The sequence below is a fragment of the Lygodium microphyllum genome, chromosome 26 (genome assembly GCF_053477565.2).
Source record: "Lygodium microphyllum isolate KBCC chromosome 26, Lygodium_microphyllum_v1.1.10, whole genome shotgun sequence".
Classification (NCBI taxonomy): domain Eukaryota; kingdom Viridiplantae; phylum Streptophyta; class Polypodiopsida; order Schizaeales; family Lygodiaceae; genus Lygodium; species Lygodium microphyllum.
Genome location: NC_141160.1, coordinates 44,053,078 through 44,197,256, shown reverse-complemented (window position 1 = coordinate 44,197,256; position 144,179 = coordinate 44,053,078). Strand labels below are relative to the sequence as shown.

The 144,179-nt window shown below is 42.4% G+C and overlaps 1 protein-coding gene and 1 pseudogene across 5 annotated transcripts; both read right to left on the bottom strand.

The window, feature by feature from the left end:
• Positions 1-46,093: 46,093 nt before the first annotated feature.
• Positions 46,094-46,791, bottom strand: LOC148013205 (uncharacterized; annotated as a pseudogene).
• A 5,445-nt stretch (positions 46,792-52,236) lies between these two features.
• Positions 52,237-122,307, bottom strand: LOC148013204 (uncharacterized). Of its 5 annotated transcripts, none has more exons than XM_087667970.1 (7): positions 121,669-122,307; positions 118,689-118,867; positions 102,725-102,825; positions 76,255-77,863; positions 75,745-76,121; positions 53,837-53,897; positions 52,237-53,730 (listed from the first exon to the last, which is right to left on the bottom strand). In XM_087667970.1, the coding sequence occupies exons 4-7, from the start codon at positions 77,455-77,457 to the stop codon at positions 52,894-52,896; spliced, it is 2,478 nt and encodes an 825-aa protein (XP_087524096.1). In that variant the 5' UTR covers positions 77,458-77,863; positions 102,725-102,825; positions 118,689-118,867; positions 121,669-122,307; the 3' UTR covers positions 52,237-52,893. The 5 variants fall into 5 exon arrangements, with proteins under 5 accessions (XP_087524096.1, XP_087524098.1, XP_087524099.1 ...); XM_087667972.1 differs by lacking the exon at positions 118,689-118,867 and adding an exon at positions 117,082-117,216; XM_087667973.1 differs by lacking the exon at positions 121,669-122,307 and adding an exon at positions 117,082-117,216.
• Positions 122,308-144,179: the final 21,872 nt, after the last annotated feature.

Genomic DNA, 144,179 nt, shown 5'->3' with positions numbered 1-144,179 from the left:
ACTTTGGAATAGGCTTTGAATCAGTATGAGAGTGCCTATGCATATACGCCAGGTACCAAGGAAAGTGAGCAGTTAATCTCACTGAGGGATCTGCAGACTGTGAATATTGTTGGGCAAAATGAACATAGTTTTGATAAGCTTGACTAGAAGCTGTCCATTCTCCTGGAATTACTGGCCAATTAATCTGCGGTCTTGTAAGGCAATCATCCGAACTCCATCCCCTTCTTCTGGAAATCTGATTATCAAAACCGTCACAGTCACTAACCAACTGAGGTGGTTGAGATATGGAAGTGTTAGGAGAGGATAGTGGAATAAGGGAAAGTGGATGAAGGGAAGGATAGGAAAAATCATAAAAGGAAGAAAAGGTTAAAGAAGGAGTGGCAGAAATTTGTAAGGAATCACTAAGGAACGGTGTTAACTGATAAATAGGAAATGTGGAGGGTACATTAATGAGGGGTGAAGAACAGGGTGGAGAAGGGGAAAATACCCTATCCTCAATAAAGGAACAGTAAGTGAAAATAGGAATTTGAGGGAAAGATGAAGGTTGGAAAAGAAGGGGTAAAATAATGGTGGAATTAGATTGACAAAGGGAAAAATATATAGCATAGCGGTGAGCCATTTGTTGGTAATAGAGGAGGGTAGAAACAGAAGGTCCTAAAAGAGATCGTTTATGATAGGCATCAAAGAAGGTAGCATCAAATGGATTATGTTTGGAAAGATAGGTTAAGAGATCCATCCTCAGTTGGTTAGTACTCTGGGCAAAGGTAGGAGCTGTGTTTTGTCTTTGATTTAGGACCACCGAATCAATCATGGGATGCCACGAACTATCCTGACAATCAGCTACTTTGGAGGAATAACTCTGGAACATATCAGCTATGCGCAACTCCAAATGATTGACATATAAAACAGCCTGTAAGACCACATCCCCCACATACCATGCCATATCTACCTCATCTGGGATTAACAAATCTCCTCGGAGATACATGTATGACATCAACATGGTATCTGGCGTGACAGAATCTTCAAAGACCATTCTGACTACCTCTGTCAACAACTCAGCAGACCAAGCCCCACTCCAACCATCCTCTGGAAAAGGTAAATCCATCGTGGAAAGCTTCATGTAGAAGACCAACTTCTGTAAGTGGTAGTGGACAAAGAAAGAATGGTCGGGTAAGACATAGTCCTGAAACTGCTCAAAGGTAGACCATAACAAGTCCATTCTGGACTGCAATCTCTCCACTTTATCTTGGAATAGAGGGCACAAAGTAGCCTGTCTCTGTAGGGCAGCCAAGTACTGCTGTGAAAGAGAAGGAATCAATGGAACCGGAGGGCTTGGAGGAACAGAGCGGGACTTTGCAAGCTGATCTTGCAACTGCTGGATTTGGGAAGCTTGGTTGGCCACTGTGTCATTAGCCATCTGTAAAGCTGAAAGCTTGTCATCTAAAAGAACTTAGAATTCTTTCGCTTCGCTGGACATCCTCTCCTTCTCTGCTGAAAGGCTAGTAACCTGGGATTGAGCCTCGAGTAACTGGGTCTTCAATGAAGAAATCTCATCGCTTTGGGTGGCAACCAGTTGGGTTTGCTGTTCCATTTGCTTAAATAAATCTGCTAGGGTATCCTTAGCAGAAGCTAACTCAGATGTTGCCTTATGCAACTGGTCTTTGGACTGCATGAGCTCTTCATAAAAGGACGCGTACAGCTGTTGAACACAAGCTGTCACTGACAACTCAATGGAACTTTGAATATCCTTGCAGAGGAAAGGAATGGCATCTCCTGAGACGAGACTGTTCAGGGAAGGAACTGAGATCTCCAAGGATCCTTCTCGATGTGCTCTGAATAGGTTATTACAAGTGAGATACCCAAGGAGGTCACTGCCAGAAGTAGCAGGGATAGGTATTGAGGGAAGTACAGCAAGGGCTTTATCCGCTACCCTCTTCAAGCATTTGCGTTGTATGACCAGGGGAGGCGGAGAATCATCATCCTCAATGTCAATGGGTGCTGACTCTTCTGAAGGTGGAGGAGGAGGTACTGGATCTGATGGAGGAGGTGGAGGTACAGTCTTCTGTAAACCTGAATAGGTCAAGAAGGCAGACAAATATGATCCATATGAAACATTGGTAACATTACCCCTGGTGACTTTAACAAAATGCTGATCCATTTTAGTAAGGAGGTATGTGCTCCAATCAATAGCAACGCCTTTCAGCACCATCCTGGAAGCTGTGAAAAGCTCTTTGGACAAATAGTGGGATGGCGTTTTGGCAGGCATAAACCTGTCCTGAAGGAACTGACAGATCGTCTTCCATACAGGATCAGTGATCATAGAAAAAGAAACTCCTGAAGAGTTTATCACTTTCTTAACATCAAGGACTTCCCTTGTCTGCTTTTGCAACAGCTTGAGAATCTCTTCATTAGAGAAGAGCTGACGAGTGGTCACAAAAGGTTCTCCTTTGAAGGGAAGAGACAGAGCCTTCCCTAAGCCTCGAGATGTCAATGTCATAGACATGCCTTGGACTACTCCTGTCTTCTTGCTGTAAGAGGCCAGGAACTCATCACATAACGACGGATCCTCCGGAAGCAATGGAAAAGGAGTGGCCACAAAAGCAGCAAGTCCCGCCTTCGTAAGAGGCTCAAAAGTAAGTAGGGAAGAGTAATCCCTACTAACTAATGGGACGTACTGGATAGGGGGAGGAGCATGAGAAGGCGCCATTCAGATGGTTACACACACACCACAAACACAGACAATCAAGGAGAATGCATGCAAAGCAACAGACAAAAAACCAAGGATAAGAGAATTACCAATAAAACGTGACACGACCAACTCACCCCAAGCAAACCACATCCTAGAAAAAATTTGACATGACCTTGAGACAAATGCGACCGAAAGCTTCATGCGATGCATTAGACAAACACCCAGAACCCCGTATCAGGCAACAAAAGAAAAAAAACTGCATACCGTACCCGTAACCGTAACAAAGACAGGAAACCAAAATAAGACCACATCCGACACATATCAAAACTATATGTGTGATAAACCAAGACTGGACCATGGAAAACAACTCTAATGACTGCGCAAACCCATCCCACGAAACGGTTCATTAAAAAGGGGAATTAAGTGCAGTGAGGGGGGGAATTAATTTAATGAAGGGTTGATTTTAATCAATTATTAAAAATGGGTGAATTTTTATTAGGTGATAAACCTTAACAAGAAAACGGCGGTTCCTTATTAGTTATTTAATTACCAATTATTAGGTTAAGCGGTGCAGTTATTCGATTCCCGGACTTCGATTCCCGACTGGGTCTCTAAATGCAATTTATTGATTACAAATTAAGGTGATGTGGAGCGTTTTTTTGCCAGCGCGTGCTCATGTGACGACTGGTTGATTTTAATTTAAAATTTAAAGTGCCTCTATAGCGCACGTAGCGCGTGCTAAGTGAACGGCTAGTTGATTTTAATTTAAAAAGTATGCGTGTTTAGCGCGAATGCGCGTGGAAACTGTGGGTGAATTAAAGGGTTCATTTTAACAATTAATTTGTGATTAAGGGGGAAATGAAAAATAAATAAAGCACATAAAATAAATACCTGGAAGTGGTGTAGATGTAATGCAGGAATGCGCACGGAAGAGTCTCCCAAAAGAAGGGAATCCAGGAAAGGAAAAGTAAAGATCACTGATGAAACAACAATGACAACACCTTAGCGGATAGGTGGATTTGGTTTGTGTTGGTTGTTTATGTTGATTTTTATTTTTTATTTTTTATTTTTTTTTGTATTAAGTTGTGATTATTTATGTTTGAATAAAGGGAAAATGATGAAGGGAGGTGAGGGGAATTTTTCAAAATTTTTTAGAATTTTGTAGAATTTTTAAATGAATTTTCTACATTTATGGGCAATTTGGAGGTGAAATTAGGAAATATTGAATTTTCAGAAATTATAGGGTAGGCAATTTCCAGCGGACAAACTCCCAAAAATTGGCAAAAGGCAAAAGGAAATTTTAGAATTTTTTTTGAATTTTTTTTAAGGGAAAAATTAATGTAGTGATTAATTAAATCACCTAAATCACATTAATCAGATAAGTCAGTGAGGCATAAGTCAGTTAAGTCTGGTTAGTGGGGGTAAGTCATGTTAGTCTACCGAAGTCAAGTCAGGTTAGTCAACTAGGCTAGGTTAGTCAACTAAGTTAGGTTAGTCAACTAGGCTAAGTTAACTAGGTAGGGGTTAGTCAACTAAGTTAGGTTAGTCAACTAAGCTAAGTTAGTCAACTAGGCTAAGTTGGGGTTAAGTGAACTAGGTTAACTTGGGGTAGTTTAACGAGGTTAACTATGGTTAATGAAAACTAACCTAGCTAGGGTTAAGTTAGGGTTAGGGGTGGGGGTTAGATTAGTTAACCTAACTCAGATTAAGTTAGGGTTAGGTTAACTTAATTAGGGGTTAGTTTAACTAAATTAGGGGTTAGTTAACTAAATTAAAGGTTAGTTAACTAACCTAATGAGGGTTAGAGAGGGGGAGGAGGAGGAGGTTGTGGGGTCGGCGGCGACGGCGTCCAGGCGGTGGCGGCTTCGGCGGCAGAGGAGGTAGAGGTGGGCAGGCGACTTCCAGCGGCTCCTGGGGCGGCGCGACGGCGTCCAGGCGGTGGCGTGGCGGCTTGTCGACGGCGGAGGGCGACGACGTGGCGGCTCCAGGCGGCAGCGGCGGAGGAGGGAGAGAAAGACGGGGGGTCGAAACGTTGGGGGGAGGAGGGAGAAGAAGGGCGGGGGGGTAGGGAGGAGTAGAGGGAGAAGGGCGGACTGGCGGGAGGGAGAAGGAGCGCTGGGGGGAGGAAAGGGAAGGAAGGGCGGCGCTGGCGGGCTGGGGGAAGGAGCGCTGGGGGGAGAAGGAGCGCTGGGGGGAGGAAAGGGAAGGAAGGGCGGGGGGGTAGGGAGGAGTAGAGGGAGAAGGGCGGACTGGCGGGAGGGAGAAGGAGCGCTGGGGGGAGAAGGAGCGCTGGGGGGAGGAAAGGGAAGGAAGGGCGGCGCTGGCGGGCTGGGGGAAGGAGCGCTAGGGGGAGAAGAAGCGCTGGGGGGAGGAGGACGCACAGAGAGAGAGAAAGAAAGGGAGAGAGAAAGAGAGAGAGAGAAGGGCGGTTGGGGGGAAGGGGTGGGCAGTTGGGGGGAAGGGGTGGGGGGCCATGGGGTGGGCAGGTGGGGGGAAGGGGTGGGCAGTTAGGGGAAAGGGGTGGGGGCCCATGGGGGGGCCATGGGGTGGGCAGGTGGGGGGAAGGGGTGGGGGGCAAGGGCGCGTACCCCCGTCCCGCGCTCGTGCGCGGGGCGGGGTAAAAAAATTTGCCGTGACGGGATTGAAATGACGCGGGGAAGACGGAACGGATTACGTGGACACGACCGGGGCGCGTGGAGACTCGTAAAATCGAAAAAGGGCGCGTTCACGCGCAAAACGGGCGCGAGAAAAAAATGTAAAAATAAAGAAAAATTAATAAAAACCAATCCGGACAGCAAAATGAAATAGCGTAAAAACAAAAAGTGGGCAGGACGACAGGGGGAAAACAAGAAAAATATATGAAGGAGGTTCCGGGAGGGGTAAAGGCGGTCACGTGCAAAAAACACAAAAAACGAACCAAAAACGCAATTTAAAAATTAATATCGAAAGATCCGTGCATCGGAACGAGGTGCAAAAAAAAGGAAAACTGTGCAGAAAGATGTGCCCGACAATCCTATCACATCAAAACATAATTCCGACTGAGATAAGACGCGTTCACATGGGAAAAACCCAAAAAAAAACCCAAAAATGGGATCGGAAATTAATATCGGACGAACCGTTCACCGGAATGACATGCAGTAAGAAGGAAAAATGTTCGCAAGAAGGAGTGGCATAGGGTTATCATGTTAAAACGCAGTTCCGGTGGAAGTAAGAGGGGTTCACATGCGAAAAACACCAAAAATACTCCCGAAAACTCATTTAAAAATTAATAAGTAAAAATCCGGAAGTCGAAAAAGGGTGGAGGAAAAAGGAAAAAGGGAGGGGAAGGCACAGGGGACATGGCTGTCAAATCAAATTGGAATTCCGACGCAAACAGGGCAGGTTCACATGAAAAAATAGCAAAAATACACACGAAAAAGTCGTGAAAACCCGAAAAATTAATAACGGACAAACCGTGTATCGGAATGATGCGGAATAAAAAGAAAAAATGTCAGGGGAAAAGTGGTGGTCATGGCTAGGATGTCAGATCCTAGTTTCGAAGCAAGAAAAGTGCATTCACATGGAAAACCGACTAAATTACGCAAAATGCTTCAAAAATTAATAACTCAAAAACCGTGCACCAGAACAGGGATAGGTAAAAAGGAAAAATGATCAGTTCAAAGGGAGGAACAGGGCTATGAGGTTGGATTGGGATTTTGGTGAACGTAGGGTGCATTCACATAGTAGGACCTCAAAATCAAGGAATGAAGGAAAACTACAAGGGAACAGCCCCAAGAGTGGGTGGAACATAACCGGGTGGGTGGGAAGGTATCCCATTAGGGTAAAAGCAAGGCAGGGCAAACATGCATGAGCAAGATAAGGCATATGCAGAAGATATGCAATGTAGACGCGCAGGGATGCGTCCCCACACTTAAGACCTCAATGGATAGGGTTAACCAAGCAACAGGGACCTAGGACCACGCCACAGACCATCCACTAACTTTCCCACACTTAAAACATGACCGTCACGAAGAAATCAAAGTGTAGGGTTAGAAAAACTTGGCCCATGTTGTCAAGAATCAAGGTTGAGTGTCGACGGCACGTCCAGTGTGGTTGTCGGCACTGGAGGGACCAAGGCATCTTCTCGGCACACGTCCGTCATGGCAGGGACCACGCGGCAGTACCCAAGGAGGTAGCTGATGGAAGGAATCACAGGAAATTTGTCGATGATGAGGGATACTACACTCAACTCACAATCACTCAATTGCAATGAAAGAACAGTCACTCGCCCCATGGCTAATATCACTCAAGGAAAAAGGATTGAAATCCATATCTCATACCCGGTTGAGGAATCGACAAGGGGGGAATGGTGCAAAGGGAGTATGCCAGGGTGCACAGTTGATGGTGCAGTAGTGCGTCCAACCCGTCTGGCATAGGTGCAAGGAGGAAGGCAAGGGAGCCTTACAGTGCAGTGTACAGAACAGGGTGATGTGTCTTGTGATGACGGTAAAGACCCATCCCGTGGGTGCACAGGGAAACTGAAACATACCTGACTCCAAGTGTCGTAACGTCCCTCAAACGCACCTCTCGGTAATTGATTGAAGAAACTCCAGTCACACTCAACCCACCCTCTGTCTCACTCTCTGTTGATAGATACAGGAGGGCAGCCTTTTCCTGAAACCCATTGATGTAATCCTCACAGCCACTTGTGCAAAGGTTGTATGCCTTGTGCGCATTTGATGGTGCAACTGTGCATCCCACCCTGTACCGGCATACGGTGCGAGAAGGAAGGCCAGGGAGCCTTATGGTGCAGTGCACAGAACAAATCGTGCTTTGTGCATTGAGAGGCCCATCCCGTGCGTGCAACACTTCATTCACACTTCTCATCTCTCATTCGATTTGAAGGGAAAAGACTGGTCTCTCGCCCCACCCTCTGTCTCACGCTCTGTTGATAAATACAGAGGGCAACCGTACTCACTTCCCCATCCGGTTAGGATGAAAGCTCACATCACTCAAGGGGTTGTCGATGAAGATCGCGTCATCAGTTGTTGAAGAGGTGTACCCAGGGAGGTAGCCATCAAATCGAACGTTGTATTGGACAGGAACATGTTGTCTGCTAGAGGACAGGTAGTCACTTTGTAGAGAGTCCCAGGACACAGCGTACCAAGGGAGGTAGCGTCGGAATTGGATCCTAGGGATATCAATTAATGAATCCACTTTCTGTACTGCTGGGTGTTACCACCTTTTCCACAGCCAGCTTCCCGCCCAAGGGTGTTTACCACCTTTTCTTGGAACGAGGCCTGCTATGACAGGGAATTGCTTCCTTTTCTCTCATAACAGATTTGTTTTTTTTTTCTTCTTCTTCTTTTTTCTTGTTTTCCCCTATTCCCGAGGGTGTTTCCACCTTTTCTCGAAGAATAGGTCGGCATGACAGGGACCTAAGTCCTTTTCTCCCATGATCGATATGTTTTGTTTTTTTTTTGTTTTTTTTTTTTCTACAAATTGAGCAAGGGAATGGTAGAAAAACCATGTGTCAAGACCCACCTCGCCACTGTCGCTGGTGGAAAATAGAGGATAAGAGATCAAGGCTGGAAGGGGGGTTTAAGGGGATAGAGGGTTGCGCCCACTTCATCAGAAGTGATTGAAGAACGGCTATCAGAAGTAGCATCATAACAAGTACAGTGCCGCGCCAACGAGGGAAAAGATCAAGTGATCGTAATTGTCAAGATCCCCAGGGAGGGAAGTACTTCTTCAGGCGATATCCATTGATCAGAAAGGGAACATCAGAGGCATCAACGGTCTGTACTTGGAAAGAACCATTAGGGTTGACGGCAAGTACCTTATAGGGGCCCATCCACCGCTGTTGGAGCTTGCCAGGAAACTTGCCAAAGCGTGAATCATAGGCTAGGACCAAATCACCTTCTTTGAACTCCTTGTGCTTGATGAAACTGTCATGGTAAGCCTTACGTCGGGCTTGCGTGGCTTCCATGCACTGTAGAGCCATCCGACGAATTTCGTCCAAACATTCCAAATGCAGGAGACGGCATTGCAGTGAATCATCATCTCCCAAACACTCTTTGATAGCCACTCTCAAAGAGGGTAATTCTAGTTCAACAGGGAAAACAACTTCTGTACCATACACCAGCTGGAAGGGTGTTTGTCCTGTTGCTGCTTTATGGGAGGTTCTGTACGCCCAGAGGGCCTCTGTAAGTCGATCATCCCAATCACGACGATGTGCAGCAATTGTTCTTGTCAGAATCGAGCAGAGGATGCGATTCGTGACTTCGACTTGGCCGTTGGCTCTGGAGTAATAAGGAGTGGACTTGCGATGGCGGATCTTATACAACTCTGTCAACTCTTCCATGACTTTGTTGAGAAAATGAGTGCCTCTGTCACTTACCAGCTCTAAGGGACTGCCAAAACGGGTGATGATATTCTCGTACATGAACAGGGCCACGCTGTTACCATCGTCCCGCTTTAGGACTTTAGCTTCACACCACTTTGTGACATAATCCGTACATACGAGGATGTATCTGTTCTGTTTCCTTCTGGTAGGAGGGTCAATCGGACCTACAAAGTCAATGCCCCACTTCTCAAACGGCCTCAACGGAAGGATAGGTTGCAGTGGCATGGCACTTGTCTTGGTGGGTTTCCCCATTCTTTGACAAGCATCACATCTTTTACAGTAATCATAGGCATCCTTGTGAATGGTAGGCCACCAATAACCTGCTAGCAGAGCCTTCCTGGCTGTAGCTTCTCCTGCAAAGTGACCTCCACATGGCTCGTCATGGCAAGCCTTCAGAACAATCCCAATCTCATCTCCTGCAACACATCTTCTGAGCACTTCATCTTTGCCTTTCTTGTACAGTGCACCGCCTAGCAGGGTGTAGGGGGCTGATTCTAGCATGAGCTTCTTCCTCTCCCGACTAGAGATACCAGGAGGGTACTGTTGGGTTGCCAGCAGATTGGCAATGTCTACATACCAGGGAGTGACAGTTTCTACCAAGAATAGGGCAACATCAGGGAGGTCTGGATCATCCTACTCCTCGTCTGCAGTTTGTGGGATACGCGACAGATGATCAGCCAAAACATGGGAACGACCAGGCTTAGTAATCACCTCAAAGTCGAACTCCTAGAATAAAAGGAGCCATCTCATCATTCGTCCTTTCACATCTGCTTTGTTCATCAAGAAGGACAGGGCCTCATGATCCACATAAAATTTAAAGTGGGTGGATAGGAGGTAATGGCGAAACTTCTCTAGGGCAAACACCATTGCCAAGCACTCCAGCTCTGTCACTGTATAGTTCCGTTCCCTATCAGTGACTTTTCGGCTCGCGTAATAGATCGGTTGATCCAACTTCGAGGAGCCCTTCTGGCAGAGGACAACACCTAAGCCTTCAATTGATGCATCAGTGTGTACGTGGAACTCTTTCGTCCAATCAGGAGGTTGCAGAATGGGTGCCTCTATCAGACACTGCTTCAGAGTGTGGAAGGCTTTGTCACATTCTTCTGTCCAAGTAAACTCTGCATCTTTCCTCAGGAGCTTGTGCAAGGAAGTTGCCTTTGTCGCAAAATGGGCTATGAACCTTCTGTAGTAACCCACATGGCCTAGGAATCCTCTCAACTGTTTGAGGTTGGTGGGTGCTGCCAGAGCTGCAATCTTTTCGATCTTTGCAGGGTCTGTTGATATCCCTTGTGCAGAGACAATGTGGCCCAACAGAACTCCAGAAGAAACCCCAAAGATGCATTTGTCAGGGTTGAGGGAAATCCCATACTCCCGGCATCGGTCAAAGCATTGTTCCAGATGTTCCCAGTGTTCACGGATCAAGCTATAGACACAGAAGTCATCTAAATATACCTCAATAAAGTCGTGCAGATGATTTTGAAATGCGGCCATCATGACTCGTTGGAAAGTAGCAGGGGCATTGCAGAGCCCAAATGGCATCACTCGGTAAGCATAGGTCCCCCATTCTGTGGTGAAGGTTGTTTTGAATTGGTCTTCTTCTGCGATTTGGACTTGGTTGTATTCGCTGAATCCATCCAGAAGAGAATAAAGCTCATGTCCTGCCACTGTGTCCAACAGTTGGTCTGTGAAAGGGATAGGAAAATGATCCTTCTTCGTCTTGGAATTAAGCTTTCAAAAATCCACACATATTCGCAATTTTCCATTCTTCTTGGGTACAACCACGATGGGTGAAACCCATTCACTATTTGCCACTGGATAGATGAACTCGGCTTCCAGAAGCTTCAGCAGCTCCGCTTTCACCAATGTGGAATAATTCGGGTTCATTCGCCTCTGTCGTTGCCGTACTGGCTTGGCATCAGGCTCCAAGTCAATATGATGTTGACATATTGTGGGATCAATCCCCTTTAGGTCTTTGTAAGACCACGCAAACACGTCCAAATTTTCTTTCAACAAGTTGTACAAGGTTGACAACTCCTCTTCTGGGAGGCTGCTACCCACCTTCAAGTGGCGTTCAGTGTCTTCTGAATCCACAAAGGTTAACTGCCTTTCACCTTCTACTTCACGAATGAAGGTCCCACGGACTGCTTCTGGGTACAGATCCGACTCCTTCAAGGGAGTGGTGTCCTCGTCTGATGTCCCACTAGAACCGATTTCTTCTTTTGGTGGAGACTTAGGTTGCTCTTTAAGACGTTGGAATGGGATAAGAGCTGTTTCGGGTTTGGTTTCAAGATTAATTACCTCTTGACTTGAAGACTCCTCTTCTGAAGATGACACATCCAAGAATGTCACATAACAGGGACCCTCTAATTTCTGTTGGGTTTGTCGGACTGGTGCTTGTTGGCACGGTGCATCATCATCATCTTTCTTTGGCAAGGATGGGTTAGGACGGCAGGAGCCACTCTTGAAAGACGGCTTGTTCTTCTTAATCCATTTCTTATAAAGGTTTTGCATATGAGAAGATCCATTTACCAGACCAAATGATACCATCACCATTCTGTCCCATAGCATGAGCTCATCAGCTTCTGATGCTTCTGGAACTTCTTCCTCAAATGTATCCTCTTCAGGTGGGATAGACTCTTCCAGCTCACTTTCATAACCTTCTTCTTCCATACCATATCCATCCTCTTCTGTCTCTGTTTCTGCTTTTGTTTCTGCTTCTGCTTCTGCTTCTGCTTCTGCTTCTGTAGGAGCTCTGTAACAGAAGAACAGATTCTCTGTTTCCTCTTCTACCTCTGTCTCTGTTTCTACTATGGCCATGTAACAGGGAGAGCAATACATCCATGCTTCTATCTCACTGTCAGAAGTGATTTCAGAAGTCATGCCCGGTTCAGGCAGGAAGTATTCACCCATTGATAATGGCTTTGCATCTTTTGGAAGTCGGCTTACAGTATCCACTGTTAAGGAATGTGCCACTATTTTCTTAGGAAGGATCTGTTTGACAGCATCTTCGTCTGCTGATGTTCCATCCGTAGCCTCATTAGGGGAATCAGAAGATAATTCTAAGGAGGTGGATCCATGTCCTTTTTGAGAACCATACAGTTTCAGCACCACTTTATTGGGTACTCTACCCAAAGTCAAGGTTCCTTTAAACCAATCCGTCCTTGCTCGGGCTTCAAAAAGCCATGGTCTGCCCAGTAACAGAGGATAGGATGTACCATAAGAGTTTGGCTTCACCACCAGATAGGTTAGCCAATAATCTTTTCCAGCCACTGTAGTCTTCACATATGGAAGAATGCCCAAAGGCTTGATTCTACTCTGATCCGCCAGTCTGATGAGCCATTGGGTTGGTTGCACACCTTGTAAGCCTAGATCCTTCATTGTAACATCCGTCATAATGTTTACTGATGAACCTCCATCAATCAGTGCATTTGCAATGAAACAGCCTTCTATCCATACGCCAGTCTCTGGAGTACCTGGATCTAGGAAAGCGTTAGCCACATCCACTTCTTTTACAGGCTCTGGAGCCTTGTTGGACTTTGTCGCTGTTGAGGGAGCAATCCTTAAGCCACGTCTTCTTGTCAATATACTTTTGAACCTTTTCTGACAACTGGGAGACAACATCAATAATTGACGGAATGTAAGATTTGGTCTAAAGGTATCTAGATCTTTGACCAGATCGTATTCCTTAATAGGATCCACTGGCTTCTCTAACCGATTAGGGAATGGGGCAACACCCATTTTCATTTTCCCTCTTTCTTCCAACAGAGGAATTACAGGAACTTCTTCTGCCACTTGTGGCACTTCCTCCTCTTCTGTATCCTGGACCTCTGGTCCTGTCTCTGTAACTGTCTCTGTAACTGTCTCTGTAACTCTCTGTGGCACTGTAGGGCTCTGTACGGCACTGTTAGGCTCTGTTCTGTTCTGTTCTTCTGGTGGAAGATTGAACTTCACTGTTCTGGTAGGAGGGTTATTTTCTTTCTGGACAGGTGGTTCCTTCTGCTTTGCGCGCGTGATGGCAGCAACATCCAATTCCACCAAATTGGAGGTAGGCTCTTGGGCCTTGGCTGGACTATCAGTAGCACTGTTTTTCACTGGGGCTGGGCTTGGACAGTCTTTTGCAGTGTGGCCTTCTCCTTTGCATCGACTGCATAAGGGCTTGTAATCCACTGACCTACGAGGATTTGGACAATTTGGTGAGATGTGTCCCTTTTCTCCGCATCTGTAACACTCCACTTCTGATCTCTGACCACCGCCAGACTGTCTTCCTCTGTAACTTTGAGAGGGAAATCTTCTGGGTCCGAAATTAGGACCAAACTCTCTAGGCTTGGGTCCAATATCTTATGTTGTCATTTTGGATTCCAGCAAGTTAAATCTTGCATCTTCTTCCTTCCTTCTCCTATCATGCATCTCCTTCAGAGAGCAAATGTCATCTGTATGATTCTTCCGCAAACAGTAGGAACAGAAGGCTCCAGGGATGGTTGGTTTTCGTGTACATTCAGTGGCTAAATGGCCTGCTTGATGACACTTACCACACCAAGTATTTGACCGCATCACATCTCTTTTTGCTCCTGCAACATTGGATATGCTTGCGGTATCACTTTCAACGTCTGTAGTTGTTCTGTAATCACATCCATCAACTCCTTTTTTATGTTTGCAACTGAATTGGATAAATAATCCTTCAAGCTTTCTCCTCCTGACGTACTGGCAGGAGGGTTTTGAGGAGTCTCTGTAATCACTGCATAAACGGGTTGGGCTGGTGCAGAGGGGTCTCTGTTCTGGTTCTGATTCACGGCTCCTGTTTGAACTGTTGGCTGTTGACTCCAGTGGGTAGGGTTCCACTGTTGCTGCTGATTTGTCATTGAGGAAATTGGTTGGGACCATTGTTGTTGTGGTTGAGCCATCATTTGAGGCATGGATTGTGGCCACTGTGGATTTGGTGCACTGTACTGTGATACCGGGGGCATCTGTTGGTAGGGGTAGGGAACAGTCCCTGGGACTGCATTTGGTGGATACATCATTCCTGGCATCAGAGGAGGTAGGACTCCTCTTCCTGTATTCATCGCCAATCTAGCTTCCACTTCATCGTACAGTCTTGCACCTTCTGTTGCAGCTTGCAGGGTGGTTGGTCTTTGCAGCTCCACAAACTTACGGACTTCTGGTTGTAATCCTCTGAGAAACACCCCCTTCTGAATGCCATCATCTAGATTATGGTTAGTCCATCTCTTCAGGATGGATTCCATTCGTGAGACATAAGCTTCCACTCTTTCTCCAGAGGACTGACTTAGGTTCATAAATTCCTCTCTCATCCACTCTTCAAAACCTTCACGCCTGAATTTAGTGAGGAAGGCCAACTTCAGGTCGTCCCATGTGCCAAAAGTTCCTGCTGCTTGTCTCTCATACCACTGAAACGCCGTGCCCTTGAAAGTGGCGGGGAATATTACCAATCAATGCTCAGGGGTTCTGGCATTGTTAGCCACACACGCTACCATAAACTCTGCTACATGAAGATCGGGGTCTTCATTGTACTCTCCCTTAAAAACTGGCAATGGGACTACATTCGCTGGCCTGTCATCAATATTTCCAGGACGGATCTGGCTTGGAAGTGGACCTCCAGCAGGAGGAGGAAGGGCTTGATGTGCCATTGGGACTTCTGTAAAGAGTTCCGCAAGGGCGTCAAAGGCGGCTTCTGCTGCGAGCTCGTTCTCAGCCTTGATTTTTGCTTTCTCTTCTCACGTACCTCTGGACTCGTTCTAACGCTTGCCTTTTTATTGCGTCATTCATCAGGGGGTTGGCTCCACTATGTTGTTAGTGCTCCACAGAGGGTTAACGGAAGGCTTCAGTCTCTGGAGGACTCTCTTGCCAACATTTCTTCTACTTCTTTCTTTTCAACGTCCCTGAATTCTACTTTCATGCCACTGCACAGAGGAAGGTATTCGGTTCTGAAGGTGTCAAAATGCATACGTCTGAGCATTGTGGTGGTGCCATCATCATAGTAATGCCAACTTCTGATGGTTTCAACAGTGTATGTTGTGAAAAACACTCTGTCTACCAACTTCCAGTGGGTTGCTAATTGAACAAACAGAAGATTATCAGTACACCAAGCATCCCATGTATCTTGCTGTTGAGCGTCCACGAACAAATTCCAACTCTTTTCCTTCTTGACAATGCATGTGTCAAGACAAGATAGTTTGCACTACAAAATGTCAAGCCACTCAATGGAGGACTCCCAAAACTAGTTGAGCATCAAGAAGAGAAGTGTTATGGCCTGAAGAAAGATAAAAAATGAATGTGTTAAATCTAGATGAATTAAATTGAAGCTCTTGATGATGGAAATGAAGCAATGCTAATGCAACAATCTCAAAAACAATGTGTGTGAATAAACGGAGCAATGGGTCAAAGAGGTGATGAGCAAGAGGTAAGGAGTGAAGAACAAATCAAAATCAAGAAATTAAAAGTAAAAATATCCTACTTTATTTTATTTGTATTGGGGTAAAGGCCAACAGCCACCACCACCAATAGCTAGGCAAGCATCCCTTGTATAAGCACACACTATACAATCATATATAATTGAAGATAACAAAGAATAAGGGTACCATTCATTGTACCAACAAAAATCTCATGTACTCTCTCTAGATCTCCTTGCATTCCATAGCTTCTACCTCACATCCCATCAAGGCCTTTAAGCAATCTACCTACTATAATTTGTTAACAAAGCAAAGGAAAGAGAGAGAGAGATAGAGACTTGATGGTCTATAGAGATAGTGATGTCCATGGATTGTGCTACTTATCTAGATAGTCCTAGAGGCTATTTATGATGGAAGTGGCATGTTTTGATGCATTTTGGTTACTTGAGTTTCTCATACCATTTTTCCATGTTTTTTTGTGTTCTACTATAAGGCATCTATTTTATTACAGAAACCCTTTTCTACAACCTTTGGATTAAGGTCAATTGATTAGTTTCACACTACAGAAAAAAGATACATGTGATTTGGAAATTATTTTCCTTGATTTTAATAGCTACGAAATTCCAAAAAAGAATTGCAAAAAGATTGGTCTATGTTAAAGAGTATTCAGGCTATTTTGGTATTATCTTTATTGTTACAATGAGCACTTTTTTTGCACTTTTTTGGTCTTGCAATTGACCATACCTTAGTTGCTTAGTGTGCATTTGTCTCTATTTTGGACTCTTGATGCTATTTTGGCCATTGAATGTTATTATGGAGGGCAAGTATTTTGGCTAGAACTGGCTCATGAGGATAAGTTTGGAGACTCCTTTACACTTGATCAAATTAGTAGAGAGTCAAATGCTACATTGAACCATACATGGCAATATCCCACTAGTCTATTCACTAATCTCGTCATTGGTGAACACTAATTAAAATGCATTTTTCCCCTCAAATTTGACCCTGATGCTTTCACCTCACACATTTGAGGTATAAACAATGATAATCATTCAATATCATCTCAAACTTTGATTTTAGTTGCCATGGAGCTACCATCACTGCCTTTCCAAACCAAGGAGAGCCTCATGTGTCTTTAATCAAAAGAAGTGTCTCTCTTTTCCATCTATAGATATCATTCAAAGATCTTACCTCCTACAATGCAACAATATTAGGATTTTTCCTCTCACATTCCAATTCATGGTTGTTAACTTTCTAGAGATATCTTGTAGGTTAATATTTAAGGGCAACATCTTTGAACACATCCTCCTCTCCATCAAGCACAACAAAGCATTTTCTATAAAACAAAGAAATTCAAGCACGCTTCTTAAGAGACATCCTCTTCCTACCCTTGTTCATTTTTGTAACGTGCCGCCCAAGCTTTCCTTTGCAGTATGTTCTTAGTAGCCCATCAAGAGATGTCCTAGGAAGCGCCATCCGGGATTTTGATAAAGCCCTCAGAGTTTGCTAACTAGGCCCACTTGAGTCTACCCCGCAATGGAAGTTCCGGCCGCTCCCACGAGGATTGACCTACGTTTTTTTTGTCAAATCTATTACTAGTGACTAATTAGTACTAGCGGATTCTAAAGTGATGGAAATCAGGCTTTCTAATTTCTAATGGTCCATCAAGTGATTTTTATTCCTCCTTAGGAAAGCTCTCGGCTTACCCAGACCACCCAAACATAGGTCTCGATCTGTCGGGGGTCCATCCTCCCACTTCCCTTGAGAGAGTAGTTTTAGTTATCTAACTACCTACCACTTTAGGCTCAACATATAAAAACAACTTCTTTAAATTATCTCCTGATACAAATTCGTTACATGCCCTTAATTCACAACATAAAAACAGAGTAAAGCGATTCCTTCTTAATAGTTCCTTTATTCAAAAAAATGACATTTTACAATTATTTTGTTGTCCGAAGGTATTATTCTCTCCAAGTTCTATTCTCCAACTAGTATTGGAAATCAAGACACAATCCAGAAATCGAAGGGTAGTTGGCAATTTGTAAGAGCCTAAGGAGTTTGTGACCAAAGCCCCTGGTATCCTCACCTCCTCCTGCCGACTAGAGTTCCCTCTATGACAAGACCTTTCACATCATGATTGGCCTAAACTCACTAACGCGAAACAAAAAAAGAAAAACCCCTTAGAGTAGGTTTTATTCACATTGGTCTTGGGTATGCCATCAAGAACACTATCTCAGTCTCAGTGTTCTGTGCATCGGAGCCCCCTTGTCATTGTCGAGTGCCCTCGAGGGCTGTAGAAGATCCCCCATCCCCCAAGAGCAGCTAGCGCAAAATGTGGTGCATTTTTAGGGGAATGGGGGGCTGATCTCCTCTTGGCATTTCTAGCTCCTTCCCTGGCTTCCCAGCATTGATTGCAACCTTCCCGATCATCTTTGGACTCCCGGGCATTGGATCTTGGCTCCGATTCGAGTGCTTCCCCCTTCAACCCTTTGCTGTATACATAGTCCCAGGACTGTCAAAACAAGGCAGCACTTGACATTTACTGTTTAATGCTTCTTGGCATTGCCCGTTTGATGCCTATTGATGCCCGGTGATGCCGGATGTTATGGGATGCTATGTCTATGCTTTGGGACTGATTTGGAGCAGATTTGAGCACCGTTTGAGCTTCATATAACAGTAAATTACTTGCTGTAATACAATGGGCTGAAGCTCATTTACTTGGTGTATGCATTGGTTCATGGATACGGGGTGCTTCCTGGAGGTTTGAATGATCATACCGATGTATCTGGAGGTTGTCACATGCTTCTTCTTGGTTCCGGAATGCTTTTGAGCTTGTATTAAGCTCCGACTTGGTCGTTCTTCACTGGCATTTGGCTTCAGTTGGCATATTTTGGACCAACTTATGCCTATTGTCACTACTTGACATTTAGGCTTCTTACATCTATGCTTTGGTCAGATATGGATGCCACTTGGTTTGCCCATGCTTGACAATTAATTGGAGCTTCATCTTCAGATATATTTGAGCATTTTGGATCTACTGGGCATTACATTTGGTTGTCAATTAAATGCTCTTTGAATACTTTCAAGCTTATGCTTTATGGGTTTGAGATAGCTTGGGATTTATGCTCCAGATGTACCCTACTGGGATTTGGCATGTCTGATGCTATGTATTTGATGTATTAGAGCATTGCTTGCTCTCTTTGCATCTGACTTTACTTCCAGTGGGAGCCTCTTGGTATATTCAGATGTACACAGATTCTTATTTACAGATGAGCTTGAGCTTGTGGGACAGTTACATGCATTTGCTCTCTTGAGATATTTATGTCTGCAGTTTGTCTGTAGTGGGCTGATTTGATACACCTATTGGGTTAGGCACCTATCTCTATCACAGGTTTGTCAATTTTGTATGCATCTTGGATGGTTATGTATTGAACTACTTGCTATATCAGTTGTGCTTGTGCTTGGTCTCTTCTCTTACCTCGAGACACATTACATGAATGACTTCTGGACCTATGAGATGTCTCTTACCTGACACGTTATTGGTTTGACAGTTCTTGGTATCTTCTTGCCCCTAGAAACTCACCGTTGGATGTATCTTGCTACCTGGCACTTGCAGTGATATATGTATCAATGATTGCTTCATTTTGGGACAATTTTACATACTCCTATCATTTATTACAACAAGCTGAAATCTGCATATTTTAAGCACTTTTAGCAGTGGTTTTAGAGCATTTTCTGCTAATTATAGCAACTTGCAATTTTACTTTTTTGCTTTGATTTGGGACAGTATGGCTAGTCATTTGAAAGATAAAGCTCTCTTTAACATTGCCAAGTTGGATGGTACCAACTATGGGTATTGGAAGTCCCAAATATGGCAGGTTTTGGTGCAGAACTTGCAGATTAAACCCTTGCGTTTCAAAGGTGTCAAACCTGAGGATATGGATGATGATGTTTGGATGGAAATTGATGAGCTATGCAAGCCTACCATTATTTTGTCACTCTCAGAAAAGGTCCATCATAATGTTGTTGAAGATGAGAATCAGAGTGCATGGGATTTATGGGAAAGATTCAAGAGCTTTATGCGCAATAGAGTCCTGCGTTGTCACAGATGTATTGGCTGAAGCAATTAATAGACCTTCGCATGAAGGAGGGGACCTCCCTTTCATCTCATTTCAGCCAGTTTCATGCTATCATGAAGAGTCTGTTGTCACAGGATATTGAGTTCAAAGACAACCTGCACCTATTGTTTCTGCTTGGCACCTTGCCTGAATCATGGGATGTATTCTGTACCGCCATATGTACGAACAAGCTTGATGGGCTCAAAATCAAAGATGTTGAGATTGCTTTATTGACTAAGGAAATCAACAAGAGAAACAATGATGCTTCGTGCTCTTCACATGCATTGACGTTAGAGGTGGCAGAAATGGCAGGCATGATAATGATCATAAGAGCAGGGACTCTTAGAAGTCCAGGTCCAAGTCACGTGGTCGCAGTAAGTCCCGTGGATGGAAGTCTGATCTTACCTGTCATTATTGTGGGAAAGCATGACATATTAGGCCACAGTGCCATAAAATGAGCGATGATAAGCACAAGGAAAAGGAAAAAGAAAAAAGTGTAGGAAATGTCTTTTGAGCACAGTATTGTACCTGCAAAGTTCAGTGTGAAGATAAAAGAGGTTAATGTCATGCAAGCCACTAATTCAGATAATGATTACATACTTGCAGCTTCTTCATGCGATGCCTTACAGACTTCTGAGATCCATTCTATGTATCCACAGTGCTGGCTCTTGGATTTGGGTGCATCCTTTCATATGGCATCCTGTAGAGATTGGCTTCATACCTATCGTACCATGTCTAGTTTCATGCATCTTGGTGATGATAGGTCTCTTAACATTGTGGGCATTGGATGTATGTGGGCCCATGCCCTGTCAATCACTTGGTGGGGCAAAGTACTTTGTTACTTTCATAGATGATTACGCACGTAAGGTTTGGGCTTATCCCATAAAGAGAAAATCCAATGTCTTAGACACATTTCAGCATTGGCTTGCATTGGCAGAGAACCAGTCTCGAAAAAGACTCAAATACCTAAGATCAAATAATGGGGGTGATTATGTATCACCTACTTTTAAGCAATTTTGTAACAAGCGGGGTATTAAGCATCAATTGACCGCCGCTTACACCCCACCCCATATGGCTGAATGCATGAATAGGACCATTCAAGAAAGGGTCCGTAGCGTGCTTAGCCAGGCTGGCTTACCGCAGCACTTTTGGACTGAGGCAGTTACTACTGCAGTGCATCTCATTAACAGGTCGCCTAGCAGTGGCATTGACTTTCAGGTTGCAGAGGAGGTATGGGCAGGCAAACCCCCCTCTTATGATCATTTGTGTGTCTTTGGATGTGAAGCATTCTACCATGTGCCCAAGGACAAACGCAATAAGCTGGATCCTAAAAGTGTCAAATGTATCTTCATTGGCTATGGAGATGCAGGAGAGATAGGTTACCATCTATGGGATCCGCAGGCGCGGAAAGTGATCCGCAGCCATGATGTCATCTTTCATGAGGACAAAATGCATATGCAACCTAAGAAAGTGGTTGAGGTACGCAGAGTTATCTTTCAGGAGGAGCCCCCTGCTCCCGTTCAGCTCGCTCCACAGCCAGCTAGACAGCATGCAGCATCACCTGATGCTCATGGCCTAGATACTAGACATGCTGATGTTAGATAGGATGTTGGTCATACAGCAAAGCTTGGATTGAGACGTTCTACTAGAGATAGAAGACCTCCTGATCGTTTTGCGCCCTCTATGGATTATGTCCAGGTTACAGATGCATGAGAGCCTCTCACTTATGATAAGGCTATGCGCAGAGGTGATTTTTACTCTTGGGAGAGGGCAATGCAATCTGAGGTTGACTCAGTACATAAGAATCAGACTTGGGATTTGGTTTCCTTGCCTTAGGGTAAGAAGGCTTCTCCATGCAAGCAGGTGTACAAGCTGAAAAGTACCCCTAGACGCCCCAAGCCGGCATACAAGACTCGATTGGTTGCTAAGGGTTTTAAGCAGGAGCATGGTGTTGACTTTGATGAAGTCTTTTCTCCTATGGTCAAGATGACCACCCTATGCTTAATATTGGCCTTGGTTGCACAGCTTGACCTGGACTTGTACCAGATGGATGTCAAGACAGCTTAGACTATTCAACTTGGGTCCATTTAATGGTAACTTGCTTCTTGAGTAGGTCTGTGAGGGGTGTAGCAATCAAAGCATAATTCTTGATAAAAATTTGATACCATCCTGTTAAACCCAAAAAGCTACGAATTTCACTTACAGTGGTTGGAGGCGGTCAATCTTGTGCATCCTTAACCTTGGCCGAATCTACTGAAATTCCCTCCACTGAAACTATAAACCCTAAATACTCGGTTTGCTTCTTGAAGAACACACGCTTCTTCTTCTTAGCAAACAACTTGTGAGTCCACATTGTCTCAAGAATTGACTCATGACTTCCTTCGTCCTTGGAATATGTTAAGATGTCGTCAAAGAATACAAGGACGAAATCATCAAGATAAGGTCTAAATATATCTTCCATTAATACGTTGAAGGTAGCATGGGCGTTTGTTAATCCAAATGACATTAGGATAAACTCGTAATGACTGTACCTTGTGCTAAAAGTAGTTTTTGGGATATCTTCTTACTTGATTCTGATATGATAATACCCTGATCTGAGATCAATCTTGGAGAAAATCTTCGCTCCTTGTAGTCAATCAAGTAGTTCATTGATCCTTGGAATCGAATACTTATTCTTGATCGTTACTTGATTTAGCCCTCGATAATCAATGCAAAGATGGAGAGTCCCATCCTTCTTTTTCTGAAATAACACTAGAGCTCCCCAAGGTGAGTTACTAGGTCTAATGTACCCCTGATCTAAGAGGTGTTTGAGTTGTTTCTTTAGTTCTATGGCTTTCGGAATAGACATTTGATATGGTCGCTTTGCAACAACTAGTGCAACTCCTGGTACTAGCTTGATTTCGTGGTCGACTTCTCTCTGTGGTGGAAGTTTAGTTAATTCTTCAAGAAATATATCAGCATATTCCCTAAGCTACGATGGTTCATCTTCAGCTTCTTTATCATGTTCAGTCTTATTTAATTTGATTAGGTATATAGGTGAGCCTTTCCTTAGACCTTTAGCGATTCAAGAAGCTTTTTCTAATTGAATATTTGGTTTCCCTACTTCTCCCTGTGTGGTCACTTGTTATCCTACAAGATTCAAGAATGTGACTTGGCCCTTTTCACAATGAATATGAGCGTCATTGGGAATTCACCATTACATTCCTAATAGGCACTCATAGGTTTCCAGGTTCATCACTCTGAATTGCATATTGGTCTAATTGCCGCCTAGATTAAACTCCACCTTTCTTGTCTGTTATGTTGAGGAAACTTCTTTTCCATCAGCTAACTCAACTATCAACCCAAGTGCATGCATTGTGTCTATGCCTAGTTTTCTAGCACACCTTCGTGATATGAATGAATGTGTACTTCCACAATTAATCAAAATTTTAAAGGGTTTACCGTTATAGGTTGATGGTGTTTGAATCATTGAGAACTGTTGATTTGGTCCCTTCTTATTGAGAGAGGCGTGAATTCTCACTCTCTCCATGTCGATTTCCAAGGTGGGACCTTCATCATCTTCTACTTCCTTGAGGATTATGCTGGCAACTCTTCCCCTAGTTGTGGCTATCCACTCTAGTCATTACGGAACTTCCTTTGACATTCGTTTTGTCTAAATTTTGGGTATCGCCTTTGGATGTGGTCAAGTTCATTACAATAATAGCACCTGAAAGTATCTTTATTACCACTAATAAAGTTCTCCACCGCCGACGTCTTAGCCTTCTTGCTATTAGCAGATTGGAATTGACCTTAGGCTCTTTTTGCATAGCCCCTAGTTATATTTCTATTTTGGAACTTATTATTCCAAGGCTTATTGTTTTTTGTTTGGACTGGAGGTCCTGTACAATTAATCTTGCCCTTATCAATGCGTCTTAGAGGTCAGATGGATGCATTGCTTCAAGCCATGTGTTTAGCGGATCATCCAATCCGTGGCAAAACTTGGATACTTGCTACGCAATATCCATAGATGGTGCATACTTGAGAAGTGTTACAAACTTCAAGTAATAGGCTTCCAATGTCATTCCAAGTTGCTTTAGACCAAAGAATTCATTCATCTTTTGTGTGTGGTATGCTGGTGCAGAAGATACTAGCCTCGCACTGCATCCTTTAATACGCCCCAACTAATAGACGCTTTGGAGATTCCTTGGTCTTTACACCATTATTTCCACCAAATTTGGGCTTCTCCTGTTAACTTTAACTTGCCAATCATTGCTTGATTAGCTGGGGTAATTCTAGCAGCAATGAAATAATCCTCCATGGACTTGACCCATATTTTTGCTTCAACCTCGACGTTTTTGCCTTGGCCATCAAACTCAAGTGGTTTGATTTGCTTAAGCATGAACTTCTTTTCTTGGATCTCAGCAAAATTAAGGGTAGGAACAACTTCATGTGGTATCGTAACATTTTCTCTAGTCAACTCTATGAATGTTATCATACAATTTGCTCTTATCTTTTCAAAAAAAGAAATCATTTCAGAAGGATAGAAATACTTTATATTAAATTTTCAAAGAAGGTTACATCATAATAGAGTTTTTCTAATTAACTTAAGGAATCTAACCATGGATTTCAAATATATCTACTAACTCATAATTCTTAATTGCTAGAATGGTAACCAATTTTATATTCAATGGATAGACAAAATAATTTCTTTTGCTGAAGGGGAAAAATACATTTTTTATTTTGGGATGGCTAGTTATTTGGGAGAGAAATTTTTCTTAATACAATCTATGCATGGCATTTGGATACATCCATTGGGTAATAATCAGGCTTTGAAGAATGGATATCTAAAAATCGATACTATAAAGGAAGATCAAAAAGTCCATATAGTGGAGAAGGATCATAGATGCAATCCAGAATCCGCATTACTTACATTCTCCATCCATAATCCGCAGAATGCATTGCCAATGTAAACATTGCTTGAAAGACTAGGAACCACTCCCAATCTTCGTCTCTCTGGGTAGGATAAAAATATATATTAGCAAGGGAAGGGAAAAACAACTCATATCTCAAGCTACAATTACCAAGTTTTTGATTTCTTTTGGCTCTAATACCAGTTGTAAAGTACTCACCTTAATTACTAACGAGTAATGTTTTAGTAGTCGCCTAGAGTTTACCTTCCATCCATCGCCATCCGTACTCTTACTAGAATGATCGAATTTTGTTCAGCTCTATAACTCTACGTCTACCCCACCGGGGAATCATCCTACCGTTACCCATGGAGGACCAACTTGAAGGTTCCTAATTGACCTAACAGTCACCTATCAACAACTGGCTCACATTGGAAGGTGTCCTTCGAGAGGCTATTTGTCCAAAAGGAGCAAATGCCATTACCCTTGGTTCATGGAGTACAATGCTTTTTTCTAGTAGCAGACTAAGGATTTATGAAATCCCTCGCAATGCTCTCAGTCGTCGTGCCTTTCCCCTAAGATAATTTACAGTTCTAATTCTGAGACCAAACCCTAGGTAAGTCAACGAATCGGCTCTTCCTAGAGTTTCTTCCTAGTGTTTGTTTTAGTGAAACCTCTCGGCTAACCAAGACCACCCTGCCATAGGATTGGATTCGTCGGGAATCCATCCACCCATTTCCCTCTATGGAAGTTCTTAGTTATCTAATTACCTACCACATTACATGAAACATATAAAAATAGTTTCATTAATTAGAAAGAATCCTTTTATGAATAGTTTCTCATTTGCGTAATTTACTCATAGACATACAATCATAATTAAAAAAATTCATTGATTATGTTCCATAATGTGTGTTCTCCCACCCATACATGAAAAAAAATACAATTTCACATTATGCCTCATCCGATGACGCATCTGCACGTCACCAAGATCAAATCCACCTATAGCTAACAGTTTTAGGTGTCCCAAGTAGAACTTGGGCCATACAGGGGACCAAGTAGTTCCTAGGTATGTAAAGGATTTACTAGCCAGAGCCCCCCTAGCACCTTAACCACCTCCTACTTGATACGATCCCTGTTGGGAGACCTCTCACCATCGAAGTTGGTGTTGGGATATAAAGGCCCGGTAACCTCCGTGTATATAGTACACGCACATTGTACATGTGAACGCACCCTTTACGTACCCTAAATATAAATACATTTTATTCTATGTGTACCAACACATTGTTGGTACACTCTTATCTTCTCGTACTTTCCCTCTGCTCACACTCTCTCCAGCCGTCATACTCATATGCTCCTGTTCGAACTCAAACTCTCTAAGCTGTGGCCTTACAGTCCAACAACTAGTATCAGAGCGAAGGGTTTTGTGCATGCTTCCCAACTCGCACACAACCTTCAGACAGTTCAAGCCCCCTGGCGACCAATGTGTCGGGACGCTTCTGATACGTCAGGTCCAACAATGGGCAGGATGGGACAACACAGGCTGAAGCATGTTGGTCAGGCAACTGATGGGACTAGTCAACAGGTGACATCTTGATGGGCAGCTGGTGCGACAGAGCAAGAAGGCGGACCAGGTACACGTGGCGAGACAGGGACTCCAGGCATCGGAGGCGACAATCCACGTATGACAGCCATCACACAACAGGGCAAGGTCAATGGACCCCTCCCCCCCTCGGCCGTCATTTCGTAAATCCCAAACTTTTTTTTTGTAAATCTTTTCTTGAATCCCTTCTCCTTAGCGGGAGTTCACACATCGAAGGCACAATTTCAAAATCTATGCAAATCTAGTCAGAGAATTTGGAGTTTTTCCTAGATTTGATCTCGTTGAGGCCTGACAATAAATTTCGAGTCAGAAATTGCAAACATTGCGAGCAATGACCCAAATTAATTTTGGGCTTTTGCCAAATTTGTTGGATTTTTGCTCTTTTGGGAAAAATTTCCTAACATTAGATCCTAAAAATTTGGGGCTTTTCATGTATTGGCAAAGCTTTACTCACCTAGGTCAGATTGACTGACATTCATGCAATTTTGGACTTGAAATTTTGGGGATTTGCACAGAATCTGGTAAATTTCTGCATTTTTTTCCCGTGCAGGGATGGTTAATGTATAAACAGTAGAGATTTATTTCTGATTGAGGAAAAACAACAGGGTATTTTTGCAGGTTCAGCTTCTGCTTCCGTAGATTAGTGCATTTACTCTTGTGTTCGTGATAAAATGGCTGCAACTTCTTCCAGTTCCGACATCAAGAGTTTGATGGAGATTAAACGGTTTGATGGTCATGGATTTGACCTTTGGAAAGACTTTATGCAAGGCATTTTTTTCCTGAAGGATTGTGAGGATGCTTTGCAGGAAGATAAATCCGCACTAATGTCTGATGATGCAGATTGGGCTAGAGTGAATAAAAAGGCTGTGGCTTACTAGTTGAGTATCAATAGATACTATGTCTAGAGGATCTTGATGTTGGGCTTGATGTTGATAAGTAAATTGCGAGACTCTAATCTAGGTTTGGGAGGAGAATGCTCATGAATACTTTTAATGAAGGAAGACCAATAGAAGAGACTAAGTGGAAAATGAGTTTTATTTGTTTACCTGAGATAAGATCAATGGTCAACCATAATAAATTGATCAAACATGAATAGATTAGATATTGGCATAAAAGTACTCAAGAACATTTTAATAATCTCATTTATCCTTGCTAGATAATGTATGAGTGTGTGCCAACCATCTACAATTGAATTGTGGATAGACTTATATTAAAAGAAGAGAACTAGAGTGGCCAAGTGTCACTGATGACATTATGATAGACATTAAGGGTTTAGACACAGGTTATGCAATATGGGAGAAGTTAAAAACTACTTATGAGATCACCACACCTATTAATCAGGTGCATTTAATGCGTAAGTTGGTGAATATGCAACTGGATGAGTCAAAGCCTGCAGAGTTGAGCACTTGAGTGCATTTACAAGGATTCTAAATCAGCTCAAAGATGCAAACTTGGACTTTGATGATAAGTTGAGGGTGATCTTTTTGATCGTGACACTGCCAGACTCGTGGGAAACCTTGGTGGTTTCACTCAACAATAACCCTGATCTCTCATATGATGGGGTGAGGGGTTCTAACTTGAATGAAGAAATTAGACGTATGTCTAGTGGAGAAGGCAGCAACTCAGCTTATAATGTAAGAGGCACAGGGCTGAAAAGAAAAATGCATATGCAGGGCAAAGAAACAAGAGCAAGCGCAAAGGAAAGGATAAGAGTGACATCACTTGCTATCATTGTGGTCGGAAGGGCCACAAGAAACCTGACTACACATACTACAAGAAGGAGCAAGAGAGAAAGAAGAATGCAGGAAATAAAAAGAAGAAGGAAGAAAAGATAGATGCATTAGAGACATCCAAAGGCAAAGAAAAGGCCAATGTGGCCTCCAGTGTGGTCATAGAGGAGCTTTCAGATACAGAGGCTGATGTATTATGTGCAGTTGATTATGATGCCCTTGTATGTCACATGAAGGATTATGCAGATTACCAAGGCTGATGTGATTGATGCACTCTTGTCAGTTGATGTGGTGTCACTTAGACTTGGATTGTAGACTCTGGTGCCTCTTTCCATGTAACTCCTTGCTTGGAGTGTTTTGCTATGTTTAATGCAGGCAGTTATGGAAAGGTGTACCTTGGAAATAACCATGCTTGCAGCATTGATGGGATTGGCACCATACACTTGTCTTTAGACAATGGTCAAGAACTTGTGTTGAAAGATGTCAGATATGTGCCTGGCATTAAAAAGAGTTCACTATATGCTGGTCAGCTTGACTTGCATGGCTACACCACACTATTTGGTGGTGGTTTGTGGAAAGTAAAAAAGGGTTCCATGCTGATTGCAAAAGGAACCAAGAAGGGCACATTGTATTGTTTGCATTGTAAAGTCTTGACTGGCAAGTTTCTTGCAGTTGTTGAAATTTGCAGCCACTTGGAGTTATGGCATAAGAGATTAGGCCATATGAGCCAAAAAGGACTTGATGTTCTTACCTCTCTGAAGAGGGTTGATGGAAAAGGCTCTAAACTTTATTTTTGTAATGACTGTCAGTTTGGAAAGCAAATAAAAATTTCATTTTACTTTGGTGTCTCTCATAAGTCCAATGTCTTGGACTAGTGCATTCTGATGTACGTAGTATGCCCATGAAATCATTGGATGGTGCTGCATATTTTTCTCCTTTATTGGTGATTGTTCCAAGAAGATTTGGGTGTACTTGCTAAAAAAGAAAAGTGAAGTGTTTGCTTTTTTTATTGGGACTTATGTATAGGTGATGAGGCTGAACTTGAAATGCATGAAAGGAATCCCACAAATGATCAGAAAAGAGCTCATAAGCTATGGATTGAGAGAGTATGCAAGGTGTTACATTGGTTTTCCTTATGTATATCAGATGCTATGGTTATATAGATTACTCGATGCAGTTCTCCAAAGGATGCATGGGACATACTCATGAAGAATTATGGAAATGTAACACATGCAAGAAAGATTTAGTTGAAGCAACAGTTCAATAACATGTCTAGGAATGGTAGAAGCATTCAGGCCTACACTACAGAGATCAAGAACATAGTGGATCATCTTGTCACCATTGGATCTTCAGGTCTGAGGATGATATGATTGCAGTGACATTGAATGGACTTGGCAAAGAGTATAAAGCATTTGATACGTCTATTTCTATGAGAGCTGAATCCCCTGATTGGGATGAGCTGATTGCTTTGTTGCTACATGAGAAAGTTAAGCTTGGGCTGAATACAGGTTCTAGTACATCTCAAAGTAGAGACACTATTCTTTACTCTAGCTGGTGCGGTAGAGGCGGCAAAGGCCGTGGCTCTTTTTGAGGTCGAGGAGACACTCAAAATGCTTATGGACTTGCATGGCATAAATACACAGGGCCAATGTGGATCTGGTGGCTTTAGAGGCATGGAGATATCACCCCATGGTAGAGGTGGTGGATCTAGTTCATGGCAATCAAATGATCAGTTAAACAGAGATAAGAACTATCATTATTGCGGCAAATATGGACACATTGCAAAGGATTGTTGCAAGAAGCAGGGAGATATGAAGACAAAGGGCAAACAACATGGGGACTATGCATCTTCTAGCGGATCTCATGATGAGCAGGTTGACAGATTGTTTGCCATGCAACATGTGTCCAAGAATGCATCTAGACAGAATAGAGATGAGAGATGGTACATTGTATTCATCATCATCAACATCGTGGCGTGTTGTTGCCCTTGTTTCCTCCCTACTCATCATATTCATGTTGCCAATGCAACCAATGCCTTCTTATTGCAAAATTGCTATCACACAAATGCTCCTTTTGTGAATCAGTAGAGCAGTTTCCTATTGTCTTCATTTTCATATTTGTGTTCATAAAAGCCTACTACATGATCAACATTGGTACCTCTGCTATCATCAACACGGTTTGCGTCTTCATCAAATGTTTGCATCAACTATTGCAAAGCCAGCTACAGAGTAGCCTATGTGGCCATCTTTACAGCCTACATGATTATCATAGTTTTCTTTATGATTGTCAGTACTTGCATGCTCATCAAGGTGGCCTACATTGATATCAAGACCTGTGTTTTGATGTGATCATCATCACAGCTTACATGATCCTCAAGTCCCATGTTGTCATCAATATCTACGTTGGCAGAAGGGAAACTAGCATCAAGACTTGAAGCATGATCAGCATCTTAGCCTTCAACATACCTTGCTTTGTTGAAAGTAATCGCATCATCACTATCATCATAGCATCTATAGCATTACCTTCAACACTCTCATCGGTTGTAGAAGCAACAAGGGTATAACAATCACTCTTCTTTACCACATACACTTCACACTGGCTTGTCCAAAACGAGGTTATGAAAGTTTCAAGGTTAATCTTGTGTCTTCAAAACTTGAAATTGTATCCTTGAAATTGCGATGAGACACTACCATTGAATGAAAATGCCAAGAGGTGAAGACCTTTCCATGTCTTTCAAAAACAATGGTCTATTTCCATCATGCATAATGTGCAAGTTTATTATTCAAGATCAAATCCAAAGCCATTGTAATCACTGAATTCCATGTATGTCATTGAGCGAAAGGCAAAAAAAATCCCAAACCTCATATATTCCCCAAATAATTTATGTAATGTCTCACCAAACCATATATACCATGAAGCTATCAAGCCAAAACAATGTATCTTTGTGTATCCATGTAAAAGATATTATCATAAGACTTAAAGCCAAATAGCAATTGATCAAAGAGAAGACCAATATAGAGGCCACAAAGAAAACAAAGATCAAGGACACCATGAAGCCTACCAAAGCATGCCAAAGTCCAAGGAAGGAAACTAGAAGAGTAAAAGTAAAGCAAAAAAGAATATTAAAAGTGGAGTCAAAGTCCAAGTGCAAAACCAAAGATCAAAAGAGGAGACAATCATAGCCAAGGAATCAAAAGCCACAAAGAACCAAAGATTTTATATATATATATATATATATATATATATATATATATATATATATATATATATATAACCATTGGCACCAATGATATAGCCAAGGGGACAAAAAAGAATCCAAACTTTTTGAGTTGTATTACCTACATTGCATGAGCTAAAAGCCTTGGAAGAGTTTGGGGGGGAGATTGGGTGTAGTTATCTAAAGGATAAGCTAGCACCAAGGGGTAGGTGTTAAAAGTATAGTGCTAAATGCACACCAATGTAAGGTTCGAATTTGACAAGTGTTATAGGTACAAAGGGTTGTATCCCATAAGCAAAGAGAGGGAACAATGGCACATTTGAAAAGCTATAAAATAATGTACTTGCTTCATTATCATCAATCGAGTATATTCCATATCATCATGATTCTCTATATATTCTTCTTCTTTAACCCATGGCTCATCTTATCCTCTTATCCAAACCATGTTTTGTAACAGTTTCACGATTAAATTTTGGTAGATGACTTGGACGATGGGAGATTCTTACAAGGATGTGCCTCTAGAGAAAATTCTTGATAGTGGAATTTAAGGATAGTGCATGCCAATTAGACATTGAATCTCATGATCAATAGACTACCTATGTTGTGTTTATGTCTCTCTTTGGAAGATGCATTTCATGCAACTCAGGCATCACTCCTATTGAAGTAATAAGTGATGTTGTGAGGGTTGTTGAGAAGTATTACTCTGAATTCGGACACCAATCCTTTGAAGTAATAACTGATGTTATGAGGGATATTGAGGAGCATTTGTAGACATTAATGTAGCTTCATAACCATAACCAATGATGTGAGGGTAGGGCTATTGAGGAGCATTTGCAAACATTGTTATAGCCTCATTACCTTTGGAATCTCAAACACCACCATGGAAGGAGCTTCCAATCTCGGGGGGAGAGGGGTGTTGGGTGGGGGTCGTGCTCTAGTGCATAGTCAAGTTGCCAAAGGAGGTTACTTTGGATGAATTAGAAGCAAATAACCCTAATCCAATATCTTGAGCGAAATGATGGACAATAGACTGATTTACAATAACCCCGTCTTAAATGAAAACCACGTCAATTTGAAAGACTAGAGTTACAGAATCATTTGTAGATGTGAAGTTGAAGATCAACACCGGTCATCTTCTCTTGGTCATTGTTTTGTATTTCAAGGAAGTGATTCAACAGCACCCTGAACATCAACAAATATACATAAAAGGGCCCCAAAAGATCCCACCTACCAAAATTTGGAAGACACCATGTGTTAAAAAGATGTTCCTTTTGACAACATGCCAAAGGAGATTGTAAATGGTGCATGTATGGATTTGAATGCCCAAATCTGCAACAAGGACTTTGCCAATGGCAGACTGCTTTTGTTACTTTAGAATATTCAAACTTCCGAGCAAGAGGAGAAAAGTGAGTTGGATTAGACTTGTGGTTGCCTCATTTTGAGGAAAATAAGCATGAACAAAGCATTTGTCATAGTGATTTTGTTGCTTGATGCCTTTTGAGAGAGCAAGATGCAATATGTTTTATTACTATTAAAAGTGATAGTAGTAGCGACATTTAAAGAAAGGGCCGCCAACAACGCATTTATGAGCTAAGGTGCAAGAGCAATAAAGACCATTGGCACAGCATAGGGACATAGGGAATATCATAGTAGGCAACCGACTATATAAGGGAGAGACCTTAGAGAGAGAGAGAGAGAGAGAGAGAGAGAGAGAGAGAGAGAGAGAGAGAGAGAGAGAGAGAGAGAAAGAAAGAAAGTTATATTAACGTCTTCTAAAGACCAAAACTGGCCTATGAGACAAACTGTGATACAACTGATGAGGTCCAGCTATCCAAAATAAAAGTGCTGAATGAAAAGCTAAAAACTGGAAACTGAAAATACGGTGCTGTGAGTGTGATAAGTGTCGTGTATGTGTATGTGCATATGTAGCTCTGGTACTCCAGATAATGGCTACAAAAGGGGAACAAATGTCGGCTGTGATAGGGGAACAACTGTCGGCTGTGATAAAGTGGTGCGATGTGTATATGTAACAGATGCAGGGAGATATACTATCCTAGTAGCAGTCGTCGAAGTCGCTAATAGCAGGTGATCCCTCCTGGATGCAGGATGTGGTACATCGGCGGTGGAGAAAGAGCAAACTGGAGATCTGAGATCCAATGTGTTGAGTGTTGTCGGATCTCAGTCTGTTGTCGATGTAGATCAAGAATCCTCCGAATCTCCTGTCGGTGTGGCTGTGGGGTACGAAACCCGCGGATCCTCGTGCGGCGTTGGGTACGCTGGTCCTCAGCCTGCTGTAGTGTGAGCCCGGAGGTCTGGCTGGAGGCTGGTACAGTAGCTCTCACTCTGTCTGTCTGAAAGAACTGTGTAATAGTCGTCTGGGTGGGCCCCTCTCTGACTGGGACCCGCTGTGTGCTCTGCTCTCTGATGTGCCATGCCTCTCCCAGAAAACGGCCAAATGATCTCTGATCCATATCAGTCATACATCCCTGAAGTGAGCTGCTCAATGTGTATCTAGATCTCAACTCTGAGTATGCCGGGCATCTAAGAACAAAATGCTCCTCACTCTCCACCTCTGATCTGCAAAGGGGGCATATCCTCTCCTCCCGCGGGATGCCACTGGCTCTGCCACTCTCAATCATAAGCTGATGTGATGATACCCTGAGCTGTCCAATAAGAACTCTCAATCGATGTGGCATATAGATCTGCATATATCTCGGATCTCTATGAATCCCTGCTCTGATATCCTCAAGAAATGTGTATAATAATGTGCCATCTTCGATGGCAGTGGCTGTGCAGGGCTGACCCATGTCCTCTGTATATAAATATGCCATATCTCCTGTCTGATGACTCTGTTCCTCTCAGAGAGAGAGAGGGTGTAAGTGGGAGCCTGAGTATCATATAGAAGAGGTGGGAGTCTATCAATGTCCAGCCCATGTCTGTCAAGCCAAGCTCTAGTCTGTGCATACCATGATGTGGTATCCCCCGCTCGAGCCATCTCCTGAGATGCCATATATGCTCTATATGCAATGCGATCTCTGTCCATATCCTGAAATCTGTGTAGGAAGCAGACTGTCGGAAATAATGCCTCGACTAGCATGGGCGGTGTGGCAAGCTCTGCTCGCACAATGTCATGTGGGACTGAGGCCTTGTTGTGAATCAATCTAGATATCATGATCACCTGAGGTCTCTCCATCAATGTCCATACATAATCGGCAAGGCCTGGCCCCCATATAGCTGCTCCATACATCAGTGCTGGAGTGATTAGAGTATCAAAGAGCCACCGCTTGGTGCGGGGCTCCTGGAAATGTGCCTGATGACACTGTCGCTCCATAAGAGCCAATGCTGAGTATCCTCTAGTGAGGCAGTCACGAGCTGCCTGTGTCATCGAGAAAGTCCCTGAAGCTGCTGTAAAGGTGACTCCCAAATATACATATGATCCAGTGACCTCAATACTCCCTCCTGCTGCCATGAAAATACTCTGTCTGGGTATCTGAGCTGATGTATGGAATATAAGAACCTTGGTTTTACCAAGGTTCACTGTCATGCCTCTCTGTATGCAAAAATCATCCAATGCTAATAAATGCTGCTGTAATCCCTGAGCTGAGTCTGAGACCAACACAATGTCATCTGCATATAATAAGATATGAACTGTGGCTCCACTGAGATCTATACCTCCACCGGCTCGCTGTTAAATAAACTCTGCTATCTCATCAATGTATAGCCCAAATAGAGTCGGTGAGAGTGGGCATCCTTGCTTCACACCAATGGTGCTCACAAGGGGATCTGATATACCTCCCGGACATCTGACTCTGCCAGTAACCCGCTCATATAGTGCATAAATACCCCACATCATGTCATCATCCACCCCTAGATCAAGTAGGCGTCTGAAAAGCCTCTCTCTCGGAACCGTGTCAAAGGCTTTGCGGAAATCCACAAAGCAACAGTACAATCTCTGTTTCTTCACTCGTGTCTGGTTGATCAGACAACGGAGAGTGAAGATGTGATCTATGGTAGAAAATGCCCGTCTGAACCCTGCCTGTCCGGGTGTGCGCATGCACTCTCTCTCTGCCAGCGTGCTGAGCTCCTCCTCCATCACCGTGCCATAAAGTTTGGACAAAACTGGCCCAATCATGATGGTCCTATATGTGTTAGGATCCATAGGATCCCCTGACTTATGGATAGGTACAATGGTGTGCTCTGTCCACGAGTCAGGGAACCCCTCAGACAATGCACGGTTGAAGAGGTGAGCAATGAGTGGAGCCAATGTGTCTCTGCCATATATAATATGCTCTACCTGAAGATCAAACTGGTCTCGAGCGCGGCCATGTTGTAACCGTGAGATAGCATGTTTCACCATACTAGTGGTGAAAAATGATGAAATACCTGGTCTCGGTGTACATGGTGTGGGTATCAGCGGCTGTGCGGGTACATGATATAAACTCTGTGCGTATCCATGCCATACTGCAGGGTCATATATCGGTGTGGGTGAGCGTGGTTCTCTGATCTGCCTCCATGCCTCTGCACAATCTCTGCTCATAAGAAGGTGGTATATATCCCAATATCTCTCCTCCTCCCATTCCCGCTTTTTACGACGGGTCAAGCGGTGCATGCGTCTCTGCGCCTGTCTGTGTGTGATCTCTCCTCTGGTCTCCAAATCTGTCATGAAGGAAAAATGCAACATTAATATTTGCACCTTGGATTAATTCCAGCCTTTGTAAATTTAGCTTTAGCCTATATGTACATGTGTGAACAGCCCTTAAGTTTGGAAGAGGGTTAGAATAAAAGGGACTAGAGGCCAAAGGCAAGACATCTTTTGATCATTCAATAATCTTGGCTTTACCATTTTTTCTTGGAGTTAGCTTCTATCTAGCCTATGAAGCACTCAGCCATGGCCATCATGTATTCTTGAATCTCCAACCATTAATACATGATGAGGATGTCTTGGTGCAATAGATTTATTAATTCTTTGTTGTAGCTTAGTTAATTTTCAATTTCAGTTAGATTTCATTCCATGGTTGATTGCTTTCATTACATTGGTATCAGAGCCATAGCTTAGATCCTTGCAGAAGTCATTTTCAAGTACTAGATTCAGTTTCCTAGGCTAGAGAGAGCAAACCATAGTTAAAAATTTGAGTGACAGGACTTGACAGGACATGGAGGATTCAAACCGGAGTTATATGTGAAAGTCTGCTACAAACAGAGATGAAGATGGTGATTCTTGGCATTAATAATGGAAGAAATGGAGGGCTCCAGCCAAAATAGCAGGACGTGATCAAGATTTGAGCCAAAAATTGGGGTAAGTGTACAAACTAATGGTTACAGGACACTTTAACTGTGGTTACTTTTGAGAAGGAAGGGTTTCTTCTTCCCTTTCCTCATTCCTTCAAGCTGCCATACAAACTGCCATGGACATTTCTTCTCAGATCTTCTTCCCATGATCTCTAATCCTCAAATGGCTTATGCAAGAGTGTAGTATGGGTCTTAAGCTACCTATGGATTACCTACATGCCTCATGTCTACCACGTTTTCATCACGTGATGCAAGAGTATGTCCAGCAACAGTTTGCGCTGTTTTTACAGCCCCCTCCCCTTCGTGATCAGCAAACGTGAACTAATCTGAGCTTGTACTCTTCATGAGAGGATCAAATGGAGTGCAACTATGAGTCTACATCATCTTCTACTTGATCTTTCACTCCTTTTGGAAGATGGGAGCTTTCTCAAACCCTGGATATGGAGTTTTATGACAGTTTTGGACAGCACTCAAATTTCTCAGATTTCTTCATCAAGATCAAAGGGTTTTTGCTCTATCTTACTCTCTGAAGCTTCTACATACATCCTAGTACCAACATTGATTGATCTTGAAGCTTGAAGCTTTGATGAAGCTTGGATATGGAGATTGTAAACTCTATGTATAACAGTTTGGGACAGCATTAAAGATTCCTGAAATTTTTTAAGCAATTCATGGGGCTTTTGTGGGCAAAGCATCTCTGAAGCTTCCTCAATCATTTCCCCTCAAGAATCCATCAACATTGGACCGACATTGAAGAGATTGAAGCCAATGGAGGTCTAGGTGTTCAATGGACAGCATGAAGCTTTTATGCCATTAAATTTTGGCATTCCCTCTCAAATTTCGGGATCTCTTGGACACATTGAAGCCCTCTCTATTACCTATTGCAACCTACTTCAAGTAGAGAAGGTAATTGGTCTTCATCAACCCTCATTTGGATCATTCATGGAGTCATGGAGCTTCCATGGGATCAATGGAGCTGAAGCTTATCAAGGAAGGGATTATCCTTGAATATTGAAGATTTCTTGGACTGATTTTAGTTGGATTATCAAGCTCAGCCCACCTATGTCAAGCATTATGGATTGAAGGTCATTCCATCAACAATGCTCTTCTCCAATCAATCAAATGAGGTACTCTAATCACTCTTAATTTCTCTTTACATCCAATTGTTGCTGATCTCATTTCCAATTGCTGAAGAGAAATAAGAGGATTAAATGAAGCTTTCATTCATAGCCTAATGCATTACATGAAGCCTATAGGTTATCTCAGTCATTGTCTTTACTAAACCTCTTCAATTTTACTGAAATGGCCATCTCTAAATGTCTCAAACTCTTCCATAATGAATGAGCATTACCCATCTATTTCCATTCACTGAAATCAGTAATTTCTTGAGCTTCATTACTCAATCTTTCATTGCCTAACCCTGACATGAAATTGATTGCCTATTTTGCCTCTTGATCATAAGAAAATCATTACCCAATTGGTAAGTGAGAAAAACTTTGTAAGCAGTGAGTCACTGCTGAGGTAAATACCTCTCCACTTCTCATTTACATTTCAGCCTTTTCAATTTCAATCTTGCATATCATGAAAAAGGGCAAATGAAAGGCAATTGTATTTCCTTCCTATTCCATGCATATCATACTGATTTTTAAAGCTAGAATTCACTTGCCATGTACTTGCCCACGAGGAAAAAGTGGATGCCGGGCGAGTCGGTAGGACAATAGTGAGGTGACCCTCCCCTACCGACGAGGACCCTGAAGGGGAGCGCAACCCGGTCCGAGAGGGAACTTTGCAAACCCCTCGGGTCTCGGATCCCACGTATTTTCAAGTTTAGGTGCAGGTACAAATCTCAAAGGCATTTGAAATCAGCCTACAGCATGAGAATGGACAGTGGTTCTTATGATATTGGCAAATTTATGGTATGGCAAATGTATGAAGACATATGGCTACAGTAAAATGTATACATCCTATGGTAAAGACACTATGGTTCAGTCTGAAAGATTGGAACAGAGTATGTATACATACCCTCATTAAAGATTGCAGTCTACTTTGAGTCAGACAGCCATTTTACTGGTTACTGAGGTCATTTTCAGTATGGGCAGACGTATGAGACTCTCCTACAAGGTTATGAAGTTGGTACATGCTGGGTATTGATGGTACAAGCCATTAATTGACTAGAACAGGGTATTCACTGCCTGCAGGAATTTTCAGACAGCAACAGAAAATCCCTTACAGAAATTTCTGTACTCATCCATTTTCTGCATTTGATAGATCATTGGATAGAGGGCTCTTCAAGCTTTGAACAGAGCCAGAGACCTCGTAATTTGGAGCTCTAGAAGTAGAGTTAATCAAGTTTTTCTACTACAGAAATTCAGGACAGAAATCAACCCATGGCTAGAAATAAGAAGAGAGACCCTGTTTTGGATACTATCAATGAAGAATTGAGGGAATATCAGCAGGATAGGGATGAACATCAACAGGAAAGGGGTGAACATCATGACACTTCTCAAGATGCCATTTATCGAATGCATTATGAGAACGATGAGGTCGATGCAAGCTCCACTCACTCCCCTACCAATCAACCCTTAGAGACGTCTCATATCTCAATGAATTCAAACAGTTTTCAGCAATTGTCAAATGACATAAAGGATATGAAATCAGGTTTCGAGGGTATAAGGTTGGGTATTGACAAGCTTGTAGCACTTCTTGGTGAGAAAATGTTGCCTACAGCTGGTCTTAATATCCCACACCCGCATAGGGCTGAAGAACCACCTAAACCACTTAATCCTAAGGTGGTAGGTCAATTTGAAGTTGGAGAATCATCTAAAGCTAAGGATTTTGCTCATCCCACTTCACTTCAGCCACAATTCCATCAACAAAAGGGTCACTTTCAGCCACATGGGCAGGATTCTCAAGAAAGAGTGCAAACAAATTCAAAGCATGATGAAGACATCCATGGATGCAACTCTTTCTACAAGCAATTTTACCCTCAAGCAAATGTTGGTGGTTATGAGCAAGTCCATATTAATTCAACCCCAAACTCTTATGGGCAGCCACATGGACATGTGAATTCAGCCCCAAATGCTTTTGGACAGCCACAACAAAATTTCTCTCCTCAAGTGCAGGCCAATAGGCCAAGTCCCATGTCAAATCATGGTTGAAATCAGCAAAATAATGGGCAGCAACCACCTTTCAATTCACCAATGCATGGACAACCCCCCAATGTGAGCAATACATACTTTCATCCTCAAGGACATTGTTTCCAGCCACAAAGTCATGGTATGCATTATGGACAGCAAACTCCTTATGCACAAGGGCATGGAAATAATGAATATTCTAGGCAAGGACCTTTTGGCAATTCTTTTGGGCCACAAAACCATAGTGGGCAGCAGCACCCTAATGGACAACCTCCTCAATACGAGAGAGAGTACAAGGAGAAAATAATTATCTCAAACTTCAAGGGAGAGAATCCTTCACCCACGGAGTTGGAGGAGTGGTTTGACAAGTTAGAGATGTATTTTTCTCTTTACCCAAGGCCCGAGAATGCCAAAGTAAAATTCGCAGCCCTTCATCTAGAAGGCTATGCTCACACTTGGTGGAGATATATGGCGAGGATGGGACATGACTTCTTGTCTTGGGATGCATTGAAAAATGCTATGATTGAAGTCTTTGTTTCCCCTATTGAAAAAGAGAGGTTAGAGAAAAAGTGGTATGCTCTTGAGCAACATGGTCTCTCGGTTAGAGAGTACTCAAATCAGTTTTTGAACCTCTCGATGTATGTTCATGGGGTCTCCGATAGTGCCAAGTTGAATAAATACATATTTGGTTTGGAACCTATTCTTTCTTCTGAAGTTGGAGCCATGAATCCTACATCCCTACAAGCTGCCATTCAATTGGCTGAACGTTATGGGCAGAAATACAAGGGTTTTCAGCCAAAAACAGGGCATTCTTTTCAGCCTACGCAGTTCTCAAGGAGATCAGGCCATTATGGGCATGGTAAAACTGATTTTCAGCATATTGGGAAGCCATCAAATACTTACAGCAATACCTACAGCAAGATACCCACTTTTCCTACTGTGTTTGGGTCAAAACAAAGCAGTAATTTCATACCTAATGCTGAAAATAGATTCGATGGAAAGAGGACTGATATAAATGCCAAAACTTCAGTCCCTACTCAAGGCAAACATGTATCGAATGATAAGCTCAAAGATATGTATGCTAAAGGTCTATGCTACAAATGTGGAGAGAAATGGTCACCCGATCATAAGTCCAAATGCAAGGCTAAAAATATGAAGATTAGCATGATCATCGAGGATGATTCCGATGGTGAATCTATTGAAGGAATCTTGGCTCAGCTTGATGTCACAACAACTCAAGAAGAGGCGCATGGAAATGAAGAGAATGTCCATGAAGAGTTCTATGATCCGATGGATGGGTTTCCTTTCGACCCGGGTGGTCATTATTTGGATGATTCATGGACTGATTTACATCCATCGCTATGTGCCATATCAAGTGATGCATGGAGTGGTTCAAGAGGGGATAATACCCTACGCCTTAAAGGTCAAATCAAGGGAAGGACCGCTCATATACTCATAGATACGGGAAGTACACATAGCTTCATTAATGCTAAGTCACTCAATGGGCTGAAATTGAATACGCATGAAATGCCTACATCACTCAAAATCCAAGTGGCAAATGGAAATTTTGAGATGAGCAATCAATGCTGTCCAAATGTACCTATCACCTTTTCTCCATTGTGCACTACATCAGTGAGTCTAATTGCATTAGAAATGGGTCCCATTGATATAATACTTGGCTGCAACTGGCTGAAATCTTTGGGCAGATTTACCATGGATCTCAACAACATGGAAATGGAGTTTAAATGGTGCGGACAACAAGTAACACTACATGGAGCTGAAAAGAAAAGAATGGAGATGATCAGTCCCAAGAAGGTTAAGAAAGAGATAAATGCAAAGGCATGTATGTTCACCATTCTTCTTTCCAAGATTGAAGAGGATCAGCCCTCTTCTCCTACCAACAATATGGACCCATGTCTTTGTAATTTGCTGAAAGAATATGATGATATTTTCCAGCCACCTATCTCTCTTCCTCCCAAAAGAGAAGTGGATCATCCCATTGACTTGTTGCCCAATACAAAGCCCATCAACAAACCACCATATCGCCTCTCCAAAGTGGAAAGAGAAGAGGTAGAACGCCAAGTCAAAGAGCTTTTGGAAATGGGTCTCATTAAGGCAAGCCAATCACCTTTTGCTTCTCCAGTCCTTCTTGTGAAGAAGAAAGATGGCTCCTTTCGAATGTGCATTGATTACCGCGATCTCAACAAGGTCACTATCAAGAATAGGTATCCCATACCTAGAATAGATGATCTCTTAGATGAATTGAAGGATGCCAAGGTGTTTTCAAAAATTGACTTGAGATCGGGATATCATCAAATACGCATGAAGGAAGGGGATGAATTCAAAACAGCCTTCAGGACGGAGAGGGGTCTTTATCAGTTTATGGTTATGCCTTTTGGGTTGTCAAATGCTCCAGCCACATTCCAGTCTCTCATGAATAAGATACTTCAGCCATTGCTCTTTAAAACAGTTTTGGTATTCTTTGATGACATTTTGATCTATAGCAAGAATAAAGAAGACCATTTGCAGCATGTAAAAGAGGTCTTTGACATATTGAGGATACACAAACTGTTTGCCAAGGCCACTAAATGCTCTTTTATGACAAAGGAAGTGGAGTACTTGGGTCATATAGTGGGAGAAGATGGAATCAAAGTGGATCCTAAGAAGGTTCAGTGCGTCAAAGAATGGCCTACACCAACCAATGCCACTTCATTAAGAGGGTTCCTTGGTTTGTCATCCTTTTACCGACGGTTTATGAAAAACTATGCTCATATTGCAGCTCCTCTTACCGATCGGCTGAAAAAGGAGGCCTTCTTTTGGGATGAGATCGCGGACAAGAGCTTTAATGAGCTGAAAGAATTGCTTGTTTCAGCACCCATACTAGTTTGCCCTGATTTCTCCAAGACTTTTACCATTTATGCAGATGCCAGTGGTAGAGGTTTGGGAGCAGTTTTGGTACAGGAGCATGGTGTCATTGCATTTGAGAGCAGAAAATTTGATGATAAAGAGAGAGAGATGCATGTTTATGAGCAGGAGATGCTTGCTATTTTACATGCAATCAAGAAATGGCACCACTACCTCTATGGGACACACTTCAAAGTCAAAAGCGATCATAGGGTCTTGAGATATTTTCTCTCGCAGCCCAATCTTTCTCCCAAGCAAAAGAGATGGTTGGCTACTTTGCAATCATACGATTTTGAAATATCATACATGGCTGGCAAGGATAATGTGGTGGCTGATGCGTTATCAAGAATGTGGGCATGCAGTCTATCTACTGTGTCTACCATCTATAAGGAGTGGATTGAAGACATTCAAGAGGAATATGTGCTTGATGAGCATGCTGCCCAAATTTTACAGAAATTACAGCAAGGGTGTGATGCTGAATTTCCAAATTTTAAAGTGCATAATGGCCTCTTATGGTTTAAAGGTAAAGTGTACTTGATTCCCAGCAGTAAATTCAAGTTGAAGGTGCTTCAAGAGATGCATTCATCGCCAATGGCTGGTCACTTGGGCCTTTTCAAGACGTTTGATAGAGTTCATCAAAGTTTTTATTGGAAAGGTCTATGGAAAGATGTTAAAGAGTATGTATCTCAATGCTTGGAGTGTCAACAAAATAAGGATTCCACTCTATTACCAGCTGGCTTACTTCAGCCTTTACCTATACCTACGGGCAAATGGACAGATATTTCCATGGACTTCATAACGGGATTGCCTACTACCAGTCATGGATGGAATAGTATCTATGTGGTAGTTGATAGATTGACCAAATCAGCCCACTTTATCCCAACTAAAGTCCAATATTCAGCAAGACAAGTCGCCGAGCAATTTATGGAAGGTGTGTTCAAACTACATGGTATGCCTATGAGAATAGTATCAGACCGTGATTCGAAGTTTATGGGCAACTTTTGGAAAAGTCTATTCTCTTCTATGGGTACTTTCCTCACTCCTAGCACGGCCTATCATCCTCAGACTGATGGGCAAACGGAGAGAGTCAATCATTGGGTGGAAGTGTACCTTAGGCATTATTGTCATGACACACAAGCTTCATGGGATCGTTGGATCCACCTTGCTGAATTTTGCTATAATAACACGCATCACGTGAGCATTGGGATGTCTCTGTTTGAAGCTCTTTATGGGTATAAAGTTCAACTTCCATCAGTTTTATTTCATGAAGACATCAACCCACAAGCAAAGGAAGAGTTGGAAAGAATGGAGTTGCTCATGAGGCAATGCAAGGACAGCATAAGGAAAGCACAAGACGTAATGAAGGTCTATGCTGATGAGAAAAGAAGACATTTAGACTTCAAGGTTGGAGATTGGGTATTTCTCAAAGTGCCCAAGACGCATTATGCTTCACTAAAGGGTGGGAATAACAAGCTTGCTCATAGGTTTTATGGACCATATTTGATTTTAGACAAAATTGGAGAGCTTGCTTATAAACTTCAGCTACCATCCTCCACTAGAATACATGATGTATTCCATATTTCACAGCTGAAGAAGTATGTTGGGCCCGATGTACAAGTATTGGAAGAGTTACCACCATTGGATGAGGCAGGACTGATCATATATGAACCTGAAAGCATTATTGGAAAGAGAGAGAAAGTTCTCAGAAATCGTACTCTCATTGAGTATCTTATTAAGTGGAAGAATTTGCCCATTGAAGAGTCTTCTTGGCAACCATCCACTTATGTCAATAACTTTCCTTGGCTACTACAGGATGATATATGATGCAGTATGCAGTGACTGTGCAGAGACAGCTTGCTGTATGAAATTTCTGCAGACAATAAAACTGTCCTGACTTCATCAAAATTTGATTCTAATATTATGGGGTGATGCTTGGGAGTGTATACTTCGTTTCCACACCTCGTACGCCATATTTGGACCAATATATCAAAAGTTATGGCAGTTTTAGTGAATCAGCCCTGTTTGGACAGCAGCCAGTTTTCTCACAGTTTGGTATGCAAAAGGTCTTCTTTTCATGGACAGTGCTTTCTTATCATTTGGAAGATGAATGGGCATGATTACTATTATTCTTGACTTGGATATAGGCCCTTACTTCTTGGTTTTGAGGACAAAACCATCTTCAGGAAGGGATGGTTTGTCATGAAGGAAAAATGCAACATTAATATTTGCACCTTGGATTAATTCCAGCCTTTGTAAATTTAGCTTTAGCCTATATGTACATGTGTGAACAGCCCTTAAGTTTGGAAGAGGGTTAGAATAAAAGGGACTAGAGGCCAAAGGCAAGACATCTTTTGATCATTCAATAATCTTGGCTTTACCATTTTTTCTTGGAGTTAGCTTCTATCTAGCCTATGAAGCACTCAGCCATGGCCGTCATGTATTCTTGAATCTCCAACCATTAATACATGATGAGGATGTCTTGGTGCAATAGATTTATTAATTCTTTGTTGTAGCTTAGTTAATTTTCAATTTCAGTTAGATTTCATTCCATGGTTGATTGCTTTCATTACAAAATCGCATAGCTGTCGACGTAGATCTCTGCACTCATCATCATACCACCTGTTCTGTGGCATGGTACCGGTCCGAGGGGGGTGCGTGTATGTGTGATGTGGAAAACTGAGTGTAGCAGAATCATGCAGAATGCGTGTGATATCCGTGGTCAGTGTATCAAGGGGTGCGTATGGATCAAGTGACGTGATGTGCTCCTCCAGATGCTGTGAGTAAACATGTGAGAGCTCATGAGTGAAATGTATGGTAGTATGCATGTGGGGTATGATATCTGCAGGTGGTGATGGTAATGAGGTGAGGAGTGAGAAACTGAGAAAGGTGTGATCGGCACCGAGTGGAAGTCTCCCAAGGCCGAAGGACTCGATAGTATGCATCCCGTCGATCGGTCCGAGCAGATAATCTACAGTACTCTCGCCCCCCCCCATGTGGAAAGCACGTAAGACCTCTTGAATATGGCCATCGTGCCATCCCGTTATAAATAACGAGATGATGTCTACTACCAAGCTCAAGTAAATGCCCTCCATACCCTGTGGCATCTGGCCCAGTATCTGTTGACTCCCTACTGATCCCCAACTCCTCAGGGTCTAATGCTCTCATGATCCCTGGCTGCCCCATATCAAAACTCTCACACTGTCGGCTCTGTGTGCGCCCGTTGAAGTCCCCCATAAGGAAGACCTCACCCAAACTAGAATACAGAATAATGTCCTCTGAGAGCTGTGAATAAGGGGAGGGGGAATCTCTGGCCTGAATATCACCTTGCGTAGTAGCATATCTGGACCCTCGTGGTGAAAAGTAGCATACTGCCATATAGATCCATCTCTCATCTGATATCTGCACTCTGATCCATATGTAACTGGCCTCCTCATCTCGTCTCACTAACTAGATATGTCTCTGTATCCCCTGACGGAATAGAACTGCCACCCCTCCTGAGCCCCTAGATGTGCTCTGCCTAGTAGTAGCCCAGTATGCAAATACCCACTCAAATCCTGTAATGCGTGGGAGCCCTCTCTCTGGGCTCTCATGTGTCTCTGTGAGGCATATAACATCATGGTCGGGTAAAATCTCCTCAAGTCTGTCCGGTCGTGACCATAGGGAGCCGTTGCAGTTCCAAACTGCCACACGTATCGGGGTCTCCTGTACAGTCCTCTGCCTCGTCTCATAGGCCACGCCCCCTATTTGGTGGGGCGTCCATCTATAAAAATCCGGCCATCTCGATAGAAGGCCTTACGGCCTTCTCTACGTGCTTGGAGTATCTATGGCATGCATGCTCGTCTGTGTGTAATCTGCATCTGAGTCAGGTCCTCATCCATGAAGATGGGAGCCCCAGTCATCCCTCGGAGCGAAATCCGCTTCCGAAAGAAAGCGGCTCTGTCCTCCGGTGTGCTCATATGTAATATCAGAGCTCTGACCCTGGTAGTATCTCGTCCTGCACGCCATGCTTGAGTAAAGGGCATGCTCGTGTACCCTAGTCGGGTGCATAGCCCGCGTGCGTCCTCCTCCGGAGAGGCCCCTTCGGGGAGCCCGGTAATACGCACATTCAATCTACGCCCATTCCTGAGCCTCTCCTCCTCTAAGGTCTCCTGAACCCGGACTACCTCCTCCTTTTTATTTTCTTCCTGGACCTCCTTCTTAATGTTCTTCTTCACTACCTCAATCCACCCCTCCTTATTCCCTTCTAATTCTTCCTTCATGTTTGCTTTGATTTTTTCCTCCCATCCCTCTCTCGAAGCCTCAACTTCGGTTTTAATGCATACCTGGAGGTCCTCTCGGCATTCCTTCGTGATAGCCTCTCGGAGGTCCGCTTTGAAATCCGCGTCCTCTCTTGCCTCCCGTAGATGTGACACTTCCGTTTGTAGCTTGTCCAGGTCGGTTTTGAGATCCCTCTTCTCTTCCGTGAGTGTCTTCACCATCTCCTCCAGTCGCCGAATCCTCTCATGGAGCCGGTGGGTTTCTTGGTTCAAGGCATTATCCGTATCCTTCTTGAAATCTTTCTTCGCCTCCTTGATAGCTTGGCTGATTAGAAGCTCCACGTTATGGAGCTCGAGCGGCATGTCGCCTCACGGGGAAAAAGCCCCCTCGATAGACCTGTTGAATGTCAGAGAGACCACCTTCAATGAAGAGAGAGAGAGAGAGAGAGAGAGAGAGAGAGAGAACTTTTGTCCCTCCATCGATTGTTCTCGAGTATTTGGTAACTATCATTTCCATCTCTACAAAGACTATTATATTGTTTTATCTAGCAATACACATTTGAGTATTTCCTTCATTGAGTATCTTGAGATCTATTTTCATTGCTTTGACTTTGTCGAACTCTATACACCAAACACTGACTCTAGAGTAGGATGTCAATGTCCACTTGTGTCAGCTCTAAGTATGACTGCCCTCTACTCTGTGGTGGTGGTGCTTGGACCCAATTACAATTACCTTAATTGTTGTTCAAAGTTTGGGAATGAACTCTTTGCTAGCCCATGAGTTAGCTAATTTTATACTTGATTCTATGGTGATCAGAGCTAGCTATATCCTGGTTGAGAAGCATCATATCAATCATAGTCTTTATGCTTTAATAATCATGCCATGAATCCTTGACAATAATGCTATGAATCATAGGCTCATGTGAGGGATCTGACTGCTTGTATTTAGTGTGGTAACTAACAACCTACTATCCAACTATTTTTCCTCTCCACTAATCAAAGTCACAATGGTTAAGAATGCTAAAAGAGAAAATAATGCCTCAATAATGACCTTGATGTAGCTTAGTGGAGAATCTTTGATTCAAATGAAGGAAAAGCTACTACTACCCTACTTCCTTTTAAAATTTCTCATATCAGATCCTTTAGCCTGCACCTCGTTAAGGCTATTCTTTCCTTGTCTTTAGGATTTCAAAAGTAAGAAAATGCTTATAAAAAGAGAATATGAGCTCTATTTTGAAGCAACAAATGCCTTAGTTGATGGTTCACACTTAGTAGAAGCAACATTGATAATTTCTTGTTGAAATTTGTGAGGAAGGGTTGCTAAAAACACCATGGATGTTAGAAACAAAACTTGAAGAAGAAGAAGGGAAAAATGTTTTCCTTAAGCCTCTTCAAATCCATCAATAATGGTATTCCACTCGTTGCTCGTGAGATCAAGGTCTCTATTGCAAGCTTTGATAGTAAGGAGTAAACATCAAGTAAAATAAATTATGATTTCTTGCTGGACAAATTTCTTCCATAGAAGCTTGTGAAGGCTTAAAAGAAAAGAGAAAAAGAGTGTTTGTCTCAAAAGTAATTATTACTTTTTTCCCTTCTTCGACTTTAGTGAAGGTCCATTTTGCCAAAATACCTCTTTAAAAATGCCTCTTTAAAAAATGAGTTGCTAATTTGTCCATCCATTGCTATATCTATCCCTTCTAGCTTCAAAGATCTCTAGAGTGGTCTTCTTCCAACTATGGGAGTCATCTAATTGAATAGATGTGCCATTAATGGTCTCTATAGTACCTATACTTGAACTATCTTGGATTTCCTGTAAGTGAAAATGAGATCAGATGTGCCATTAATGGTCTCTATAGTACCTATACTTGAACTATCTTGGATTTTCTGTAAGTGAAAATGAGATCATTTTTCACTTCTTTGACTTTAGTGAAGGTCCATTTTACCAAAATACCTCTAAAAAAATGATGAGTTGATCATTTGTCCATGCCCTGCCATATCTATCCTTTCTAGCTTCAAAGATATCTAGACTTATCTTCTTCCAACTATAGAAGTCATCTAATTGGATAGATGTGCCATTAATGGTCTATGCAGTACATGTACTTGAACTATCTTGGATTTCCTGTAAGGGAACATGAGATAGGATATGATAGAGGTGATGGGAAAGTGGATGAAAATCTAAGCTCTAATACCACTCATAAGAAAGGGGATTGAGAGGAAAGAGAAAAGTGTAGAAGAGAGAAAGAGAGAGGGTCTAACAAGGAAAGAGAAAGACTAAGAAATGAGAGAGAATGATAGAGAGAGTTGAGAGGAAGAAAGGACATCCATGATAGTTATGTAAGAAAGGTGAAGAAGATGAAAGAGACTTTATAATATTAACCCATGGTTCTTGAAAATAAGCCTCCTTACACCTTATATATTATGTCTTGTGGCTAATATGATTTTCCCCCTATTTCTCATTTTCCCCTTATTTGTTTCCCTTATTTTTTCTCCATTGCAAATGCAACCATCCCAGCATAGTTGCCGTAGTGAACCTTCCTCACCACACCCTTTGCAATCCCCCTCTTCCCTACCTTTTGTCCAATCACAAATGCACCCAACATGATGTTCCATAGAAATTCTTGATCCTTTGGTGGCAAACTTGGCAACCAATTTTATTCCATTATGCATGCAAGCTCGTCCCCCTTAGCAAAGTCCCCCATAATTTGCAAGCATGGTCTGCTTCAATTCTTTTGGTTCTACCAAAAGCTCCCGTTGCTCGAGTGCAAAGGACCTTCATCACATTCTTCCCATTCAAATAGAAACTGTATTTCTTTGGGAGTGCTATCCCCCCCCAGTAGAATATGCAGTATTGAGATTCGGATGAGACTACTAGCTTCCTCAAAAGACCGCACTCTTCTATTTTATCAATCTAGTGACTTGCTTTAAAGCACCCCTGCTTTGCCAAGTGCGCATTCCTCTCTTGCCAAATAGTAGGAGGTTTAAAAGCCCAAGTCCAAAAGATGTTGTCTTCCAAAGCTTTGGATCCTTTACTTGCCAATCTCTCAAATTATATTTCATCACAATCAACCATCTCCTAAAAAATCTTCAACCTTTTGATATACATACGACTTACAACTGGCAACGTACAAAGCCTTCTCTAAGATAGCATATAATTCTTTCATTACTTTGGACTTCCAAATTTGTACCATGTTTCTTTACCAAAAGCCCCTTGGGATCAAACAAAGCAAACCCTTTTGATACTCTATAGTACAGCCTCATATATGATCTACCCGAAGAACAAAAATACTTTTAACTTGGAGCTTTGAGCCAATAGCTCTTCACTGCATTCTCTTGGTTGTACCTCTATGTCAATAGACCCACAAGAGCAACCCATGAACCTTCCACCAAAACAAAAAAACTAAAACTCCTCTAACTCAATTATCAACTTCATTAATCCCCTAGAAAGGTCTTCCTTCTCAACAAGTTGAGATAAAAGAGAATAACTTTGTTTTCTTAAAAAAAGATTTAAGCACATGATAGGCCCTAATTCTTTTGTATATGAACAATACTCATCAAAACATACTTTACTTCTAAAAGACCTGTCGGGGTGAAGATCAAGAAGCAATGTAGTAAATTTCCACGTGCATTTTTATGTAGTCAAACGATACAAAGACTGATTGGCAAGCTAATTTGGCAATACTCCAAAACATATATAAGTTTAAAATCTTAGCCAACAAAATGCTAACTAGTACTATAAGGACTAAGAAATCATTCAACAATTAAGGTAGATCCATCTATAGAAATTACACAACACAAGGGATAGAATCTGAGCAAGGAGTAGATACCACACAACAAATATAAGATGAATAGAGAGTACTTTAATTTCAAACGAGCCGATACAAAGATGACTCTATCCACCTGTGTGCTTCCACTGTGAAGCTTAGATGGCGATCCAGACAAATGATAGGCAGAGCTTAAGGTAGCTAAAAGAATTATGACTAGGTGAAAGATAGATTGGCAATGGCTTTAGAGAGGTCTTCCTTTTATAGCCCGAGAAGGTAGTCTGGTCAACGTATCCAACCATATTATGAATCTTCCCCAATTGGCTAGGAAATATTCCAAGGAATATTTCGAACTCCAAAATAGGAGCCCTTGATAACTCTCGCACCTCGCAACTTGATGCATTGTGCCTCGAGTCGCTACCAACATAACTACTCTATCTAACCCAAAGGTTAGATCCATAAAGGTTACCTTTTTGCCATCCGATCACATACACCTCATCTGACATATAAGTCAAGACCCACCCAATGTCCATGTTCACACATGGCTTCTCCTCATAATGAGGGCCTTACAACTTAGAGCACCATGGATCATTGGTGGCACCTTATGAGGGTGGGATATTGAGCATATCTAACACCATCTATGACACTCTAAAATGCCCAAATAGCCTACCAAACCACTTGATGGAATCATTGCATGAATGTGCTAGGAAAGATGCACATGGACGTTCTAAATGCTTTCATCATAACAATTATGCACGTCAGAAAATACTGCAGACTATTTACAAAGAAATCAGTTTCAAAGTGCAGAAGCTCAAGTGGATGATGCAACTGGCCAGCATTCTTGAAAGCATGGATGATGGAGGGCACCCATTTGCACATCCAAGCAATCCATAAGTCCAGTCATTGGGTGTGTTCCATTTCATTCTTGACTCTTAATGCATAATCCAACATTCGAGGCGCTCCTAGATATCCATAGCTCTATTTCAGCTAGTATAAGTCACAATTCAGGTCTCAGACCTGCAGCTTCAATCTCAGCCCTTTCTGGAGACAAACACATTCACCAAACAGCCACAGTAGCAATCCTAACATTTTGCATTTTGCACAACCACTGCTCTCACCAACCAAATTTCCCCATCACCATCAGATGTGTCAGTAAACAATACATTGATCTCCCTCAAGCTCTCCCAATCCCAGTATCTGTTAAACACGAAGACAGCAGTGTGCAGTGGTGCCATCTCCTTTGTCTTTGTTTGATCTTTGACTTGGCATCCAACTGGGCATCCAAGCCACACCTGGTCAAGGACTACAGATCATCCAGATTTGCATCCACCTGCCCTCAATAGAGTTAGATAACATGATGTGAACCCTCGAACACAGCTCCATCACTTGCTGGATGAGCTAGTCCACTCACACTACTTGAATCATACATGTAAAGACTATTATTGCTAATTTGATAGAAATAATAATGAATCTGCCAATCCATGAGAAATGAAAGACCACATGGTCCACATAGTTCGGGATACCCACTCGAGCATAGCAAGATGGAGAATGCTAATACACTCGTCTACTATTATGCCATTCCATGTACACCAACATTTAGAAAATCTAGCAACAAGCAAGATACCTTACAACAGTCTTATGTATGAAATCTGCAAATGGTGTGAACAAGTTCAAAGCAAATGGGGCATGGTTTCATGTCGTGCTAAACAATGGAGGTGCTAAATAATGAAGATAAGAAAGATAATGTGCTTCTCTTTGCTTAAGTTTCTGTGGCCAATAGGGCTCCAGCAAAGTGACTAGAGACCAACTCTTTGCTGTATTGGAAGCTATACATACACACATGCACAGATTCTTTTCATGGTATGATTTGACTCATGGTGTGGTATTTTATTTCAACAATTGTCCTGTAACCTAGACTCTCATTCATGTCCAGTGCAATCACTAGCTTTCTTACATACTATATTTCATAAGAGCTCTTGGGCTCTTAAAGAATGAGAGCTATGTATAACCATTTACCTCAATAATATACATCTCTCGCAATTATGTGTAATGACAAGGTTTATAATCTTTTACAAGTAGCTTCAGCTGAAACACTGAATTTAACTGCCACTGCTCTCTTCATGTGCTAATGTTGCAGTGACTTCCTGATGGTAAGTTGTTGCATGTAGCTAAAGAGAGGTAAGAATGAAAAGCTGCTTCAACTGCATGCCATTGTGAACAGAACATGACAACCAACTTGCACAGCTCGAAGATACTGGCAGTTACGATTGCTGTCTCGACAGCAGGAAGTCAAGGCAGGGCCACTAACATAATACCAGGATGAGAGTAGCAGACCACATTAAGCACCAGGAAGATATGATTAAGCATCAGGAAGATATGATTTACATCCTGACCTCATAAAATGTATAATAATAGGCATAGCCGTTAACTATAGACAAAGAGCTCATTCATCCATGAAGAATAATTGGATCATAAAGCCACCATATTATGCTAGGGGTGCACTGTGTTGTGATACATCTCCCATCATGCCAAGTCATGAAGTAAGTGGGCTCCATATCTCTTGCTATCCAGTGTGGCATATATGTTATTATGCCCAGCAGCATTGCTTTCATTCATGGCATAGAAACTAGCTGGAGCAACTGCACCTTCTTCCCTTCTTACCATCTGTACTTGCCCCTGCCCTTGCATGTAATGCTGCTGGGCACCTGTCAGTGACAATCCATCACTATGCTGAAGGCCTAATGTCAGAGATACCCCACTATTAGCTGTATAGCTTCCAGCAAGGCCTTCGTGTGGATATCTACTTAATCCATTTAGATGCAAAGATCCATAACCTCCAAAACTTTGGTGATTAGCCTGAGAAATTGCATTATGAGGCATGTTGTAGTTCTCCATGTGTCTGTTATCCATTCTAACTTTCATATCATGGATCTCTTCACCAGGCTTGAACTCCATGCCTCCACTAGAATATGAAGACAGCACAGAAATAGAATCCTGGTTATCGTTTCGAGCTCTTTTCATCCCTTGACTTGTGCTTTCTTTCTCTTGAAATGAGAAACTGTCTGCCAGATTGCTGGCCAGATTTCTGTTATGGAGCATATCTGAAGAATGCTCAGAGAGCAACTGAGGATCGGAATATTGTTCAAGATGTGCATCCTGCATATTTGCCTGCTGTGTACCCTTGCTTGCTTCACTGTTTCCTGCAATATCCTTCAAGCTGTTACCTTTGCTCATGTCTTCTTCCCCCTCAGCTCCTTTATCTAGATCCTCTCCATCACCCTCCTTGATTTCTTCTGCATACATTTCTTCCACCATCGGCTTCCAAAGCCGGACACGGGCATTAATGAACCAATTAGAGACCTGTCAGCAAAAAGGCAGAATAAATTCCAGAGTTTAAGCAACTTCAATATGTGAATACAAGCTATTGTTTTGGAGGTGACGTCAAACACTGCTAGAACTCACTTACCTGGTTTCGTGTAAGCCCAGTTTGGCTTGCTAACAAATGTTTGTCAGAATCCTTCGGGTACCTACAGAGAATTCATGGCATCTTACTTTCTAGTATGCAGACCAATTATTGTGCCTCTCTTGAACTCACAACCATGCTAGTATGCCATCCAAATGTGCACCCTCCCTACCCCCACTCCCACCCTTACCTTTTTCCTTTATCTGTCTTCAAATGCTCTGGTCATAAGTAAAAGATCAAATATGACGATTTGTTAGGCAATCATGTACTCTATTAAAACAGTGCAAGAGCAACCAAGAAAGAGTTTGTAATGTGTGCTGGTGTAGTAGCTTAGGCTTCAGAGATGCACCACATGAATAAAGGCATTGCAGGCTCACATCAATGAACTGCAGTACAGATTAAGTCCCAAGATAAAAAAACTCCTTGACTGAAATAGGAGATATACTTTTAAGGGGAGAGATTTAAGTTGCTAAAGATCATTGGCGTGAGATCAGCCCGTCTAGAAGGATTAAAGTAAACAAGTTTCTTGTATAATGAACTTCCCCAGTCCGAATAATATGCTAGCCACAAACATGGGGGTTTACAAAATCTATTTCCATCAAGTGAAAAACTGGATTTCTTGAGATACCAACTGACATAAAGGTACAATTACCAGATGATCTGCAAATTGAGATTCAACAAATTGGCTACACTATAATCTATGAAGCTATCACCTACTTGTGACTCTGTCACTGCATAAGTGGGAGACACTATAAGCTCCATCTACTATTAATATTTAGGATTTTTTTTGGGTTAGTCACTTTGAGCCTTTCTATGTTCCTATGAAGTGTGCACATGTATTCTTATAAACTACCCTTGTTATTTGGTTGTTTTGGTACTCATCCCTATCTTGGGTGAGTCCGCTCTCTGATCAAGGCCCTGTCCCTTGCTTATTTCATGATTGACTTCTATTCACATTCATTCATTGCATTTGTGCCTTCATCGCATTTGTAATATGCATGTACTACGTATCCAGTATCAATGCAGTCCAACCTAAGAGGCCCATATAATCGGGCACCATGCTAAAGAATACAACGTTAGGGAAAATGAAATGCTTGTCACTTTTGAGGCTTGACCAAGCACAAGCAATAACAGCGACTCTAGCTCCCCTAGATGCCCTCATTAGCATCCACGTCAAGTAAAACAGTGAATTGTGTTTACTCGACTTGGATTACAAATGATAGAGATCACACAAAAAATACATAACCTGATTGCAACTTAGAGAACATGTGGATATAATCTGATTAAGCAGCAAGAGTGTGGACAGTTAGAATGTGAGCTGTAGTTATATAAGTAGGAGAATGTGCATCAAAGTGGTGGCAACCCTCCAGTCCATTCTCATTAAGACAGCAGATAAGGTCCATGGAGATCAGAGTCATGCAGCCACTGGATAACCATCACAATCCATGGCCTTCTCAACACCAGAGGGGATGTCAAATTCATCTGTTGGCCTGTGAACTTCCGTCCACACACCCACCTTGTCTCCTTATCGACTTATGAGGATGAGAGCTTGGTCCACATATACAAGAGAACTCCCCACAAGTCTACTTGTGTACAGGCCCAAGTCTACTTGTGTACAGGCCCACCCAGCTCTTCCATGTGGCCATATGGCCGAGTGGATCATGGATAGTGGAGCTACGCATCACGTCTCCTCTTTGAGATATCTTATCTGGCAAGACCAAGTTCCAAGGCACAGTCACTAGGATAGTCAAGTTTGACACTAACCAAGGCCTAGATCTCGTTTTAGTAGACAATGTCTAATATGTCCTGCAATTTGAGGTGCATCTCTAGTTTGTCTACCAGCTTTGCATTTTTGGGAGAGTTGCTTTATTCACTAAGACCAAAGGTGACATCCTTGATGTATTACCAGTTTAGTGATAGCTCAAGGCAAGTTACATCCTATTGGCCTCTATTTGATGTGTTAGTTCCTCTCCCAACGTAGCATCGAGGGCTTCAAGTTCCATGGGATAGGTGGCTTAGCTATAGCTATCTCATGAGTTGTCAAGACACAAGTTAGTTGAGAGGGCTTTCCACGCCTAAAACTAGCTAGGAGTGTGTGCCAACTTTGTCAGGTAGAGAAACAAAACCAAACCTACTCATAGAGCTGAGGGGATATACTTATATCGATTCATTGCAATTTGAGTGGGAAATCGTTCACATCATCGACAAATGGTTCCCATTATTTTCTTCTTATCATGGATGATTACTCTGAATATATGTGGAAAAATCTTAGACTTTCACCTACTTTGCTGCATGGGCTTGGTTAGTGACTAATCGGATGGGCGTTCGCATAGGACCACAAGAACTGATCATGGTGGTGAATTGGTCTCCCACAAATCGTGGCACTCATTGTCAACTCATCTTGACCAACTCTTTTTCAAAATAGAGTGGTTGAGCATAGGAATTGGATTGTGATAAACATGGCACAATGTATGCTCCTTGTAGCTAAGTTGTCCAAGCACCTATGGTGAGATGTTGTCAATACTTCAATCCCCAATTGTGGTGATCTGTAAAAGGTCCTCTTTGAGGCATTCTATGGGTCTCAATAAGCAGTTTCCCACCTCCGCATCTTTGGATGTCATGCATACATGCACACTCCAAATGACAAGAAAGGTAAGCTTGTGCCCAATCTGAGCTTCTCATTTTGTGGGGTATTCTTTTGAAGCTAAAGCTTACCTCTTGTTTGATCCTCAAAGAAACAAGATCTTGGTTAGGAAGGATGTTATATTTGGAAGAGAGGAATATTTTGCAAACTCCCAAGTCTAGGTACCCATGGAAGATGCTTCTTCTTCGCTGCTTTCTTTTATGGAGGTTTATGTCATCGGCTGACTCTTATGTCTCATAGGGAGACATTCACAATCTAGAAGGGGCACTTTCCACTCCATGTGGAGTATCTTGGTTCTTATGAGAGCTATTCTAGCCCAAGCAAAGGTTAACCACTTCTTCATTTAAGCCCTAGCAGAGGCTGCCTTCTTCCACATCCTTGAGCAAGGGAATGTAGTCCCATATGGTGCGAAGTGATGCTAGGGTTTGCACTGAGAAAACAAAATATATACGAACATGACTAAAACACAAGAATAAAGACAAGAATGCAATACACACAAAAACACAAAGAAGGAAGAGAACTCTTAGGCTGGTGTAGAAAACATTATACTTTAGGGAGGGAAGTGTTGAGAACCAAATCATTCAATACATTTCTTCTCCTTCATTCCTACTTTGATTTCCGTTACAACCCCAAAAAGGCTTTTTCGGCACCACCCAAGAGACTTCAGTAGGCGCCACTCAAGAGAGTCGGGGCATCACTTGAGACAGTCTCCTATGCCTGTAACTAAGGCACTGGCTTCCCTTATTCGACCACTTGATTAGTCATTCCTTTTGACACTCTGGCACTCTCTTCCACATTCTTCTCTCTTCTCTCCATTCTTACCACTCTTATTCACACCCCTCAAAAGGACATTACAATTTGTGGTCGGCTTCCATCTCCACCTAGCATCCATCATAATCATTTGGCACCATCTTCAAGGCTGCGTTTTGTAGTCTAGGAGGCTCTTTTCCATCAAGTGTCAATCTCTCTCCACCTAGCATCATCTTTTGGGCTATGTTTGCAATCTAAAAGAACTTCTCTCCATCTAACGTCACTATCTATCGACCTTGCATCATGATCAATGTTGCATTTGGCAATCTCATGACTCCACCTCCATCTTGTGACTTTCCTCTTGATCAAGTGTCGATTGTTTAGCTGCGTTTAGCAATCTAGCATCCTTCTTAGCATTCACAACAGCTTTGGGCACTTGACAATCTCTACAGGCTGCATTTTGCAGCATCTAGCCCTTTTTAGGGTGTATTAGAGCATCTAGTAGGTAGTCTTGTCCTTCTTCACCCTCCAAAGTTAACGTCAATAGTTGTTGATGTTCTTCCTCAACTCCGACGGCCTCAGAGGACTGCTTCGCTCTCTAGACAGTTATCTTTTATCTTTAGTATTATATTTCAATATTCTACTACCGAACAATTGCATTTTGCTTCCTTCACACTGCACATTTCTTCGAGTGCTACCATTTGATCAGACAGGATAGTGCAATCATCTTCGGAGCTTTGGCTTTGCTGTATCAACTTGATTCACTTAGCATGATTCAATGATTCATCATTCATTATCTTTTTTCGTGTTTTCTCTAAATTTCTTCCTCTCTCAATGTTTCCGTACACTTTGTGTTTCTCCCCACAAACTCTATTGACCCTTAGACCGGCATTACTTATTGAATTAATGCCTAGTCTCTAATGTCACCACTAACATTAGTGGCCAATAAATTCGTCTAGGCCCAAATCTGACACCAAGTACCACCTAGTACTTGTCAGGTATAACTTATTACAACTTTTGCCTTTGGCACCGACTGCATCCTTGGGGTCCTTGGCCTGTTACCAAGAAACATTTGCCATGTGCATCACATGTGCTAAACAACCTTGCACATTTGATTAATGATTTAATAAAATATTGACAACAAGATTAAAGCATCTCAAAATTTCACATCTCCGTGACATATGAAATATACACAAATATTTCAAGAGTAAAATATGTTGTTTTATATGTTCATTTTTTAAAAAACATATAGAATTTTATATATATATATATATATATATATATATATATATATATATATATATATATATATATATAAATAAGCTAACACACGTATAAAATGTGCAACTTAAAAACAAATCATGAAGAGACCTAGGCATTGTGGAGAAGAATGAGAAGAAAGGAGGAGAGGGATTTGGGAAAGGAAGAGAGAGAGGATTTAATATATATGAATGAAACTTAAAAGCAAGATAGAGGGAGAGGGACAAAGAGGAAGAGGGAGAGGAGAGAAAGAGAAGGTGAGAAAGGGATAGAGAGAGGAAGTGGGATAGGAATAGGAATAGAAGGAAGAGAAGGTGAGGAAGAGGGAGAGGAAGATGAAGAGGGAGTTGGAGGAAGAAAGTATGGTGATTGAAGAAAATAGTGGCTTGAAAGTTGAGCTCAAAAGAGGGAGATTGATGAAGATGGAGGCTGATTTGTGTGGTGAGATGGGGGGGAGAGGATTGTTGAGCTAAAAATGCATTAGCTTCACTTAAACTGCCTCAAAACATGTTTCATTAAGGAAGAAACCTTGTTTATTTAAAAAGAAATGCGTTTCTAGAGAGTGTCTATATCCCATAAGCACAAACCCACTTGGGAGGGCCCAAACTTTCTATAAATAGGTATGTTACCTTCCATTCAGTCCTAATCTTGTTTTTGCAGGTTTCAAGTGTTTTCAACTTACTGCCCACACCCCGTTCGCGGAGGATATCGGAATCCAAGCTGTCCATTGCAATGTTAACTCATCTAGCGCTTGTTTCCAGCCCTCCGTCATCAGTTAGTTTGCTGTTGTTTCCAGCCAGGGGACTGTTGTTGTCCATCATCCAACTATCGTACAGCCTGCCATGTCAGCACACTGCTGTGTTTGCAGGCCCCATCTGCTGCCCTGTAGACTTTCTCTCTCCTGCAGTTTGCATTTGATGTTTTCTCTCTCCTCCCATCCTATATTCGCTATTTTCTCTCCTCCCAGTTGCATTCATTTCAGATCCAACCTTCCTTGGCTGTGTTTGCTGGACATCCAAAGGCTCTCTTGCTGCAATTTGGGATCCGTTCGGAGTACGACACACTCTCTAGCTCATTACCCCTGCCCTGATCCTTGAGATACAGGAGCTTGAGGTATAGTATTCATTCACTGCATAGTGTGTTTGTTGCATGAGCATGGTATATTCAATAGTCATATCATTTCATTCATTCTCTATGTTCATGGTCTCTAAGTTACCCTAACCCTAACTGTATTATTCTATTAGTCTGTGGTTTGTCGTATGGTGTTATTTGTGTTTCTATGTTAGGATATTTTCTTCACATGGTATCAGAGCCGAGTTCTCTGAGAGAAACCTAGGCCTTGATCTGAAAGCTCTACACAAGCAGGAACAACAGAAGGGCAGATGACTTCGAAGACTACTTCCGTACCACTTCTCACATCCAAGCTAAATCCATCGAGAAGCAAGTTGCAGTGGGTCTCACAGCTTACTTCACAAGCTCCCGACATGGCCGGACAAACATAGGACTACCATGGAGTTCCACAACCTTACAAGATCACTGTAACTGAGTACGATCTCATTTTGATGTATAGAGCCTAGTAGCAAATAGAAGGTAAGTCTGAATTTCACCCTTTAGATTTGGTGCGCTGATCTACTGACCATGCAGGAAGGGCGAAATCTCCACCTAGGACTGGCCATCTGCAAGTGGAAATTGACATAGAGTACACTCAATTGCCTTCATACTTGTTCTCTCCGGTGCCAAGTATGTCTACCATTTGAGCTTCTGTTAAGGATGATTCTCCTTCTCCTATTGATATGGATGATTTTCATGATGAAGGACGTATAGAAAATAATTTTTAGTTTACAAGTAATGAGAAAGACAGATATTTCTTTATGAACTCAAGACTAGGTAAGCAGTTGAAACAAAAAATTGTGAGTACTCATTCCCCTTCTTTTCCTTCAAGCGATTTTGTTTTCAAAGATCAAAATGGAGTAGGTGCATCATCATCATCATCATCATTATTTCAATTTAATGCATTTATGGACAAAAGAAACCCACATTATTTCCCACATCTACACCTATCACAAATCCATTTAGTCTCCCTCCCATCCCATCCTCTTATTTCAATGCCACATCATTTCACTCTCCATTAAGTGCACTGCATGTTGAATCTCATATAGGATCACATGTGTTTTCATTCACCACACCAGGGGGTTCTTCAAACTTAGACACAACCGTTAGAACCTCATCTCTTCCTTTTCATGAATACTCCCTCAAAGGGGGCTCTTGTTACTTATTCTTAGAAGGGGTAGCAAGGGAAGGGTAGATAAAATCAAACTTCAAATCAAACTCAAAATCAAAATGAAAAACAAACTAGGGAATCACAAGGAAACTCCTAGTCTCAACTCAAACTTAGATGGTAAAATGTACCTAAGAAGAATAGGTATTCTCAACATTGTCAAAAGACTAGCCATTTTGATGACGAGTATCGATCAAAGGCAAGAGGCACAACACCAAAACCCAAGCCACAGACCTTTGCCCCTCAGTTGGGCAGCCCCCATCAGGGGACATAGGGTGATGGCAAGGGGCAGTGGAAAGGTCAGACTCACACTGCTACCGGTCAAACATATTAATCGACAACATTCTTAACTCCAAAGGGCTTGTCTGACTGGTCTATAGAGGCCCACATTATCTCCGTAGAGACATCCGATACGAGTCTCGTTCACCTTTATTAGTTGCCTCTCGACGAGGTTATCGCGGAGGCCCACTCGTCAAAGCCGAGCACATCAACACCTATTTGGATTGTGGATAGTGGAGCTTCACATCACATGACTCCTATAGAGGACATCTTCCATACCCGAGCCCCTGCAACCAGATGGGGGTCCACATAGGAAACAACTCCTCGGTCAAGATCCAAGCTCAAGGTTGTATCAGTTTTGCCACTGACAAGGGTTCAGATCTAGCTTCGTTGGACGATGTATACCATGTCCCTCAGCTTTGGGTGAACTCGTTATTTGTTCAACAACTTTGCCAGTTGGGACGAGCAGTTTTCTTTGCAACAACCACAGAAGATCCTTAACTCTCATACTAGTTTATTGATTGCTTGCAGTAAGGCACAGCCTAATGGCCTATACCATATGATTCATTTTCTTTCCGAGCCGATAGCTGAGGGCTCCATGTTCCATTGCTTCCAAGCATTAGCTACATCTCAGGAGCACACGAACAATGAGCGTCTTTTGCATTTCCACCTAAGGCATCTTGGCTATGACTCTCTTTATGAGTTGTTTCGCTATGAGATGATTGAGGTCCTTCCTCGCCTGAAGCTAGCTGGAGATATCTGTAAAGCATGTTAGCTCAGAAAGTAGCATTGTACCCCATTCCCTTAGCAATCTACACATAGAGATGAGGTGCCTCTTAGATTGATTCACGTTGATCTTTGTGGGCCAACATCCACTATCGCCTTGAACGGCACGTTGTACTTCTTTTTTATAGTGGATGATCATTCAAGATACATGTAGATGTACTTCCTCAAGCATAAGTCCGATACTTTCACATATTTCTCTGCTTGGGTGTTGTTGGTTCATAACCAAATGGGTCATCGTGTTGGTTGCATGAGGAGTGATAGCAATGGTGAGTTCATCTCCCACGAGTTTTCCGAGTTTCTACAGTAGTACGGCATCTCTTGCCAGCTCACCTCTACCAACTACCCCTCTCAGAATGGAGTCGTAGAGCGTAGGAACCCGATAGTCATGAAAATGGCATGCCCTATGCTGTTTGCAGCAGAGCTCCCTGAGTGCCTTTGAGTTGAGGTTGCTAACACTACGGTGTACATTCTCAACCGGTGCCCGATTGTGGCTCTTCCTCAAAAGACCCCGTACGAGGTATTCTTTGGCTCTTGACCTATCATATCCCACTTCAGAGATGCACATACCTATAGGTTTGTTGTATGGAAACTTCTTTGGTTAATTCATACTAGGCCAGACTTAGCTTACTTAGTCAGCATTCTCAGTCAGTTTTTCACAGTACCTAGGATGTCACATTGAATTACATGTCTTCATGTGTTGCATTATTTACAATCTACTTATTCTTATGGCCTCACTTATGGTTTTGGTTTATGTTTGTAGGGGTACACTGATTTTGATTGGACAGGAGATCCTGACACCCAACGTTCCCATGGCAGCTAATTCTTCACCTTGAGCACAGCTTCCACTTCTTGGTCCAACCATAAGCACTTATTCTTATGGCCTCACTTATGGTTTTGGTTTATGTTTGTAGGGGTACACTGATTTTGATTGGACAGGAGATCCTGACACCCAACGTTCCCATGGCAGCTAATTCTTCACCTTGAGCACAGCTTCCACTTCTTGGTCCAACCATAAGCAAGAGATGGTGGTGGCTTCCATGGCGGAGGCTGAGTATAGAGCTCTCTTTGATGGCACCACCGAGGCTATCTATTTAAGGAGCTTACTAGTGGCACTTCACTTCCCTTGTGACTTTCCCACTGTTGTCTATTGCGACAACCAAAATGCCATTGCCCTTGCAGGCAATCTGATCATCACACCACAGACACGGCATGTGGAAGTCCACTTTCACTTTTCCAGAGATCAGGTTGAAGTAGACACTATTCGCCTAGAGTTTATGCCTTCATTAGACAATTTTTGCAAACATTTTGACCAAAGCAGTCAACCGCCCGGTTCTTTAGTATCTTCTAACCAGGATCGGCTTGAGTATACCCTCCTCTACTTCTTCAAATTGAGGGGGAGAGGATGCTTCCCTCTTGCTTTCCCTTCTAGTTTGAGAGGAGACGGCTACTTCTCTTGATAGTGATAGTGATGATGCTTAGAGTTTTTTGACATTCATTCATTCATTTATTCTTTTGTATTGTACTTATGGACATTTGTAACTTCATCCGCACTGTCAGGATGACACGATTGTAAAAGGGCACTTCAGCAAGTGAACAATTCGCTTGTGAGGGCACTGTCCAAGTGGCATCATTGCATTGCATTTTGCGTGAGCATGATATCTTGCATCTCCCTTTGCATTCCCCCATGCATTGGCATTATATTCATGTAAACATGTATCTGTGCGCATTTATCTCTTTTCGGTCTTTTGGAGTGGTTGACTCTAGATCCACCATATTCATAGCATTGCATATAGCAATCTCCAAGGTAGTTCTCCCTAGCTTACTTGCTTGCTTTGCTTGTCTTGCTTGCATCACATCTTTGCTATATTTCTATTATCCACACCTTGGTCATTCTCCTTCTTCATCGACACCTAGTAATGGTAGAGATAATTTACTTGTTTTGTAAAGATCTTGGATCCAACCATCCCTTCTCACTCTCTCATTTGGGGCACGGATACTCATTAGAATGAAAACTCATTTGAAACCCTCACTTAATGCTAAATCTATCAAAACTACAAAGCCCAAAAAAATAAAAATAAAATCCATAGCTGACTCCATCTGCCTTTACAGGACTTGGTAGGCCACTGGGCAACCGACGTGAGCCCTTTGTCCAATGCCCTAGCCTCTCTGAGGTGATCACTTGGACTCCCTTGCTAAGATAACCATTGCCTCTATAGTCTTAATAGACCACTAGGAAGCCGACGTGCACCCTTTGTCCGATGTTGTGGCTGCTTTGGGGTGGGATGCCTTGGGGTAAAAGATAAAGGGAAAAAAAGAGGGGCTTGACTGACCTCCTTCTCGTGACACCGTTGTTGGGCCTAAGAGGGGGTGTTGAGCTAAAAATGCATTAGCTTCACTTAAGCAGCCCCAAAACATGCTTAATTAAGGAAGAAACCTTGTTTATTTAAAAAGAAATGCGTTGCTAGAGAGTGTTTGTATCCCATAAGCACAACCCACTTAGGACGGCCCAAACTTTCTATAAATAGATATGTTGCCCTCCATTCAACCCTAATCTTATTTTTGCAGGTTTCAGGTGTTTTTTGCTTGCTGCCCACACCCCGTTTGAGGAGGACATTGCCATCCAAGCTGTCCACTGCAGTCTTCACTTATCTGGCGCATGTTTCCAGCCCTCCGTCATTAGTTTGTTGTTGTTTCCAGCCAGGCAACTGCTGCTATCCGTCATCCAACTGTCGTATAACCTACCGTGTGCCATCATCTCCTCAGCCTGTGGCTGCCGTTTTCTCTCTCGTACAATCTACATTTGCTGTTTTCTCTCTCCTCCCGGCCTGCATTCACTATTTTCTCTCTCCTCTCAGTTGCGTTCACCATTTTCTCTCTCCTCACCTACGTTTTTAGTATTTCTCTCTTCTACACTGTCGTTTGCATCAAATCTAGCCCTCCTTGGCTGCATTTGCTGGTGTTCGACATCCGAAGGCTGGCTTGTAGTGATTCGGGATCCGTTTGGAGTATGATACACTTTGTGGCTCATTACCCCTTGTCCTGATCCTTGAGATATAGGAGTTCAAGATACAGTATTCATTCACTGCATAGTGTGTTTGCTGCATGAGCATGGTATATTCAATAGTCATATCATTTCATTCATTCTCTGTGTTCATTATCTCTGAGTTACCCTAACCCTAACTATGTTCTTCTATCAGTTTGTGCTTTGTTGTACGGTGTTATTTGTGTTTCTATGTTAGGGTATCTTCTTCACAAGGGCTATCCTTTTATAAGGACCCAAATGAGGGAGAAGAGAAGATGAAGTATGAAAGTGGGAGGAGTGTGAAAGTGTAACATCCCAAAAAAAAGAAGTGAAATTTCAAAAAAATGCACCAACTGACATTTTAAATGGTCTTTTTTTTTTATAGTTCGAACGGATGCAAACCGTACGGTATCGTATAGTATGAAACGTACTGTACTATATACACATGGAATGCAAGCCTAATGAGTACGTACCATTATATGATATTATATTGATAGGGAGATGTAACAAGAGTGTCATAGCTATGTCCTCCAATTAGGTAAAGTCATTATATTTCATGAAGAGAGAGTAGGCATGGGAGCTAAAATGATTCCAAAGAGCTATCGAAACTACAAAAGCACTTGAACGAGGATCCAAAAAAGGTCAAGGGAGAGGGATTGTCACACTCTCCCAAAATTTGCAGAAGTTGAGGATGGACTCATCAACTTTGCGAAACCAAAGAACGTAATTGATCCCATTCAACTTCTAATTGAAGGGAAGGTTGGAAAGGACAAGCATTTGCACTCATCAACTTTGCGGAACCAAAGAGCGTAATTGATCCCATTCAACTTCTAATTGAAGGGAAGGTTGGAAAGGACAAACATTTGCACTCAAAATGCCACAAGAGTGAGATAAGAACATATATCTCAAAGATAGAAGGGGAAAGAGGATGATGACAGGAGGCCAATCAATTCATATCACAATTTGTATTTTAATCACATTGGTCTTCACATCGATCCTTTTGATCCTCACAATCATGATGATCTTCACAAACAATCCTTGCAATCTCGATGGTCTTTGCATACGTCCTCAAGGCCTTGCAAGTCCTCCTAATCCAAATGATCCTATTTGCATTGATGATTTGTCACAATGAAAGTCTCTATAGAAAGATAAAACAAGGGAATGGAGGGCTGCCAAAGGACATGCCTATTGGGGGATAGGAAGCTGCATACTCAAAGAATGTGATGGAGTGAGATAGAAGAGAGAAAGAGAAGAGAGATGACTGTAGGAGAGAGAGAAAATGAGTATAGAACAAAGAAAGAGTTTAGAAAAGGAGAGAGAAAGACTAGAAATAGAGAGAGAAAAATAGGAAGAGAGAGAAGGAAACCATGAAAGCTGAGAGAAAGGAGATATAAGAGGAAGAAACTTTTGTATTAATTGAATGGTGAAAAATAAGTGTCTCTTATACCTTAAATACCAGCCAGTGTAGCTTGTATTTTCCGACGTTATTATTTCCAGTCTTTTACATTCTATCCCCAAATGTTTTTGTCCCCGAACATAAAATCGGAACTCGTTACAAAGTATGTGAATAGAGCAAAATAGAGTACTACTTTGTTTCAATCATTACAAAAAATAAATTAATAAATATTCCAAGAATTTGGAAAGAATAAAGGAGCTATGATCAAGTACATTGTATATACATAAGTGGAGAATAAGAAAATCCGAAACTTGATAATGAATCTTTGGCCAAATGAGAACTATAGACATGCAACAGCATGCTCTCTATTGCAGTACCCTGCTGTAGTAAATATGAAAGAACTTTTTTTAAAAAGCTCCGATCAAGGCATGCTAGACGTAAAAACAAAGCTCTTTCCAAATACTTTCAGCCCATATAGGTTGTTGTCTGCTGTGTATAATACAGAGTAAAATCTGATTTAAAACAAAGAGCTATCAGCAGTCTAACTAAGCTAGAACAAGGCCATAAATGACTAATCTTCACCCAAGATTGCTTCCTTGAGATGAGGGAACTCCTCTATAATCGATGCTGGTCTCTAAGAAGCTCCTTCCAAGGTAATCCTCGCCATTTACTCAAATATTCCTTGATCGTTCTTAATCTGAGATTCTTGTCTTGCTCGCCAATGACATCCTCACGCACATATTGAATGATGCCCTCCTCATCCATGGGTGGAAGCTTCTCTACATAATCCATAGTAGATCCAATAAAAGGCTTCAACTAACTCACATGGAAGACGTTGTGAATCCTAGTGGATGAGAGAAGTGCCAATTGATATGCTAAGTCACTCACTCTTTTCAAAATTCTATAGGGACCATAAAATCTATAAGCCAATTAAGTACTAGAACAATCTTTGAGAGTGGCATAACAAAACTTGAGCACTTTCAAAAGTACTAAATCCCCTACTTGGAACTCTAGATTCCATCTTTTCTCATCAACATAAAGCTTCATTTGATCCTAGGCTTCCTTTAGATTCACTTTTATTGTTGTAGGAGAGCTTGCATGCGATCCAATTCTATCTTGCTCCAAGGGTCTATCTTGTCACTGAAAATGATTGTGGGAAGCGATACTTTGTAGCCATACAAAGCCTCGAAAGAGAAAACTCCTATGCTGGAATGAGTGGAGTTATTATAAGCAAACTCAGCCAAATGCAATCATGAATCCCATACATTTTGTATATCATAATAGAAGTGTCTCAAGTAAGTTTCCAACCACTTATTAACCCTCTCTTTCTGGCCATTTGTTAGAGGATGGTAGGGTATAGAGAGAGGTAATTGATATCTATGGAGTTGAATATCGCTTGCCAAAAGTTGCTCATAAATTGGGCATCTTTGTCATACACTATAATTTACAATAATCCATGTAACTTGAAAACATGCTCCATGAATTGACTAGCTACTTGAGACACTCTATATTGAACTTTTGTGGGAATAAAGTGGGCTGCCTTGGTGAGTCTATCCACTACCACATAAATGTTCTTCCATCCCTTCTTTGACACAAGTAAACTAGTGATAAAATCCATAGTAATATGCATCCATTTACCTTCAAGGATAGGCAATGGCCACAATAAACCTCTTGGCTTCAATGTGCTGTCATTGTTTTGTTGGCAAGGTATACAACTAGAGATGAGAATCTTTACATCCTTCCAACGGCCCTTCCAATGGAAACTTTTAGCAATCCTATCGTAAGTTTTGAACACACCAAAATGACTAACTGTAGGTGAGAAATGTTTCTCCTAGATAATTTTTTGTGTAAATGGAAAAGTATGTGGAATGACAATATTGCCATGATACCATTTCTCAACTTAAATTGGGAAGATCTAATCTATAATGCCTTGCTGTAATTTCTAAAATATAGAGATGAATTCATAGTTTGAAAGATAGGCCTCCTAGATCTCAATCACTGATGAAGTTCTAAGATGGCTGAAACATTCCATGTCCACATCTTGGATAAGGAATCGGTAATTATATTATTCTTGCCCCTTGTATGTGTGATGTCAAAGTTATAATTTTGTAATGTAGCTACCCATCTGCATTGCTTTAGAGTGAGATTTTATTGTGATAGGAAATATATAATAATCCTATAATCACTTTTTACCTTGAATCGACTGCCATATAAATAATGATGCAACTTCTTGATTGCATAAAGAATAGACAATATTTCTTAGTCATAAACATTCATTGCCATCTTCTTATCATTTAGCTTGCGACTCTCACAGGAAATTATATGATGATCCTGCAATAAAACTATTCTAATGACACATTCGCCAGCATTACACTAGATAGTGAACTCTTTGAAAAAGTCAGGACAAACAAGGATAGGGACTGAGGTAAGCAAATCTTTTAACTGATTAAAACTATGATTAACTATGGCATCCCAAAAGAAAGCTTCTTTCTTTAGCTTGTCTATGAGAGGAGCTACAATAGTCACATAACAGCAGACAAATCTCTGATAGAATAAAGAGAGACCCGAAAATCCATGAAGAAAAGTGATAGTAGTGGGTGCAGCCAATCTCTAACACATTGCACCTTTTTGGGACATAGGAACATAGAATAAGGAATGGGAATGAAGAGTGCGAGAGGAAGCAATCAAAATATGCGCATTGATCGGGTGTAGCCACTTACACCCGCAAGGGTGTATTCACATGCGTAAAGTAATATACATGCGGAAGAGCGTACAGGCCTTTACACCCAACAACCTCCCACTTAAAAATTCTAAGCGAACCTTTAATCAACTCCCACTAGTTGAATGCAATGCTCATGTTGAGTCTTTGCAAGACTTTTAGTAAGAACATCTACAGGGTTATCCTGTGATTTGATCTTAGTTAGTGTAACTAGACCATCATCTAGAACCTATCTGATAGAATGATACCACACATCGATATGTTTGGTCCGTGCATGAAACATGGCATTCTTAGCTAGGCATACAGCACTTTGGGTGTTTTGGTGGGCAGCCCAAAATCCTTGACCAAATGACCAAGCCAAACAACTTCTTTTGAAGCTTCAGTACTACTATCTTTTGCAATCTAAAGTACCAAGAAACTACCCCACCAGTCAAGGTAAATATGTACCCGCTGGTAGACTTCTGAGTATCCAAGTCACCTGCCATGTCTGCATCACAGTACCCTTGCAGATCTAACATACCCTTTCCATAGTAATTACATTTTCTTTGTGTGCCCTTAAGATACTGTAAGATGCATTTCATTGCTTCCCAATGTGCTTTGCCAGGATCGGACATAAACCTGCTCACAACTCCCACTGCATGAGCAATGTCAAGTCTAGTGGCAACCATAGCATACATGAGTGAACCACAAGCTAAAGCATAAGGAACACCCTTCATAGAGCTAGCTGCCTTATCATCTTTTGGGCAATCTGCTTTGCTAAGCTTAAGGCATGGTGGTAAAGAAACACCAAGTGGCTTAGCATCTGCCATAGAAAAATGATCAAGTACTTTGCTGATGTACTCTTCTTGTGAGAGAAACAAGAGCCGTTGCTCTCTATTTCTTGTCACCTGCATGCCCAACATGTGTTTAGTTGTGCCCAAGTCTTTCATGGAAAAGACTAAATTCAACTGTTTTTTCAATGCATTAACTTGGCTTTTATGCTTACTAGCAACAAGCATATCATCCACATAAAGCACAAGTATAATGAGACTTCCATCATCAGCCTTCTTGATATATAAGCAGTGATCTGCATTGTCCCTTTTAAATTCATGTGAGAGCATGAAGGCATCAAACTTTTTATACCATTGCCTAGGAGCCACTTTCAAACCATACAAGCTTCTCTTAAGCCTACACACCAAGTGCTCCTTTCCTGGCATAACAAAGCCTTTTGGATGTTTCACGTACAACTCTTCTTTTAAATCACCGTGCAGAAATGCAGTTCTAACATCCATCTGATCAAGTTTAAGATCCATAGATGCTACGATAGTAAACAATACTCGAAGAGTGGTCATTTTGATAACAGGTGAAAAGACTTCCTGAAAACCAATTCCCTCTTTTTGTGTATAGCCCTTAGCCCCAAGCGTGGCTTTGTATTTTGGCTTGCCATCCACACACTTGATTTTATAGACCCATTTGTTAAGAATAGCTTTACTATCTTTGGGCAATGGAACCAAATTCCAAGTATCATTCTGATACAATGACTTCATTTCACCCTACATAGCTAACTCCCACTTTTTCTTTAACTCACATGATAATGCCTCTTTATATGTAAGAGACTCATCTTCATCTGTGAGCAAAATGCAGTCCAGAGAGGGATCAAACCTTTCTATAGGTCTTTTGACATGTGTAGACCTTCTTTACCCAATGATCAATGTTGTCAGGCACTGGATCCACATCCAAAGGAATGTTGATGACCTCATTATTTGGCTGTTGAACTGCATGTTGTGGCTGCTGTAAAACATTTTCAGCTTGCTGTAATTCATTTTCAGCATGTTGATTTTGTTGCCCAAACTAGTTTTCAGCATCCCTTTGCTGCCCATTTCCATATGGCTCAATGAGGATACACTGATTATCATAACCAACATCAAATGGAGCTGAATTTTCAGTGGCTAATGGCTGTTCAAGCAGTTGATCATACTGAAATTTCACTTTCTTTTTGTTTGAGTCATTAGAGGTGACATTTTTTCAGCAGCTTTGACTCATTAAATACCACATCTTGGCTGCGTAGCACATTTTTCATACTTGGAACCCAAACTCTATAGCCCATTTCACCTTCATCTCCATAACCCATGAAGATGCCTCTATGGGATTTCATGTCAAGTTTGGTTCTACTATCAACAGGTACATGTACATAGCATCCACAACAAAAGACCCTCAAGTGGTCATATAAAGTAGGTTTGCTAAACCAAACCTCTTTAAGGATACCACTTTCAAGTGCACGAATGTGGAGATCAGTGGCAAATATGCACTGTGGTTTTAAGTCTCTCCCCAAAACAATTGCGAGAGATTAGCTATGGACAGCATGCACCGAATCTTCTCACATAATGTGCGATTCATTCGCTCAGCCACACCATTAGATTATGGATTATAAGGAGTTGTAAGCTCTCGTTTAATCCCATTGACATCACAAAACTTATTGAATTCTTTAGATACATACTCTCCCCTGTTGTCTGTTCTTATGCATTTTAATTTTAAATCCTCACAAATGCATAAATTTTTTTAAAAGCGTCCAATGCCTTGCTTTCTACTTAAGCAAGTAAATCCATAGCTTTCTAGAATGGTCATCAACAAAAGACATAAAATAACAAAAACCACTGAGTTTTCATTGGCATAGTGCATACATTAGAATGGACTAAATCCAAGATACATGCCTTCCTAGAGGCTCCATGAGAGTATGAACTCTTTATATGTTTTTCCAAAACACCGTCATCACAAAAGTCAAGCTTTTGAGTTTTTCACATCAACTTTTCCAAGTGAAGAAAGTGCCTGCAAACCCTTTTGGCTCATGTGTCTAAGATGCTTGTGCCATAACTCCATGTGTGACTGCACTTCAGCAACTGCAACAAACTTTCTAGGAAATGTCTTGCAATAGAGATTATAAAATATAGAGTTCCCTTTTTACCACCTCTAGTGACTAGCATAGACCATTTCTGTATCTTCCACATTTCACCACCAAAAGTAGTGAAGTAACCCCTGCTGTCTAGCTATCCAACAAAAAACAAACTCTTCTTAATACCAGGTACCACATCAATACGGTTTCATTAAGGGTCAGAACATAATGCATAACATTTTGAATATTCAACCAGGGATTGATTATGCCAAAGCTTCAGGCCACCAGGTTGTTATGCTTTAGCTTGATCTTGAAAAGGCATTTGATCATGTTAGCTGGTCTTTTTTGCGGCAGCTAATGTCCACCATGGGATTTGGTCCTCGCATGATTTCTCTTGTTGATACCATTAGTCAAGGTGTTGTGGCTCATATTGCACTTAATGGAGGGATCGCAAATGAAATTGCCTTGTCTCAGTCACTTCGGTATGGTTGTTCTCTCAACCCTTTGCTATTTGCTTTAGTTACTCGCCCGATGCTCTCATTGTTGGATAAGTTGTCCGATCAAGGTGAGATTGTTGGTTTGTCTCTTCCGAGTGGTGCTCAACTTTTGGGTCAATCTTTGGCTGATGATTCCTTTATGTTCCTTAAGATTGATCGCACTAATGTTAATCGGGCAATGGTTGCATGGAATCTTTTTGGCATCGGGACTTCATATTAATGCTCAGAAATCTACACTGCTTTCTTGTACGGAGAATGATTTGCAGACCTTGGATTGGTATGGAGTTGTGATTTCTAAGGGAGATATAACCAAACACTTGGGTTATCCTATTGGTGTGGATGTAGTTTCCTGTACCTTGCTTGATTGGATGTCATCCCATATTTATGATCACTTCATGTATTGGAAATCTCAAGGTTAGCCTCTTCATGTGAGATTAAAGTTTCTCAATGCATCATGATCAGTATGATTCCGTTTTTTTTTGCCATTGTTTCCTTGGACTAGAAAATCTCTTTTGGAACTGGTTCAATCTATCCGATTCATGTTATGGAAAAAGAAAGGGAATCGTTTAAGCTAGGTGTGGATTTTGTGGTAGCATGTGACTACTCCTAAAAGGATGGGGCGGGGGGCAGCTTTATTGGATGTTAATTTGCATATGGCTACTTTGAGACTAGCTCTTTTGCAGGCACTATGTGTAGAGAGTCATCGCTGGTCAGATATTGTAAAATTTTTCATAGAAAGGACTGGAATCTCTCATGGTAGCACAGTTATTCATGCTTCTTGATGGCATGTGCTTAATTCCACAAGGCCTATTAAGGTTTCCCAATCTTTTCTCCTTTCTCATTTAATTGCATCTTGGAAGGAGATGTTACGTTTTGCAGTTTGGCGCCCCCCTGAGTTTCGTAAGGAGGAGAATTCGCTACAAGGAGAAGTGCTAGCTACCTCCAGGTTGTTGGATTGGCCTGATAAAGATTTGCAGCAAGACAAGTTTAATCCGATGGCTCATTTGGGATTGCAAACAGTCCTTGATGGTGTCATTCTTGGGCAGCCCCGTCTTTAATCTTTCCGGCATATTCATCAGCACTTTTGGGTGCCTCGAGGATATCATGACATTTGGTTGTCCATACAAGATAGGCTTCTGAGGTTCTCTCCTTTGCTTGCATTACAACCATCATCTCCCTAGTGAGGTTGGATGTTTATGCTTCTTGATAATTTCGAGAAAATGTCAGTTAATCAAATACATCATCAGATGGTGGAGGCCAAGAGATAGGTTACTGGAAAGGCTAATAAATTATGCAATATTCGGGATAGCAAAAAAAAATGGCAGGAAAGATTCATCCAACTCTGGAAGTCTAAGGTTCCTTATCAGGGTAAAGTGTTCATGTGGAGGTTGCTTATTGGGGGTCTTTCAACTGGGGATGTGTTGTGTGCTCCCAAGATCTCTGTTGGTCGTCACATATTTTGCACTACATGTGATGAGACGTTGCTTCATCTCTTTGTCTCTTGCCCTATTGCTCAATAGACTTTTTGGAGTTATGTTTTCCATGTGGTCCTCGGCGACTCCACCGGATATCAGCTCGTTCGTGGATTATGGGAAAGATGACCTCTATGTCTACATTGCATTCAGATTATTCCTGCCTCTTCCATTTCCTTAGATGGACAGCCAAGTGGCATATTTGGCGTACTCGGAATGCCTTTATTTTTGGTTCAGCATCGGGCATCCATGGTCATGTGGCCCATGTTCGTGGTTTAGTGTTATGGCAGATCTCCTCTATGGTGTCAACTGATATAGGTCTTCCTGGAATTGCTCCTCCCCGGCTGGATATTGTTCGCTCCACACCAGCTGTCCTTTCTATGTGATATTTCTGTGTTAGAGTCTTGGTAGACTTTCATTTATGTCTGTTTTTTCTTTGCTGACCTGATGGTCTGATGTAAATATTTACTTCTTCATTCAATTATCTTCACGAAAAAAAAAAAAACATGATACAGTCATTAGAATTTTCTCTCCCTGCCATATAATCTTTAATTTCAGTTTGCCACTCAAGTCTGCAACAAGAACTCATAACAATAAGGTTCACTAGACCCAGCTTGCCCACAACGTTTCCAATGTGACACTTTCTCTCTCACCTTCTAAAGAAAGAAGCCTGTGCAACAAATCAGGGTTTATGCTGTGTATTCAACACTCGCAAGTGAGGATGTTGCAACTCCTACTAGGGATGGCCTAACCGTCCTATTTCATAAACACATCCATGTGCAACTCCTCCTCAACTAAGTCATCCTCTAATCCTTCAAAATATTGACTTGAGGCTTTGATATCATGTCCAGCCAAACCATGCCCTGAGGGAAGACAAAAATGCACAAGGACATTGGGCAAAAAGCAAAGTTGCATAGAAAAAGCTGAGATACATGAGAAATTATGTATGAAGTGCATAGAAGAAACTTGCCCACATATAGTGGTGATATAAGGCAACACATCCTATAACACAGAAAATGAAGTAGGCCCAAAGTGGCTGGCGGGGATAAGTGTCCAAAGCTCTAAATACCCCAAAAGTCAATAGAGCTCCTAATGTCCCTCATATATCCAGCACTCACAAGCAACCAATGAGAAAAAGGCTCACAAACATCTGTAGATGGCATATATAAGTCACTTAGTTCAGGCCTGTAGTGGCACCATTACCCCTTGCAAAGTGATTTCCTGACCATGGCTTCCCACTTGCCACTTGATTGCAACCCAATTGAGTCACTATGTTTTGTGCGCAATCATGGTTTTCCAACTAGCCACTTGAATGTATTTGCAATGCTTCCTAGTAGTCCTTCAATAGCAAAAGGCTCACTGAATAAGCCCATGTCAATCTTCTCTGTCAGTAATTTTCCAAGTAGTCAACTATCGTAACCCCTTGGCCTTGCATAGGACAAATGGCTGAAGCCTACATGTTACATGATTAAGTAGCATAACCATCACGATCCTTGTGTTTGTGGCCCATCATGGCTGGTGAGCAAATAGCACACAATATAATGTCTTGGGTCTTTTCCAAAAACCATCACAAGCTTGTTGTTCATGCCATCAATACTTGTGAGTGCACAACAAGTAATATCCCTTTTCCAAAAACCTTGTAATTATTGCACTCAAGATATTGCCAGCCTCATTGAGACCATCAACAGTATGAAAACCCAAGAGCAATTCACAATATTTTCTGACTTTACATAGGGTAACTTAAGGAAAATTCCAAATGAAATTTCTAGTATTTCCCATCACCAACTCAAGATTCCCAATATGGCATGACTCAAATCAAGCACTTTCACATGTCATAAAAGTTGAAACAGTTTAATATATAATAAACAATTGTATGACAGCATATTCACAATTTCACACAACCACCATACGTAAACATAAAAAATGAAGAGAATCTTACGGATGAAGAAAATGTTCAAAGAGCCATGCTCTAAGGATGGACACCGAACGTTCAGGAAGACCCCTCTGTGGCCGCCATGCAGGCTGCTGCATCATCCCCAGTTGCTGAAATGCGCGCTGCTGCCGCAACTGCTGATCAATGAAGCGTAATCTTGATCTCTCTCCCCTTCCTTGCCCCAAGGCATCTTCTTCACCTAAAGATTTGCAGGTGGCACGAATCTGGCCACGAATCGCATCTTTGAGACATCGAAAATGCTTGGAGATTGTTTGAAGTGCAAGGGCAGTGTATGTTCTAGCTGCACCTAAACCCGCTGCAGATTCAAAAGATCCCACAATAATTTGCATTTGATGATAATATTGTCGATATCTTCGATCAACCTGTTGAAACATCAGATTCAAAGCTCAGGTTAGTGTCTTACACTTAGTCTTGTAAAGGCACAAGCTCGATTACTAAGATGTTGCAGACAATAATTCTATCCTGTCTACAATTCTGACAGAACCATTTACTTACCTCATCAAGCATTGCCATAAGCTTTGTTTTCTTCATCTGAAGCTCTTGTCTTTCTGCCAAAGTAAGCTCCACAGCATTTTCAGCATGTGGTTCAGTGTGTCCTGTGGAACCAGCAGCCATAGATGAGATAGCTGTAGGACCATCTTTTGTACTACTCCAGCTAACAGTTACACCATCTTTTCCACTAGTTTCAGGCAGATTCTTATCTTTACTGAGAAAGCCTTCATCAGCAGAGCCAGGTTCCATCCAAGATGCTATCTTTGATTGATTCAAGGAGCATTGCTTGATGCCTCTTCCAACACTCACCACCTCGTTGAGCAGTTGTTGTGCAGCCTTAAAATACTTTGAGCTGTAAAGTTCCAGCGTGGAAGCACTAGATACCATATTGAGTTGTCTATGGCTTGCAGCAGAAAGCTGGTTTTGAAACCCAGTTCCAAAGATGTTCCCACTGGGGGATGATCTGAAGCCATTTAGACCATCTCCCACGCATTTGTTTAAGAAACTCTCCCCCTTGGCTATGATGTTGTTAGTACCTATGTTAGAGAACCCTGGAGAATCATTAACTGCTGGTTCATGATGTTGCATGGGTAAAGACTGTAGGTGGGCCACTGCGGATTGCTGTGGAGAGAGAGAGAGTGAAAGAATCTGACCTGCACCTGAGCTGGTCTGTAAGCTCTCTACATCTAGTGCAACACCACTTGGAATCAATGACCCTTGTTCCTGGATAGATGGATGGGAGAGACCTCTGACACCATAGTGATTCACATCATTTCCTGGCTGATGCACTGCAGTCACCACACCGAGTCTTGCTGCCAAAGACTGATTATCATCTGCCATATCACTAGAAGGCAAAAAGGAAAATTCATTGCCTCCATTCCAGCTGTATCCTGCTTCATTCACACGACCTGTGAAAACACTCAAAGAAGGGTTCTGGTGACTCATGCCTGAATTTGACAGTGAAACTACATGGGACTGTTGAGCTATGCCTGATGAGCCTAGAGTAGATAACCCAGTATGCTGCTGTTGACGATGCCCTACAATATCAAACCTGGTCCCTTGATTTTCAGCCCCTGTGTTAGGATTAATAAGAACCATATTAGAATTATTGGAAGAATCATTGAAAGCATTGTAGCTTGGATCCATCAGGTAGAGAGTTTGCATTGCATCTGCTTGAACATTGGTACCAGAAAAGTAGCCTGACATTGAAGCACCCAAGGCAAAACCTGTTTTAGTTTTCTGTAGTCCAGGAATAAGGTGTCACCTATTGCTGTTTACTAAGATAATCCTCTAACTAGCTCGCTGAACAGATCTCCTTAAGACTTGTCATATCTCTTCATGTGGGGTGGCCTTGATAATATGGTGCTTGCATGTTGACTGGTATACCATGTCAGATTGCTTGTCTGCGATAGGAACCCATTGCAGCTCCTTCTTTGGATGCAGGTAAGACATGCAAAGGAAGCACATCATTCAGGACAGCCATCAATTCTCATCCTGCTTGATATGTAGATGATAATGATGAGACACTGGGACTGCTTTCCTGTCTGTCTAACTAGTCTTTAATTTCTGGATTGGCTACATTATCGGCACTCCAGCTAACCATCTTCCTACCCTGTTTTTTTCGCGTAGTCAAACACAAAAACTCAAACCATTAGCTATAGAAAAGTTACAATCAGCACATAACTATTGTAGAAAATGAAAATCAAAGCATAAAAGGTCCTCTATCTTACATAGAGTCACACATGGTCTGGTAGTTTAGACCACCAGACTGGTTTTTTTCTCAGCCCATTTATTGATATCAAAATTCTCTCTTCGTTGGAAGAAAAAAAGGCCCTTTATCTTGGAACAGACTAGGAGCAAAACACTGCTTGCTATCCAAACCTCTCATCATGGACCTCAAAGTCAAACCAACTCTAGGATTTGAATCACCAAACCATGTCGATGCCTATAGAAAGTCTCCCACACAATCCAATACGACATATGAATATTAGTAGCCATCACCACCCCCCCCCCCCCAATCACCCTCTCACAGTCATCCCTCCTTGGCCCAAGGATACATGAGGAGCATGATTCCACTACTTTAGGACAGGGATATCCGCACTTCTTGTCATGTCATACACCAGAGGAGAATAGGTGTTGCAATAGAGGAGATCAGGGAATGAAGAACCTGCATAGGCAAACCTGCCAATTGGTCCAACCCAGCCATGCCATGGGAGAAATCAGCTTCCCTTCCTAACATGAAACCACCATCGGAGTCCGTCCAAGGTGTCAAGAGTTAATGGAGCAATCATCTATTCAATAGCTGAACAAAAGTGGCCAAGCCATCAAAGAATGTAGTGACCCTCTCTGCATCAATCACTTCCATCAAGCGAGCGACAAGATCACCACAAAAGAACCATGGCACTGTCATCTGGATAGCATGGAGATGGAACCACCAAAACCATTGGAAAGCAACCACCAAGAGAACTGATGAAGCATTCCGAAAACTATCAGCCTAGAAAGACAACTCTAGGAGCACCAAAGATGTGGAATGAATATGTGAGGCTTGAAACGTGGTCAAAGCCAAAGGTGAGAAATCTACTGCAACAAACCAAAGACCGAACATCCTCCGAGCTCGAAAAGAAAGACTTTGAAGATCAAGGTCACGCCATGGTTAAAAAATCTCAAGCCACTCAGATGGAAAATTCATTTAAAAAAATCAATGATATGCAAGATGATAACAGAGAGAGTAAGAGATACTTGGGGATACTAATGGTCAACCAGCCTGAACAATCAAGAGTTCCACAGTTCACAACACAACTTGCATACATGATCAGTAGAAAGAAATACACGTAGTGAAGTAAGCGTAGTGAATAATCACAAACACCAATACAGTAGACCCTCTCTACAGTTCAAAACAAGAAACGCAAAACACCAAATGCAAAAAAGTGTATATACTCAAATCAGCAAAAATGCAAGAATATCAATGTAGAAGTTTTACAAGACTAAGTTTGCCCTAGAGAGAATGGATATATATACAAAGCTAGGGGGAAAGAACCTCCTAATAAGGGAAGAAAAAAGTGTCCTAGTGGTCCTAAGTGAGTTCACACAAATCACCAACAAAATATAATAGCAAAGATCAAAGTGGGCAAGTCAAGGATTGGGCATAGCCTCTACACCAACTAGGTCCCAAAGACCTTGGGACTCAAAGCACTTGTTGCATAGGTATTTGACCACAATGTGAAATTCAACTTGTTAACTCAAGACTTATCATTGATTACATTCTTGGTTGTAGCTAGAATAGTGTGAGCATTGAATGCAGGATAGGAAAGGTAGGGATAGGATATTGAGTATACTAGGAGATGTGCCCCAAAGTGTTCATCACACATCAATGAAGTGTGCACAATTGGTCCAACAGTGTAAATGAGCTAACTAGGCATAGGCATGGTCTTTGGCTGAATAGCTCAAGGGGCGTATGTGCACTACAATCATAGATGGATATCCATATGTCTAACACTCTGAGTGGCCAAAGTAGAGGATAGAGGATGAGGGACATACCCAATAAAGCCACACTATGATAGACAAGAGTGCTCACTTACAGATAGATTGGAGGTGCATGACATGTAAGCAGCATTCCCAACAACAAAGCCCCAAGGTGCAGAGCGTTGATAAACCCGTTCATTAAGTTCACTCCTTTTCCTTAATTCATTCTAGTTTCACACTTACAACCCCAAAAAGGGTTGGTTACCCACATTCTAGGGCACCACCTCAAACTGCCCAATGCCTATAAATGGGGCATGGACTCTCACACATTCTTGCTTACATCCATGATATCACTCTCTTCATCCATCACTCTTCTCTTCACTCAGCCTCTCCGTTGCTGTGCACAGCTCAACTAGGAGTACATTACAATTCGTAGATTGCTGTCTACTGCCACACGCCCTCTCTTCATCTGCTGCACTTTGGAGCAGTTCAGGTCACCCAGCTGTCACATCCTTCATGCTGGCTGGTAACACTTTTCCCCCTGTTGCGGACCAGATTCTATGCGGATTTTCTTAGAGCTGGACATTCCCTGGACAGGCAGGTGCAGCAGATGCAACAGGTACAGCAGGCAGCAGCAGGTACAGCAGGCGCGGTCCAAGTGGCAGCTGACGTTGGCAGGACACGTGTCAGGTCGGCGGGCAGGCTGCACTGTCCAGTCAAACAGTTTTTCTGTCCAGCAAGCTGCATTTAATGCAGCTGAGTTGTATTTTCTGGCACATTATTTCTGGCCTATTTATTGGCATTGGTCTTCACATTCTTAGTTGTGCTCCCAGTTTTCACATTACAGACCGTGGAGACTGCTCTCAGGGTTCACAAAGAGTGAGATCTTCAAGGTGGAGACATACGCAAACATTCTCTCCGCACCCATGTATATATCTGCATCCTTCCAAGATGTAAAAGATGCAACAACTCCCTGCCTGTCGCGTCGTGTGAGCTACCCCCACCCCGACTGATTCGCCACGCAACCATCGCCTGAGCAATGGAGCCCACCCGACTATTCCCTCTCCGTCACCCCTGCCCTGTCCGTCACCATCCGTCACCTAGCCCGTCACCTGTCCCGTCGCCCCTATCTTCGCCATCTGTCACCTGTCCTATTGCCCCCCTGCCTACACCCAACCCTCCCCCCGCCTACGCCCGACCTCTCCCCCGCCCTGCGCCCGCCCACGCCCAACCAGCCCTCCCCCCCCCCCCCCCCCGCGACCTGCGGCCGCCCTGCTGCCCCCCTGCGCCTATCCCGCCCGCCCCTACTCCACCTCTTTACCCCCTGGCCACCCCCCGCATGCTGCCCCCGCCTCCTCCGCTTTGAGGCCTAGCCACGCAAACCACCACTTGTTTTCGAAAACAACAACTGCCGCCCCCCCCCCCCCTCCAGTTGCTCTCTCCCCCTGCAACAACTCCCCCCTCCGGTAGCACAGCAACGTGATAGGTAGGTTCTCAGCAAGGATGCGCAATGGAAACCTCTGGTCAGACGCCGGCGCATTCTGCGAGTGCCCCCCAGTCAAACACCTTGCGCATCATCCTCTCTGAGAAACGGCTCTTAGCCGTTCGTGCCACAGAGCTGGAGTTGAAAGAAATAGAGATCTTTGGTCAGGTTGTTTGACACTCCCCATCGAGGGCCTAGCTGCGGGATTGGCTCCACTCCACGCTACGCATCAGCATAGCGCAGATCGCGAAGGCAGTCCTCATGGACCAAGGGATCTTCACAGTTCGACTCACCTCTGCAAACGCAGCTCGTGAGTTAGTGGAGAGCTCACCCTATGCCTCCACAAAGGGGGTCATTTACATGGTTCCCTGGTATAGCAGCTTCACAGTGGAGACATTTGCGCTCCATAACAGATTTCTCAAACATCCAATCACCTTACTTTTCCCCAGATTGGCGGTAGAGTACTGCCAGTTAGTGGAGGACTTTGGACGGCTCTTCGGCACAGTTCTTCCTGCCTCCTTCGCGGATGCAATGACACCTGCAAGAGTCCCAAAGGTACGAGTGGCCGTGAAAGACACAAAGAGTATACCAAAGTTCCTAGAGATTGAGACAAGAGGTCACTCCTTTAGGCAACAAGTAATTGTGACTGGGCAACCACGGCAGTGCCTGCACTGCCACGACTTTGAGCATCACGGCAACAGATTGCACGCGTTTCGGAGCCAAGGTGGCTCCGCCGACAGGCCCGCAGGTGGACATTGACGGCTTCACACGGGTCTAGAGACGACAGAGAGAGAAACGGCAGGGGGGCCACAGCCAACTCCTCAAACACAGCCTCGGCAACAGGGAGCAAGAGGGCGAGCGACGCCCCCCCAACAGAGCACTCCATAGCCCCCACTGCCCGCCCCACCTGGCAGGACCGCAGTCCCCCACATCCACCACCACCCACGCCACAGACTACCTCCCCTGAGATCCCACAGCCCCCACACCCACCTCCCATGGATCCCCCACTGATTCGCACCCGGTACAGGTGATCCCCCCCAAACCCACCCCCCGCCCTCCCACAGGAGGTGATGAGCCACATATGCCTGTTAGCCTGCTCTATTTCATTCTCAGTCTGTCATCTCCTGGTTGTGAGCTCCTGTCAGAGTCTGGCAGGAGACAGAGGAGCTCTGTCAGTTTTGTGTTTGCTGATTTAGTTCGCATTCCCTTCTCGGGTGGCACTCAGCCCAAAATGGGCCTTGTTGTGTGCAATCGGCCCATATTTGGGCAGGTCGGCCAGATTCAGCCAGGTCGGCCAGTTTTGCTGGTTTGGGGCTATTTATAGCTGTCCCCCCAGTCATTCTCTTACACTCTTCTGCAGATTCAGCACACACTCCCTCCTCTCCCACTCCGGCATTGGTGCTGCCATTGCTTCCAGCCTGATCTGGTGCCCTCACTGACGCTCCGGGCTGCGTGCAGGGACTGATCAGTCCACTCTGGTGTATTCAGCATTTCATTTCAGTCAGTGCAGATTTTCTTCCTTCATTTTCTGCTTCTCTCTCCTCTCCTCTGTGTTCGTGTTCTTCTTCCGTTGCGCACTCTCACATGGTATCATCGCCTAACTGAGAGCACGGAGGACCTAACCTTGTGGAGAGATACCTCACCCCTCTTCTGCTGCTGTCGCCTCATCTCCAACTGCCCAGGCGGCCCCTCCAAGTGGCCATTCTTCTTGCGTTTGCTACAGACGACTCCTCCAGAGGCTGCCACATCATCAAACGACCCCTCCTGCTTGCGTTTACCATCAGGCAACCTCTCCTTCAGCTGGGCGACACATCATCAGGCTGCGTTTTGCAGATCTGGTGGTCGTTTCCACTCCTGGCGGCCCATCTCTTGCTAGCGACCCTCTCCCAGGCTTCGTTTTGGTGCTGGCGGCTTCTGTTCTGGTGATCTTCATCAGATACCCTTGCGTTTTGCAGCTCCAGGTGTTTGTAGGCTATAACAGCCTACGTTTTGGTGGTTGGTGACCAGACTACTGGTCCTACTTCGGCTTCAGCACAGTTTTCTTTGGTGTTAGGTATTTTGCAGATTGGAAGATGTCTTACCAGTTTTCAGGCTTTGACGACTCAAAGGATGAGCTCCTTTCTCATCATTCCTCTGAGCGGAGGCGGGATTATCAGGAGTTTCACCGTCGGGAGGAGACTCCTCGCACTCGTCCCTCTTCAGCCCATGCATCTCAGAGGGTTCCATCTACTGTGAAGGTGCCTTCCATGAAGACTGCTTCAGATGTGCGGATGCCTTCCTTGATTCCCTCTATTCAGGTGCCGATTCTCCCTTCCTTTCCGAAGGAAGATAAGTTGGATGGTTCCAACTACTCCCTCTAGTCGTGCAAGGTGGAGTGCATCCTCGATACATTCAACCTATGGGAGCTTGTTTCTTCACCCATCGACCGTCCCCCCGTGGATTCGTCAGATGGAGCCTCTATGGACCGTGCAGCCTTGTGGGATAGGCTCAACTCTCGAGCCCGTTCCTTTCTTTTTATGAGTTTACATGATTCGGTTCTTGTACATGTTCACAGGTTAAAGACCGCAGCGGAAGTGTGGAAGAAGCTTGCGTCTTTGTACCAACACAAGACGTTTGCCCACAAGATTTCCTTGGAGAAGAAGTTGCGGATGCTCAGTCTTGATGATTCTTCTTCCATGAAGGAGCACATCACAAAGATGGAGGACATGCGAGGCGAGCTAGCTTCTCTTAGTCGTGTGATATCGTCCGAGGATATGGTGATGATTCTGTTGACTCAGCTGCCATCACCCCGCTATGATGTCTTCTACACCAGCCTCATCACCTCGAGGACCCGCGAGAAACTCCTATGGGAGGAACTTTCCCCGCTTGTCTTGGAGCATGGCGAGCGACTCAAAGAGGTGGGTGCCAGTGGCTCCACCAAGGCTTTTACTACAGGTACAGGTGGCGGCAAGAAGAAGAAGCAACAGAAGGAGAAGGCCAAGGACAAGAAGGAGGAGGACAAGAAGGATGTGAAGGAGAAGAAGCCCAAGTGCCCCCACTGTGGGAAGGGTACTCATCCCGAGGAGAAGTGTTGGCAGAAGTACCCCCATTTGAAGCCTAAGGAGAAGGACTCCAAGGCGGCCCCAGCCACAACAGAGTCTGCGTTTGTGCATGTCTTTGTTGAGGAGGATACAGCCCTAGCTTCTACCACTCAGGAGCAGCCTTGGCTCATGGACAGCGAAGCATCTTCACATATGACCTTCAGACAGGATTGGCTTCAGGATCTTCGTTCCAAAGGGGGCACTGTCACCATTGGTGACAATTCTACAGTTCCTGTTCAAGGCGTGGGGACACTACCTATGTTTTCTAACATGCGGTCTTCTTCCGCCAAAGTTCTCTATGTACCTGATTTGGGCTTTAACCTATTGTTTGTACATGGTCTTACTCAGCTAGGTACCCGAGTCATTTTTACCCAAGATGCAGTCACAGTGGAGGATACTTCTACAGGTGATGCTCTTTGGACAGGTACACAGGAGGGTGGGCTTTATAAGCTCACAGCCTTGACTGCGAGGGCTTCCCACGAGCTTGGGCTGCTTTGGCATGCTCGGTATGGTCGTTTGAACCTCGATTCTATTCGGCGGGCTTCTCGGAGGAAGATGGTGGAGGGACTTCCCGATTTCCCTCCTCTTCACACTTTGTGCCCTAGCTACTTGAGGAGCAAGCAGCATAGGCAGCCTCACCCTCAGGTTGCCTCTAGGGGGGCTACTTCTCCGCTTGCATTGGTTCACACCGACCTTTGCGGACCTATGGGCATGGCCTCCCTTGGGAAGGCCAAGTATTTGATGCTGATTGTGGACGACTTCAGTCGTTATATGTGGCCTTATTTCTTGGAGTACAAGAGCGAGGCGTACTCCCTTTTCTGCGAGTGGAAGGTGTTCGTGGAGACCCAAACAACTTCCAAAGTTCATGGCGTTCGAGCTAATCACGGTGGCGAGTTCACTTCTCACCTTTTCTCTCAGTTTTGTAGGGATCACGGCATTCGGGTGGAGTATTCCCATCCGAACACACCATCAGAGAATGGTGTGGTGGAGCGTGCGAATCGGACCATGGTGGAGATGGCCCAATCTATACTGGAGCATAGGAGTCTTCCTCATTTCCTTTGGGGTGAGGCGGTGGCTATACTCCGACTTCGGCTTTACAGGACATGACTTCTTATGAGGCTTTCTTTGGGCAGAAGCCTTCCGTGTCCCACTTTCACATCTTTGGGTGCGATGCTTTTGTCCATGTGGACAAGAAGAAGAGGAAGACGAAGCTCGACTCTAAGTCGAGACAGCTTATCTTCATGGGCTATAGCACGACCACGAAGGGATATCGGCTCTACAACCCGACGACACGGAAGATTGAGGTGAGCAGGGATGTGATCTTTGATGAGGCTTCGGCCTCCGAGGATCCGATTGATGGTTCTCTTACAAGTGCTTCTTCGACATCGACGGACCACCCCCCACCTTCTCTTCCTTCCAGGATACCCCTTAGCACCCCTCCTTCGTCATCGCTTCCTCCCCCTCCCATTCCTCCTTCTACTACGGCTTCCCCTCCCCCTTTGGCGGATGTGCCTCCTTCTTCTACGAGTTCTTCCACCCCTTCCGCCTCCCCTCAGGAGTCTTCTCGGGATCCACAGCCACCAGATGGGGAGCCTTCTTCAGATGAGGAGGATCTACCTTCACTTGGTGACGGGGAGTCCCTCTCAAATACAGGTGCTTTGCAAGATCCAGAGACTACTCGGTCTCCCTCGCAGCAGGAGGAGTCTCTTAGGATTCCTTTATGGTATCGCCGGCTCATCCAGGATTCAGGTGTTACTCACTTTCCTATTTCTTCTACAGGTCCACGCAGATCAGCCCGCTTACAGGCTCAGCGGGATAGTTCACTATGTGTAAACTATGCTCTTATGTCTCAGATTCTTCAGGATTCCGAGCCTTCCACTGTGGAGGAGGCTCTTGCACAGGATATTTAGAGACAGGCTATGCAGGCAGAGCTCGATTCCATCGAGCGGAACCATACTTGGGAGCTTGTACCGTGTCCCAAGAAACGGAAGGTGATAGGTGTGAAATGAGTCTTTAAGACCAAGTATCTTGCAGATGGCTCCTTGGACAAGCATAAGGCTAGGCTTGTTGCCAAGGGTTTTGCACAGCGAGCAGGATTGGACTACTTCGAGACTTTTGCTCCGATAGCTCGGATGTCTACCATTCGAGTTATTTTGGCTCTTGCAGCTCACCACCGTTGGCCTGTTTATCAGATGGACATCAAGTCAGCCTTTCTGAATGGCGCCCTTGAGGAGGAGATCTATGTTCCACAGCCTCCTGGTTTTCTTGTGCAGGGGAAGGAGGATCATGTCTACAGGCTGCGGAAGGCTCTTTATGGCCTGAAGCAGGCTCCTCATGCTTGGTACCAGAGGATTGACCGCTTCTTTCTACAGAGTGGTTTTCAGCGCTCCGATCATGATCCCAACCTCTACTTTCGGGTTGTGGGTTCTCTTTGTGTTTTACTTATTTTGTATGTAGATTATCTTATCCTTACAGGGAGCGACACTCAGCAGGTGGAGCATACTCGGTCCCTTCTTCGGCAAGAGTTCGACATGACGGATCTAGGGATCCTTCACTTCTTTCTAGGACTGGAGATCTATCAGATGGCACAGGGCATCTTTATCTCGCAGCACAGGTACATCTCCGAGCTTCTTTCGGAGTTTGGTATGGCCGAGTGTCGGCCTATTTCTTGCCCCATGGACCCTGAGTCCAAGCTTTTGGCAGATGGAGTCCCCCTCACAGATGCCACTCGTTACAAGTGCCTTGTAGGCTCTCTCATCTGGCTGATTCACACTCGGCCGGATATCTCTTTTGTGGTGGCTTTATTGTCTTCTTTTATGCAGACTCCTACACAGGATCACTGGCGGGCAGCCTTGCGTGTTCTTCGGTATTTACAGGGGACTCGATCCTACGGGATCATGTATGGAGATGGGATCACCCTTTCTGGCTGGAGTGATTCTGATTGGGCAGGTGATGTGGATTCAAGACGATCCACTACAGGTTATGCTTTCACCCTTGGATCCGGTGCTGTCTCTTGGAGCAGCAAGAAGCAGCCTACTGTGGCACTTTCTTCTACAGAGGCTGAGTATCGGGCTCTATGTTCGACCGCTATGGAGGCAGTTTGGCTCCGTCGCTTTGCTGGCGGAGATTGGCTTTTCCCAGACAGGACCTACGGAGCTGCGCGTGGACAACCAGAGTGCCCTTGCTCTGGCGAAGAACCCGCTGTTTCATGCTCACACGAAGCACATTGAGGTTCAGTATCACTATGTTCGAGAGCGGATCGTGGATTCTGAGCTGGTGGTGGCCTATTGTCCCACGGCGGACAATGCGGCTGATCTCTTCATGAAGCCTTTGCCTCAGGCTTCTTTGCTTCATCACATGCGGTTGTTAGGTCTTCAGACCCTCCCAGGATCTGAGAGGGGGTGTTAGCCTGCTCTATTTCATTCTGAATCTGTCATCTCCTGGTTGTGAGCTCCTGTCAGAGTCTAGCAGGAGACAGAGGAGCTCTGTCAGTTTTGTGTTTGCTGATTTAGTTCGCATTCCCTTCTCGGGTGGCACTCAGCCCAAAATGGGCCTTGTTGTGTGCAGTCGGCCCATATTTGGGCAGGTCGGCCAGATTCAGCCAGGTCGGCCAGTTTTGCTGGTTTGGGGCTATTTATAGCTGCCCCCCAGTCATTCTCTTACACTCTTCTGCAGATTCAGCACACACTCCCTCCTCTCCCACTCCGGCATTGGTGCAGCCTGATCCGGTGCCCTCACTAACGCTTCGGGCTGCGTGCAGGGACTGATCAGTCCACTCTGGTGTATTCAGCATTTCATTTCAGTCAATGCAGATTTTCTTCCTTCATTTTCTGCTTTCTCTCTCTCCTCCTCTGTGTTCGTGTTCTTCTTCCGTTGCGCACTCTCACAATGCCTACATTCTCCTCGCACCAACAGTCTTGCCATCCCAACACAGCCACCAACCCATCTGCCCCTGTCCGCTGTCACACTTTCCCAGGACAGGCACAGCTGTTACCACAAGAGTTCTTCCACAATGGCCCGTGGTCCTACCTAAGAGTTGCGGAGCGCGGAGAGTTTCCACTACCTCTGGCGGTGGGGATCTTCGTGGTTCGTAAGTCAAGGAGGGGCAAGGTCCATCAACTAGCACCACCGGATGGACCAAACTACGCCTTTTTCCTTCAATCCTCTCACTCAGGGGATTGGACGACAACATAGATAGAGAAGGAGGTGAAGAGTCAAGTGGTGGACCACGTCTCCCAGTGGATGGAAGGACTAGCACTGTTTGCACAACAATGGCCAGGTTGCATGATGGACATTAACTGGTGGACTAGTGCCAAGGTCCCACACTTGAGCATTATCTTTCGAGCCCCTCCACAATGGAGAGCTTCGATGGATGTGATCGAGTGGTCCCTGGCATAGGCGGCCCGTTTCTACCAGTGTACATAGCCATGACTCTCAGCATGGCTGATAGATGCATTAGTAGTACCACCTGGAGCATCTATCACCCCTATGGTCCGCCTGAGAGCCACCATGGGGGACTAGAGTTCGCCGTCCAGGCCTGCGGCAAAGCATACTTGCATGCCCCATAGTTCTTCCTCCTCATCAGCAACTTCCACACCGAATAGATGCTTGTTCGGTCAGTCACAGGTTTCCCCATGAGCTTATACCTTGCATCCTGGAATGTGAATAGTCTCCACTACAGTGGGGCACATGATTCTAGGAAGTTGATTGTTCGGCAAGAGTTGCAGCCGGCCCTTGCAGAAAGGATAGATATCCTACTTCTGCAGAATCACAAGCTCGCCTCCACCTAGGCCCATCGAGTAGGGAAGGTTCTCCCAAGCAAGTCACACACCTATTGGGAGTACGCCATTAATGCCCACGGCAGGAGTGGAGGCATATACACCTCTGTTGGTCCAAGCCTTACCGCCTACGTATGCCATCATGGGGCGATTGTGGCAGGGAGGGTTCTATGGGTCAAGTTGGATATTGGGGACTCGTGCCTCGGAGTCCTCAATGTCTATGCCCCCACTAAGGTTAGGGCACGCAACAGGTTCTAGGTGGAGATTATAGCAGGACTCCCAGAGGTGGAATCCTGGATTGTTGGAGGAGACTTCAACAACCTGGAGGCCTTAGAGGACCAGCATGGTAGAGGCAAAAACTACCAGGGCATGGTTGGGGAGGAGTAGGAGGCATGGGAGGTCTTCCTACTGGCAATAGGAGCTCGCGATGCTTGGAGAGACCCAGCTTTCCATAGGAGGGAAAGGTCGTTGAACTTCTTGTGGGAATACAAGAGGCTAGGCGGAGTCTTGTTGGAGCGATTGGATAGGGTCTATGTGGGAGAGTGGGGATGCTCTCGCGGAGGCCAAATAGGGTAGTTGGCTAGCACCACTCTGTCCGATCACTGCCTGGTCCTCCTAACACTTGATTCCCCACCCTAGTCCAAATCTGCTCAATCTGTCTCTTCACCTCCTCTCTCCTGTAGATCGAGTTAGGGATCCGATAGGATCGTGTACCTAGGGAGTGGAGCAAGAGGGACCGGATCGCAGAGGAGGTTGCAAAGGTCCTAGCCGAGTCGAGCAGTATCTGCCAGGAGGTAGCCCTACAAGCCAAGCAGCAGTGCTGGGAGGAGAGAGCACTCCGGCGGGACCTAGCAGCCATGCAAAGATTATTATAGGAGACACCAGGGGATCCCATCCTTCACGCACACGAGGTGTGCACACGAGCGGCCATCGCCGGCCTAGAGAACAGGCACTCGGAGTTCTCATTCCGCACCTCAACAACCTTCTAGGCGTGGAAGGGGGACACGATGTGCAAGTTCTTTCAGGCACACCAACCTCGCACCTTAGGAGAGCAGATACGCAGCCTTCGGGATCAGTATGGGAGGATTCGCTCTAGCCCAAATGAGGTGATCGAGATTGCCACCGACTACTACAGAAGCCTTTTCTAACAGGAGACAACCTCAGCCAGAGGACAACGTTGCAGACAGTAGGTCTGGGATCACATCCTGTTCCTCGCCACACAGAAGATGGGACGCTCCCTCCTAGACCCCTTCACAGAGAAGGAATTAGAGGAGGCTTTCCACACACACAACAGGCAGAAATGCACGGGAGAGGATGGCCTCTCTAACGCCTTCTTTACCATCTGAGAGGTAGTGAAGGACCCCTTATTGCTGGCTTTCCACAAGATTTTCAGTTCAAGTTGGATGCTAGGGAGTTTATTGGCAGGTCTTGTCTGTCTCCTTCCCAAGGGGGGAGACTTGTTGGAGCTATCCCAGTGGAGACCGATCACCCTGTTGCCAGTTGCCTATAAGGCACTGGCAAAGATGATTGGTAAGCAACTCCGCCCCGTGCTTCCAAACATCGTTCATGACACACAAGCAGGTTTTGTCCAGGATAGGAGCATCTTAGACAATGTCTTTACCTTCTTTAAGGCAACAGAGTGGGCCTAGCACAGTGATCAGGGATTGGTTGTACTACTCCTGGATTTTGAGAAAGCCTATGACAAGGTGGATTGGGACTTCTTGGAGGGCACCATGGAGAGGTTGGGCTTCCCCCATGCATGGATCTATGGGGTCTCTACACCCTACAGATCGGCTACCAGCACGGTTCTCATAGGTGGCAGGAGAGGGGACGAGTTTCGGCTGGAGAGATCGGTACAGCAAGGCTGCCCACTGGCCCCGTATCTATTCCTACTCTTTGCAGAGGCGATGTCTCACTTCCTCAGATCACGAGTGAGTGGGTTACGCGGCCTCCAATTTCCAGTGAGAGAGGAGACGAAGCTATTAGACTCAGAGTATGTAGATGATACAGCACTTTACATAGAGGACGATGAGTTGATGCTGGAGAGAGTGAGACTAGCTCTCAAAGTGTTTTGTATTGCAGCAGGAGCGAAAATCAATTGGCGGAAGTCAGTTGGTTTCCTTACAAACCTGAACTCTAATACGGAGTGGGGCGTCCACTTGGGATTTAGATAGGTGTGCAGAGGGCAAACCGTCCACTACCTAGGGTTCCAAGTGGGACTCAACATTACCCCCACCCAGCAGTTTCTCCTAGTCCTCGACTCTATTCGGAGGAAGCTGACCTATTGGAGTATTGCTCGTCTCTCCCTAGTGGGCCAAGCCTTGGAGGTCAACCAGGTCCTCCTAGCAATGGCTTGGTACATCGCCTCATGTTGGTGCTTCTCCTTGTTCTGTGTTGCTCAGCTTCATCGCCTAGTACAAAAGTTTCTCTGGGCCGGGTCAAACGGTTCCAAGGACTCTTGTACCAAGGTGGCGTGGGCGACCATCATCCGGCATCGGTCAGAAGGAGGGCTTGGGATCATTGACCCAAAGTATCAGAGTATGGCCCTTTTGGGCAAGCTTGTAGTCCGCGGTCTCACACCAAGAGGGCAAACCTGAAAGGTCCCACTACACGAGGGTCTCAAGGAGTACAGACCGAGGCTTGGCGGGAATTGGAAATCGTCCTTGAGATGGATTTTCACGATGGCCCAAATCACGCCCCCCATATCCCCCTTCCTATGTAGCTTACTTCGTGTGTGGTAGGGCTTCCATAAGGCCCTAATCCAAAGCCCCCTAGGTTGCCAAGGGGAGATAGACCGTCAACCGGTGATCTGGAACCCCCAAGTCAGAGATTATGAGGGGGTACAGATCAGCGAGCACCCCCACATCCAATGGGCTGGTTGGGAGGCTGGCCCGACTCGCACCATCAGGACCTAGCGGGGGGTGTATAGGCTGGTGGACAAGGAGGTGTTGCAGTGGGCATCAAGTTGCCAGAGAGGAGTCGAGTTGAGGAGAAGGGAGATTGATACAACAATACCTCAGGAGTGCCTTCGCCCCCCAGTACGAGAATCGGTAGAGCTCGGGGAGGTATGGGCTGCTAAGTTTTCACCAACAGGTATCCCCCTACAGGTGGCTAGTAGAGTGGGCGGCGCCTCGCATGGGACTTTCTTCACCATTCAGGAGGGGAGGCATCTGGCCCTTGACAGAGGGCAACAGGATGAGGGGATAGCTATCCTTTCGTAGAGGAGGATTCGGGTGGTGGGCCTTCAAGGGGGAAGACATGGCGACTGGAACCCTATGTTTTCTGGAAGGAGCTCCGAGAGTAGCGCCTCTAGATTTGGGAGGGCAAACCACTTGATGAGCTGGAGTGGGATCCAGAAGAGTGGCTATGCCTGGCCACTGCGGTCACCAAGAAGCCACAGAGGTTCCTAGAGTACACAGCCAAGATTGGCAAACACGTGCTGATGCAGGACTTTCTGATGGACTTTCTGGCGCATAGCAGGTACATGGATTGGCTCTGTGATGCTTTCTGGCACGTAGCAAGTACTCGCTCTGTGATGCTTTCCGATGGACTTTCTGGCGCCACATATGGGATAACTGGAGGCGGAGGAGGGTATTATATTTCGTATGGCTGGTGGCACATGGAGGCTTAGCGGTAGGTAGTTGGTTAGCCCAGATGCAGAAGGATGGAGAATGTAAACGCTGCACACAACAACTTCTGGAAACTCCAAAGCACTGCCTCTGGTTGTGTGAGACAGCGCAGCTAGTGTGGAGAGGAGCATGCCGCATCCTCCGCCGCATAGCACCCAGCCTGGGATGTATCTCACGGGGAGCTTTCTGTTGGCAGGCAATCAGGCAGGGTCGTCACCTTCTGTATGAGGCTCGGATGCAAGACACGATCTTACTTATTGAGGCTGGGTCGTGCAGAGTAGCTAACTTGGAGGCTCTATCCATCCGCCAGATACTGGAGCCCACAGCAGACCACTCTAAGGTGTGGGAGATCGTAGGGAGTCTCACTGGATGGTATATCTGGAAGGCGCAATGTCAGGAGGTTTTTGGAGAGAGACTTTCTGTACAGGCGACTTTGGCAGAGCTCTGAACCTCCATCATCCATTCCCTTTGCAGCCAATGGGATCAGGTGCAGGGCGAGTCTCAAGCTCGTCAGGAGCTCCGTCTTCACTTCATGCGCACTTGGGGCTATCAAGACTTGTTTTTTGTGATGCAAGCAGGCAGCCCCAAATGGCAATACACCCCCCCTCCATGGCTTCTTGCCCCCATCCCCCCTAATCCGCCCTGAGAGGCCTGTATATTTGATATTTTAGAGACTCTGTATCAGCTCCAACTAGTTTGTTGAGCACGAGCACTTCTTTGTATTTCAAGGTTTTTCTAAAGTAATATAATTAGCCACACTTTATATATATATATATATATATATATATATATATATATATATATATATATATATATATATATATATATATATATATATATATGCATCCTTATATAGCATTCTTCACTACAGATTTTATGTGTTTCAGTGTCTCTTTCTCTCTCTCTCTCTTCTCTCTCATTCACTCTTTGTCTTGGTCATTTGCTTCCGCACTGCTTCACTCTAACATGGTATCAGAGCATTGAAGGACTGTGGACCTACCTGAAGAGGAGATTTCAGCGCAACACAAGGCTGCGTTTTCAGCGTTCAAGGGCGAGCAGGAGAGCTACGCATTAAAATAAGGCTAAGGCGAGCGTAGACGTGTGAGAAAGGAGAAAATTTGCTAAAGCTGCTATTGTTTTTCTACTATTAGAGAAGGAAAAAGGCTGTGTTTTGGACCTTCAAGTGCAGATTTTACCTTCTCATCGCCTCCGGCGGATAAAGGAGTGGGATGAGCGGTGAAGAGCCCTAGCAAGCTGCATTCTCATAGTCAAAGGGGGCTGCTTTTTGTGTTTTGTGCAAGCATTGTAGGTCAAGATGTCTTCTGAGGCCGAGACACAGAGTTTCAGGCAATCATGGACCGGAAGGTGCTTGTGTTACCAGCTCTTCCATCAGATCAAAAGCTCGATAGCGAGAATTACTACATCTGGTAGGTCATGATGCTTGCCATTTTGGAGTCCTATGATTTGGCCGAGCTTGTTATGAAGGCTATTCATCATCCTTCTTTGCGAGATGAGTCCAAACTCTCTTCCAGTGATAAGGTGGAGTTAGCAAAGGCTCAAGCATATTAGGATAAACTCAATCCTCGCATCTGCTCGTTTTTATTCCTCTCATGCACTAAAGTTGTTCTCTCTCATATTGAGCACTTGACGGTGGCCCAGGAGATATGGTTGGAGCTTGATCAGATGTACAATCGTATGACCGTCATGAAAGAGTTTCTTTGAAAGTGCACATGAAGACCATGAGTGTCAATAAGTTATCTTCTATGCGGGACCATATTAATAAGCTAAGGCAACTTCAGATGTAGGTACAAAATGTAGGGAAGGTGATCACTTCTGAAGACATGACAATACCTCTTCTTTCACAGTTACCGCCCCGTTTTAGTGGCTTTTATTCTACCTTGATTGCTTCAGGGTGGTCTGAGACTCTTCAGTGGGAAGAGTTGATTCCTATGGTCTTGGACCAAGAGGAGCAGTTGAAAGGGACCAATGCTTCTAAATCTGAGGCATTGGTTAGTCAGTCCTCTAAGAAGAAGGGGAAGGACCAAAAACAGGAGGACAAACCCAAGAAGGACAAAGAAAAGGAGTCCACGTGTCACCTCTGTGGCAAGTCAGGTCACTAGAAGAAGGATTGCCCTGGCAAGGAGAAGAAGGAGAAATCTTCAAAGGATTCCGAAGCACTGGCTGCTCCCTCATCAGCTGCTTTCCTCCACTTGGAGAGATGGTTGAGGACTTGACCCTGACGGTTCTGATGTTGTGTTGACAGCCCCATACACTCGAGAGTGGATTGTTGACAGTGGTGCCTCATGGCACGTGACTCCTTCTTCAGCCGGGTGTTGCTCATTTGCGGCCTTCGAATGGTCAAATTCTCATTGATAATAGTTCGTCTATTCCTATTTAGGGACGAGGTGGCATGCATCTTATTCCAAATGGGCAAGGTGGTGCCCATAAATCTAAGGTGCTTTATGTACCGGCCTTGGGATACCATCTACTTTCGGTACACAAGATATGTGCCTTCGGCCTTTTGGTCAAATTTGATGTGGATTCTTTTCAAATTCTTAATCATGGATTGAGACACGTTCTTTCTTCAAGATATGAGGAGAATGGAGTCTATAAGTTGCGGTCTTCTTCTGCCTTGACTTCTCTTCTTCTTACCTGTCAAACTCAATCCGAGCTTTGGCATGCTCGGTTTTGGCCACCTCAACTATGATCACCTTCGGAAGGTGTCAAAGGGATAGATTGTTCAAGGTTTACCGCATATTGTGGTGAGCCAGCAGCCTTGTGTATCCTACATCTGTGGTAAGCAGACTCGTGATGTTGTTCCTAGCAAGGCTTCGAGGCGGTCTTCGGCACCCTTGGAGCTTATTTCTACTGATATTTGTGAACCGATGAGGACAAAGTCCCTTCATGAAAGCTTGTATTTCATGCTAATTGTGGATGATTACAGCAGGATGACATGGGCTTATTTCTTGAAGGTGAAGTTAGAGGCTTTCTCCCACTTTAAGGATTGGTTGCTCTTTGAGGAGAACCGATTGGGCCAGAAACTGAAGATCTTATGATCGGATAAGGGTGGAGAATTTGTTTCTAATGAGCTTGTTCGTTTTTGTGCAAATTGTGGTATTCACTAGGAGTTTGCTAATACAAACACTCCTCAGGAGAATGGCATATTGGAGCAAAAGAATCACAGTGTGATCGAGATGGCCCATACCATGATGGAGCATCGTCAGACATCTCAATGTCTATGGGCTGAGGTTGTGGCTACTACAATTCACATCCTTAATCGATCCCCTACTTCAGTTGTTGTCGGTATGACCCCTTATGCGGCATTATGAGGCATACTTTGGGTCTAAGCCAAATGTTTCTTATTTCAAGGTTTTCGGGTGTGATGCTTATGTTCACATCCCGAAGACACAACGCGACAAATTTGAAGCAACTTCCAAAAGATAGGTGTTTGTGGGCTATAGCTCGCAATCTCAAGGCTAATGATTGTATGATCCCGTTAAGCGGGATATCTACATGAGCGTAATGTTCGGTTCGTTGAAGTTCTAGCCTCACAGGGGGGTGAGGAACACCATGTTCTTAGAGATCCCAATGATAGTTAGGCACCAGCGACTATTCCTCTGGAGCCTGTGCCTCTGAGGACTCTTCTTCGAATAAGGAGCTTAGTTCTTAGCCACCGGATTCACTGACTACACCTCAACCATCGGTGGACCTTCTAGAAACTTCAATAGAGATAGAGAGTGATGAGGCAAGATCCGATCTCCTCGTTGGGCTCATGACACTCTTCGTGATGCAAGGATTGCGGGGGTCCTTGAGAAGTAGTAGCCGCAGGATGGCCCGCAACGTTCTTAGAGGAACCAAGCACACCACATGGAGCTTGTTTACACTAATTATTGTTTAATAACTCATGTCATACAAGATCAGGAGCCCACCTCCGTGAAGGAGGCTTTACAGCATGATCATTGGCAAAAAGCGATGGAGCAAGAGCTAGAGTCGATTGAGAGGAATGGCACTTCGTGTCTTGTGCTGAAGTCTCCTCATAAGAAGATCATTGGAGTCAAATGGATCTTCAAGACCAAGTACTGCAATGATGGCACGTTGGACAAGCACAAGGCCCACCCTGTTGCTAAAGGTTTTGCATAGCACCTAGGCATTGATTTCCATGATACTTTTGCCCCTACAGCTCGGATGTCTACTATTTGCATAATTCTTGCCTTGGCTAGCCATAGGAGATGGCTGGTCTATCAACTAGCTATGAAATCTGCCTTTTTGAATGGGGAGTTGAAGGAGGAGATCTACGTTGAGCAGCCTCCAGGCTTCAGTTCTTCTAATGGTAAGGTATAAGAGTTGAGAAAGGTACTCTATGGCCTTAAGCACGCTCCCTGTGCTTGGAATGAGAAGATTGACTCATTCCTCCGAGAGAAATTGGGGTATCAGCGTTCCAAACCCGATCGCCAGCTTTATGCTCACACCTCAAGTGGAGGTCATGTGTTATTTGTACTTTATGTGGACGATTTGATTGTGACAAGTGACCATACTCACATGGTTGAGCAGACGAAGGTAGCACTTCATAAGAAGTTTGTGATGACGGATATGGGACTTCTTCACTTCTTTCTAGGTCATAAGATCTATCAAACTCTAAGGGAGGTCTTTATTTCCTAGCGACGGTATATATAGGAGCTCTTGACTATGTGTGAGATGAAGGGATGCAAGTCTCTTACAACTCCTATGGACCCAAATTGGAAGGCTACAGCTCATTCCGATTCTCCTTTGGCAAATGCTACCCGTTATAGCCAGTTGGTTGGCTCCTTGATCTGGCTTTTTAATACTCGTGTTAATTTATGTTATGTTGTAGGTGTGCTACCTAGGTTCATGAGTGAACCCAAGATGGTGCATTGGCAGGCTGCTTAGAGGATTTTGCGGTTCCTATGGGGGGACTACTGATCTTGGGATCTATCATCTAGCAAGTATAGGTACTACAAACTTGGTCCTTACAGCATGGAGTGATTCAAATTGGGTTGGCGATGTCGATCATCTAAGGTCAATGACCGGTATTGCTTCACCTTGGGTATTGGTGCTATTTCATGGAGCAGCAAGAAGCAACCCACAGTTCCCTATCTTCGACTAAGGCAAAGTATCGAGCGGCGTCTTCTACCACCTATGAGATAGTATGCTTCGCAGACTCTTGGAGGAGCTTGGTTGCTTGCAAAGTGGTCCTACTATCCTTCAATGCCACAATGAGAGTTGCATTGCCTTGGCTAGGAATCATGTGTTTCATGCTCAGACGAATCATATTGAGATCCGATACTATTTCATTCGGGAGAAGATTTTGGACGAGACTATTTCCCTGGTCTATTGCAAGACAGAGGACAATCTTGCCGACTTGTTTACTAAGGTGCTTTCTCAAGCTTTACTTCAACAACACTCCAAATCCCTTAGCCTTCTGTTGTGTCCAAGATTGAAGAGGGGGTGTTAGAGCTAGACATTCCCTGGACAGGAAAGTGCAACAAATGCACCAGGTACAGCAAGCGGTCCAAGTGGCAACTGACATCAACAATGACACGTGTCAGGTTGGGGGGCAAGTTGCAGCCCAGATTATGTTTTGTCCAATTAGTTGCATTTAATGCAGCCGACCTGTATTTTCTAGCGCATTATTTCTAGCCTATTTATTGGCCTCGGTCTTCATATTCTCTCTCAGTTGTGCTCCCAGTTTTTAGGCTGCAAACCATGGAGATTGCTCTCAAGGTTCACGGAGATCGAGATCTTCAAGGTGGAGATATACATAGACATTCTCTCTACACCCATGTATATATCTGCAACCTTATACAACATTCTTCATTGCAAATTTTCTGTGTTTCACTATCTCTTTCTCTCTCTCTCTCTCCTCTCTCTATTCACTCTTTGTCTTGGTCATTCACTTCCACACTGCTTCACTCTGACAGATTTGACCTGTGTTTTTGCAGCTTGTCCCTCCTCCAGCAACACATATGGCTTGTGGCTGAGGACACCTGCATTTTGCAACTGATAATCATCCTGAGGTTGTGTTTCAGCTTGCTACAAGCCACTCTGCTGTCCTACATCATTTGAAGCCAGTGGTTGCTGATTTTCTTCTTCCTCCACTCCAACAGTCCCTTAGGACTATGTTCTACTCCATCCATAGCTATCCTTCACCATTCAGCATTTACCTCAATACCCTACATCTTGGAGGACTACATTTCACTCCCTTCACTGTGCAGATTCCCTTCAAATGCTGCTGCTTGATCAACCAGGACTATGCAATCATCTCAAAGCTTTGCTCCATTGTATCAACATCAAAATGATTCAGTGTTCATCATTCTTCACTCTTCTTCTGAGTTTTCTTCTCAATGTTTACCGTACACTCTATGTTTCTCTGCACAAAGCCTACTGTCTCTAGGGGGTACACTAATGGAAATGAGTGAAGCAATGTGAAGATACCTAGGAGGTCTTTCATGTTGAAAGGGGAATGGAACCAATACAACCCTCTCTCCTATCAATTGGTCAAAAGAATGGCTAGTCAACAACAAATACGGCCTATTCAATGGAGCGGACCTAGGTCCTGACTCCTAAGTCTACTAGGGCCATGAATAGAGAGGAAATGCAAGCCTAGGTCCAAAACATGGAGGACTTTGGATATGGAGCTCTAAGATGGGCAATCGGCAAATAAAGGCAACGTGCCAACACATGAATAAGCACCAATAAAATGTCACCTAGGGTGACAATACCCTCCTAAGAATAGAGATCCTAAAGCCAACATCCTCACTAAGTGTGGGACTTGTGGCATGTTGTCAATGAGAAAGGCCTCTTAAAGACAAGATAGTTGAAGGAGACTCTTTTAACTAACGTATGTGAAGGAAGACTAACTCTATCGTAATGGTGGAAGTAGAGGCAGATGTAGATGGAGGCTCCATCACTCCTTCCTTTGCGCCTGCTGTCGTAAGGGTCTGCCTGGCTGCTACATGAGCTGCTGTGATGACATCAGTAGAGAAATGCAGGTTGCAAGGCAGCAGACTGCCAATCAGAGCAGTAGGAGGGTTGGCTGCAAAATGCAAGGTTAGCAGCTTCTGTTTGAGGAAAACACAGCCTGTAGGAGTAGCTGTGGGTGCAAATGCAGCCCTAGAAGGCTGGGCCTGAAGAAAACACAGCAAAGAAATGCCCTATCCATGGAAATGCAGCATATACAGCCCTGGATGAAGTCATGCAGCAGTCTTCAGCACGTATGGATGCTCCACCTCAGGCATGTCTGGCTCCCACCTTGGCTAATGATACCATGTCCAGATGCTCCACTTCAATCATGTCCAGCTCCCACCTTGGTGAATGACACCATCTGAGAGTGCGCAGCAAAAAAGAACAAGAACACGAAGTGAGAAGAGAAGATGGAGAGAGAAGGAACACAGTAGAATTGGAAGAACAAAACTGACTGAAACTGAAAGTACAAGGTTGGACTCTATTTGTACCTACATGCAACCAAGGCATCAATGAGGGTACTAGACAGAGGCAAGGAATGATGACAAGAAAGATGAGGAGACTGGCAAGAATGATTCGATTGGCATGGTGGAATGGAAGCAGCCATAAATACAAGGCAACTAGCAATCTCACCAACCAACAGACTGACCAACCCGCATTTAATGCAGGTTGGAGTCTCAGACCAGTACAATCAGTCGCCTAGCCATAAATGCTGCCAAAAATGCTCCCCACCCAAGGGTTGATGTCCACCCTGCCACATGGCACTAGCACCTACTCAGACCACAATGAAAACAGGTTGCCAGACATACACCAGGACCCTGACCTAAAGTGTCTCAAAGAGAGAAATTGACATACAAAGACTTTGTTAGAACTCCTAACATCATGTCAAACTGAGCCTCACAAGTAGGAGATGACCATACAAGACATGTCTGCTAACACTTCATACATTCTCCCTAATGTTCGCCTTGTTGGCATCACATCCTATACATTAACTTAGTCAGAACATCGGTTTCGTGCAAGAGAGAGAGAGAGAGAGAGAGAGAGAGAGAGAGAGAGAGAGTGTGTGTGTGTGTGTGTGTGTGTGTGTGTTGGTATATTTGGACTCTGTTACTTGTTAGGCAATTGCACAGACTCGAATTACCAAATGGTTCTAATTTTCTAGCATAAGTATATATTGACGAATCCTTTTTCATGCCACCTTGATGTAACCTTTGGAAACTTTTGGTTTGTTTGCTGGTATTAAGGTTGCTTTGCTAAGCATCAATGTTGCCATCTTGATGCAACCTTTGGAAACTTTTGGTTGGTTTGCTGGTCTTAAGGTTGATTTGCTAAGCATCAATGGCATTATCTCTTTTTGCATAGTGAGATTTTGCCCTTGTGATCACATTGTCCAACATTTGGGATATCCTTTGGGATGGAATATCACTCTGAAGCAAATGAGTGGTTGGGTTATATAAAAGCTTCATGTCAAAAGAGATTATTGGAAGCTATCCATGTGGCCTCTACATGTTCATGAGTGAGTTTGTGCAATCCACCATAATGGCCTAAGTTGTTCTTCTTCCACTTATGATCTAATTTAGATATTTCAACTTTTATGTCTATGGTACTTAAGATATTCTCCTAAACTTCCAAGGGAAAAAAGGAATTAGGTTGTTGTCAGTTGACAAGTAACTCTCCCAAGCTTCATGGTGCTTCTAATATGTTGAATAGTGCTTGAATTTGTGTAGCAAATTCAGTCTTGGACTCTAATGTTTGCAGCCTTGTGTCAAAACATGAGCACTGATGCTTTTGGAAGTTGGTATGTTACTATTGAGAAGCTATTTTTGGTTTCTTTGAGGGTAAAATTAACTGTTGACGTTTTTCAACATAGCTTGCTCTCTGTTGGAAAAAAACTTTGGTTGATTTGAAATGGACACCAAGGCAAAAACAACCGGCTAATTCCATGCATCTTGAAATTATTCATTCGAGCAAATATATTTGATTTTCCTCTTTACTTTGCAAGAATGAAGAGCTTATTTTCGGATTTAAAAAGGCATACATTTTATGAATATGTGGTGGATGATCAAGGAAATGTTCTTTTGTTGCTACCTATGCTCGTAATCATTTGGGTAGCCATTACAGGCCTGTTTGGAGGAAAATCAAAGATCTTTTCATGCCTCTTCAACCTATTCCTCCTCTTGATTCTCAGTTCAGTCTAGGTTGACTGATTGGAGTTTGCAGCATTCATTACCTAATGCTCACTCTTTACTTTGTTGTAGGCCATGCCAAATCAGTTTGTAGGCATATCCTTCCCTTTCCTTGGATAAACAATCATTAAGATGTAATGCACCTTTGGAAACAATCCCTCACATTTTATGGTTTTGTCCTTCAGCTTGTAGTTTGCTGGACAGATTCTTTGTTTGTTTGAGGGCAAGATTCCCTTCTGCTACATCTGGAAAATACTTTTGGTCATTTGGGATTATACCTATAGCTCTTAGAAAATTTTCTACATTTTTGGTTTCAGCCAAATTTTGGGCACTTTGGACCATCTAGAAGACAAGAAATCATGTCATTACATAATTGCTTTCAACTTCATGATATTGGTCATCATCAGCACTCTCTTTTTGAAAAGTGGTTTTGATAGGGTTTACGCTCTTCCTAGACTATGTTTCTGCATTGAATCTTTTGCCAATGTTTGTGGTTTACTCTTCCTAATGTTCAACTTCTCAGTAGCATCACATCTATCCTATACACTAACTGAATCAGGTTTCACAAAAATGTGTATGTGCACATGTGTGTGTGTGTGTGTGTGTGTGTCTGTGTGTGTGTGTGTGTGTGTGACATGGACACTTCCTGCATAGAGCTTTTCTTTTTATGTTTCTGATAGTTTGGGATAGCCCCATTTTCCGGGGGTCCCCAGCTTGTAAATTTGTGAGCACATAAATATACTGCACTTGATATTACCAAAAAAAAAAGTGTGTGTGGTGTGAGAGAGAGAGAGAGAATGTGATACATTTTTCGATCATTTTAACAAAACATAGTTTTGCGCATCATAAAATAGTGAGAGATAAGAGCCAATACCTGAATGATGCAGGTTCAAGTAACCATAGTACTCTTTATGCCACAACCAATTTGTACATTAAGAGGAAAGCTAGTTGTTCACTCAATTTGCACAAAAGTCCCTGCATCAACAATCCAAAAGCTTTCTGCTACTTATTTCATATTTCAAAATGAAGTCAAAGCACTTGGTAGATACAAATATATTCTATGGTATTTGATTGGATGAGAAAACAATGACAAAGCACAAAGTTTCAAATATGTCCTATGGTATTTGACTGGATGAGAAAACAATGATAAAGCACAAAGTTTCAAATCATTATTAAATGATTACTATCTTCTTCCATAACCATGAAGTTTTGATTCATGGAATATTTTTTCCATAGTTGTCTAGAAGGAGAACAGGAATGGAAACGCAGATGGAAATGGAGATAGGACCTCTTGGGACAAGGGCAATCGCTAAGGTCAAGGGATGAACAGGAGAAGCAACACCTTGTAAGAGAGATTTTTTAATGACATAAAAAAGTGAAACAACACACCACCATGTTACGACTTCACCTCAATTACTGACCCAACCATACTATTACATGGAAACACCTTTAAAACTAAAGTGAATTACACTTTAAAAAAGCATAATGTACTTTACTAATAAGTGATCCCTACTCAATGCTTCAAGCAAAGCCAATTCCTATTAGTGGATATAGTCAGTTCATGTGTGAGTCCATGCATGTCCCAATGGGCTGGGCACATTTCTTTTCACTATGATGTGGTCACCAAATTTTAGGCGATTGTTGTATGGCCAACTAGTACATTTTATGCTCTGCCCAACTTGTACTCTACTGGCCCCAAATTTATGGCCAACATGTCCATGTTTGTTTATAGGCTGGCGCTCCCTCTTTCAATCTATGTCACTTTGCATACTTCCATAGCAAGTTCCATTGGAGAGAGGAAGCCATTGCCAATGCCCACACAACCACTGACTCGTGTTGTTTTTGTACTATCTCATGTCTTAGTATATGGATTTCATTTCCCAAGCATCTCTTTCATTCTGAGTTCTTTGTGCACTCTTCTTCTTTTCTTCATGGTGTATTTAGCCTGCAGCACGCGGCATTTACTTTTGCTGCATTGTTCCACGGCTGCAATTGTCAAAGTAATAGGTATGCTCTGATACCATATCAAAATAGTGTGACAAAATAGTATGCACTCATACAATATCAGAGAGACAATAGGGTTTGTGGGGAGAAACACAGAGTGTACAGCAACTATTGAGAGAAGAAGAAATTCAAAGAAAACACAAAAGAAGATGATGATGATGATAAATGATGAATTTAAGTCATGCTAAGTGAATCAAGCTGACACAATGGAGCCAAAGCTTTGAGGATGATTGCAATGTCCTATTTGATTAGGCAGCAGCACCTGAAGGGAATCTACATCGTGAAGGGAGCAAAACACAGTCCTCTAGCAATAGGATATCAAAGGTAATGGTAAATGGTGAAGGAAAGGACGGCCAGGCTGTAGAGGGAGTGAAATGCAGTCCTCAAGAGCTGTCAAAGATGAAGGGTATTCTGAAATCTCACCGAGATGATGGCTGCTATCAAGGCGATTATTGGGCAGCCATCTAGAGAAGAAAATGCAAGAATATCTTATGAAGATTTCCCCATGTAAGTATCTGCTGCAAGTATCTGATATAAGGCTGATAAAGAGGGTGTAACCCGTTATAAACGGCCTAAAGCTGCTGCAAACACAAGCCTAATGATGACACCAAGTGAGGAGGGATGGCACCAAATGAGGAGGGCTGACGCCAGATGATGTAGGCTGCAAAGCACTAGATCAAGATCGAAACAAAAGTGACAAACAATAATGTTCTCCTCGTGGGCTGTGAACAGCAATGGAGAGAATGGAGAAAGGAGGGAAGAATATTAAGAGAGGAACAAAGTGTCAGAAGGAAATGAATGAGTGGGATGAAGAATGACGGAAGTTAGTGCCGTACTCATAGGCACGGATTGTCTCGCAAGTGGCACCCCGAATCTCTTGGGTGGCGCCCCAGCTCTCTGGAGTGGCACCTCGGCTCTGACTAACGATACAAATATAGCCTTTTTGGGGTTGTAAATAGAAACCAAAAATAGGAATGAAGTAGAGAAAATGCATCGAATGACTTGGTTTCTCAACACCCCCTCAAGCCCAAAAAGGAGTGAAAAAGAGGAGTGAGAGAGAGAAGAAGATCAACCCTGAAATCCCAGTATTCCAGCTATAAGGTGACCTGAAGTGAAGAACAATAGACATGATGAGCAAATAGAGCCCAAGACTCAACCTTGAGAGAGAAGCCACAAGCTCCATTACTCCATATTGGAAGGTATAAGAAGGCCTAGCCACCAAGCCATGGCCGAAACATCCAAAGCCCCGAACTAGGAAAAACCTATAGTTCCTAGGTGTGAATGGGAATCAATGGTGAGGAATCAAAGGGTATGGTGTGGAGATGTCAACCATCCTAAGAAGATAAAGGGGTGTCGACAAGGTGTGTGAAGGACCGCAAGAGTAGGGACCCCCTTTGGATCTAAAGAAATGGGATCCCTTGCCCTTGAAGGAGAAGAGAGATGAGCCCCCTTTGAATTCCCCTCGATAAGAGAGGGAATCAAGAAACTCATGGATCACGACCTCCGAAGAGTCTGATGATGAAGGAAGTACTACCACGATGCCAAAGAGTGTATTTGGGACTGTTGAGCTAAAAATGCATTAGCTTTAATTAAACAGCCCCAAAACGTACTTAATTAATGAATCTAACTTGTTCTTTAAACAAAAATGCGTTCCTAGAGAGTGTCAGTGTCCCATAAGCACAACCCCACTTGGGAGGACCTAAAATTTCTATAAATAGGTATGCTGCCCTCCATTTAGTCTATCTCGTTTTTGCAAATTGCAGCCATCGGTGCCTTCTTCTAGCCGTCGCCCACTGTCTGGCATCTCCTTCTAGGCTGTGTTTGGCCTCTAGCTACCATCGCCAACCTCTCCACCATCATCTAGTGCTTGTGTTTGATCTTCATCAGCTAGGTGTCAATCTCCACACCCTCCAACTGCCTCGGTTTGAGCCTCCATTAGCTTGGCGACAATGTAGCTGCTCCTCCTCCATCTGGCAACATCTTCTTACTTGTGTTTGCACTCATCAAGAAGCGCCTGACATCACCACACCCTTCTGCAGCTATCGCCTCTGTCTCCAGCAGCCTCTAGTGTCAACGTTTTGCAAATTCCTCTCTTCATAGTTAGATTGGTGGTCACAGACTTTGGATCCGTCTCCGGTGGACGTCACTCTCTGACAGACTACTCTGCCCTTGTGTATCTGTACACTCTTACATTCATTTGCAGTATTCATTCACTTCAGAGTTGTGCTCTTCTCTCCCTTCTTCAGTTTGTGTTTGAGTTTTGAGTTATGTGTTTAGGGTTTGAGTTTTGCTTTCTATGTTTGTGTCTGTCTCTTTGTGTTTCTGTCGTGGTCGTACACTTTGTGTTTCCTCACTACAAACCCTAGCAGTTTTCTTCACATGGTACTAGAGCCGGTGCTCTTGTAAAGAATATCCTACTAATATTGTGGAGAGCTAGTCTTTGTGCGAGGCACACAATATGACTCGTAACCGAATCACAATGTCCCAGACACCTTCTCCAATTCCTATGATGTCCTATCAAGCTTCTCCATCACTAGAGGCCCTGAGACAGCATTATGGACTCGGTGAGGAGGATGACACTCCACTTTCACCTTCACCTTCTTTTTCTACTCCTATTCCAGATTTCACTAGCATGACAAAGGAGGACTTTGAGGAGTACTATCGCAACAAGTATGGTAATGTTTGTACCCCTCCTACAAGCTTTGCTACCACATTCGGATCGGTTGGTGAGGCTGGCCACCTCTTCGATCATGGAGGACATACGGCATTTGGAGCATCTGGCAATCCATCTTCATCATTTTAGCTAGGTCTAGTATCACGTTCATTCATCCCTTTTGAGTTGAATGAATCAAAACCCTCGCATGTTTCTTCTTTTGAGGTGCAGGATCTAGATGGCTTTACATATGTGAACTTTAATAGAGGGGACTCACGAAGCAGACGGAATTCAAACACATCTACAGCTTCTGTTCATTTGAGCATGTAACACACACTTCTCACTTTCCTCCCATCCCACCCTCTTCTACCTCCAGCCTTGATAATCTCTCTTTATCCTTTCAAAATCGCAGATTACACTCCACATCCGCTTCATATATACTAGGGGTTGGATGTTCCATCTCCGCTCCTAGCACCTTCTCATTCTCCACCCCATTCTCTACCTCTTTGCACCATGGTACTTCATTAGGGGAAATGCCACCCTTTAACAAAGTGTCTCTCACCTTTTTGCAAATGAGCACACCCATAGCACCTGGGGCGGCTGTGATGGGCATCCCCCTCACTACCCCAGATTCACATCTCACATGACCACTCAGACACAAGGGATTCCATCCTCGGCTTATGGTGCGTCATCCCACTTACCTTGGGTTACACCTACACAAGGATTTCCATCTTCTACTCTACATGTTTCCATCCCACCTCCACCATGGGTTACTCATACCGCTACCATACCCATGCCTAGTCAGCCCATCCCTACCTATGGATCCACCTTGCACACTACCCGCATGCTTGGTGGGCACTCTGGGGTCCATTTCCAAGTGCACTCCACTCCATCTTAACCCCATTACACTTTTTCACACTACCCATCTCCGAGCACTACCACTCATGTTGCAACAGCCAAGAATGCATTCACGGATAAGACTCGTTTTAACGGGTTGAATTTCACCACTTGGTCGAATTTCATGCAACAAGTGCTTGAGTCTCAGGGTCTTTGGGACCTCGTCATTGGTCTAGAGCCTATGCCCGACTAGCTCACCTTGACTACATCCGTCAATGGAGAGCCTGCAATGCCACAGCCAATATTGAGCTGATGCAGGGATTGCTTCCTGAGTTTCATTCTCAGTTACAGCACTTTCTACTCGCGTCAAAGCGTTGGAGTCACCTTCTCGACCGCTATGCAGCCCAAGATCGTACTCGGCACATAAATCTCGACTTTGAGCTTCAAGAGTTCTCTATTAAGAAAGGGGATGATCTAAAAGTCAAGATGGCTGAATATAGGCATGCCGAGTTCACCACTACTGGCTCTCCAAAGTCGGACAACGATTAGGTTACGTTCTTGTTAAATAAGTTGCCTGAAAATACTTCAATTTCATTCAGCACATCATCTCACAACCTCGATTGCCAACCTTCTATGAGTTTAAGTGTCAGTTCTTGCATTACGCAAGGCTGCATGATCAAGTCCACAAGAAATCCTCATGAAAGTCTTATTCAGAACAAAGGGGATTGGTTGCCTCTTCTTCGGGAGGGAAAATCAACAATGGCAAGAACTCACAAGATGCAAAGGCAAGCCAATCAAAGGGTGGCTCCTCTTTCTCAGATGGAACCAAAGAATCTAGACCTATCTAGTAGCAACTCCCTAAGAAAAACCGGTTTTGCCCACACTGCCAGAGAGCAGGCCATGTGGACGAGGAGTGTCGCTCCAAGGCCCAAGGTCTTCCACCCAAAAAGCCTTCGCAGACCACTGCGACTGCACAGTCCAATGGGGCTACGCCTTCTGCTATTGCTTCATCTACTCCTTCAACACCCGTTCTTGCTGCTAGATATGTGGCCCGAGCATAGCCTCAGCAAACAATCTCTTTCACTATCCTTAAGGGACTGGCTGATTGGTCTACAAGTCCCGATCCCGTTGCACTTCATGCATCCATCTCGCCTCCCTCTCCACCTTGTCAGGCATTCCCTTGGCAAAGCCCTACTATTGGACATACGTGATGGTGGACACCTTCTTAGACTAGCATGTTTGTAGGTCCTTTAGGATACCCTAGGTCAATCTAGCATCCATTTTTCGCACTCTTAGAGTCGGATCCATAGGATTCATTGTCCTTAGCTTTTCCATTCTTAAGTCTTTCGCTGCATTTACTCACACGTATACACATTCATTGCATTGTCTTTTCAATTAGATTTTCTCTCTGTTATGTTTTGCTTTGGGGCATCTCACCACTGACCTCTATGTTTGCAGATTCTCATCTCTTTTGCAGGGTTTTGTCTTACCTTGGCTAACTTGCAAATTGCTTTGGTCCTACCTTGGCTAGAGACGTGGGGATGCGCACCATTCCTTTCATGGTTTCATCATCCTACACTTGCCCTTCTTCCAGCATGGAGGCTTTCCCTCCCGAGGCGAATCATGCAGCATCCCTCCCGATACTATCATAGCGGTGACTTCTACCTTGCTCTTCCAGCAGGGTGCTTCATCCACTTCATCTTCTTCCATTTCTTATGGTTCTTGGCACCACACGAAGACCGACATCAGGCTCCTCTTCCTTCTTCAGCATCTACATCCAGGTTGAGAAGGGGTTCCTACCCTTCTTGGTATTCTACAGGCTTCAGCACTTTGCCTTCGACATCGGCTTCTCCCCCCTATTGTACCTTCCCCTTTGCATTGCATGATTTCATCATCTTTGTACTAGGACACTTGGGCAAGTGAACAATTTTCCCACAAGGGACATTGTCTAAGTAGTACCTAATGCTTGAGCATTCTTCAACATGTAGCATACTTTGCATCTCATTGTGCAGAGCACCACTTGAGTGGATCCTAAGCTGTTTCCACCGGCGGCAATTGACACCATACCACCGTACTCCCTCATCATATTTTCTTCATTATCGACACCCAATGATGGTAGGGATAGTATGTTTGTTTTGTGAATGTCTTGGGTCTGACCATCCCTTTTTTAAAAAAAAATTAAACTCTCCCATCAGGGACACGGATACTCAATAGGACGAAAACTTATGTGAAACCCTCACTTAAATGTTAACTTCCTCACACCTAAAAAGCCCTTTAAAAAAACCCAAAAAAAAAAATCTATAGCTGATTCCATTCGCCTTTGAAGGGCTTGATAGGCCACTGGGCAGCCGACATGCACCCTTTGTCCGATGCCCTATCCTCTCTAGGGTGATCACTTGGGGTCCCTTGGTAAAATAACCATCACCTCTGTAGTCTTAATAGGCCACTCAGTATAGCTAACATGCACCCTTTGTCCGGTGCTCTTTCTGCTTTGGGGTGGGACGCCTTGGGGTAAAAGATAAAGAAAAAGGGCTTGGCTGGCCTTCATTCTCATGGCACCGTTGTTGGGCCTGAGAGGGGATGTTAAGCTAAAAATGCATAAGCTTTACTTAAACAACCTCAAAACGTACTTAGTTAATGAATCAAACTTGTTCTTTAAACAAAAATGCATTCCTAAAAAGTGTCTATGTCCCATAAGTACAACCCCACTTGGGAGGACCCAAACTTTCTATAAATAGGTACGCTACCCTCCATTTAGTCTATCTCGTTTTTGCGCATTGCAACCATCAGTCAACTCAGATGTGGCAGACCCTTCAGCCTTGCAATGCCCTGGCGCCTTCTTCTAGCTGTCGCCCACTGTTTGGTATCTCCTTCCAGGCTGTGTTTGGCCTCCAGCTGCCATTGCTAGCCTCTCCACCATCATCTGGTGCTTGCATTTGATCTTTATCAGCCAGGCGTCAGTCTCCACACCCTCTAGTTGCTTGCGTTTGGACCTCCATCAGCCTGGCGACAGTGTAGCTGCTCCTCCATCTGGTGACATCTTCTTGCTTGCGTTTGCACTCATCGGGAACCACCTGACATCACCACACCCTTCTACAGTTGTCGTCTCTATCTCTAGCAGCCTCTAGTGTCAACATTTTGCAAATTCCTCTCTCTTCACACTTCGACTGGTAGTCATAGACTTTGGATCCGTCTCTGACAGACGTCACTCTCCGACACATTGCTCTGCCCTTGTGTATTTGTACACTCTTACATTCATTTACAATATTCATTCACTTCAAAGTTTTGCTCTTCTCTCCCTTCTTCTGCTTGTGTTTGAGTTTCTATGTTTTGAGTTATGAGTTTTGCGTTTAGGGTTTGAGTTTTGCTTTCTATGTTTAAGTCTATCTCTTTGTGTTTCTGTCGTGGTCGTACACTCTGTGTTTCCTCACTACAAACCCTAGTAGTTTTCTTCACAGAGGCTTCAATGGAACAAAAGCTAGGCAACTCCTAGAGGTGGCCTCTTGAACCTGAGTAGAGAAGGGAGGGGAGGAAGGGGTATCACACAGAGTTTCCTCGATGCCCACATAAGAATTGGAGTCCGTGGAGCAAGACAGGGGAGGTGAGGGAATAAATAGCTCCTAAGGAGCCATGGGTAGCCGAGAAAGCCATTACACCAAAAAATGGATGGGGAAAACCTTTGTAGCACATTGTGGCGGTCTCTAGGAGATCATAGCGTCTAATGAGATCTTAGATCTTTCTTTTGGTCTTGTAAGGACTTAGTATGCATAAGATGCATCTTATTGACTTGACCATAAAGCTCTTATAGCCGATCTAAAATTATCTTTGTGGCCTAGAAAGGTGAGGTGGCACAAAAAGTACCTAGGGAACGACGCATATAGGGGTAGGGAGCAAAGGTCAACATTGACAATCTGCAGTGGTATGAGCATTCTTGGGCCACAAAGAGTATCTAGGGAACGACGCATATAGGGATAGGAAGCAAAGGTCAACATCGACAATCTACAGTGGTATGAACATTCTTGTTGCAAGAGGTGTACCTAATGGTCAAGTTGTCTTGTGAAGAGATCATAGCACTGGTGTGGAAAATCTATAAAGGGTGGGAGGGAGAAAAAGATAAGAACATCTCCCAATGATGCGGCGGAAATAGGGGATAAGGTGGAGGTGATGTCGAATCTGTAACCTATCTTTGTCTTCTCCAATGAAGAGGATCTTTAGCTCTCTAAGCACCTCTGCTCTAATACCATATCAAAATAGTGTGAGGAAACAATATGCCACTCACACACCGAGTTCTCTTCGAGGCATCTTGGTGGTGGTTGCACACCTACTACTTGGGTATCCATGGTCCTATCTGATGATCGTTGATATGTGTACTATGATGCTCATTTTTATCGTATATTGTATACACCTATTCATGTTTATAGTCTATTTATAGGCTCCACTCCCCCCTCCAATCTAAAAAACTCTACGTACTTCCACAATAGGTTATGTTGGAGAGAGAAAGCTAGTGCCAATGCCCACATAGCCACTGACTCCCATTGTTTTTGGACTATCTCATGTCTTGGTATTTGGATTCCATTTCCCAAGCATCTCTTTCATTTTGAGTTCTTTGTGTAGTATTCTTAAGTTTTTGTTTCTCTTTTCTCCTCTCTTGTGTTACACAGTCTATTACAACAGTTTTCTACACTTCCATTGCTACATCCATTTCTGACAACTCCCAAGGTGTGAGGTGGGCAATGTGTATTGGGCTCAAGTACATATTCACCATGACATGCTGATCATGATTACTAGCAATTCCAACTTCATATCTTCAAGTTGCAGAGAGCAATCCAAACTTAGACAACCTTTACGGATGCACTCCACCTTATAGCCTTGTTTCCCATTGTAATTGCTATGAGAGATTTTTTATGACATATGCAAATAAAACAGCACTCCACTAAAAACCTACATATTTAATATGAAGGAGAGATCTACATTACTTGAATATAAGAAAGTGAGTAGATGTGGAAGGGGAAAGGAAGTGAAGATATAAAAAGGTAATTATATATTTTCTTCTTAGAGAGAGATTGAAAATCTTCATCCAAACTTGAGAGTAAGGAATGGCTCAAGGATGGGAATGGCCATTCTAGGGATTGGAGGGTCTAGGAACACATTCAATTAGTAAAGGCTGGAGAAGCAATTCTTTATTTCTATAAATTTTTGGTTTTGGCATTGACTCAACACATTAGTGTAGACAATGGATGATACTAAGAATTCATCATCAATATGTCCACCCTTTGATTGGGCTAACAACATCAATTAGACAAGGAGCCAACATCAACCTAATGCTATGAACCACTACTCCATCCTAGACTAGTGCATGCTCGTGTATATATATGCATCCTTCATACATATTATATATCAGCCTGTATATATTACTGCGTTTGAGTTCACTTGAGTCCATTGTACAAAATGACTTAGTAACAAAGTTAATGAAAGTTGTTTCCTTTCATTTGATTAGCTTTCATCAGCTATAAGATGCTCAAGCTCGTACAATTTTTGCCCTTATCTAGAGGGCTGATGTTGCAGTTTTTTTTAATTTTTCGAGTCAAGCACAAGGTCCAATGACAACATTGCGCTCACAGTTGCACCTTGCATAGGTACAACATGAAGGGATAAAGACCCTTTGGTACTTGCTTACATAGCAGCTAAAAACGTCAGAAACGTTTAGAAATGAAACGTCAGAAAAGTGTTTCGTAAGTTTCTTTCAAGAGGGGGAAAAATAAGAAACGCGAGTCTTTTTATACAGGGATTTTTAATAGTTTTGATTAGGGAAAGAGGTTTTAAACCTCTATGGAACTCTCTCTTAAACAAAGAATGGCTAATTGAGCTTGAGTGATAATAGAGTCATTTGAGAATAATACATTATACGTTACACATCCATGATCCATTATTGGCTTGTCACTTATGTCAAAGTTAGTCTTTGGAAGCTATACTATGGTTTAAAACTCAAACATTATGATTCATACATATCATACAAAGAAAATTGAAATTAACATGTAAATAGCCTATCTATAATATGAATTGAGTCAAGTTGCAACATCATGATTCTCATTTCAAAACAAACTGATAAAATGTCAAAATCGAGAATGAATCGTAATATGTCATAAATAACTTGTAAATGAGACTAAGTTCGTATAGTATTCAAATCTCAATACAAGAATAGATACTAGATTGACAAAGTTCAATAACTAAACAAAATCACAAAAAAATGAGTCTCTCATCCAAAATCTTGAGCCCTCACGAGTCATTACACATCATCATTATCATCTTTAACATTGCCCAATAGTTTTTGTCAAAAAAACCATGTTTTGGGTCCCAACTCACCAAAAAAAATATTTAAAAAAATAAAAACACCCACGTTTTTTACTCTCAAAAACGTTTTGTACTTTAAGAAACGTTTCGTAAGTTTCAAATTCAAAGAAATGCGTTTCTTAGCTGCTATGCTTGCTTATTACATGTACTATACCCCATCCCAATGCACCTTTTGCAACTTCCTTAGGGGAGAGAGGCTCACCTCCCTCTAGGTAGACCCCCAAAAGACCCTTGTCCGAAACGCAAGGCACATCAGGGACCAAGTCACCTTGAAGAAAAACCAGGGACTGAGGGGACTTCACCCCTCAAAAAATCCTTGTCTAATAGGTTCCTGCAAAACAAGTGCCATGCCCACCTAGGGCATCGGCTCCTAAGAGGTGCCCATCCTTATGGGCTACCTATTAGACCCCTAGACTAAGGTTAGCTTGTTTTGGTGAAGCTAACCATTTGGCGATATCGCAAGAACAAAGCTGTCTGACACGAGTGTCATGCCTCCAAGTTATCTCCTCATTTCCTAGGGAGATTGGAAATAACAAGCTAGGTAGTTCTCACAAGTATCACGAAATAGCTTCACCAAGAAATGCAACATTGCAAACATGTCCGGCCACTACATCCCCAGAGAGTGGTTTTGGAGCCATGCAATTGGGCAGCCCTCCAAGAAGGCATATTGCAGCGCTGATTTTGCAGCTAAGGCATGCATTTTCGACACCAAAGGATTATGCCACCATTGTTTGTTGAGAGTTGGCACAGCCATATTCAGTAACTCAAATCTTCAAGAGGCTATCTAACTTCATGCAACAGAAGTGTCTTCCCTAGAGGCTATTCATCATTATGTTGTGTTTCTAGGATTGATCAAGTAAGCCAAAGGCTACATTTTTATCACTAGAAACTGGTTCAGGGCAAAACAAGGCTATATTTTCTTTGTGAGGCTTGTCGTTCAGTCACATTAGACATCTAGAGTACAACTATAGATGTACTTGAATCAGCAGCATGGCATTCAATTTGAAAAGCATTATCAATTGGCAGCAAAAATTTCATCGCAGAAGGCATCTGCAATTTTGCATCCAGCTCAATCTAAAGGTTCTCAGTTTTTTAACTTGGACAATGCATCAAAATTGAGGATTGTTACTGATCATCATAGAAGACTAAAATCAAGGTTATACTCAGAGATAGTGGCTATCAAAATGTAATTAGAGAAGCCTCTAAGGCGTGGACAATAGAAAACTGTTGCTTAGTAGTACTGTCAGAATGCACATGAAGGCAGGATTTGAAATACTGGACACAAATAGAAAGTTGTTACTTAGTAGTACTGTTGGAATGCACATGAAGGCAAGATTTGAAATCCTGGACACAAATAAAGATGAAGGCGATGATGAAAATTCCATGCATCATGAAGAGCTCAAACATAATTAGCAGCAAGAAGTGAGGGTGTTGAGGATGAAGGCTGAAGATGACAGCTGGCTGAAAATGGCATAAACTATACGCCCCTAGAAAACACAAATCTAGATATATAGTCACCATACAACAAACTGAGCAGCCCACAAATGACATGGGAAGCATTCCAAAAAGTGGTCACAATCCAAAACAAAAGCCTAATCAAAAAAGCTCCAAATATCCACCAGTGACTCATCGATGGGCCTCACAAGCAGCAGATGGCCATACTGCTGCAGGAATTTCACAGGAATGTGGAATCAAAAAGAACGTGGTGATGGGATACAAGAGTAGAGAGAGAGAGAGAGAGAGAGAGAGAGAGAGAGAGAGAGCCTTTACGAAAAAAGAGAGAGAGAGAGAGCCTTACGAAAAAAAAAGAGAGAGAGAGCCATCCTGCATCTTGTAATCATGTAATCTTGTACTTTTTCGTAATTAATACAATTACCTATTACGAAAAAGAGAGAGAGAGAGAGAGAGAGAGAGAGAGAGAGAAAGAAAGATCTATTAACATCTCTAGGAGGCCAGAATGGCCTATGAGACCATAACTAATACAACTGACATCATCATCTCTCATCAGAGAAGAAAACAAAATTATATCTAAGTCTACATGATAAACTGAAATGGAAAATGAAGAATATGAAAAACTGAGAAACTGAAAAGAGTATAGAATATCTCCCTCTCAATTTAAGAAAGAAAGAAGGAAAGAAATCCAAAGAAAGGCGAATCATAATTTGCACGAGCAATTGATTGATTACAAATAATGTCACATCAAGAACCTTCACATGGACCTTAGGTTTTCTAGAAGCTACATCACCTATCTCGCTATTATGTTCTCAATAATCCATAATCTCTTATATGAATCACTGTAAAATATCCAGACCTCTCATGTAGACTTTTGCAATGATTTATTGTGGGCCATGGCATCTTTTTGGGCAACAATTTAACAATGTCAAACTAGTCTTGTACTGTTCTGTGTTTGGATTTGTCTGTGCAGACAAAATTTAATCATGTTACAGATTGCTTCTCTGCCCTTTTAATAAGTTTTTAAGATCATACATCTTTGATTGGATAGACTTATTATCAAAGGACTGTATTTCCAACAAGTATCCACATCACATCCTATCAGTGTGTACATGACAACCAAGGTCAGATCACAGTGTCCACTCCAGCTCATGTTGGTTTTTGCCAGGAATGCAGCATGTGGGATCAAATTTCTAGATAAAAGCACAGCCCCTCTCCAATTGCTCGCACAGTGTTGCCATAGTTTCTGCTGCTGCTGTGTTTCCAGCTCTTGCTGCTGCTGTACAGGCCTGAACAGCAAACTATTACAACTGAAGATAGGACCATATTTCACTCTTGGCGACTTGCCAAACATCCGAACGCTTTTTCATCCATAAATACTACGGCTGAACTCTTTGAACTTCCCATTGTTTGGTGTATGCATGTGCCTGCTTGAGGCACCACATCAATTAAATATCTGTACAAGTAGGGTAGACAGGCCAATGGTGTGACAGCCAACTTTATGTGCATCTTTTTAATCACACAAAGCAAAACCAGTTGAGCTCACATGGTAGATGTGGACTCAAAAGGAATGGGGAATGACAAAACAATTTTCTCACCATGCGACGAACAATGGTGCTGTGCAGGCAATGAGTTTCAATGTCACACATAACAAATTTGGCAGTGTATGTATACGTGCACATGGGCCTTTGTTGGTGAAGGCATGGACGAGTAATAAAACAATGCTGAACCAGCATTTCTTTACAAAGAGACTGGCTAAGTTTACTCAAACTAACCACTGAACCCTTGCTCATGTCATATGTAGATGCAGAGTGTTACATAACAGGGCCCTCGTACAAGGAACCGTCACATTGCTGGGGCCTGTTACATGACTGGCCCCTTTACTGTGTTGCTTCAAATGTATTAAGTGTTCTATCCTTGCGGTTGTCGAATACCTTTTATCTGCCCATTTCAGTCTAGCAGTGGTATTGAGACCACTTTCCCATGTGTGGATTTGCTCATTGCTTCACCTCATTCCCATCTTCCACCATGTCAACAATCCAAGAGATTCTTTGGATTCTTGAGAAAGTCTAAACCAAACAGAACAAATTTCTGGTTAGAAGACTAAAATCGACCCTATCATTATCCCTTGTGACTGCCAAATTCATTGCAAAAGCGCATTCCTCAACAAGCAGACATTGTGGCCAAAATGTTACGCAGCCAAAAACCTTGATTAACTATTTTCAGCTAATGGGAAAAGAAGGCATTAACAGCAGAAAGGCAATGTCAAATCTGCTTCTATAGATTGCTCATCACAACATGGAACGAGGGGAATTGTGGCTAGGAATGGAGAATGCCATTTCAAAACACTTAGGAATGGGTAAGGTGTTCCTTATTGATGGAACTTCCTCCTACCATTCCCTACAGGCAATCGCCATCACAAAAATTCCTATCCCAACACTCGTTCCCCTCATAGGGAACATGCAATTATGAAACAATTAAGCCGCACGAATAGAAAACTTTGTCATTTTTGGACCCTTATCTTTTGGCTAATTGTTTCTGCCTTGTCTTCCACCCCCTGCACTCTTTTCTCACTGTTTGCTGCAGTTTATTCTCACACCTACACAAAATAGTGCACTGGTTATGTTTTCATTAGGAGTATAATTTGGTGTTCAAAGTGATCCTTTTGAACTGCCTTTGTATACCTGTTAAGTGTTTGTTTCAACACTATGAGACATTCGTAATTTTACCTAATGTTTAATATCTCATTTCCTCTCTGTTCCCAGAATGGGACCTCCCCCTTCCTGTGACATTCCTCTTCTCGTTGCCCATTCCCCGTCCCTAATTCCTGGTAACTATGCTTTGCTCAGTGATATCAACAACTTCCTATGTAGAAATTTTAGGGCTGATGGTGGAGCTACATCTCATTTAATCAGTCAAAAAAGTTGCCCGACAATTCAACAATTTGAATTTTGACCGCTTAGTATAGTGTTGGCACCATGGTAGTATTCTATCTCAATCAAGGTTTCATTTCTAGCCAAATTGAACTTGGGCTTTGGGGTTAATTCAATTTCTACTCCAATCATTGAGAATTATCATATTTATTCCTGATTGAAGATAAATCCCCTACTCAAATGCACAGTATATATAGTACTATTCTCCCTCAATCAAGGTTTCATTTCTAGCCAATTCGAACTTGAGTTTTGAAGTTAATTCTATTTCTGCTCTATTCATTGAAGAATATATCATCTTCTTTTCTGATCTTGAAGACAGATCTCCTATTCAAACTGTCAATCTTTGTACAGTAGTTACATACGTTCACACTGAACATGTCATCCTTGTTTTGAGAAAGAACTGTTGCAATGTACAAGTCTAACCAATCAGTATCAGGCAATCATACAAATTGCTAGAACTGTTGAACACATATATCCACATGGTATGCATTCATGAAAGAGAAAAAGCACAGAGGATCTGAAATAGGCCTAAATATCAATAAACATACATGCTAGTTTCAATCATGCCAAACAGCCAGAAGACACAAGGGACAGGAAGGGAACTGGACCTTGAGGTTCTGTGAAGCCGCTGATCTTGCCCAACCAGACAATACCATAAAAGATGTGACCCAGTCTCTTGACCACCAAATCAGATATAGCAAGGCAAAAAAATAATTCTTCAGAAGAATACTTTTTGCTTCCGTGGGAGGTTGGCTTTCTGATTAAAAGATGCGACCCAATCTCTTCACTATCAAATCAGATACAACAAAGGCAGAATGATTCTTCTTTTAGCCATGAAAGATTCCAGCAAATATGCCCCAACAAAGCCTCTCCACAAGAACACACTTTGCTTCAGTGGGAGGTTGGTTTCTGAATTGTTCTCCAAGAACTTGGAAGCTTTCTACCATTTTAAAGACTCTGAGATGGCCAAGGCTGAAATACAAATCTAAATGCAGTTTTTTAACTGTAATCCACATTAAAAAGGATTACATAGATACAATCATTAAATATCTGATTCATATTGATCTTCCTCTGGGATCTTCTCCTCATTGATCAGTCACAATTAGTTTCTCCATTCCTTGTTCTCAAGAACTAAGTTCCCCAAGGCATACCTCTTTCTTCTTCGTGAAATCACTTCCCAAGGCTCTACTCTTTTTACATTCTTCAGCAATGGATAACAAACACAATCGTAACACAAGGCCAAAAAATGAACAAGGCAGCATGGTATGCCAAAGCATTGCCCAAAAGAGGTTAATCTGATGAGGTTCTTGTGAGTGAACAACAAAACTTCTCATTATGTATCCATTCATTCCAGGCATACAGAAGTGTGGGGAAAATTTTTAATAAACAAGGAGAAAAAGAGAGAAAGTCATGGTACTAGTGAGCCTTAGTTAATTAACTTGACATAATTCAACATCAACCATTACAATGCCATGCCTTACAGGCACAGCTAACCAAAGCAAAATGGTGTTTTCCTTACTAGTCATTGATAGCAATACAAATCAAATATTTTCAAGTGCAATCATTTGTACACAAACTCAAAGCAAGATGTGTGTGTTTTGAGCTCACAATGTCAAAAACTTTGATACACAGAATTGAATACCAGGGCCCCATTTTGATTAAACAGGAGCTTGAGCAGGTCTGCCCTAGGTTTCAGCAGCAAAAACAGGGCAGGTAGAGCTTGCACCAGCAGCCACCAACAATCCTGGCAAGCAGTTGCAGACATGCATCAAGGAAATACCTGTTATTGAACTTGGTTCGAGATGTCCAATATTATGCCATAACCATGCACACCATGGGACATAAATTGCTTTCTGCTCTTTACATCATTATTTTGACTTTTTCGAAATTGGTTAGCTTTTTGCCGTGAGATATAAGCACATGGAAGGAGCAGATGACAACCTTGCAAATCGCATCCATGTGTAACAAACAAGTTGCAACTTCAAGTAAAAAACATGAAGTCACTAGTCATCTTGAAGCTACTTTTGCAGAGCTTTCTATGAAATCAAGACCCAGTTGCGTCACCAGAGGAGTGTTTCCCACCCAGCCATCCTAACTAATTGTGAATAAGTTGCTCAAATACTAGCACTGCTCTCAATTGGATTCTCTGTAAATGAACTTTCAAGAAATAAAAACCGTGTACCTTGCTGTCCCAAAGCCTACACCGTAAGAATTCCAATTCTGGTTAGCCATATCTATTTGAAGTGTGTACGGTGTTTAACTTTGCTAACATGCCATATAAAAGTGATTCTAATTTGTTGTTTTTCTACAGTTGACCGTGCAAATCATGCTTACAGTTGCACTTGACCGTTTGTTGGAAAATTAGAATCAATTCTGTCCTGCCACTGTGGCTTTCTGGATGTAAACTACTGTGGGCAATCCGACCAGGATGTAAAATGAGTGATTCCAATGCTTCAGCAAAGACCTAGTAGCAAGACACTAGAATATCTGCAATTCCAACTACAATACATCATGCCCAAAGACCTGTTATGTTGTAATTTTGCTGCTTCAACGTAGCTTCTTTTTCATTCGTTTGAACAAGCTATCTCTATGTCTTCATATACCAAAGAAGCATCAAAAAACAAAAATCTACAACGTTCCTCCGTAAAGCAGTACAAAAGTTACAAAAGCTGCCAGTTAATTAGCACAACGACAGGTGAAGCCTAGACATATATGGCTACCATATGTGAGAGATCACAAGTGGATGCTTGTCAGGCAGACACCGAAAGGAGGCAAACAGCCAAGCGTCATGTTTGTACAAAGAATCGAAGGAAGTAGGCTCTTGATATAGTAAGAAATATTTTTTGCAGCATCCCAGACAGTTAATAGAACAGAGGATAAACCCCATTCTCGGCTACATCTACTAGAGATCAACTTCAGCGATCCGAAAAAGTCCCTGTCAGACGATGAAGACTACCAGCATGATTGTTCCACATTCAACATGGAAACGTTCATCTGAGTAGCAAATGGAGGAGCTTGTACAAGATTCAAGAATGGGGTGTATGATCGAAATGGTCAGCGTTCCAATCCTGTAGCTGCAGCTCACAACGCTTGCGTGTAATTGTGGAGTTCTTTGCTGAAGTTGATTCCAGCAAGAAACGCCATTTATTAAGCTAGCCTCAGCGTATCCTACTTCCCATATACCGAGCCACGGTAGACCTCGGAGCCAGAGGAGAATTATTAGTGGACAATAATTCTCACACGCCGTATCAATGCAGGCTGAACAGTAGGATTTCAACCTTGGAGGACTGGTCAGAATTCAGGAGGCTCCCGAATGTTGCTATGCTAATCTGCATGTATGTGCTCTCTGATTGAGCACCGTTGATCCGCAAGGACTGATTCGCAATCGTTGCAAGACAAACTGTAGTTTCCTCAAGGAACATCGGCCACAGGGCGAAAATCAATGGAAAGCTTTGTCATGGAAATGAAATTTGGACTGAAAGGCAACGACAAAGGGACAGACAGACAGACAAATACACAGAAGAGAGAGATAGAGAGACGGACAGAAAAAGAGAGAGAGAGAGAGAGAGAGTTGGGGGGGTTGTGTACCTTGGAGTCAGAAAGCATGTGGCTTTCGAAAGGCGAGTCGATGAAAGATGATGGAGTGACACATGTTGCGTTAAGGGGACCTCGAATGGTGCTTTGATGGTGAAGGTGAGGACATTGCTTGGGGCTGATGTTGCTGAATTGATAGCTGCAGGAAAGCACAGTATACTGTAATACACTAAGATGATAATGATGATGATGATGATGATGAAGCAGCGGGAGGAGGAGCAGAAAAACAATGAAGCAGGAGCTGCTCCTCTGCCTTAGGACCCTTACTAACTAAACCATAGCAATCTCTCTCTCTCTCTCTCTCTCTCTCTCTCTCTCTCTCTCTGTCTTTCTTCTTTACCCAGCGGTCAATCAAAGAAGCTCAAAATCAATCTCTCTCTCTCTTCTGAGTGTGTCACTCTCTTGGAAAGAGAACCAGAAAGTTGAGCAATCAAGAGCATGAAAAAAAACCCTAAAATACTACCAAGGTTGAGCTCTGATGCCAAGGCAGGCACAGAGATGGGATGATTTTGACACTCCCATCATTGGAGGCACATTGATCCAAGCACTCAAGGAGAGGGGAGGAGAGTGAAAGTGTCCTTTTGTGTGTGTGTGTGTGTGTGTGTATGTGTTTGTGTGATGGAGAGAGGTAGAAAAGCCTTGAAAATTGGACCATGATTATATAAGCACAAGAAAGGAACATTGGCTAAAGTTATACATCCAAGGACCTCTTTCTCCTCTTGTGATGTGGAGAGATGCATAACATGACAAGCCATGACAAGGAGAGCATGAAAGGAAGACAAGTTACAACTCTAAAGGAGAGAAAGAGAGAGAGAGAGAGTGTGTGTGTGTGTGTGTGTGTGCATGTATCATATTATGTATCTCACAAGAGCAATACAACATGGCCAGATCTGGCAAGGCCCCAAACTAAGATTGGTATTACTATGTGTGTACTGGGTTCATTATGCACATGCTTGGGGTGGGAAACAACCACTGATTTAGACTGGTGGTTGGGGCCTCCTCTTGCCGTTGTTGTGTTGCTTTATGAGCGGTACCATAACATAAGCATCCTTATCATCAGACAAACTGTGCAACTATACATGCACCTTTCCCTCCCCCTTTTGTTTTTGGCACCTTTCGTTCTTTTTTTTTTTTTTTCAGGGGGGGTAATGTCCATTGCACATTTTCCTTGGCACACCAACCACCCTTACCCATAAAATGACCACTTACCAAGGCATGACAACCACCACCATATATTTATTAACTATATAATATATAAGCTAGTGCAAAATGGTTGATTGACAAGAGCATGGGTAACCAATTCTCATGTATCATGTGACTCTAATGTCTTTTCTCTCCCTAATAAAACTAGTATAGTAATAATATGTTACCTAATACTACACAAATCATTATACAAAATTGCATCAATTATTCCTTGACCATTTTATGCTTCATGTCCTTTACTACATTGAAAATCGATCACATGTTTACAAATTACTGTTTCTATGATTGGTTCCCTTCAAAATTAATGCACATATCATTAATTATCATTTTCACCTACCCTCTACCTAAACATCTCTCTCTCTCTCTCTCTCTCTCTCTCTCTCTCTCTCTCTCTCTCTCTCTCTCTCTCTCTCTCTCTCTCTCTCTCTCTCTCTCTCTCTATGTATCTTCCCATCCATATAGAGTTTTATATAGAAGTGTGACTTTCAATTTTAGCATATAGAACTTCACTTCACCATTTCTTACTATTTTTGCTTAGTTTTCCTTTGGAACTTGTGTGAATATTCCTCTTTAATGTTTTCTGAAATAATTAAAAACTAGCTTTCTAGGTTGTCAAAGCTAAAGATGGAATCATCTTTTGTTTTCATTTAGGTATGGTTTGGAAACAAGCACAAACACCTACTTCTATAATGAATCTGAACACGAAATATCCACCTAGAAAACCCTCTTCTTCTACTTTTCATGTGCTCTCCTTTGTCTCCTCTTAACCTTCACATGGCACACCTTCTATTGTGTAGAAACATAAGAGATGTTGGTTGTGTCACAATAGTGTTCTCTCTCTCTCTCTCTCTCTCTCTCTCTCTCTCTCTCTCTCTCTCATGTGCATAAGGTTATGCACCTTACACTAATGTGATTGTGTATAAAACAAGGACATTGACATAGGAGATAACATTAAATAAAAAGTAACCATTGGCCTTCAACCAATATTGGGTGTTTAGCCACACCCCCTATAAAACCTGCTTGGATAAGCTTCCAATGACCATTCTCCAAGCAAAGAATAAAATATATTTACATCATTTGTGAGGAGGGCATCAGGAAATCCCATGATTCTCTTCTTGCATGGTTATCATGGTTGCAATGAGTCACATAGAAAGCCAAGTACCATTCAACATCAATAGGTTTGCGTGTGAAGGGAAAATTCATGATGGGAAATATGCATTTCTCCTTGTACCAACCTTTGAAATAATCATACCTTTGCTCTTATTATGAAATTGACATTGAGATGTAGAAATCTGGATGAGACCCAAACAACATTGTTGTAATTGGATGGCAAGGCAAGGGCTCATTATCTCTTACAAGAATGATACCACGTGCAAGGTGTTACCTTTTGTGGACCACATAGTGCGCTTGTTAGGAAACTCTAATCAAACTAACTAATGGCTTGCACTTTTTGCTTTACTTTGTATCTAAGTGGCCCCAACATTGAGAAATGAAGAAATCATAGCATGATTTAGTTCATGATGTGTTACTTCAGAGAACTGTAAACTAGCCTCATCATTTTGGAGTTGTGAAGTGAGGATATATGTTACAATGTAATATTTGTGCTACTTATAGAGGTTTCTTTAAAGTACTACTACCATCACAATTATTATCAATTGTAGGGAGTTTCACATCAAATTAAGAGTTACAAAAGAAAGGCTTTAAAGTAGTGCTACACATGTGATCTCTTGAAGTAGAACATGATGTTGATGCTAGTAAATCAAAAACATGCTAGTTTTTAAATTAGTGTCCTATGGTAATGACTGTATATGTAGTCTAAGTTATATGGTCTAGAATATATATGTAGTAGACATAAAACTATAATAGCATGGTATCTTGGCTTGTCTATTTCATAAATACCTATGGAAGGAGAAAGTATAGCCATTTTTTGTATGATAGTAGCTTGCTAGCCTTATCGATAATGACTTAGAAGTCAAACGTTTAAATAAGTTTTCTTCACTAATCAAAAGTGTGAACATGCAACATAGGGAAAAGCTATTAGTTGGATCTTGATGTGAAGGATGTGCTTGCAAGAATTATTTCAAGTGTCACAGCAGATTTAGACCAAAAGGTGGACACGTATCATGGAGGCTCAAGACAATTGCTCGTTATTTTCAAAGCTTGTGAATCTAAGTGATTCTAGCAAATCTTTAAATTTGAAGGGTCAAGTTAGAATTTGTAAGAGTTTATCATTTGATTGTGTGCACATGATTATTTGATAGGCCTTATCTATAAAAAAGACCGACATCTTTAAGCTATGTTTGATATATGGCAACACCCCTACAAATGGTCTAATCCCAATCTTAAAAATGTGAATACTTTCATTGTTTTGGAATGTCAAAAAGTGAGCATTTTACATGCACTCATTTATATAGGATAGACTCTTAGAATCATATTGAGCTTGTTCTAGTCCATCTATGCTTACCTTTAGGTTTTTGTAGTTGATATATGCAAGCCTCCATTTTCTTAATGAGGTTCACATTTTGCTTGTCCCTTTATGACAACAAAATAGCTAAGCATAAATGGATTAAAACAAGCCAAGTATGATGCAATATTAGCAACTATACAAGAAAGAAATAAGTAAGCATAAATATACTAAAACAAGCCAAATAGAATGTAGTAAATAAGAAAGCATAACTGTAATATGGAACAAAAATGTAGCCAACTAATCGAAGCATTGCAATAACCTTATAGCAAAATCCCAAGTGCAAAATGATCACAAGACCCCAAATTAAGGAAATTCAACCTTTGTATCAAAATGAAATATTGCATTGTATAACCATGTATCAACCCTTTGCATTATTGTATGCCAAAGTAGAGGCAATAATAACGCTAGACCATTTTGCGACAGCTTTGCTACCCCGAAGTGATAAGCAAAGTTACCATGCGCTCAACAATCCATTTCTCATCTTTCTCTCTCCTCTTTTCCCTATCTGTTTTTAATATTTTTATTTACTCTCTCTCTCTCTCCCCAAATTCCCTATGTCTAATTCTCTCTCTCTCTCTCTCTCTCTCTCTCTCTCTCCGTGCCTTCTATTTTAGTTTATTTTTTCTCCTCTCCTGGTTCTCTTTGTCTCTCCTTTTTATTCTCCCCCCTCTCTCCTCTCTTTTCCTTCTCTCTCCCTGTCCTCTTTTTTCCTTTTTTTTCTTCTTCTCTCTCTCTTCATCCTCTTTTTAAATTTTTTCTTTTCTCCCTCTGTCTCTCCTCTCTTTTCCTTCTCTTTCTCCTCTATTTTTTATTCTCTCTCTTTTTAAATTTTATATTTCCTCTCTCTATATGCTCCCTCTCTCTCTCTATCTCTCTCTTTCTCCTTCTTCTTCTTCTTATTCTTTCACTTTCTCCCCCCCTCCCAATCTCTCTTAAAGTATGTAAATTTTATATTTTCCCTATGTATAATTCACTCTTTATGTTTATATTCTCTCTCTTCTTCTCCTCTCTCTCTCTCTCCGCCCCCTTTTCTTCTACTCCCCTTTCTCCTAATTTCCTTTTTTTCTTCTCTCCCTCTCTCTCTTTTAAATTTTATCTTCTCTCTCTCTCTCTCTCTCTCTCCCTTCCTCTCTCTCTCAAAAAATAGTTAAATTTTAAAAAGACTTCTCTTTTCTCTTTTTTCCCATCTCTCTTTCTCTTTTCCTCTTTCTTCTTCGTCTTCTTATTCTCTCTCTCTCCGCTTTTTTTCTTTCTCCCCCCTCTCCTTTCTTTTCCTTCTCTCTTCTCTTTTTTTCTTTTTCTTATTCTTCTCTCTTTAATTTATTTTCTTTCCTCTCTATAATTCTCTCTCCTTTTCTTCTCTCTATCTCTCTCCCCCTCTCCTCTCTTTTCCTCTCTCTCTCTTTCTCTCTCTCTCTCTCTCTCTCTCTCTCTCTCTCTCTCTTAAATTTTATATTTTCTCTCTTTATAATTCTCTTTCTCTATGTTTCCCCTCTCTCTCCCTCTCTATCCTCTTATATATATATATATATATATATATATATATATATATATATATATATATATATATATACTTTTCCTCTCTATTTTCCTTTCAAGTTTTTTTTTCTCGCTCTCTTTTCTCTATGTATATTTTTTCTTCTCTCTCTAATTTTCTCTTTTCTCTCTTTCCCTTTTTCTCCCCCTATTTTCTCTCTCTTTCAAATTATATATTTCCTCTCTGTCTCTCTCTAAGTCAAAAACTATATAAAAAATATTTAATTAAAAAAAACTATTCTCTTTTTCTCTTCCTCCCCCCCTCTTCATCTTTTCCTCTTTCTTCTTCTTCTTTTTTATATCCTTCTCCTTCTTCTTCCTCTACTATCTCCCTCTCAAAGTGTGTGAAAAACTATGTCCAAAGATATTAAATTAAAAAAAGCTTGTAAAAAAATTAAATTAAGAATTTTAATGTGAGAGAGAGAGAGAGAGAGAGAGAGAGAGAGAGAGAGAGAACCTAGGCCCTACACATGAGAGAGAGGAGGGGAAAAGGGAGGAATTTAATTAAAAAAGGGAGGGGGAAAAGAAAAAGAAAGATTATAAATGAGAGAGAGGGGAGGGGGTTTTAATTTTAAAAAGGGAGGTGGGCTCTCCCTCTCCTAAATTTTATATTTTCTCTCTCTATAATTCTCTTTCTTTGTGTTCCCTCCTCTCTCCTCTTCTTTCTTTTTTGCTCTTTATATATTTCTCTCTCTCCCCCTTATTTTTCTTTTCCTCTCTCTTTCTCTTTCAAGTTTTTTTCTCACACTCTCTTTTCTTTCTATATTTTTTTCATTCTCTCTATTTTTCTCTTTTCTCTCTTTCCTTTTCTCTCCCCCTATTTTCTCTCTATTTCAAATTATATATTTTCTCTTTGTCTCTCTCTTTCTCTAAGTCAAAAATTATATTTAAAAATATTTAATTAAAAATACTATTATCTTTTCTCTTACCTCTCTCTCTTTGTGTCTTTTTCGCTTTCTTCTTTTTCTTTTTTTAATCCTTCTCCTTCTTCTTCCTCTTCTATCTCTCTCTCAAAGTGTGTGGAAAATTATGTCAAAAAAATTTTAAATTAAAAAATCTTATAAAAATATACAATAAAAAATTAAATCAAAAAGTTTAATTTGAGAGAGAGAGAGAGAGAGAGAGAGAGAGAGAGAGAGAGAGAGAGAGAACCTAGGCCCTACACATGAGAGAGAGGGAGGGAGGGGGCAAGAATTTAATTAAAAAAGGGAGGGGAGAAAAAAGAGAAAGATTATAAGTGAGAGAGAGGGGAGGGGGTTTTAATTAAAAAAGGGAGGTGGACTCTCTCTCTCTCTCTTAAATTTTATATTTTCTCTCTCTATAATTCTCTTTCTCTATGCTCCTCCTCTCTCTCCCTCATTCTCGTCTTCTTTTTTTTTTTGGTCTTTATATATTTCTCTCTCTCCTCTCTTATTTTTCTTTTCCTCTCTCTTTCTCTTTTAAGTTTTTTTCTCTCACTCTATTTTCTGTCTATATATATATTTTCTCTTTCTATTTCTCTTTTTTCTCTTTCCCTTTCTCTCCCCCTATTTTCTCTCTCTTTCAAATTAAATATTTCTTCTTTGTCTCTCTCTAAGTCAAAAACTATATAAAAAAAGGTTTAGTTAAAAAAAGACTATTCTCTTATCTCTTTCCCCTCTCTCTCCGTCTTTTTCTCTTTCTTCTTCTTCTTTTTTTTAAAATCATTCTCCTTTTTCTTCCTCTTCTATCTCCCTCTCAAAGTGTGTGGAAAACTATGTCAAAAAAATTTAATTTAAAAAAGCTTATAAAAATATTCAATTAAAAAATTTAAGTTAAAAAGTTCAATCTGAGAGAGAGAGAGAGAGAGAGAGAGAGAGAGAGAAAACCTAGGCCCTACACATGAGAGGGAGGGGGGAAGGGGCAGAAGAAAAATATTTAATTTAAAAAAGACTATTCTCTTTCCTCTTTCCCCTCCTCTCTCCGTCTTCTTCTTTTTATTCTTCTTCTTCTCTCTCTCTCTCTCTCTCTCTCTCAAAGTGTGTGAAAAACTATGTTCAAAAAACTTTAAATTCAAAAAAATAAAATATTTAATTAAAAATTTTAAATTAAAAAGTTTAACCTGAGAGAGAGAGAGAGAGAGAACCTAGGCCCTACACATGAGAGAGGAGGGAGGGGGTAGGAATTTAATTAAAAAAGGGAGGGAAAAAAGAAAGAGAAAGATTATAAGTGAGAGAGGGGAGGGGGTTTTAATTTAAAAAATGGAGGTGGGCTCTCTCTCTCTTAAATTTTATATTTTCTCTCTCTATAATTCTCTTTCTCTGTGTTTCTCCTCTCTCTTGCTCCCTCTCCTCTTCTTTCTTTTTTGGTCTTTATATATTTCTCTCTCTCTCCCCTTATTTTTCTTTCTTTTTCTTTTTCACTTTCAAGTTTTTTTCTCTCACTCTCTTTTCTCTCTATATATTTTTTCTTCTCTCTATTTTTCTCTTTTCTCTCTTTCCCTTTCTCTCCCCCTATTTTCTCTCTCTTTCAAATTATATATTTCCTCTCTAACTCTCTCCAAGTCAAAAACTATATTAAAAAAATATTTAATTAAAAAAGACTATTCTCTTTTCTCTTTCCTCCCTCTCTCTATCTTTTTCTCTTTCTTTTTCTTCCTCTTCTATCTCCCTCTCAAAGTGTATGGAAAACTATGTCCAAAAAACTTTAAATTAAAAAAGTCTTGTAAAAATATTTAAGTAAAAAATTTAAATTAAAAAGTTTAATTTGTGTGTGTGTGTGTGTGTGTGTGTGAGAGAGAGAGAGAGAGAGAGAGAGAGAGAGAGAGAGAGAGAGAGAGAGAGAGAACCTAGGACCTACATATGAGAGAGAGGGGGGAAGGGGGAGAAGAAAAATGTTTAATTTAAAAAAGATTTTTATCTTTCCTCTTTACCCTCCTCTCTTCATCTTCTCCTTTTAATCTTTCTTCTTCTTCTTTTCTCTTCTCTCTCTCTCTCTCTCTCTCTCTCTCTCTCAAAGCGTCTAAAAAACTATGTTGGAAAAACTTTAAATTAATTTTTAAAAATATTTAATTAAAAAAATTTAACCTGAGAGAGAGACAGAGAGAGAGAGAGAGAGAGAGAGAGAGAGAGAGAGAGAACCTATATCTTACACATGAGAGAGAGGGGGGAGGAATTTAATTAAAAAAGGGAGGGGGAAAAGAAAGAGAAAGATTATAAGTGAGAGAGAGGGGAGTGGGTTTTAATTTAAAAAAGGGAGGTGGGCTCTCTCTCTCTCTCTCTCTCTCTCTCTCTCTCTCTCTCTCTCTCTCTCTCTCTCTCAAATTTTATATTTCCTCTCTATAATTCTATTTCTCTGTGTTCCCTCTCTCACTCCCTCCCTCTCCTCTTCTTTCGTTTGCTCTTTATATATTTCTCTCTCCCTTATTTTTCTTTTTCTCTCTCTTTCTTTGTCAAGTTTTTTTCCCTCACTCTCTTTTCTCTCTATATATTTTTTCTTCTCTCTTTATTTTTCTCTTTTCTCTCTTTCCCTTTCTCTCCCCCTATTTTCTCTCTCTTTCAAATTATATATTTCCTCTTTGACTCTCTCTCTCTCTCTCTCTCTCTCTCTCTCTCTAAGTCAAAAACTATATAAAAAAGGTTTAATTAAAAAAAGACTATTATCTTTTCTCTTTCCCTCTCTCTCCGTCTTTTTCTCTTTCTTCTTCTTCTTTTTTTAATCATTCTCCTTTTTCTTCCTCTTTTATCTCCCTCTCAAAGTGTGTGGAAAACTATGTCCAAAAAACTTTAAAATTAAAAAAATTTGTAAAAATATTTAATTAAAAATTAAATTAAAAATTTTAATCTGAAAGAGAGAGAGAGAGAGGGAGAAAAAAACCTAGGCTTTACAGATGAGAGAGAGGGGGAAGGGGGAGAAGAAAAATGTTTAACTAAAAAAATACTATTCTCTTTCCTATTTCCCCTCCTCTCTCCATCTTCTTCTTTTTATCCTTCTTCTTTTCTCTCTCTCTCTCTCTCTCTCAAGGTGTGTGAAAAACTATGTTTGAAAACTTTAAATTATTTTTTTTAAAATATTAAATTTAAAATATAAAATTAAAAAGTTTAACCAGAGAGAGAGAGAGAGAGAGAAACTTTTGATTTAAAAAGAAGTTTGATTGAGAGAGAGAACCTAGGCCCTACACACGAGAGAGAGGGGGGAGAGGAGAGGAATTTAATTAAAAAAGGGAGGGGGAAAAGAAAGAGAAAGATTATAAGTGAGAGAGAGGAGAGAGGGTTTTAATTAAAAAAGGGAGGTGGGCTCTCTCTCTCTCTCTCTCTCTCTCTCTCTCTCCTTATTTTTCTTTTCCTCTCTCTTTCTCTTTCAAATTTTTTTCTCTCTATACACTTTTTCTTCTCTCTCGATTTTTCTCTTTTTTCTCTTTCCCTTTCTCTCCCTCTATTTTCTCTGTTTTTCAAATTATATATTTCCTCTCTAACACTCTCTCTAAGTCAAAATTATATAAAAATGATTTAATTAAAAAAACAATATTCTCTTTTCTCTTTCGCCCCTCTCTCCGTCTTTTTCTCTTGTTCTTCTTCTTTTTTTAATCCTTCTCCTTCTTCTTTCTCTTCTATCTCCCTCTCAAAGTGTGTGAAAAACTATGTCAAAAAAACTTTAAATTAAAAAAAGCTTGTAAAAATTTTTAATCTAAGAGAGAGAGGGGGAGAGAGAGAGAGAGAGAAAGAGAGAAAACCTAGGCCTTACACATGAGAGAGAGAGAGGGAAAGGGGAAAAATAAAAATATTTAATTTAAAAAATACTATTCTCTTTCCTCTTTCCCCTCCTCCTCTCTCCGTTTTTTTCTTTTCATCCTTCTTTTTCTTCTCTCTCTCTCTCTCTCTCTCTCCCTCTAAAAGTGTGTGAAAAACTATGTTAAAAAATTAAAAATATTTAATTAAAAAGTTTAACGAGAGAGAGAGAGAGAGAGAGAGAGAGAGAGAGAGAGAGAGAGAGAGAGAGAGAGAACATGGGCCCTACACATGAGAGAGAGGGGGAGGGGGAGGAATTTAATTAAAAAAGGGAGGGGAAAAAGAAAGAGAAAGATTATAAGTGAGAGAGAGGGGAGGGGGTTTTAATTAAAGAAAAGTGGGGGATGGGGGGATGAGGCTTTTAATGAAAAAAGAGATGGGGAGAGAAAAGGAGAGATTACACGTGAGAAAGAGGGGAGGGGAGGGGGTTTTGATTGAAAAAGGGAGGTTTGGAAAAGGGGGTAGATTCAAGAAGCCCTTTGAAGGTTCGGGGCCTTCCAAACCTATATCAAAAATTATATAGTAGTAAGATGTAAAAACAAAGGGACTCATATTACCTAAGGAAGAAAAAGGTGCAAGTCAACCTATGAGATAAATGACCAACTTGTGAGAGTGTGCAATAATGGAAAGGAAAATAAGCATGGAGGGAATAGAGGAGGAGACTAATCTTATGCTAGAACTAATGGGCCTACTAATTTATGTGACAAGGCCCACCATAAAAAACATAACTATCCCCTTTAAAGCATATTCTATGTCTACTTATGTACATGAATATATCTTCAACATAATGCTCAAACTCAAAATATTCCATATTTTATAGAACTTTTATCAACCTTTGGCACCTCATAGTAATGGATAGTTGTGAGAAAAAATAGATATCTAATGGAGATAGTATGATGTAGGATCAAAGTTTATGCTTTCTAGCTTGCAACTATTAGCATAGCCTATGTACTAAACATTATCCTATATATGAGGCTTGGCATAACAAAAGCTATCCGCATCTCATTTATGTGTTTTTGGTTGCCTTGCTTATGCTTTCCTATGTGTGTAAAATTGAAAAAAATTGGACGATGAGGTTGTATAATTCTTGAAAACAAGCTTATAGATTATACCATCAACAAACTAAGTATATTTTTGTCAATTCTGATGTTGTCATTGTGGGTTGTGCAACCTTCACTTTCATGTACCAAGGGGACACATGTACACTTACAAGATATACAAGTCACTTAGTTGCCTTTTTTCAATGGTGGGTAATCAAATGTAGCACCAAAGGGGGCCATTTTTTAGATTTTGCAAGTTTCTAATAAGTCCAAAGCTAATAGCATAATATTGTACATAATAAGTACAGAGATCTAGATACAAAAAAAAGATAGAATGGGAATTGCCATCTTCATTATGATGTAGAATACATTGTTTAGTATTGCATACATATGGAATGACAAATTGTGAATAAACACAAATACATTTGTAGTTACAACTACACTACCTAATTGATAGATCCCAAAGGATACCCCCTTTGGCACATGACTATTGCCAAAAAAACATGACCCTTTAGCCCTTTGGTCCACCCTCCAATTTGGGCATGTCAAAGCTAAGGTAGTGGACCTCAAGTGGATACAGTGCAATTTTGGCATATGAGAACTTCATCTCCAAGTTGCTCACTGCCTTGTGCCATTATGACTAGAACAAATAGTGCAGGCACTCCACTTAATCCTCCCTTTGTTTTTGGATAGTGTCCCCATCATAGTAAATGGTGTCATCTCACATATCAACCTGCAAAAATTTTGCTTTTGTCTTTGTTGATATTCCCATGGTAGAATGAGCCAAAACAAGCATTATGCACAACTTGAGAAACTAGGATTGGTACAAATGTTGGTGATGAGGTTAAGGCTAATGTTGATGGTTCATTATACACTATGTGATGAGATCTATGGGTGTTATGCCAAAAGGTAAGTGGGGTTTGGAAGCCATGAAAAGAGTGGTTATGAATGTTTTATAAGGGCAACAAAAGATGTATGAAAGAAACCATGGGAACATAGCTTAATGGTATGGGCAACCAAAGGTTAAAAGCAAATTAGTAGCAAAGTGTGGCTACATCAAACCATCATCACTTGTTGTCTGAATATAGGGACCTTGGATCATGCACTTATTGGCTGCTTTCCTAGCTACTTCTTGTGATGCCACTACAAGTCAGAATTAGTCCATAGTGAGAGCTACGTAGTGAGACATGACCCCTCCTTGATTATGCATGTGATCCATGTCATACATCCCAAATTCGAATCAAGCAACTATAGTAGTTGGATGACAAGCCATCACCCCAACACTAGTAGAATTAGTAAGTCAAAAGCAGAAAACAGAGATTGGAGTTGGGAAACCATTGACCAACCATAGTCATTCTCATGGGTTTGGACATATGCTATTGTTGCTACCTCATCTTGCCATTTGTAATTATGAGAGTTCCAATAAGGATCTGCCATCACCATGATTGCACATGCAATCGATATCATTTTGCATAGTAGATTCATGCCTCTCCATTTGGACTCCTCCTTCACCAAATCCCAAGTATTGAATCTATCAATGTTTGACTATAGATCTAGCCTTAGACTAACAAGGCACTATCTTGTGCTTGTGTTGAAGAATGGGACATTGTTAGGTGACCATTAAACTATAAATCTAGAATGGTGATACCTTGTGTACATTCAAAATGCACATGGTTGCCAAGTGTACTTGAGTACAAATATAACCATTAAACAACACATTACCACATATTTGGATCTAATATAGGGATTTATATGCATTCATGATAAGCTATATAGTGTAACACAGTACAGAAGAAGCACATAGACTCGGATACATAAATAAGATAGAACAAGAAGTGCCATTTTCATTATGATCCAAAATACATTTCTCAATATTGTATACATGTTGCATGGCAAATTATGAGAATGAATACAAATATGTCCATGGTTACATCTGTATTGCCCAATCAACAAATCCCAAAAGATGCCCCCTTTGATACATGACTATTGCAAAAACATCATGACACTTTAACCCTTTGGTCCATTGTTTGATCCATCTTGTGCTAACATATTGTGCGGCACCCAATAGTCTTGAGGATTGTAACCTATTGCTACTCTTATGGTGACATGTTTGAAGTTGAGCCTTCACAATGTCAAAGACTTCTTTAATCTCTTTCTATATCAGTGGTTGTTAGATGCTTGATTTATGTATGCATTACAAGATTTGAAATTCAATTTGCAGTCTCACAATTGAGTAGGTTTATGCATGGTCCAAAGCATTATTAGGCAATGAAGTGTAACGTTTGCTATTTAACAAGTACTAGGTACCTTGGGCTATTTTATCTTAAGGAGAGATCATTCTTGACATAAATTTACATGCTTTTTTGGATTTTGACCAGGTCACTATTACAACACTCGTGTATCCAGAAGCGATTTTTTCTTAATCATTGGAAACGCATCCATATCATGGTTGAGTAGCCAATTATGGCCACTTCTAGTTGTGAAGTTGAGTACATAGTAGCTCTCATAGCTACGGTTGAGTGTGCTTGGCTTAGGCACTAATGGGCTATTTTTGCCAACTTCAGAAGGACTCTTAGAAATTATGTACATTATGGTTGCTCACTAGTATTAGTTGCACATATAGCTAGGAAGCGTACAACTAGGAACCATAAATATCCCTTAAGAAGTTTTTGTAAAAATTGGTGTTGGTTTTTGTATTATAATTGTCTTGGCACAATTCAAATGTCATGAAGCCTTGGGAATTAATGATGATAAGTGTTGGGTCCCTTCTCGAGGAAAATGGCACATCCAAGTCTTAAAGGAACTCAGAAGGGCTTGGTGGAAGAGATTGTATAGGGTGTTTCATGGTAAGATAGTTAAGAGATTACTCAAGATCTTAGCACAAATAATGAAGTCTCGAGAAATTTTTGTTGTAAGAACACATTGTTTTGAGCTTCAAAAAGGGTTTAACCCTTGAAGAATGTGAATGCTAGTTTTGATAAGAATGAAATAAAGGTTTTAATTAAGCCTTATTAGGCTAATAAGAAGAACTAAATGCAGCCTACATATGTGATGATTTTACTAGTTTTTTGGTATCTTCATGGCCCATGATTGGTAGTATGATCATCAACAAGGTCCTGGGATGCATTTGGCAAGTGATTTGGAGCATTGGCAAGTGTACCATGAGCTCGATATTGGCATGGTAGCCACATGGATTGTAAGCATGCACGTCAGGTGCAATCTTAGAGATCATGTCAATTGACAAAGAGGCTTGACCAGCGCACTATAAATAGTGGATAGAGCTTGTTTAATTGGAGTAGAGAGCCATTATGGTGCATATGATTGTCATCCCTTCCTCTCATTACTTCCTTCTTCAAGTACATTCATATCATGGGAAAATGAAGCTATTGTCCTTCTCTTCTCATGAACTATCTTTCTTCTCTTATTCTCTCAAAACAATGTGAAGACTTCAAAAATTGATGAGAGTTGGACCATTGTGCATTCTAGAGGACTAAAGGTGCTAAGAAGATTCATAAGAGGAGCCTATTTAGAAATTAAGCCAAAGTCATCAACCTTTCAAACATAAGCTATTGTTGTCTTGATTTCTTTTAACTTAAAGCTCCATAAAGTTTATGAACATCAATAACATGAGGCTTGATTAAACTTTCAAACATGAGCTATTGTTTTCTTGATTTCTTTTGACTTAAAGCTTCATAAAGATTGACCTATGATCTACTAAATGTTCCCTACTTGTATTCTTATTGCGATTATGAAAAACCTTTACTAACCTAGGTTGCATTTATATGCATGCATTAGTCTACATTTTATGTGTTTGGCACCCCTATATAATTTGTATAATACCTTGCTTTTCACATAATCACTTATCTTTCATACAAAAGAAATCTTTAGTATGAAAGTATTTTTCATAGAGATCTATTGATTCTATGATCCATGTAGGATGGGGTCAACAAGCAAGTGAAGCATATCCCATTTGGATATATTTTGTATGAAAGAACTTTTGTATAAAATGCTCAAAGGAAAATTCTCTTTTTTTGCTTAAGTGTGTCTTCTTTCCATAAAAGCATGATCAACTCCTGTTTATCTTCCAACAAGGAAGTGTCTTAAAAACAATAATGGTGAACTATGGTTGTGTGACAGGTATTGAAGATGGCAGCACAACATGATCATGCCCATTGTCTTCCATTCACAGATGAGGAAAGAGAAAAGTATGGCCTCTTCCTTGTTAGTTGTACTTACAAACAACCAGCTGAAGTTCTGAAGCATCCATAACATCGCAGGAGGTGGTGGCTAAGGAGGAGGCTGCCAAAAGGATCGTGAAGCAATGCAACCTGGCTAAGTACATCGAAAAGTTCGAGACCACACCAAGTGTGTGGACTTCTTGAGGACCTACAACCCTGATAGGGAGTGTGGGATGGTAAATGTGGGGAGGGGAGAAGGAGCAAAGTAAATTCAAGTTCAGCTCAGTAATACCTTGGTGGAGAAGGCACTGGGTCTAGAACCCAAGGTGGAAAGGAGGCAAAAGAGGGATGTTTACACCATACTAAACATGAGGAAGGAGCAAGTGCTGACAAACGATAGCATAAGCATTCAGGACATCCCCGACCCAGAGATTCAAATGCATGCAAAAGTCATCCACTCCCTCTTCTCTAGCCAACACTACAACTCCCTTATGCATAGAATCAATGTGCCCATGTTGGAGAGCTTGGTAGCTTGTGCATTGGATGAAATAGACTGGAACGGCTATGTGTGGAAGACTATTGACCAATCCGCTAAGGCACTAGCCCTAGATAGCAAGCCAACGAGCAGGGAATCCCCAACATCAAAGGGAGTGGAGAGGAAGAAACCATCTTCCAAAGCCTCGTTCATCGGATATGGGGGAATCTTGACCGCCCTCATCCATGAAGCAGTGAAGGAGACACACAATGCGGAAGAAGGAACCGATGAAAAGCTTGGAAGGTTACTCCCTGAAAAGAACGAGAACAATCAAGTGAAAGAACTGTTAGTGACGAGCAAGGAGCACTAGAGGGTCAACCCAAAAAAAGAAAACTAAAAATGCCCAAGAAAGAAACAACACAAGAGAGGCAGGGGGAGAGAATGACAAAAACGAAGAAGGAAGAGCTAATAGAAGGGCAAAGAAAATCCAAGAAAGTCGAAGAAGAGAGGAGAAACAAGGAGAAGGCTGAATTGCAGAGAATAACAGAAGAATCAAAAAGGGTAGAGGAGGAACGACGAAAGAAGGTGGAAGAAGAAGAAGAAGAACTGAGAAGAAAAGAAGAAGAGGACTTGGCACAAGCCGTGCACATGTCCATTGAGTAGCAGTGCATGTATGAGGAGTTGGCACAGCAATGAGCTTGCCAAGGTAGGACATGCTGAGAACCAGTGGCCAAGCACTAGAAGACCTGCCTCCACCTATTCTAGAGGGAAACGGCAAGGCTGCACTCCACTTGATCCCACCTACCATCTTGCCGGCCACCCCGACCATCGTAGCAAGGCCAGGCACCCCAATCACGGTTGACGCTAGTAACCTCATGGCGTGGGTGCAGCTCTTGGTCGATAAAGCATATACCCCAATGCTCGACTCCAGTGTAGGAACTCCAATGACAGGAATAAATTTGTGGATGCCAAATCTCAATAGGGACCTAAGCGACCAAGAATCGAGGCTACTACTACCACAGGGCTACAGCCCGCTGACCAGGATGAGCATGTCAAGGAACTTTATGCTCAATTGGAACGGGAAAAAGAGGAGAAGAGAGCCGCAATGACAAAGCTGGAAACAGAGAGAGAAATGTCAACCGTCTTCCAACTAGGAAAAACACGCCATGTGTCCATGCAACAAAAATAAGTCTAAGTGCTAAAAGCAGAGCTAAGGGCCAAGGAAGACGAGGAGGAACAGTGACAAAAAAGATTGGAAGAAGAGAACCCGGAGCTGGTCGGAATGCAAAGGGAGTACAAACCCCTAGTTCTACAGCAGGTAGAGCTCAAAATGCAGATGAGGAAACTCCAAGAGGACATGGAAGAGCTCGCCACACTAGAGATAGAGAGAGTGTAAGAACAAAAGGAACGACGAAGAGAGAGGGAAGAAGTAGAGTGTAGAATCCAAAGGAAAAAAGAGGAGGAATAAGCGAGATTAGAAAGAGATATTAGTGCCTAACAGAAGAAAAAGAAGAAATTGTGCAGAAATGGAAAATGTAGGAGCTGATGATGGTAGTGGCCCTATCACAAAGGCAAAGTGAGGGCTTGGAAGAGATGAAAAAGAAGGCAAAGGAATGGGAGGCCAAGAGCGGGAAGAAAGTGAAGGAACTAGCAAGTCACTTGGCCCTTGTGGAAGGAAACATAGTACTGGCAGAAAGCAGGGCAAGCGCCGCTCAGGCCAGTCTAAAAGCCCAACAACATGCCTTCCTCAACACAATCTTAGACATCACACTTTCTAAAGAGGAGGAGGCAGTTGAGGTGCTTAAGAGAATATTTCAAATAGCTCGCAAGGCGATTAAACAAGGATTGTGCTCCCAAATCCAGGACACTAGTCTCAACTTGACTTGGCAAGTTCAACAAGAACATCTGTTGAGAGTGGGCTTGACGCCACATGAGGTTGACACATTAGGACTCCAAGAAGAACAACCACAGGAAGTAGTAGTAGGGTTAAGCCATGACTGGGCACAATGAGATGAGAAGTGGATTCCATCACCTCCCTCACGACAGCCTGAACCCCCTCAAGAGCAGGATGTCATAGTAGAAAGGAAAGCAGAAGCTAGAAAGAAGAGGGTTAGAATGCTTGACCAAGCACACAAAAGAGCAAAAGCGCAACTGCCTGTAACCCCAAAGTCTCCCATCCGACCAAAGAAGGAATGCTCACCCGTGAACTGGAACACAGAGTTATCAGTATGGGAGTAGTGGGAAAATTGCCGCCAGCCCTTTGATTTTACCTTTCGATACCCAGTGGCCCTGAGGAAAGTGCTATCCACCAAAGCGGTAACAGAAGTATTCGCCATGGGAAGAAGGCTTGGTGGCCGATGGCTCACCGAAAGAGAGAATAATCCAGTGGCTTGGGGGATGGAATCTCCAAATTACTAGGAAAACAAGGTTGAGGAGGTACCCACATAGTGAAAGGCTATGAATCCTAACCTAAGTGGAGGAGAAAAGTCTGGAATGGCAATGTGGATGCATGGATATCATTTTGCAGCTCCCTGCACTTTGAATGAAATGATTCAATATATCTACCATATCCTCGAAGGATAGGAGTAGATTTTGACCCCCACATCCATGGTCGATACGACTTCCCAAATATCTATAACATCAACGCCACAAAGCCTGAGGAAGCACTCGCTTTCTCAGAACAGGATCTATGGGACTCCATGCTCACTTCTTGATGGAATTCTCCTCCTGCCCAAACCCTGCCTTTATAACAACATGTAACTACATTAGATTACTTAAGACACTCCTCAGGCAACCCCCCATGCACCAACAAAATACCATCTTCCACCGCTCTTTTTTGACATTAATATGGGAATAGATAGATGCGCCATGACTCAGCTGATGCTGCATGCTACTCTGCTCTTGCCATTTTGCATGGCCCTTCTTGAGGACATGAACAATAGCCATTTCACTAGCTGTAGCCATCCATTTTTGTCCACTGCTCCTCTCCATGTTAGGATAGGCTAAAAAGGGTACATGCTAAGTAGGAACTTCCTTAGTAAATCATTGAAGCCCCCTACCTCCCCATCTCACACTCAAGAGCTCGAGGAATAAATAACAGAGATCCCTAAATTTTCACCATTTTTTCAAGTTTTTCCTAAAGAAAAATAGGCAATTGATACCCCTCTGACTAGTTAAGTCTATGTATGAAATGAAGAAAGGAAGCTTATGCAAGTGCTGAATAGCCTTTGGGGATGAAAGTCTATGCGGTAGAGTGAATTCTTTGCTGAAAACTCCATGAAACCTATAGGGAAGCTCCAATAAAGGGGGAAAGAGAACCCTCTCTTTGAAAAGTAACCATAGTGTGTTCCTCTCGTAAGTCCGGTTAGCCCCTATTTCACCTAGTTACCTTCAAAATAGCCTGTAATGGATGCATGAAGACCTACCATTTTAACCACAGTTTGGCCAAATCTCTCCAAAATATTTGTCAAAGCTCCAAGATTAGTCTCTGCTTCATGCAAAACTCCTACAAGTACCTGCCATGTGGCTCCTGTATCTATTGTCTAAGATTTAATGGTGGAAAATTAGAGAAAATATATTCAAATGATCAAAAGCATATGCTTTGATACCACTTGTCAAGGAGAGACTTGAGAGATGAGAGAAAGAAGAGAAGAGAAGAGATAAAGAAGTGACAAGGAGAGAGAAATACTAGAAAGTTAGGAAAAAGAAGAGAGAGAATCCATAGAACTTGTGAACAAGAAGGTGAGCTAAGAGACAATAAATGTATTAATGTTTAAAATATGTAAAAATTTATCTATCTCACCCCTTTTATACCTATGATACTGTGACAAGGTAAGAGACAGTAAATGTATTAATGTTCAAAAGATGTGAACAATTACATTTCTCACCCCTTTTATACCTATGTTAGTGTGACAAGGTATTATTAATAATTGCACACTAAATATATCTTCTTCCCAGCTTCTTACACTTGAGATCTAGTATACCCATATATAGTTTCATGAATCTTGCACCAAACTATGGTTGTTTGACACACTAGTCACATCTAGTCTTCTATATGGAGTGGAGGTCTAGGGTTGCAACCTACATCACAGATGATTGAGCTTGCTCCCTAACCAAACTAGCCCAAAAAGAGACCATTATGATGGTTGGACCACATAGAGGGACCATTGATGATTATGATATCATAATGCATGATCATCAGGAGTAAGCCCTCCACCCCACTCCCTATCTTTAGAGCAAAGTTAGGGGTAGCACCTATGGTTGTGAAGGAACTCTTTAGAGAAGTGACTTTTTGTATGAGCTCACGCTCGACCGCCAAGACCCACAGAGGTCTTATGGCTTCAAGCATTTCAAGCCAAGTGCAATGGTTACCTCTCAAATAGTCATACACGCTCTCACACCTATGAGTGTAGTGAGCTTACCTCCATGCTCAATCGAGTTTCTCCTCCCTCAAGCACTCCAATAGCTTCATGATCCAAGGTGCAAGCTCAAGCAAGCTCGATCCTCAAGCTCCAATACCATGCACAAGACAAGAGAAGATAAGAGAGAAAGAAGAAGATAGGAGAAGATAGAGAGCTTCTCCACCATGATCCCTCATCCTCACACACTCATTCCCTTACTACCTCACTCCCTCTCACACTCCCTCTCAAGCACAAGCTCAAGTAAGCAAGAACAAGAAGAAGAAGAGAAGAGGAGAGCTAGTTTTGGCCACACAGAAGAATGAGCTTCTCTATTTACTTTTTGGCTTTTATATATGCCCTAATCCATTTTGTGCACCCACCCCTTTTTTACATGACCAGATGTTTAGCTTAGGCCCTCTTTTCCTATTTCCATCTATTTACATTGTGGCTTCACCCATGCCCATCTACTTTTTACAAATTGCACAGGAGGCGTGTAGTGCATTGTTGTTCGTGTCAGTGGAATTGGGAGTTGGGTCGAACACTGCACGCAAGCCTAGGGTGCTGTCCCACACTTGAGGATCCAGTTTGTGTAAAGGGGAGGTGTAGTGCTATGACTCCTCTTCCCTATGGAGGCTACATCAAGGTTGCTAGGTCTAAGTAATGAGATACCAGCTTTATGCACCCTATTAGTCATGGCATTCAACGAGATGGCAGTGACCTTGCCATCAAGTGTCTCAATCCAAATAGCCCCAAAGGTATGGATGGCATAATAGATGAACTAGTGGATGGTTTCTCCCTAAGGCATTCGGCACCATACAAATGAGTGATTCCACACTTAGGGCATATCAAGTCGGCCTCTTCTTGATTAGCTTGCTCTCCTTTAGGGTAATGAGATGAGATGTATCCAGGGTGGCCACAAGTTCACCATGCGATAGGTTCTTGGTTTTGACCTCCTAGGCCTTTATCCTTCCCCGACCTAACACCATCATCGGTATTAGTCTAAAATAAATTAAAATTGGATTACCCTCTTCATCATTGGAGACATAAGGGTTCACATATGACTCTTTCTCATTTGGCTCCTCGATATAATACACTAGAGGGTCACTCGTCGGTGGATGGGTCACAAAGGGTCCAGGTGGTCTAGGTATCCTTCTAGGTATCCTTGTGGGGTTGATGTCCACCCTAGGGATATCTAGTCTTGAATCATTGGGTACTGGAAGAGCTAATGGAGATTCCCTTCCATAAGGTGGTAGTCTATTCCCTAGGTAGTAAGGCTGATTGTATGGCTGTGGATATGGCAACCGCCTCAGCAATTGGCAATGCATTGCATCATGGACAAACCTACTGCAATTGGCACAAGGTAGTCTGGATCTAGGATCCATGCACTTGGTCAGAAGGTGGTTTCCTCTATAATGCACACATTTCACGTGAGATCTTGTAGGCATTCTCATCATCTCTTGAAGCTTAGCCAAATCTAGCTTCATGTCTGCCAACTCCTAGCTCTAGTTGACATTCTTTCCTTTCTCTTGGAGCACAATTTTAGTGAATTTGGTAATATTTCAAGTCCTACTATTATTTAGAATATTGGGACTCTAGAAAGACACATTTAAGTTTCCCAAAGCTATCATGTGACACATAATTGGAAACCTTATGAAAAATGGAATCTATTGAGGTATTAAACAATAAATTTGGAGCGACGATATGAGAGTATGAACAAAGAGAAAATTTTGACCATGAGTCCTAAACTTGTGAAAAAATCCCAAATTCACTAGTAGTGTGTTTTGGGTGTTCTAGCTTAATCTCTCACTAGCGGTCGTGGCCCTCTTTGAGGTTTTAGAGGTTGTGCTATCTCGGCTTGTGGTTCTTGAGCTTCTCTCTGAGAAGATTATCCACTCGTATGGCTTATTCAAAGACCCTAGCTAGCACCTCCCTTTGCAGGTTCAAGTTGCTCACCAAGGCCTTGTAAAGCTCTTCACTTCTAATTCCGCTTATGAACACAGTGGAGACCACTCATTCACTAGGTCGCTCTACGATTGGTATTCTCTTAAAGAGACTCCGTACATGGGTGACATAGTCTTGGATATCCTCTTTGTCCTTTGTCTGACATTCATTAGTCGAATAATAAGGTTATCCAAGTACCCTACATCATAGAATCTCTTGATGAAGAGACTCTTGAGATTGTTGAAATTATTCTATTCGACATTGTGTGGACTAGTGTATCATGTCTATCCTTTATCCCCAAGGCAAAGACCAAAACCTTGTGTGCATTGAGCAGGGTCTGTTAGGTCGTTTGCCTCACGTACCTGCTCAAATTGCTCTACAATACTATATGGGTCGTTATCGGATTGATACTTGTCGAGTTTCTTGGCAACTACATGTATATTCATTTGGCTTTTTGAATTCAAAGTAATGCCTAGTCCTATTGGCGATGAAGATGTTAGGGCTACTCTGCTTTTGTTCC

Coding starts and splice junctions, on each gene's coding strand:
- LOC148013204 (XM_087667970.1), bottom strand. CDS start 77,457: ATGTCAGGCTACTTTTCTGGTACCAATGTTCAAGCAGATGCAATGCAA. Junction 76,122..76,254: donor TTATGGCAATGCTTGATGAG/GTAAGTAAATGG, acceptor ATGTTTCAACAG/GTTGATCGAAGATATCGACA. Junction 53,898..75,744: donor TTTGAACATTTTCTTCATCC/GTAAGATTCTCT, acceptor AATTCTCTGTAG/GTACCCGAAGGATTCTGACA.